This window comes from Dryas octopetala, chromosome 2, assembly GCF_963921425.1.
Source record: "Dryas octopetala chromosome 2, drDryOcto1.1, whole genome shotgun sequence".
NCBI classification, from domain to species: domain Eukaryota; kingdom Viridiplantae; phylum Streptophyta; class Magnoliopsida; order Rosales; family Rosaceae; genus Dryas; species Dryas octopetala.
The window spans coordinates 26,548,523-26,686,929 of record NC_141367.1 but is presented as its reverse complement, the minus strand read 5'-3'; the positions used below and the strand labels follow the sequence as shown (position 1 = coordinate 26,686,929).

The 138,407-nt window shown below is 36.8% G+C and overlaps 22 protein-coding genes and 1 pseudogene across 28 annotated transcripts in view; 6 read left to right on the top strand and 17 right to left on the bottom strand.

The window, feature by feature from the left end:
- LOC147294899 (non-functional NADPH-dependent codeinone reductase 2-like) overlaps positions 1-53 on the bottom strand; it is a 1,442-nt gene extending 1,389 nt beyond the window's left edge. The window contains exon 1 of the mRNA XM_086231787.1: positions 1-53. This exon is cut by the window's left edge and continues 333 nt beyond it. The gene's annotated coding sequence lies outside the window, so the exon portion shown is untranslated.
- Positions 54-6,346: 6,293 nt separating this feature from the next.
- On the bottom strand, positions 6,347-8,289 carry LOC147294898 (protein DOWNY MILDEW RESISTANCE 6-like). The gene is made up of 3 exons (XM_086233513.1): positions 7,421-8,289; positions 6,969-7,296; positions 6,347-6,822 (listed from the first exon to the last, which is right to left on the bottom strand). The coding sequence occupies exons 1-3, from the start codon at positions 7,879-7,881 to the stop codon at positions 6,571-6,573; spliced, it is 1,041 nt and encodes a 346-aa protein (XP_086089639.1). The 5' UTR covers positions 7,882-8,289; the 3' UTR covers positions 6,347-6,570.
- Positions 8,290-14,984: 6,695 nt separating this feature from the next.
- LOC147294897 (non-functional NADPH-dependent codeinone reductase 2-like) lies at positions 14,985-16,426 on the bottom strand. Its single transcript, XM_086231805.1, has 3 exons — positions 16,041-16,426; positions 15,713-15,956; positions 14,985-15,605 (listed from the first exon to the last, which is right to left on the bottom strand). Exons 1-3 carry the CDS (start codon positions 16,361-16,363, stop codon positions 15,195-15,197), a joined length of 978 nt encoding a protein of 325 aa, XP_086087931.1. The 5' UTR covers positions 16,364-16,426; the 3' UTR covers positions 14,985-15,194.
- Positions 16,427-21,803: 5,377 nt separating this feature from the next.
- On the bottom strand, positions 21,804-23,259 carry LOC147294896 (non-functional NADPH-dependent codeinone reductase 2-like). The gene is made up of 3 exons (XM_086230421.1): positions 22,890-23,259; positions 22,562-22,805; positions 21,804-22,455 (listed from the first exon to the last, which is right to left on the bottom strand). Exons 1-3 carry the CDS (start codon positions 23,210-23,212, stop codon positions 22,045-22,047), a joined length of 978 nt encoding a protein of 325 aa, XP_086086547.1. The 5' UTR covers positions 23,213-23,259; the 3' UTR covers positions 21,804-22,044.
- Positions 23,260-27,184: 3,925 nt separating this feature from the next.
- On the bottom strand, positions 27,185-28,431 carry LOC147294895 (non-functional NADPH-dependent codeinone reductase 2-like). Its single transcript, XM_086230449.1, is given in 4 exon segments — positions 27,185-27,618; positions 27,726-27,813; positions 27,815-27,967; positions 28,052-28,431. Coding segments are annotated over 4 exon segments (975 nt in total). The 5' UTR covers positions 28,375-28,431; the 3' UTR covers positions 27,185-27,207.
- Positions 28,432-31,693: 3,262 nt separating this feature from the next.
- LOC147294894 (protein DOWNY MILDEW RESISTANCE 6-like) lies at positions 31,694-33,268 on the bottom strand. The gene is made up of 3 exons (XM_086230434.1): positions 32,714-33,268; positions 32,261-32,588; positions 31,694-32,114 (listed from the first exon to the last, which is right to left on the bottom strand). Exons 1-3 carry the CDS (start codon positions 33,172-33,174, stop codon positions 31,863-31,865), a joined length of 1,041 nt encoding a protein of 346 aa, XP_086086560.1. The 5' UTR covers positions 33,175-33,268; the 3' UTR covers positions 31,694-31,862.
- Positions 33,269-33,466: 198 nt separating this feature from the next.
- LOC147294893 (plant intracellular Ras-group-related LRR protein 3-like) lies at positions 33,467-38,251 on the bottom strand. The gene is made up of 5 exons (XM_086230433.1): positions 37,895-38,251; positions 37,704-37,795; positions 34,726-37,192; positions 34,344-34,510; positions 33,467-34,261 (listed from the first exon to the last, which is right to left on the bottom strand). The coding sequence occupies exons 3-5, from the start codon at positions 35,314-35,316 to the stop codon at positions 33,613-33,615; spliced, it is 1,407 nt and encodes a 468-aa protein (XP_086086559.1). The 5' UTR covers positions 35,317-37,192; positions 37,704-37,795; positions 37,895-38,251; the 3' UTR covers positions 33,467-33,612.
- Positions 38,252-38,263: 12 nt separating this feature from the next.
- On the bottom strand, positions 38,264-39,343 carry LOC147294892 (uncharacterized). Its single transcript, XM_086230435.1, has 2 exons — positions 39,066-39,343; positions 38,264-38,959 (listed from the first exon to the last, which is right to left on the bottom strand). The coding sequence occupies exons 1-2, from the start codon at positions 39,223-39,225 to the stop codon at positions 38,475-38,477; spliced, it is 645 nt and encodes a 214-aa protein (XP_086086561.1). The 5' UTR covers positions 39,226-39,343; the 3' UTR covers positions 38,264-38,474.
- Positions 39,344-45,879: 6,536 nt separating this feature from the next.
- PHT2;1 (phosphate transporter 2;1) lies at positions 45,880-49,516 on the top strand. Its single transcript, XM_086231650.1, has 3 exons — positions 45,880-46,835; positions 48,089-48,280; positions 48,626-49,516. Exons 1-3 carry the CDS (start codon positions 45,921-45,923, stop codon positions 49,448-49,450), a joined length of 1,932 nt encoding a protein of 643 aa, XP_086087776.1. The 5' UTR covers positions 45,880-45,920; the 3' UTR covers positions 49,451-49,516.
- On the bottom strand, positions 49,484-50,678 carry LOC147294890 (uncharacterized). Its single transcript, XM_086231651.1, has 2 exons — positions 49,930-50,678; positions 49,484-49,610 (listed from the first exon to the last, which is right to left on the bottom strand). The coding sequence occupies exon 1, from the start codon at positions 50,621-50,623 to the stop codon at positions 49,973-49,975; it is 651 nt and encodes a 216-aa protein (XP_086087777.1). The 5' UTR covers positions 50,624-50,678; the 3' UTR covers positions 49,484-49,610; positions 49,930-49,972.
- A 207-nt stretch (positions 50,679-50,885) lies between these two features.
- Positions 50,886-54,274, bottom strand: LOC147294889 (Nucleotide-diphospho-sugar transferase family protein). The gene is made up of 6 exons (XM_086231649.1): positions 54,151-54,274; positions 53,729-54,069; positions 52,957-53,209; positions 52,110-52,877; positions 51,593-51,839; positions 50,886-51,316 (listed from the first exon to the last, which is right to left on the bottom strand). The coding sequence occupies exons 1-6, from the start codon at positions 54,154-54,156 to the stop codon at positions 50,886-50,888; spliced, it is 2,046 nt and encodes a 681-aa protein (XP_086087775.1). The 5' UTR covers positions 54,157-54,274.
- A 1,996-nt stretch (positions 54,275-56,270) lies between these two features.
- LOC147294888 (cyclin-like protein) lies at positions 56,271-63,472 on the bottom strand. Of its 2 annotated transcripts, none has more exons than XM_086231644.1 (12): positions 62,765-63,472; positions 62,556-62,604; positions 61,981-62,385; positions 60,243-60,601; positions 59,963-60,166; positions 59,689-59,877; positions 59,427-59,501; positions 59,282-59,348; positions 58,074-59,163; positions 57,933-57,989; positions 56,649-56,723; positions 56,271-56,488 (listed from the first exon to the last, which is right to left on the bottom strand). In XM_086231644.1, the coding sequence occupies exons 1-12, from the start codon at positions 63,152-63,154 to the stop codon at positions 56,443-56,445; spliced, it is 3,006 nt and encodes a 1,001-aa protein (XP_086087770.1). In that variant the 5' UTR covers positions 63,155-63,472; the 3' UTR covers positions 56,271-56,442. The 2 variants fall into 2 exon arrangements, with proteins under 2 accessions (XP_086087770.1, XP_086087771.1); XM_086231645.1 differs by having other exon boundaries at positions 59,963-60,163.
- A 362-nt stretch (positions 63,473-63,834) lies between these two features.
- Positions 63,835-69,696, bottom strand: ABCB26 (transporter associated with antigen processing protein 1). Of its 2 annotated transcripts, XM_086231646.1 has the most exons (18): positions 68,995-69,696; positions 68,770-68,897; positions 68,551-68,593; positions 68,306-68,350; positions 68,056-68,178; positions 67,867-67,970; positions 67,499-67,553; positions 67,336-67,406; positions 67,104-67,206; positions 66,720-66,930; positions 66,352-66,425; positions 65,729-65,785; positions 65,569-65,643; positions 65,372-65,446; positions 65,015-65,296; positions 64,857-64,921; positions 64,723-64,783; positions 63,835-64,418 (listed from the first exon to the last, which is right to left on the bottom strand). In XM_086231646.1, exons 1-18 carry the CDS (start codon positions 69,472-69,474, stop codon positions 64,338-64,340), a joined length of 2,133 nt encoding a protein of 710 aa, XP_086087772.1. In that variant the 5' UTR covers positions 69,475-69,696; the 3' UTR covers positions 63,835-64,337. The 2 variants fall into 2 exon arrangements, with proteins under 2 accessions (XP_086087772.1, XP_086087773.1); XM_086231647.1 differs by lacking the exon at positions 68,995-69,696 and having other exon boundaries at positions 68,759-68,882.
- Positions 69,697-69,886: 190 nt separating this feature from the next.
- LOC147294886 (Tetratricopeptide repeat (TPR)-like superfamily protein) lies at positions 69,887-72,184 on the top strand. The gene is made up of 4 exons (XM_086232211.1): positions 69,887-70,449; positions 70,745-70,897; positions 71,006-71,211; positions 71,842-72,184. The coding sequence occupies exons 1-4, from the start codon at positions 69,943-69,945 to the stop codon at positions 72,047-72,049; spliced, it is 1,074 nt and encodes a 357-aa protein (XP_086088337.1). The 5' UTR covers positions 69,887-69,942; the 3' UTR covers positions 72,050-72,184.
- A 634-nt stretch (positions 72,185-72,818) lies between these two features.
- LOC147294885 (large ribosomal subunit protein uL15x) lies at positions 72,819-73,487 on the top strand. The gene has a single exon (XM_086231705.1). The coding sequence runs from the start codon at positions 72,879-72,881 to the stop codon at positions 73,317-73,319; it is 441 nt and encodes a 146-aa protein (XP_086087831.1). The 5' UTR covers positions 72,819-72,878; the 3' UTR covers positions 73,320-73,487.
- A 1,465-nt stretch (positions 73,488-74,952) lies between these two features.
- LOC147294884 (MATE efflux family protein) lies at positions 74,953-80,389 on the bottom strand. Its single transcript, XM_086232387.1, has 7 exons — positions 79,700-80,389; positions 79,073-79,614; positions 76,842-76,928; positions 76,067-76,123; positions 75,617-75,974; positions 75,445-75,531; positions 74,953-75,361 (listed from the first exon to the last, which is right to left on the bottom strand). The coding sequence occupies exons 1-7, from the start codon at positions 80,033-80,035 to the stop codon at positions 75,251-75,253; spliced, it is 1,578 nt and encodes a 525-aa protein (XP_086088513.1). The 5' UTR covers positions 80,036-80,389; the 3' UTR covers positions 74,953-75,250.
- A 16,173-nt stretch (positions 80,390-96,562) lies between these two features.
- LOC147294883 (spermidine copper dependent amine oxidase 1) lies at positions 96,563-102,872 on the top strand. Of its 3 annotated transcripts, none has more exons than XR_015120437.1 (13): positions 96,563-97,087; positions 97,529-97,638; positions 97,775-98,080; positions 98,180-98,292; positions 98,403-98,733; positions 98,834-99,049; positions 99,140-99,376; positions 99,611-99,796; positions 100,614-100,754; positions 101,356-101,624; positions 101,928-102,009; positions 102,305-102,494; positions 102,590-102,871. XR_015120437.1 is itself a non-coding variant. In XM_086232690.1 (13 exons), the coding sequence occupies exons 1-12, from the start codon at positions 96,898-96,900 to the stop codon at positions 102,425-102,427; spliced, it is 2,304 nt and encodes a 767-aa protein (XP_086088816.1). In that variant the 5' UTR covers positions 96,563-96,897; the 3' UTR covers positions 102,428-102,457; positions 102,590-102,871. The 3 variants fall into 3 exon arrangements, 2 of the variants coding, with proteins under 2 accessions (XP_086088816.1, XP_086088815.1); XM_086232690.1 differs by having other exon boundaries at positions 102,305-102,457; XM_086232689.1 differs by having other exon boundaries at positions 102,305-102,872.
- A 1,567-nt stretch (positions 102,873-104,439) lies between these two features.
- ARO4 (armadillo repeat only 4) lies at positions 104,440-107,386 on the top strand. Its single transcript, XM_086232081.1, has one exon. It carries the CDS (start codon positions 104,552-104,554, stop codon positions 106,430-106,432), a length of 1,881 nt encoding a protein of 626 aa, XP_086088207.1. The 5' UTR covers positions 104,440-104,551; the 3' UTR covers positions 106,433-107,386.
- A 516-nt stretch (positions 107,387-107,902) lies between these two features.
- Positions 107,903-111,024, bottom strand: LOC147294881 (F-box family protein). The gene is made up of 4 exons (XM_086233125.1): positions 110,292-111,024; positions 109,864-109,997; positions 109,020-109,202; positions 107,903-108,848 (listed from the first exon to the last, which is right to left on the bottom strand). The coding sequence occupies exons 1-4, from the start codon at positions 110,836-110,838 to the stop codon at positions 108,681-108,683; spliced, it is 1,032 nt and encodes a 343-aa protein (XP_086089251.1). The 5' UTR covers positions 110,839-111,024; the 3' UTR covers positions 107,903-108,680.
- Positions 111,025-114,148: 3,124 nt separating this feature from the next.
- LOC147294880 (cyclin-dependent protein kinase inhibitor SMR6 pseudogene) lies at positions 114,149-115,186 on the bottom strand (annotated as a pseudogene).
- Positions 115,187-116,602: 1,416 nt separating this feature from the next.
- Positions 116,603-121,852, bottom strand: AOAT2 (alanine-2-oxoglutarate aminotransferase 2). The gene is made up of 14 exons (XM_086230741.1): positions 121,597-121,852; positions 120,677-120,846; positions 120,391-120,456; positions 120,142-120,259; positions 119,810-119,891; positions 119,597-119,684; positions 119,272-119,430; positions 118,739-118,912; positions 118,508-118,639; positions 118,004-118,069; positions 117,830-117,894; positions 117,342-117,433; positions 117,081-117,237; positions 116,603-116,903 (listed from the first exon to the last, which is right to left on the bottom strand). The coding sequence occupies exons 2-14, from the start codon at positions 120,791-120,793 to the stop codon at positions 116,774-116,776; spliced, it is 1,446 nt and encodes a 481-aa protein (XP_086086867.1). The 5' UTR covers positions 120,794-120,846; positions 121,597-121,852; the 3' UTR covers positions 116,603-116,773.
- Positions 121,853-122,731: 879 nt separating this feature from the next.
- Positions 122,732-127,331, top strand: LOC147294878 (sphere organelles protein-like protein). 3 transcript variants are annotated; one of them, XM_086232311.1, is made up of 13 exons: positions 122,732-122,976; positions 123,082-123,146; positions 123,220-123,501; positions 123,791-124,009; positions 124,208-124,277; positions 124,606-124,683; positions 124,936-125,119; positions 125,224-125,264; positions 125,567-125,749; positions 126,062-126,133; positions 126,212-126,358; positions 126,666-126,804; positions 126,907-127,331. In XM_086232311.1, the coding sequence occupies exons 1-13, from the start codon at positions 122,785-122,787 to the stop codon at positions 127,095-127,097; spliced, it is 1,863 nt and encodes a 620-aa protein (XP_086088437.1). In that variant the 5' UTR covers positions 122,732-122,784; the 3' UTR covers positions 127,098-127,331. The 3 variants fall into 3 exon arrangements, with proteins under 3 accessions (XP_086088437.1, XP_086088436.1, XP_086088438.1); XM_086232310.1 differs by having other exon boundaries at positions 125,555-125,749; positions 126,907-127,328; XM_086232312.1 differs by having other exon boundaries at positions 124,951-125,119; positions 125,555-125,749; positions 126,907-127,327.
- Positions 127,332-127,472: 141 nt separating this feature from the next.
- On the bottom strand, positions 127,473-131,652 carry LOC147294877 (protein-tyrosine-phosphatase MKP1-like). Its single transcript, XM_086232309.1, has 2 exons — positions 128,783-131,652; positions 127,473-127,826 (listed from the first exon to the last, which is right to left on the bottom strand). Exons 1-2 carry the CDS (start codon positions 131,249-131,251, stop codon positions 127,755-127,757), a joined length of 2,541 nt encoding a protein of 846 aa, XP_086088435.1. The 5' UTR covers positions 131,252-131,652; the 3' UTR covers positions 127,473-127,754.
- Positions 131,653-138,407: the final 6,755 nt, after the last annotated feature.

Below are 138,407 nucleotides of genomic sequence, written 5' to 3'. Positions count from 1 at the left end.
TCTTTGCTCTCTTGTAAAATGTAAAGCTGCTGCTGCTGCTGCTGCTGAATGTGGGTTGAGTGGTATGAAGTCGGTTTTATATTGCATTATTGTATCCGAAATTTCTTAAATATCAATATCCAAAAATTTACGATATATGATAATATCAATGAATATATGGATTTCGGTAAATATGAATGTAATAAAGTTGAGTTAAATTTTATTGTTTTAATATTAATTAATTAAAATTAATGAATGAATATTGATCTAATTAGGACTAAATTTGGTTTAATTTCATCTTATTTCTTTTTTTTTCTCAAATTTTGAAATATTTTATATAATTTTTGTAATATTTTACTATATTTTATAGACATATATTAATATTTTATTAATATATATTAATATTTTATCCATATATATATCAATAATATTTAAATATTTTCATCCATGATTATTGCTGACATTGTCAAAGGACTCAAACTTGACAACAAAGAGTAGAGAAGAAAGAGAAGAAGGGTAGGGATAGTAGGTGGTATACTTACGTTGTAAGTAAGTCTTTTTCATTATTGAGATATTCGTAATTTTATTTATTAATATTTAAATATATTATAACTAATATATAACTGATATTTTTTTAATATCAAAAAAATATTAATATATATTGATAAAATATTGGTATATATTAATAAAATATTGATATATATTGATAAAATATTAAACTTTTGGATGATCATTGCTGACATTGTCAAACTTGACAACATAGATTAGAGAACACTTTTTATTCAACTCTCCTCCTGCTACCAAGGTGCTAACGGCATTGATTATGCCAGTCTCAACTACCTACGAAGGTTCTAACGTCATCCAAAAGTTTGAATTTAATTTTTCATTTTGAAACCATGACTTCAAATGTATGAATCAATTGTTAAAACTAGGGCTGAGATTTTATGCCGAAAAATTGAAAATTATTGACAACCGGTCAAGTATTACGCTGAAAATTACCGAACATTTCAGTTACTGATATCGATACTCGGTTTTCATACCGATACCGATGATTTTGGTAACGGTAACAGTACCGGTTTAAAAAACACGGTACCAAAGGTATACCAATACCGACCATATATTGAAAAAATATAATTAAAATAATTCATTTTTATACATTTCTATACTATATCGATATACTCTAAATAAAAAAAACTAAAATACTAAATACCTTTCTATATAATTTCTAATTTTCTATAATTTATATAAAACATATATAAATTTATAAACCCTATAACTTATTAACTTTTTTTTTTTTACTTTATATAATATATTTCTATCTAAAAACTAATTAAAAATATCCTAAACTCTAATATTATACTAAATTATAAACCCTATATAGTATATGTATATGATATCTCATACTAAATTACTAATTTCTATACCCTAAGGGCCCGTTTGTTTCACCTTCTTAGTAGGGATTGGCTTAGTTAAGACCCTAAGCCCATGTTTGGTGAGAGTAGGATTAAAAAAAGAGGGGCTTAGTGAATTCTCTCTAACTTAAATGAACCTTCTTAGATGGGCTTAGTGAAACCCATGAGGCAAAGGCAAGAACAGGCATGGTCCTGCGCCCGGTTGAGGAGCCCAGCACCACCTCTAGGATTTGGGTTGCTGCCATCTTTTACTTTTCTTTGCTCTCTTGTAAAATGTAAAGCTGAGGCTGCTGCTGCTGCTGCTGCTGCTGAATGCGGGTTGAATGGTATGAAGTTGGTTTTATAAACTGTATCCGAAATTTCTTAAATATCGGTATCCAAATTTACTGTTGATATATCAATTTCGGTAAATATCAATATAATAAAGTTGAGTTAAATTTTGTTAATTTATTATTAATTAATTAAAATTAATAAATGAGCTTTGATTTAATTAGAGTTGAATTTGGTTGAATTTCATCTTATTTTTCTTTTTCTTCTTAAATTTTGAAATTTTTTATATAATTTTGTGATATATTATTATATTTTGTAAACATATATTAATATTTTATTAACATATATTGATATTTTATTAACATATATTAATATATATATATATATCAATTACATATTAGTTACAAACTTACAATTTATTTAAATATTAATAAATAAAATTACAAATATCTCGATAAATATATCAATAAGGAGAAGAATTTATTTGTAATATAAACATGTTACCTGCTATTCCCTCTCTCTTTCTCTTTCTGTTTCTCTCTCTTAAGACAGATAAGTTATTCTCATCAAGGAATAAAATTTCGGGTTTCGAGGAAATTTCGATGGAAATTTCGACGGAAATTTTGAAGATTTTTAAATTCGACGGAAACGATGGAAATTGCTATCAAAATACGGAAATTTTGAATAAAACTTTACCATATGTTTATTTAACATATTATCTACTACATTGATAAAAAACATTAAAGAAACCAAATTATATGGTAGGTTTCATGTGACATGTGATGAATATAATGTGCGCTGGAGGCAAATACTGTTAAATAAAATTAATATAATAAATAATTAAAATTACTATATTTTTTATACTCTATAATCTATACACTAAACCCAATATTTTATATGCCATAATATTACATTAAAACCTATATACTCTATATTTTTTAAGATATGATATAAAATATTAGAATTTATGCCCTTTAGAGTATTTTTAATTATTTTTTATATAGAAATGTATTATGATTTAGAGTTTAAAGATAACTAAACGAAATCTCGAAAGAATCAAACGAAATCTCAAATCTTTTTTTTTTTCAATTGCCCAAAGATCTCAAACCTTAATTGTCCCTAAACTTTTTTTTTTTTTTTTCTTTCCTTTTCTTCTTTTCTTCTTTCCTTCCTAATCTGCTTCCACTTCTCCAGGCGTGAGCTTGAGTGCGTGACCTTCTAGCTTCTTCTTCCTTTTTGACTTTTTCTTCCTTTTTCCTTTTTTTTCTTTTTCTTTTTTTTTTTCTTTCCCTCCTGGCTTCCATTCGTGACCTTTCTTCTCTCCCAGCCGCCACTGTTATGCGACTCAATCAGCATAATATCAAATCTCTTTCTCTTCTCTCTCCTCCGGTCCTCCCTTTCCAGCGCCACTCTCTCTCTCCCAAATCCCTCTCCGATCTCCCTCTCTCCCTCCCCGATCTGATTTTCTCCCTCCCCGCTCTCTTCTCTCTTTTTTCTATTCTCTCTTTTCTCTTTCCTTCTTCCCCAATCAAGCCGGTGGCTAAGTTTGTAACTGCCAAGGAGAAGATATACAGAGAAAATGACTGGGTTTGTTGAGCGAAATTTCGCAAAAAATTCGATAATTTTGGCAAAATATTGGCGAAAAATTCGTGAACTAGTATTAAAATTTTTATACCCTCAAAAAATAAAATTTTCAACGAAATTTCACCGAAAATTTCAAAATTTAACAATCAATAATATCTAGATATTTTCATCCATGATTATTGTTGACATTGTCAAACTTGAGTCTTGACAACAAAGATTAGAGAATAGTTTTTATACAACTCTACTCCGGCTACCAAGGTGCTAACGTCATTGATTATGCCACTCTCAACTACCTACGAAGGTGCAACGTCATCCAAAAGTTTGAATTTAATTTTTCATTTTTAACCATGACTTCAAATGTATGAATAAATTGTTAAAGTATCCTCCCTCACTTCTTAGCATTATCGTTGTGTTTGAAAAGAAAAAGACATTTTTGATTCTTGTTTATTCTTCTACGGGTGATGGGTGATGTTATTCTGACGATTCTACACTACTCTCATGTTCACTATTTTCAAAAAGGCTTTTTTACCCAAATAGCACCTGAACTACAGGGGGTGTGCTCAAAGACCACCCAAACTTTTTTTCTTGCCAATTTACCACCTGAAATTATTAATATGTGCTAATTTGCCACCTAACATCCATTTTTCTGTTAAATCATCAAAAAATTTCCCAAACTTCCCATTTTGCCCTTGAATACAATAAAAAAATATTATTATTTTAAAAACTTTTTTAAAATATAATTAGAAAAAAAATTAAAAACTAAAAAAATAGAAAATGGAAATGCCCTTTTGTTTTAGGGGGTTTAATTAGATTTTTTTTTTAATATTTAAAATGCTTTTTTTATATAAATGACGAAAATACCCTTGAAATAAACAGAAAATTTAACTAAAATGACGGTAGGTGGTAAATTGGCCAATATGTGAAAGTTCAGGTGGTAAATTGGCAAGAAAAAAAGTTTGGGTGGTATTTGAGCACACCCTTTATAGTTCAGGTGGTATTTGAGTAAAAAAGCCTTTCAAAAAAGTTCATTTATATAATTATATCCCTTAAATAAAATACTTATAAAAGTAAAAACAAACAGTCACCCCACCTCCACCCGACCCAGCTTAACTACCCCAACCCATACCCATCGCAGGCCACCTCCCACCCTCTTTGTCTTTTTCTCTCTCCCCCCTTCCTCTCTTTCTGTCTCTTTCTTTCTCACTACCCTTTCCTCACCGTGTGAGAATGTGGAGACGGTGAAAATGTTGAGTATTGTTTCACAAAAAAAATAATATAACCTTATTTAGTAACTTGTAAGAGTGTTGAATTACTTTTTCTATTGCCAATTTATTTTTGAGATTAATGTCTAAATTTTTTCATAATATCATTATATGTTCACTCACATATATTAGGCCAAATGACCACATATATTCTTCGTTATCCAATATGAACATGAATTATACACGTATTTGACTTGAGTGATAGCACATACGCATGAGCGTGTGAGAATATTGAATATTATCCCATATTAAAAAAGTAACTTTGTCTAATAACTTATAAGAGTCTTAGGTTATAATTCCTATTATCAATTAATTTTAAAATATATGTCTAAATTTTTTCACACCGGACCACCATGTCAAGAGAGTAGTGTAGAATAGCCAACATAGCCCCAAGGAATGAAATTTCGTTTTTTTGGGTCACCGAAATTTTATCACATACCCAATTATTTTCGGTAATTATTTCGGCGAAATTGGCGAAATTTCGGCTGGGTTTGGGGGCTGGTTTCGGGAAAATTGGCAAAATCTTCGATCCGCCGCCGTGCGGGGTCGTCGGAGCCAGGGAAGCACATGGGCAGACTCACCGTGACGAGAGGAAGACAACCCAGGTGATGGGAGGTCGCGTCGTCGCCGGAAAAGTGAGATCGCCGCCGGAAAAGTGAGATCGGCCTCAGCTGGTTCGCGACTCGGGGGAGGTTTCTGGGCTGCGCCGCCACCAGGGGGAGGAAGAAGGAAGAACGGCGAGGAGATCTGGGCCGGTCCCGTTGCCAGCCATGGCTGGACGCGCCGCCACGCGCCGGTGGCAGGCGCGGCGAAGGTGAGGCACGCGAGAGAGAGAGAGAGAGAGAGAGAGAGAGAGAGAGAGAGAGAGAGAGAGAGAGAGAACCAGGAGAGAGGAGAGAGAATGGGATAAAAATCTGGTTTTTGGGTTTTAAAACCCCTTTTGTAAAAATTACAAAATTGCCCTTTACTTCAAATGTCCGTAACTTTCAAACCATAACTCCGATCGACGCGTGCTACGTGTCTACGAACTCGTGAACTCGAGACCTATCCAACGTGCCCAAAGTCCGAATCAAAAGTCCACTAAATTTAAAAGTTAACTTTGGGTCAAGCCTAATTTAAAACAAAAATAATTAAATAATTAAAATTAAATTAAAACCTTTTTAAATTCCAAATAAATTCTCAAAATCCTTAAAATAAATTCTCAAAATATTTAAAATAATTATTTGGAAAATACAGGGTCTCACAGAAAAGGGGCTGGGAGGGGCTGGGTGAGGGGGGGTGTGTCGGGGATGGACTGGGTTGGGGGGAGAGAGGCAGGGGGCTGGTGCTTGGTGGGGAAGAATACCCTAAAGGGCCTAAATCATAATATCTTATACTATATGGTCCATATCTTAAAGAACATACAGTATATAGAGTTTAGTGCATAGATTATAGAGTATAAAGAGTATTATAATATATAGAGTATATAGGGTTTAGTATTAGGGTTAGTGTATAAATTATAGAGTATAAAGAATATACTGATTTCATTATTCATTATACTAATTTTGTTTAACAGTTTTTGCCTCCAACGCGCATTATATTCATCTTATATCACATGAAACCTATTATATAATTTGGTTTCTTCAATGTTTTTTATTAATATAGTAGATAATATGTTAAATAAACATATGGTCAAGTTTCATTCAAAATTTCCATATTTTGATAACAATTTTCGTCGTTTTTATCTAATTTTATCGAAATCGAAATTTCCACGAAAATTTCCGTCGAAATTTCCATCGAAAATTTCTTCGAAACCGAAATTTTACTCCTTGCATAGCCCTACTCTTCTTTTATTGATTACAAAGACATATTTTACGTTATTCATGGCCCGTGGCACAAAATACAAAAAAAAAAAATGCAGAAAATATTTTTTTGAAAGTGATTTCATTAAATAAATGAACCCAAGTCTTGCCTTCACAATTTGCTTATTATGCGCAGAGACTAAACATTGTGAACGGGTTCTGATGAACACAATAAGGTTTTGTAGGGCGATAACCAAATAAATCATGATTCATGCGTCAGTTTCAATTGTGCAACTCAAAAACTTCCTTGACCAACCTTCTCGTTCCTTCTTGCTTGTAGAATTCTTGAAGAAACTCTGCATAGTGATAGCTCCGATACAATGGAGGGTGTTGTTCCTCATCAATCAAATCCTCAATTGGGCCGATCAGAGTGTCTTTGTTGGGTCCATAGAACATTGCTAGTGTTAAACGTGGCTGAATCTTGTTGGTTACTGCGCGGTGGTGCACGCTTTTATACCTTCCATTACTTAAAACCTACGCAGAGATAAAGGAGACATGATTCCAATTAAATAGAGTAATGCTAGATCTATCATCTATGACATTTCTTTTTTTTTATTTTTTTATGTAATACATTGTTGGTTTCACAAAATTCTATGTGGAAAGAAAGACATGAGGGTTACCTGAATCTGATCACCTAGATTGATGACAAAGGCATTGGGCACAGGATCAACACCAACCCATTTCTCATCTTTGATCACTTGAAGGCCAGTCACTCCCTCTGTTTGCCTAAGTACTGTGAGTGCATTAAGATCAGTATGGACACCTAGTCCAAGTGTGAGCTCAGGGTCTGGACATGGTGGGTAGTAGTTTGCTTGTGCTTTTAGAGTGGGATTCTCACCCAGCTTCTTTTGTAAGCAATCCTCCTCTAGGCCAAGCCCTTGGGATAGCAATCCCAAAAGCCTATTCATCAATGCACCAATCTCCTTTGAATATTCAGCAAAAACCTCTCTAAGTAAAACCCAGAAAATAAAATACACAAAATAATTAGCACAAACTAGAAATAAGCTCATATGTTAGTGTAACTCTTTTTACATTGTACCTAGGAGCTGAAGCTAAGAAAAAGATCGAGTACCTGTACTGGGGAGGGTTTTCAGGTAACAAACTGATAGGATGCCAAAGATGAGAGAAGGTTTCACTCCACATAGTGACTTTTTGATCTTGACCTTCAACCTTGAGGTAGTAGTTGAAAAGCTTCACTGGCTTGGTATGATCTGTAGTATGGTATTGTGCCCTTTCTTCAGGAGACAGTTTGAAGAACTGGGTAAAGGTAGTCATCATTCTGTCACATAATTCCTCAGGTACTCCATGGTTGATGATTTGGAAAAATCCATACACCTCACAAGCCTGTGATATCTTTTGAATTAAGTGGGAGGGGTCTTGACCATTGTTGCTGCCATGGTCATTCAAGTCAATGATAGGAATTGATTCTAGAGTTGATACATGTGAGAGGTGTGGCCTATGATTCTCTGGGAGAATGAAATTCGGAGAGAGGGAAAGAGGAGTTGTGTCTCTAGCCATTTGGAAGGATGCCATCTTTGGGAAGAAGATGGATTGAGTTTGATCAGGAGCTCTAAACTGAAAGGAAATATACGAGACACACCAATCATAGTTGACCCCTCCGGGTACTGTTTTGTCATGCTCTACCACACTTTCCTACAGGAGGTAGCTAGTTTTAGTGCATGTCATTAATTTAATTAGCTGGCATAGTCCACGTCAGAAAAACAAAACATAAAGGAAAAAGGAAAGAAGAAAGAAATAACAGAATAGAATTTCAAACCCAAGAAAAAAAATGGGAAAGAAAACTGGAAGTAGATTAGATTCATGGGTTCACACCTGAAATCTGTAACATTATATATCAAGATTTTTCACATCAAATAATGTAATCAGTACTATCTCACAGGGATCATAACTTATACATCATTACTTGTACAAACTATATATGCACATAATTATTTACAAAAAGGCCGGATTATCACAGCTGTTGATCCAACAATGGGTCTTTAGAAGCTTTTTTCTCTCCCAGATAATTTGTGACCAAATTACACTTTTAATTAGTTCACGTGATTTTGGTTAATTTTTGCTAACCTTTTGAAGTTCCAAATCCCATGTCCAAGAATGGAACTACAATGTCAAAACAGGTTAAGCTAGACTGCTTATTATAATGATTGGATTTTTAGCTGAAATAAATAAATTGGTAATTTGGTAGGGGTACGTTACATGCCATGTACGTACTTAGGTGGTATTCATTCATAAATTCTCTTACAATAATGAAAGAAAAAATTTATAATTTAATGATTAATTTCTCATACTTTTTTTTTTTTTGTCGAAAGAAATTATATATATATAACTAATTGGTTAGTAAGTTAATACAAAACTAACTACCATGATAGGTCCACTGCACAATGTAATCTCAAAATCTGAATCATCCATTTTTTAAGCCCTACTTTAAATATTATCTCGATAAAGAATTTCCAAAATCATAAATCATTTAGCAGTTTGATTATGATAACAATTATTTATATGCTTTTATCGAAAACAGTGATTGTCTATTTATTTTATCACAATTAGATGACCAAATGATTTATAATGTAATTGATTTTTTACAATGATGATCTTTGAAGTATGACCTAAAAAATGGACGGTTTGGATTATGAGATTAGTTATATAGTAAGCCCAAAAGCATGGTTAGTTTCGTATTAATTTACTAACTAGTTAGTTTTAGAGCATTTATCTATATATATATATATAAGTATGAGAAGTATTAGTCTTAGTAATTATACTTTTTATGGCTCCTCCATTTCTCATACTTATATTTATACATACTTATTTTCTCATGATTATAATAAGAGAATTTTTTAGTAATTATATATAAGTAAATGAATAATAGTTTTTTGCCCAAAATAATAATTAAATTAAACACATCACTGGATCTTATCACTTCATCAACATTAAAAATAGAGCAAATTAAACGTACATTACACCCCTCAAGTATGGGGGTTTCATTGCACCCTATGGTTTCAATTTTTTCAATTTAGTAACCAACGTTTTGATTTACTTTTAATTCACTACTATAGTGTGTTTGACCGCCTAATCAGACGTTAATTGATGACGTGACAGTTGTACATCTCACATTTTGTTGACTTGTAAGGCCGAATGATCTCCAAAAATGCCCCATAAGAAGTAATTCACAATTTGATATGAATTTTTGGTTTTTGAACGACCTCCCAAAATTCATATTAAACTTGATGTATTAAAAATACACATGCAAATAGGTCATTTGGCCTTATAAGTTGGCAAAAATGTGAGATATGCAACTATCAAGTCATCAATTAACATATAATTAGAAAGTTAAAAAATATGATAATAGTGAATTGTATGTAAATCAAAACATTATATATAGTAAATTAAAAAAATTGAAATTATGAGATGCAAGTTATGAAACAATCCAAATATGAGAGGTGTAAATTATAATTTACTCTTAAAAATATATATTTTTTCAAGTAGAACTTGGTTTTGGAAGAAGTATTTAACGAACTATGAGGTGGATATATATTATATGGGAAGTATCAACACGTTATTCTTGAAGCCCTAACCTCCTTCGTTAGTTCGTTTACTGAATATTTTTATTTGTCTTTGTTCTCCCATAAAATTCCGAAAAATTAATATAGAGGGCTCGAGAGTTGAGAGTCCGTGGCAATTTGGAATTCCAGGAAAAGCGTTTATATATCCTTTTAAAGTTAATAAATTTTCACAATATATTCGAAACATGTAAATCCTACCACCCTTTTCAGAATGCCAAAAAGGTGAAACATTTGCAGATGTTAGATCACTGCAAGGTCAGAGAGAGAGAGAGAGAAGTTATAGAGGGCACGCGTGGAAAGCTAGCGAAGAAAGAGAGAGAGCTGATGAGGGTTTTGGGGAGAAATGAGAGGACTTGCATGCACACACACTACACAGCAACTGGCCAATAGAGAGAGGCCTAAAGGGTAATTTGCTGTTTTTCCTATTTTTAGTTACTTGTTTAGGTGCAAATAAAAAAAGAGGAAACCCACCTTTACCATTCTGGCTCGGGAAATGAATAAAAGGAAACCATATAAAAATACATATTCTTAGGATATGCGAAGCAAAATGTACATAGCTTTTTTTTATTTTTTATAATAAAATAAAATGGATGTGGTAATCACTACCCAAAAGTTTTAATTATTAGAAATTTTAAATGGATGTATTTCGGGTATTACATTTTCCCTCACATCCATTAAAAATTATAATTCAAACTTTTAACTCAATGTCTTCTGTAATTATAATTTTGATGGAGAATATTATTAAGCCCAACATTTTACCGACTTTAACCATCAATTTTATTATTTTATTTTTTGTAACGTGACTTATTTTAAGATATATAACAACTATTAGAGTTTAAATATTAAATTTTAATTTTCAGATTTTGAGCAATAATATGAATTTGAAGTTGAAGACTCAAAATCTTGAATTCTCTACTGCTGATACTTAATTTCAACCTTATTAGATCCAATTATGGCCTCGTCATTTAGCTAGCTAGCTACTTACTACAGTACTTACTAAAAGGATCCAATTAACCACGTTACTGTTATTAAATTCCTTTTCTAGTACTATTAATTAGGCTATTGAATGATTAAATTGATCATCCATAATTTAGATTACTACCAGCTGGCTAGCTAATTATAAGTCATTTGGTTTCAATTATTGTATAATAACTATTTCCCCTTAATTTACACTACTGTGGACAAGCTAAATAAGCTGCTTCTTCTATGGACTCTTCATTTTTATTTTTTGGATACTGTGGTTATTTTGTAATTAATTCCTTCTCATTAGAAAAATTAAGTAATTTTCTTACCAGAAAAAGAAAAAGAGAGAAATTTTTTGTAGAAAATGTACGTGTGTTCGGTACAATATAATAATAATGTTACCGGTAAAATTACCAGCTGGGTCAATCGATAGAAAGATGTCAGTGGCAAATACTTTTCTTTTTCTTTGAGATAAGTAACGAGTAATTGCAGCTTTCTATGAATATGTAAATGCGAAACTGCAAACTTACAGTTGTTGACAGATCAATTTGTCTCCTAATTTAATCCATCCACAATAGTAATTCTCAAAAAATTATTGTAATATTATCAATATTGCATATATACATAAAAAAAATTATAAGCAATCAAATGAGATGAAATATATATGAACAAACAAATAAATCATAATAATTTTATTTATTTATTTGAATCGTTATAAACTTAATAATTGATGATTAAATTGTAAAATTTATTATCTTATCTTATGATGATTCCCTTTGCACCCGATACAGTAATACCATTGCTTTAGCCGCTGAGCAACTTGAAGGGATAAGGCCCATAAGGTAAGGTTGTAAATCAATTTGATACCGTTCGAGTTCAGCTCAGATTTGACTTGTTTAAGCTAGATCGCAAAAAAAAAAAGTCAAACCGAGATTTGTTCATTTGAAAAACAAACTAAATTTGAGTTTTGATATGTTTGGCTCGTCAAATTTGTGAACAATTTTTATGTTTGTCTAAGTTATAAAAATGTTTAAATTATTTTAGTCATATGTTTGATATGTCATATATAATTTATACGTTATAAAGAGTTAAGAATAGTCATAAATAATTATTATGTCAAGTAAATGAATTAGCTTTTTTTTATTTAATGGATAAATCACCAACAAATTCATGACCAAAAACAAAAAGTTGTTTATAAACTTGCAACTGTAGGCTTGTAGCATGAAAGTAGCATGGGCACACTGTTAGATAAGATTATGTAAATTGGCTATACAGCTCGTATCCAGCTCGATTTTTATTTTTTAACTTGTTTGAGTTGGGCTTGTATAAGAAATAAGTCAAGTTTACTAGTTTAGACAAATTAACTCAACTCATTTACGCCATCAGGTAACGGTATGTATGGACAAAATTAATTAACTACGTACTTATAAAATGTTTGAAAAACTGATACAATAAATCAAGTTGCGCATATCCAGTACATAGTTCAATTACTTTCCTGTCTTGTACTGTGTATTGAACAAGAATAACTAGGTGCACATGTCCAACAAAACTGCAACGGAGTATTAAGTGGTCCTGAGCACGTACAGTTTCTTTTTAATTTTGCCGATTTTTTCTTCAATTTATATGCCTAAAAAGAGGTTATACAGTAATATAATAATTTAAAATTATAACTGGAAAAGAGAAAAGACATATAGATAATAGATTGACCCAATTAGAAAGGAAATGTGGTAAAGCCAGTTGTTATTAACATGTAGGAGGGGCTAAAAAGAGAAGTCTGAGATGTAAATTTAAGCTAATGTCGGAGTTGTGAAGAGAAGTAGCTTTCTTATAGCTTCAGTGTCAGGATATTGGGTGTGATAAGTTACCAGCAATCATGTGCCACGTGTGAACATTGAACTTTTCATACGTGCCTTTTAGACTTTTAGGTGCGTGAGTATAGCACGCAATAGCACTAGATTATGTAGAGTTAATAGACTACTCATCATCATGCCCCTATTACTGCTCTTAATATTCCGGCTGCATTGCATTGCATTGCATGCCCTGCAATGCAATTCAATAGTTGACTTCTGATAGTGCCAAATTCTTTACATTAATCACAATAATTAAGTTTCACTTTTGCTATTATGAAATAATAATAATACTAGTTATTGGGTGAAAGAGGGAATTAATTAATTAAGGAGATCGAGGACAGGCGTGCAACACACTACACAACCTGCTTTGCTTTCTGTTTCTGCTTTTCATGGACGACAACCAATGAATCAATGTCATTAGCAGTTACGTACCACATGTCCATATGATCGAGATATATATATATATATATATATATAGTATAGGGCTTGGTAAGGTTGTTTCACTAGCTTAATTCTATACTTCTCTATATTCAGCCTAGCCTACATGTATATGGACTATGATCACTCTGGTGCATTGGTGCTGCTGGGTACTGGGTACGTACTGGTACTGCATGCTTACTGCTCATTTACAACTTTGTCGTCCTCTTTAGAGCTTGCTAGCTTTGTACTTCTTTTAGAACTTCTATGATTCGTACCATATGCATATGCTTACCGATTGATTCTAATCTTTACACAACAAGAATATAAATAAATAGTGGGTTGAAAATTTGATTTGATTTGATTTTTTTGTTTTGTTTTTGTTTTTGTTAGTTGGGCAATTACCATGAACGGCAATTGTTATGTTGTACCTTGCCTAATGCTATCCACAAATTGATGGAAGTTAATAGTCTTATAGATCCAGTGGATATCCGATAGAATGGACTATGGAAGCTCAATAAGTAAACGTCTAAGCTGAGTTTTAAACTTGCCCTCACCTGGGCTTTACAGCAGTGAGCGGAACAAATTGGGCCATGCCAGCCCATTCCAGCTTCATATGCAATTCTGACAAGTTGGCCTTTGCAGTTACAAACTTACAAGTTACAACTTAGCCGGATGGACGAGATATAAATAAGTTGGGGTAATTTTAAACAACAAATTTTTCGGTCTGATAACTTACAGCACTGTTACCTAATATCGCTAATTCAATTCACATGTTATAACATGATAGACAATGCATTTATACTTTTATACTCATATTCATAATATAAGTGAATTAGTAATATTAAGTAAAGGTGTTACGATCACACTAAAATATGAATGCTTTTATACACATATTAATAACATAAGTAAATTAGTACTATTACTTAAGGTATTACAATCACACTAAAAAATAAGTGCTTAAAAACAATCCAACTATACACACCAAACGAGAGCACCGTTTCTAAATTCTAAGTTTCTAACCATGTATGTTTCTTTGAAATAGACATCTTCGGTTTCAGCAATCGTGTCATTTGAAATTCTCTTTCATTGATTAGTCTCTAGTGCTCATTACCATACATTACAGACGATACAATTGTGGAATGCTTTAGATTACAAATTATCCACACAGATATTCTCTCTTTGTCAAAACATGTTGATTAAAAGTGGGTGGTTTCTAACTATCTGGAGAAATTATTTTGTATAACCGCTATATTGACACGTGGTATAACAAGTTTATTTGTTATAATATGAGTGGATGTTATTAATATTATACCCTATTAATATAAACACATCGTCCAATAATACCCTTATACGTTAGATTGGTTATACCACATGACGATATATCGGTTATACTCTATAATTTTTCGACTATCTGGTAACCACTTTCTATTTATCAACAAGAAAGAAATAAAAATTAAGGATCACATGGTGGGGTAGTGTAGGAGAAGCCTCAAACCACTTTTCTTATCTCAATAACCCAGAGGATAACAATGATTAATTCAAATCTCTTTCAAATTTGTTTGAATTCTACAAGTTAAATTAAATAGTTAATTGGGAATCATTTCAAATCTCTCCATAATTGAGAAGACCAAGAGAATCCCCCCTTTGAATTCTACATGAGCTGGGGACCTCCCTTTCAAAAATCAATTTTTTTTTAACCTTGCAATGAACTATTGGGGTATGAAGTTTGCATAAGTTCTGTAAAGATAGATGCTATTCAAGAGGACAATGACACACAATAACAAACAAAGAAAACCAAATTAAAACAGAAAAAAGAGGATAGTGAGAGAAATAAAGATCACAATGGGGAAGTGTATATGTCTAGCATGTGACCAAAGAAATACATATACACCAGTGACATAAAAGGTGTATTTATCTAGCAAGTGACAAGAGAAATACATATAAAACCATGACATAAAAGTTTATATTTTGCACACATGGGGATGCCATATGACATGGTCCACTTATTTGATGCACATTAAGCATAATAAGGTTAAACCTCACCATCCCATAAATCTTCAAGGGACTTAAATGGTGATGGTCCATTAGCCGCAACAAGGTCTTCTCTAAGCATCATTTTGCGCTGCTGGATTTGGTTGATCTTGTGAAGGTCTTCATCTGATAGCTGCCAGTCAAAGATCTGCAAGTTCTGCTTCAACCTCTCCTTGTTGTAGCTCTTCACAGCAAGAGTTGCCCCTGCCTGGTATACCCATCTAATGCAAATCTGAGCAATAGTCTTTCCACGAGCCTCTGCGATTTCCTGAAGCACTTTGCTTTCCAAAACATGATTGGTGCCCCAACTGGTCCCCTTGGCACCCAAAGGAGAGAAGGCAGTCACAACTACGCCATTGGCCTTGCAGAAGTCTCTCAACTTCTTCTGTTGCCAGAGTGGGCTCATTTCCACCTACACACAAATTAAAGATGGTTCATAAAATAAATAAAAAGAAAGAAACATTCCGTGTATAGAAACGAAGTAAGGAATTCATGCTAGGAAATTGAAAATGGACTCACTTGATTCACTGAAGGAGGAATGGTAGCAAAAGAGAGTATGTTCTCTAGCTTTTTGCTGGAGAAGCTGCTGACTCCAATGGACTTGGTAAGGCCAAGTCTCTGGCATTCTTCCATGGCTGCCCACACAGCCTTGTAGTCCATAGGCATAAGGTCCTCTCCAAGTAGTGGGTACACCAGTTTCCCTGGCTTGGCACTGATGGGCGAGTGAATGAGGTACAGGTCAAGGTACCCCAATTGAAGATTTCTGTACATAAAAATTACAAATCAGTCCCACCCAAAAATCCCAATTCAACCCAAAACCAATCTACAACGAGGGACAGAGACTGACCGAAGTGATTGCTGCAGGGCAGGAATGACAAGGTCAGGGTGAGAATCGTTGCTCCACAACTTTGAAGTGATGAAGAGTTGGTCTCTTGAAGCAACGAGGCCGAGTGTGAGTGCTTCTTGAATGCATTCTCCGAGAGTCTGCTCGGAGCAGTACATAGCAGCCGTGTCAAAGTGTCGGTAACCGAGCTTGATGGCCTCGAGAACCGCCGTTTTCAAAGCGGTTGGGTCTAAGTTGTTGGCGGCTGTGCCAAAGGCAAGAACAGGCATGGTCCTGCGCCCAGTGGAGGAGCCCAGCACCACCTCTGGGATTTGGGTTGCTGCCATCTTTTACTTTTCTTTGCTCTCTTGTAAAATGTAAAGCTGCTGCTGCTGCTGCTGCTGAATGTGGGTTGAGTGGTATGAAGTCGGTTTTATATTGCATTATTGTATCCGAAATTTCTTAAATATCAATATCCAAAAATTTACGATATATGATAATATCAATGAATATATGGATTTCGGTAAATATGAATGTAATAAAGTTGAGTTAAATTTTATTGTTTTAATATTAATTAATTAAAATTAATGAATGAATATTGATCTAATTAGGACTAAATTTGGTTTAATTTCATCTTATTTCTTTTTTTTTTCTCAAATTTTGAAATATTTTATATAATTTTTGTAATATTTTACTATATTTTATAGACATATATTAATATTTTATTAATATATATTAATATTTTATCCATATATATATCAATAATATTTAAATATTTTCATCCATGATTATTGCTGACATTGTCAAAGGACTCAAACTTGACAACAAAGAGTAGAGAAGAAAGAGAAGAAGGGTAGGGATAGTAGGTGGTATACTTACGTTGTAAGTAAGTCTTTTTCATTATTGAGATATTCGTAATTTTATTTATTAATATTTAAATATATTATAACTAATATATAACTGATATTTTTTTAATATCAAAAAAATATTAATATATATTGATAAAATATTGGTATATATTAATAAAATATTGATATATATTGATAAAATATTAAACTTTTGGATGATTATTGCTGACATTGTCAAACTTGACAACATAGATTAGAGAACACTTTTTATTCAACTCTCCTCCTGCTACCAAGGTGCTAACGGCATTGATTATGCCAGTCTCAACTACCTACGAAGGTTCTAACGTCATCCAAAAGTTTGAATTTAATTTTTCATTTTGAAACCATGACTTCAAATGTATGAATCAATTGTTAAAACTAGGGCTGAGATTTTATGCCGAAAAATTGAAAATTATTGACAACCGGTCAAGTATTACGCTGAAAATTACCGAACATTTCAGTTACTGATATCGATACTCGGTTTTCATACCGATACCGATGATTTTGGTAACGGTAACAATACCGGTTTAAAAAACACGGTACCAAAGGTATACCAATACCGACCATATATTGAAAAAATATTATTAAAATAATTCATTTTTATACATTTCTATACTATATCGATATACTCTAAATAAAAAAAACTAAAATACTAAATACCTTTCTATATAATTTCTAATTTTCTATAATTTATATAAAACATATATAAATTTATAAACCCTATAACTTATTAACTTTTTTTTTTTTACTTTATATAATATATTTCTATCTAAAAACTAATTAAAAATATCCTAAACTCTAATATTATACTAAATTATAAACCCTATATAGTATATGTATATGATATCTCATACTAAATTACTAATTTCTATACCCTAAGGGCCCGTTTGTTTCACCTTCTTAGTAGGGATTGGCTTAGTTAAGACCCTAAGCCCATGTTTGGTGAGAGTAGGATTAAAAAAAGAGGGGCTTAGTGAATTCTCTCTAACTTAAATGAACCTTCTTAGATGGGCTTAGTGAAACCCATGAGGCAAAGGCAAGAACAGGCATGGTCCTGCGCCCGGTTGAGGAGCCCAGCACCACCTCTGGGATTTGGGTTGCTGCCATCTTTTACTTTTCTTTGCTCTCTTGTAAAATGTAAAGCTGAGGCTGCTGCTGCTGCTGAATGCGGGTTGAATGGTATGAAGTTGGTTTTATAAACTGTATCCGAAATTTCTTAAATATCGGTATCCAAATTTACTGTTGATATATCAATTTCGGTAAATATCAATATAATAAAGTTGAGTTAAATTTTGTTAATTTATTATTAATTAATTAAAATTAATAAATGAGCTTTGATTTAATTAGAGTTGAATTTGGTTGAATTTCATCTTATTTTTCTTTTTCTTCTTAAATTTTGAAATTTTTTATATAATTTTGTGATATATTATTATATTTTGTAAACATATATTAATATTTTATTAACATATATTGATATTTTATTAACATATATTAATATATATATATATATCAATTACATATTAGTTACAAACTTACAATTTATTTAAATATTAATAAATAAAATTACAAATATCTCGATAAATATATCAATAAGGAGAAGAATTTATTTGTAATATAAACATGTTACCTGCTATTCCCTCTCTCTTTCTCTTTCTGTTTCTCTCTCTTAAGACAGATAAGTTATTCTCATCAAGGAATAAAATTTCGGGTTTCGAGGAAATTTCGATGGAAATTTCGACGGAAATTTTGAAGATTTTTAAATTCGACGGAAACGATGGAAATTGCTATCAAAATACGGAAATTTTGAATAAAACTTTACCATATGTTTATTTAACATATTATCTACTACATTGATAAAAAACATTAAAGAAACCAAATTATATGGTAGGTTTCATGTGACATGTGATGAATATAATGTGCGCTGGAGGCAAATACTGTTAAATAAAATTAATATAATAAATAATTAAAATTACTATATTTTTTATACTCTATAATCTATACACTAAACCCAATATTTTATATGCCATAATATTACATTAAAACCTATATACTCTATATTTTTTAAGATATGATATAAAATATTAGAATTTATGCCCTTTAGAGTATTTTTAATTATTTTTTATATAGAAATGTATTATGATTTAGAGTTTAAAGATAACTAAACGAAATCTCGAAAGAATCAAACGAAATCTCAAATCTTTTTTTTTTTTTTCAATTGCCCAAAGATCTCAAACCTTAATTGTCCCTAAACTTTTTTTTTTTTCTTTCCTTTTCTTCTTTTCTTCTTTCCTTCCTAATCTGCTTCCACTTCTCCAGGCGTGAGCTTGAGTGCGTGACCTTCTAGCTTCTTCTTCCTTTTTGACTTTTTCTTCCTTTTTCCTTTTTTTTCTTTTTCTTTTTTTTTTTCTTTCCCTCCTGGCTTCCATTCGTGACCTTTCTTCTCTCCCAGCCGCCACTGTTATGCGACTCAATCAGCATAATATCAAATCTCTTTCTCTTCTCTCTCCTCCGGTCCTCCCTCTCCAGCGCCACTCTCTCTCTCTCCCAAATCCCTCTCCGATCTCCCTCTCTCCCTCCCCGATCTGATTTTCTCCCTCCCCGCTCTCTTCTCTCTTTTTTCTATTCTCTCTCTTCTCTTTCCTTCTTCCCCAATCAAGCCGGTGGCTAAGTTTGTAACTGCCAAGGAGAAGATATACAGAGAAAATGACTGGGTTTGTTGAGCGAAATTTCGCAAAAAATTCGATAATTTTGGCAAAATATTGGCGAAAAATTCGTGAACTAGTATTAAAATTTTTATACCCTCAAAAAATAAAATTTTCAACGAAATTTCACCGAAAATTTCAAAATTTAACACCTTGATTCTCATCAATAATATCTAGATATTTTCATCCATGATTATTGTTGACATTGTCAAACTTGAGTCTTGACAACAGAGATTAGAGAATAGTTTTTATACAACTCTACTCCGGCTACCAAGGTGCTAACGTCATTGATTATGCCACTCTCAACTACCTACGAAGGTGCAACGTCATCCAAAAGTTTGAATTTAATTTTTCATTTTTAACCATGACTTCAAATGTATGAATAAATTGTTAAAGTATCCTCCCTCACTTCTTAGCATTATCGATGTGTTTGAAAAGAAAAAGACATTTTTGATTCTTGTTTATTCTTCTACGGGTGATGGGTGATGTTATTCTGACGATTCTACACTACTCTCATGTTCACTATTTTCAAAAAGGCTTTTTTACCCAAATAGCACCTGAACTACAGGGGGTGTGCTCAAAGACCACCCAAACTTTTTTTCTTGCCAATTTACCACCTGAAATTATTAATATGTGCTAATTTGCCACCTAACATCCATTTTTCTGTTAAATCATCAAAAAATTTCCCAAACTTCCCATTTTGCCCTTGAATACAATAAAAAAATATTATTATTTTAAAAACTTTTTTTAAAATATAATTAGAAAAAAAATTAAAAACTAAAAAAATAGAAAATGGAAATGCCCTTTTGTTTTAGGGGGTTTAATTAGATTTTTTTTTTAATATTTAAAATGCTTTTTTTATATAAATGACGAAAATACCCTTGAAATAAACAGAAAATTTAACTAAAATGACGGTAGGTGGTAAATTGGCCAATATGTGAAAGTTCAGGTGGTAAATTGGCAAGAAAAAAAGTTTGGGTGGTATTTGAGCACACCCTTTATAGTTCAGGTGGTATTTGAGTAAAAAAGCCTTTCAAAAAAGTTCATTTATATAATTATATCCCTTAAATAAAATACTTATAAAAGTAAAAACAAACAGTCACCCCACCTCCACCCGACCCAGCTTAACTACCCCAACCCATACCCATCGCAGGCCACCTCCCACCCTCTTTGTCTTTTTCTCTCTCCCCCCTTCCTCTCTTTCTGTCTCTTTCTTTCTCACTACCCTTTCCTCACCGTGTGAGAATGTGGAGACGGTGAAAATGTTGAGTATTGTTTCACAAAAAAAATAATATAACCTTATTTAGTAACTTGTAAGAGTGTTGAATTACTTTTTCTATTGCCAATTTATTTTTGAGATTAATGTCTAAATTTTTTCATAATATCATTATATGTTCACTCACATATATTAGGCCAAATGACCACATATATTCTTCGTTATCCAATATGAACATGAATTATACACGTATTTGACTTGAGTGATAGCACATACGCATGAGCGTGTGAGAATATTGAATATTATCCCATATTAAAAAAGTAACTTTGTCTAATAACTTATAAGAGTCTTAGGTTATAATTCCTATTATCAATTGATTAAAAGTGGGTGGTTTCTAACTATATGGAGAAATTATTTTGTATAACCGCTATATTGACACGTGGTATAACAAATTTATTTGTTATAATATGAATGAATGTTATTAATATTATACTTTATTAATATAAACACCTCGTCCAATACTACCCTTATACGTTAGATTGGTTATACCACGTGGCGGTATATCGGTCATACCCTATAATTTTTCTACTATATGGTGACCACTTTCTATTCATCAACAAGAAAGAAATAAAAATTAAGGATCGGACATGGTGGGGTAGTGTAGGAGAAGCCTCAAACCACTTTTCTTATCTCAATAACCCAGTGGATAACAATGATTAATTCAAATCTCTTTCAAATTTGTTTGGTTTCTCCAAGTTAAATTAAATAGTTAATTGGGAATCATTTCAAATCTCTCCATAATTGAGAAGACCAAGAGAATCCCCCCTTTGAATTCTACGTGAGCTGGGGGCCTCCCTTTCAAAAATCAAATTTTTTTTAACCATGCAATGAACTATTGGGGTATGAAGTTTGCATAAGTTCTGTAAAGATAGATGCTATTCAAGAGAACAATGACACACAATAACAAACAAAGAAAACCAAATTAAAACAGAAAAAAGAGGATAGTGAGAGAAATAAAGATCACAATGGGGAAGTGTATATGTCTAGCACGTGACCAAAGAAATACATATACACCAGTGACATAAAAGGTGTATTTATCTAGCAACTTAGCAAGTGACAAGAGAAATACATATAAAACCATGACATAAAAGTTTATATTTTGCACACATGGGGATGCCATATGACATGGTCCACTTATTTGATGCACATTAAGCATAATAAGGTTAAACCTCACCATCCCATAAATCTTCAAGGGACTTAAATGGTGATGGTCCATTAGCCGCAACAAGATCTTCTCTAAGCATCATTTTGCGCTGCTGGATTTGGTTGATCTTGTGAAGGTCTTCATCTGATAGCTGCCAGTCAAAGATCTGCAAGTTCTGCTTCAACCTCTCCTTGTTGTAGCTCTTCACAGCAAGAGTTGCCCCTGCCTGGTATACCCATCTAATGCAAATCTGAGCAACAGTTTTTCCACGAGCCTCTGCGATGTCCTGAAGCACTTTGCTTTCCAAAACATGATTGGTGCCCCAACTGGTCCCCTTGGCACCCAAAGGAGAGAAGGCAGTCACAACTACACCATTGGCCTTGCAAAAGTCTCTCAACTTCTTCTGTTGCCAGAATGGGCTCATTTCCACCTACACACAAATTAAAGATGGCTCATAAATAAATAAAAAGAAAGAAACATTCCGTGTATAGAAACAAAGTAAAGAATTCATGCTAGGAAATTGAAAATGGACTCACTTGATTCACTGAAGGAGGAATGGTAGCAAAAGAGAGTATGTTCTCTAGCTTTTTGCAGGAGAAGCTGCTGACTCCAATGGACTTGGTAAGGCCAAGTCTCTGGCATTCTTCCATGGCTGCCCACACAGCCTTGTAGTCCATAGGCATAAGGTCCTCCCCAAGTAGTGGGTACACCATTTTCCCTGGCTTGGCACTGATGGGCGAGTGAATGAGGTACAGGTCAAGGTACCCCAATTGAAGATTCCTGTACATAAAAATTACAAATCAGTCCCACCCAAAAATCCCAATTCAACCCAAAACCAATCTACAACGAGGGACAGAGACTGACCGAAGTGATTGCTGCAGGGCAGGAATGACAAGGTCAGGGTGAGAATCGTTGCTCCACAACTTTGAAGTGATGAAGAGTTGGTCTCTTGAAGCAACGAGGCCGAGTGTGAGTGCTTCTTGAATGGCTTCTCCGAGAGTCTGCTCGGAGCGGTACAAAGCAGCCGTGTCAAAGTGTCGGTAACCGAGCTTGATGGCCTCGAGAACCGCCGTTTTCAAAGCGGTTGGGTCTAAGTTGTCGGCGGCTGTGCCAAAGGCAAGAACAGGCATGGTCCTGCGCCCGGTGGAGGAGCCCAGCACCACCTCTGGGATTTGGGTTGCTGCCATCTCTTACTTTTCTTTGCTCTCTTGTAAAATGTGATGCTGCTGCTGCTGCTGCTGCTGAATGTGGGTTGAGTGGTATGAAGTCGGTTTTATATTGCATTATTGTATCCGAAATTTCTTAAACATCAATATCCAAATTTACGATATATCAATGAATATATATCGGTAAAAATGAATGTAATAAAGTTGAGTTAAATTTTATTGGTTTATTATTAATTAATTAAAATTAATGAATGAATTTTGATCTAACTAGGACTAAATTTGGTTTAATTTCAATTAGATCAAAATTCGGTTTAATTTCATCTTATTTATTTTTTTTTTCTCAAATTTTGAAATATTTTATATAATTTTGTAATATTCTACTATATTTTATAGACATATATATATTAATATTTTATTAATATATATCAATATTTTATCAACATATATATCAATAATATTTAAATATTTTCATCCATGATTATTGCTGACATTGTCAAACTTGACAACAAAGATTAGAGAAGAAAGAGAAGAAGGGTAGGGATAGTAGGTGGTATACTTACGTTGTAGGTAAGTCTTTTTCATTATTGATATATTTATTGAAATATTTGTAATTTTATTTATTAATATTTAAATATATTATAACTAATATATAATTGATATTTTTTGATAGTAATGCTATACTTATTATATTTTTATATCATAATTTCATACCACCTTACATTGCATTGAAACATTGGATATTAAAAAATAAAAAATAAAAACTAAAAAAGAAAAAAAAATACTCCTCTAGTAAAGTAATGATACATAAAATGAGATACAAATATGAGAAAAAAAATGTGAAACAATTAGCATTATCGATTCTTTTAATATAAAAAAAATATTAATATATGTTGATAAAATATTGGTATATATTAATAAAATATTGATATATATTGATAAAATATTAAACTTTTGGATGATTATTGCTGACATTGTCAAACTTGACAACAAAGATTAGAGAACACTTTTTATTCAACTCTCCTCCTGCTACCAAGGTGCTAACGTCATCCAAAAGTTTGAATTTAATTTTTCATTTTGAAACCATGACTTCAAATGTATGAATCAATTGTTAAAACTGTTAAATACCTTCCCTCACTTCTTAGCATTATCGTTGTGTTTGAAAAGAAAAAGACATTTTTGATTCTTGTTTTTTCTTCTATGGGAGATGTTATTCTGACTATCCTACACTACTCTCATCTCATGTTCACTATTTTCAAAAAATTTCATTTATACCCCTTAAATAAAATACTTAAAAAAATAAAAACAAACAGTCATGAGTCACCCCTCCTTCGCCCCAGCTTAACTACCCCAACCCACACCCATCGCAAGCCACCTCCCACCCTCTTTGTCTTTTTCTCTCTCCCCCCTCCCTCTTTTTCTGTCTCTTTCTTTCTCGCTATCCTTTCCTCACCGTGCGAGAATGTGGAGACGGTAAGAATGTTGAGTATTGTCTCACAATTAAAAAGTATAACCTTATTTAATGGCTTATAAGGGTGGTAGCTACTCTTCCTATTATCAATTTATTTTTGAAATTAATATCTAGATTTTTTCATGATATCAGAATATGTTTACCTACATATGCTAGGCCAAGTGGCCACACATGCTTTTCGTCAGCTAATATGAGTATGAGTTATACACATATTTGACTTGAGTGATGACACACATGTATGGACATGTGAGAATATTAAATATTGTCCTACATTGAAAAAGTAACCTTGTTTAGTGACTTATAAAGGTCTTAGGTTACAATTTTTATTATCAAATGATTTTAAAATGTATATCTAAATTTTTTCACACCGGACCACCATGTCAAGAGAGTAGTGTAGAATGGCCAACATAGCCCTACTCTTCTTTTATTGATTACAAAGACATATTTTACGTTATTCATGGCCCGTGGCACAAAATACCAAAAAAAAAAATGCTGAAAATATTTTTTAGAAAGTGATTTCATTAAACAAATGAACCTAAGTCTTGTCTTTACAATTTGCTTATTATGCGCAGAGACTAAACATTGTGAACAGGGAACACAATAAGGTTTTGTAGGGCAATAACCAAATAAATCATGATTCATGGGTCAGTTTCACTTGTGCAACTCAAAAACTTCCTTGACCAACCTTCTCGTTCCTTCTAGCTTGTAGAATTCTTGAAGAAACTCTGCATAGTGATAGCTCCGATACAATGGAGGGTGTTGTTCCTCATCAATCAAATCCTCAATTGGGCCAGTGTTATATTGTACCTTGTCTAATGCTATCCACAAATTGATGGAAGTTAATAGTCTTACAGATCCAGTGGATATCCGATAGAATGGACTATGGAAGCTCAAAAAGTAGACGTCTAAACTGAGTTTTAAACTTGCCCTTACCTGGGCTTAGGCACGGATTCAGGATTACACTTTTGGGTGGGCTAAATTTGAAGCTAATATTCATTAGTGAAAATAATCTTTAAAAATTTCGACAGTCTCTTTTGTTTTAATGACATTTCTCAAATTTTTAGAGAACCTGTTAATATTACACAATCACACAAACATATATAATGAATCTAATAAAATTTAGTTTAACAAAACTCTGTGGTACAAGTGAATTTCAATAATAAGCAAGGAAAGATACATCTAGTAATGCTTTACTCTGCTTGGGTTTGGACTTTGAGGTAACTGGGTATGGGCTATTGCCTATTGGGCTGTATGGGTTATATTTTGGAGGGGCTAAAATTGTCCTATTGGGATAATATTTTTTTATTGGAGGGGCTGTAGCCCTAGCCGCTCCCTGCGTCCGTCCCCGCTTTACAGCAGTGAGCGGAACAAATTGGGCCATGCCAGCCCATTCCAGCTTCATATGCAATATTGACAAGTTGGCCTTTGCAGTTATAAACTTACAACTTAGCCGGATGGACGAGATATAACTAAGTTGGGGTAATTTTAAACAAGAAATTTATCGGTGTGAGAACTTACAATACTGTTACCTAATATCGCTAATTCAAGTGTTATAACATGGATAGATGATGTATTTATACATTTATACACATATTAATAACATAAGTAAATTAGTAATATTACATAAAGGTGTTACAATCACACTAAAAATGAGCGGTTAAAAACAATCCACTCCAAACGAGAGCACCGTTTCTAAATTCTAACCATGTATGTTTCTTTGAAACAGACATCTTCAATTTCAGCAATCATGTCACTTGAAACTCTGTTTCATTGATTAGTCTCTAGAAACTCTGTTTCATTGATTAGTCTCTAGTGCTCATTACCATACATTACAGACGATACAACTGTGGAATGCATTAGATTACAAATTATCCACACAGACGTTCTCTCTGTCAAAACATGTTGATTAAAAGTGGGTGGTCTCTGACTATCTGGTGACCACTTTCTATTCATCAACAAGAAAGAAATAAAAATTAAGGATCAGACATGGTGATGTTATCAGAATTTAACCTCTCCTAGGGACAAAACTAGACTGATGAGGACTAACCAAAACTTTCATAAGGGGTCTTAGCCGAGCTACCAAGATTTTAGTAATCACTTTATAAGCTGGAACTCTCTTTCATTGATTAGTCTCTAGTGCTCATTACCATTACGTTACAGACGATACAACTGTGGAATGCATTAGATTACAAATTATCCACACAGACGTTCTCTCTTTGTCAAAACATGTTGATTAAAAGTGGGTGGTTTCTGACTATCTGGTGACCACTTTCTATTCATCAACAAGAAAGAAATAAAAATTAAGGATCAGACATGGTGGGGTAGTGTAGGAGAAGCCTCAAACCACTTTTTCTTATCTTAATAACCCAGAGGATAACAATGATTAATTCAAATCTCTTTCAGATTTGTTTGGTTTCTACAAGTTAAATTAAATAGTTAATTGGGAAGAAATACATATAAGACCATGACATAAAAGTTTATCTTTTGCACACATGCGGATGCCATATGACATGGTCCACTTATTTGATGCACATTAAGCATAATAAGGCTAAACCTCACCATCCCATAAATCTTCAAGGGACTTAAATGGTGATGGTCCATTAGCCGCAACAAGTTCTTCTCTAAGCATCATTTTGCGCTGCTGGATTTGGTTGATCTTGTGAAGGTCTTCATCTGATAGCTGCCAGTCAAAGATCTGCAAGTTCTGCTTCAACCTCTCCTTGTTGTAGCTCTTCACAGCAAGAGTTGCCCCTGCCTGGTATACCCATCTAATGCAAATCTGAGCAATAGTCTTTCCACGAGCCTCTGCGATTTCCTGAAGCACTTTGCTTTCCAAAACATGATTGGTGCCCCAACTGGTCCCCTTGGCACCCAAAGGAGAGAAGGCAGTCACAACTACGCCATTGGCCTTGCAGAAGTCTCTCAACTTCTTCTGTTGCCAGAGTGGGCTCATTTCCACCTACACACAAATTAAAGATGGTTCATAAAATAAATAAAAAGAAAGAAACATTCCGTGTATAGAAACGAAGTAAGGAATTCATGCTAGGAAATTGAAAATGGACTCACTTGATTCACTGAAGGAGGAATGGTAGCAAAAGAGAGTATGTTCTCTAGCTTTTTGCTGGAGAAGTTGCTGACTCCAATGGACTTGGTGACCAAGTCTCTGGCATTCTTCCATGGCTGCCCACACAGCCTTGTAGTCCATAGGCATAAGGTCCTCCCCAAGTAGTGGGTACACCATTTTCCCTGGCTTGGCACTGATGGGCCAGTGAATGAGGTACAGGTCAAGGTACTCCAATTGAAGATTCCTGTACATAAAAATTACAAATCAGTCCCACCCAAAACTCCCAATTCAACCCAAAACCAATCTACAACGAGGGACAGAGACTGACCGAAGTGATTGCTGCAGGGCAGGAATGACAAGGTCAGGGTGAGAATCGTTGCTCCACAACTTTGAAGTGATGAAGAGTTGGTCTCTTGAAGCAACGAGGCCGAGTGTGAGTGCTTCTTGAATGGCTTCTCCGAGAGTCTGCTCGGAGCGGTATATAGCAGCCGTGTCGAAGTGTCGGTAGCCGAGCTTGATGGCCTCGAGAACCGCCGTTTTCAAAGCGGCTGGGTCTAAGTTTTCGGCGGCTGTGCCAAAGGCAAGAACAGGCATGGTCCTGCGCCCGGTGGAGGAGCCCAGCACCACCTCTGGGATTTGGGTTGCTGCCATCTTTTACTTTTCTTTGCTCTCTTGTAAAATGTAAAGCTGAGGCTGCTGCTGCTGCCGCTGCTGAATGTGCGTTGAATGGTATGAAGTTGGTTTTATAAACTGTATCCGAAATTTCTTAAATATCGATATCCAAATTTACTGTTGATATATAGTAAATATCGATATAATAAAGTTGAGTTAAATTTTGTTAATTTATTATTAATTAATTAAAATTAATAAATGAGCTTTGATTTAATTAGAGTTGAATTTGGTTGAATTTCATCTTATTTTTCTTTTTCTTCTGAAATTTTGAAATTTTTTATATAATTTTGTGATATATTATTATATTTTGTAAACATATATTAATATTTTATTAACATATATTGATATTTTATTAACATATATTAATATATATATATCAATTACATATTAGTTACAATTTATTTAAATATTAATAAATAAAATTACAAATATCTTGATAAATATATCAATAAGGAGAAGAATTTATTTGTAATATAAACATGTTACCTGCTATTCCCTCTCTCTTTCTCTTTCTGTTTCTCTCTCAGTCTCTCTTAAGACAGATAAGTTATTCTCATCAATAATATCTAGATATTTTCATCCATGATTATTGCTGACATTGTCAAACTTGAGTCTGGACAACAGAGATTAGAGAATAGTTTTTATACAACTCTCCTCCGGCTACCAAGGTGCTAACGTCATTGATTATGCCACTCTCAACTACCTACGAAGGTGCAACGTCATCCAAAAGTTTGAATTTAATTTTTCATTTTTAACCATAGACTTCAAATGTATGAATCAATTGTTAAAAGTTAAAACTATTAAAGTATCCTCCCTCACTTCTTAGTAGGGCTGGGTAAAAATACCGAAATATCAAAAAATATCGATACCGTACTAATTTTATATCAAAAAATATCGATATCGAAAATACTGATGAATTCGGTAACGGTATTGGTTTACAAAATTCGGTACCGACGGTATACCGATACCGACCGTATATTAAAAAAGTATAATTAAAATAATTTATTTTTATACATTTCTATACTATACTGGTATACCCTAAATATAAAATACTTAGTATTACCTTTCTATATAATTTATAATTTTATATAATACATTTCTAATTTTCTATAATTTATATCAATATGATATAATATTAGTAATTTAGTATATTGTATAATATGATATAATATAGTAAAATATGGTATAATATATTATTATTAGTATATGGTATTAGCCATTTAGCCTAACGGCCCTATTAGGTATATGACATATAAACCATATACTCTAAGGTTTAGAAGATGATATAAATTAAAAAACATGTAAACTATTAAGTTATAGACTATGAAGTTATGGACTATTTATGATTTATGTAATTACCTCAATCATAAATGTATAATATGGTATAATATATTATTACTAGTATATGGTATTAGCCATTTAGCTTAACGGCCCTATTAGGTATATGACCTATACCATATACCCTAAGATTTAGAAGATGATATAAATTAAAAAACATGTAAACTATTAAGTTATTGACTATATACTATAAATTATAAAAAACATATGTAATAAAAATAAAAAACTTCAAACCCCAATTGAAATTTGAAACCCCAAAATACCCTAAACCCTAAACCCCACAGTCCAAACCCTAAACGAAACCCCAAAATACCTTATTTATTCTTTACAAAATAAAACTTTATTTTTATTATTCTTTACAGGAATTAAAGGAGAAAGAGGACATTCAGAAATATTCCTTCCAGATTTTAAAGGGTCTTTCACTTCTTAGTGTTTTTTTTTTTTCTTGGCCAACATTTTGAACCTTGAATACAAAATATGAAAAAAAAAAAAAATGTGAGAAGGGAGCTTAACAAGAGAATGAAAAATTATAGTAGAAATTGGAAAATAGCCAATAGGCCAACGATGTCGTATTTGGAATTGGAGGTGTACCTGTAGTTGGAACATAGTGGAGGAGCGAGAAGCATAAACTGATACAACATAATATGATAGTATTAGTCTACATAAAATATGTATATCAACACAGTGATGAAATTTTCTAAAAGCTTTCCTTTTTTTCTTTTCTTCCTTCCCCCCCCCCGCGTCTCTCTCTCGCCTCTCATTTCTCACTTTCTCTTTTTCCCAGTCCCAGATCTTTTTCTCTCTCCCAGTTCCCGTGTTCTCTCTCCTCCCTCCCGGGACCAACTCTCCTCAGTCCGGCGTGACACCGGCGCCAAACTCTCCCTCTCTTCCTCCTCTCCCTCCCCATGGCCTTCTCTCTCCTCCCTCCCCGATCACCTCTCTGACTCTCTCTTCGATCTGCCGCCCTCCGGCGACGGCTGGCGACGAGGCCGGGCTCCCCTCTCTCCCTCCGGTCTCCGCAGTCTCCGACCGATACCGCCACTCTCCGACCGATACCGAAGTGATCGGTTACCGACCCATATCGGTCGGAATTCGGTATGGGTGTTTCGGTACGGTAACCGTACCGAACCCACCCCTACTTCTTAGCATTGTCGTTGTGTTTGAAAAGAAAAAGACATTTTTTATTCTTGTTTATTCTTCTACGGGTGATGGGTGATGTTATTCTGACCATTCTACACTACTCTCATGTTCACTATTTTCAAAAAAGTTCATTTATATCCCTTAAATAAAATACTTATAAAAGTAAAAACAAACAGTCACCCCACCTCCACCCGACCCAGCTTAACTACCCCAATCCATACCCATCGCAGGCCACCTCCCACCCTCTTTGTCTTTTTCTCTCTCCCCCTCCCTCTCTTTCTGTCTCTTTATTTCTCACTATTCTTTCCTCACCGTGTGAGAATGTGGAGACGTGATAATGTTGAGTATTGTTTCACAAAAAAAAAATATAACCTTATTTAGTAAATTATAAGAGTGTTGAATTACTTTTCCTATTGTCAATTTATTTTTGAGATTAATATCTATATTTTTTCATAATATCATTATATATTCACTCACGTATATTAGGCCAAATGACCACATATATTCTTCGTCACTTAATATGAATATAAATTATACACGTATTTAACTTAAGTGATAGCACATATGCATGAGCATGTGAGAATATTGAATATTATCCCAAATTAAAAAAATAACCTTGTCTAATTACTTATAAGAATCTTAAGTTATAATTCCTATTATCAATTAATTTTAAAATATATGTCTAAATTTTTTCACACCGGACCACCATGTCAAGAGAGTAGTGTAGAATAGCCAACATAGTCCTACTCTTCTTTTATTGATTACAAAGACATATTTTACGTTATTCATGGCCCTTGCACAAAATACAAAAAAAAAAAAAATGCAGAAAATATTTTTTTGAAAGTGATTTCATTAAATAAATGAACCCAAGTCTTGCCTTCACAATTTGCTTATTATGCGCAGAGACTAAACATTGTGAACGGGTTCTGATGAACACAATAAGGTTTTGTAGGGCGATAACCAAATAAATCATGATTCATGGGTCAGTTTCAATTGTGCAACTCAAAGACTTCCTTGACCAACCTTCTCGTTCCTTCTTGCTTGTAGAATTCTTGAAGATACTCTGCATAGTGATAGCTCCGATACAATGGAGGGTGTTGTTCCTCATCAATCAAATCCTCAATTGGGCCGATCAGAATGTCTTTGTTGGGTCCATAGAACATTGCTAGTGTTAAACGTGGCTGAATCTTGTTGGTTACTGCGCGGTGGTGCACGCTTTTATACCTTCCATTACTTAAAACCTACGCAGAGATAAAGGAGACATGATTCCAATTAAATAGAGTAATGCTAGATCTATCATCTATGACATTTTTTATTTTTTTATTTTTTATGTAATACATTGTTGGTTTCACAAAATTCTATGTGGAAAGAAAGACATGAGAGTTACCTGAATCTGATCACCTAGATTGATGACAAAGGCATTGGACACAGGATCAACACCAACCCATTTCCCATCTTTGATCACTTGAAGGCCAGTCACTCCCTCTGTTTGCCTAAGTACTGTGAGTGCATTAAGATCAGTATGGACACCTAGTCCAAGTGTGAGCTCAGGGTCTGGACATGGTGGGTAGTAGTTTGCTTGTGCTTTTAGAGTGGGATTCTCACCCAGCTTCTTTTGTAAGCAATCCTCCTCTAGGCCAAGCCCTTGGGATAGCAATCCCAAAAGCCTATTCATCAATGCACCAATCTCCTTTGAATATTCAGCAAAAACCTCTCTAAGTAAAACCCAGAAAATAAAATACACAAAATAATTAGCACAAACTAGAAATAAGCTTCATATGTTAGTGTAACTCTTTTTACATTGTACCTAGGAGCTGAAGCTAAGAAAAAGATCGAGTACCTGTACTGGGGAGGGTTTTCAGGTAACAAACTGATAGGATGCCAAAGATGAGAGAAGGTTTCACTCCACATAGTGACTTTTTGATCTTGACCTTCAACCTTGAGGTAGTAGTTGAAAAGCTTTACTGGCTTGGTATGATCTGTAGTATGGTATTGTGCCCTTTCTTCAGGAGACAGTTTGAAGAACTGGGTAAAGGTAGTCATCATTCTGTCACATAATTCCTCAGGTACTCCATGGTTGATGATTTGGAAAAATCCATACACCTCACATGCCTGTGATATCTTTTGAATTAAGTGGGAGGGATCTTGACCATTGTTGCTGCCATGGTCATTCAAGTCAATGATAGGAATTGATTCCAGAGTTGATACATGTGAGAGGTGTGGCCTATGATTCTCTGGGAGAATGAAATTCGAAGAGATGGAAAGAGGAGTTGTGTCTCTAGCCATTTGGAAGTATGCCATCTTTGGGAAGAAGATGGATTGAGTTTGATCAGGAGCTCTAACTGAAAGGAAATATATGAGACACACCAATCATAGTTGACCCCTCCGGGTATTGTTTTGTCATGCTCTACCACACTTTCCTACAGGGGGTAGCTAGTTTTAGTGCATGTCATTAATTTAATTAGCTGGCATAGTCCACGTCAGAAAAACAAAACATAAAGGAAAAAGGAAAGAAGAAAGAAATAACGGAATAGAATTTCAAACCCATGAAAAAAAATGGGAAAGAGAACTGGAAGTAGATTAGATTCATGGGTTCACACCTGAAATCTGTAACATTATATATCAAGATTTTTCACATCAAATAATGTAATCAGTACTATCTCACAGGGATCATAACTTACACATCATTACTTGTACAAACTATATATGCACATAATTATTTACAAAAAGGCCGGATTATCACAGCTGTTGATCCAACAATGGGTCTTTAGAAGCTTTTTTCTCTCCCAGATAATCAGCAATACTCTGAGAGACCCCAGAAACCAAGTTATTGAACAAGGAGCTACCCCAACCCAGCCATCCAGTCTGAACTGCTTGTTTGTTCGCTTCAAGCATGCTCCTCTGTTGTTCCTCTGCTATGGTATCAAGCCACCTCTTTGCCATGTACTCCTTCACAGCTTCAACCCCTTGAGTTGCTATCTCCATTGGTGGAATTATGAGGGGGTTCTGGTCCAAGTTGAGCTTGGTGAGATTTTTAAGCATACAAAATGTTGCGGGAAGAGCTCGAATCTGGTTGTTGCTTAGATCAAGCTCCCTGAGGTTGGTTAAGTCACCAATTGACTCAGGAAGCTCTGTCAAGTCACTGAAATTACTGGACAGGTTCAGCACCTCAAGATTTGTCAGTCTCCCAATTGCGTATGGCAGCCCACGAAGCTCATTGAAATGAACATCTAGATATCTCAAAGACCTCATTTCACTGATAGATGTTGGCAGGCAGCGGATTTTATTCAAGTGGATTAAGAGCCTCTCGAGATTCATTAGTCCATAACCAATATTGGTTGGCAAACACATCAGGTTGTTAAAGCTTGCATCCAGCTCCACCAGTGATCTAATATGAGGTACAAAACAAGTGTTGAAAACTGTCCAAAGTGAAAATAGCAGGTAAAGAGAGAAACCTTGACATTAATTACCTGCAGCAAGCAATGCTTTCAGGAAGGGCAGTCAGCTTGTTTCCCGAGACATTGAGGACCCTCAGATTAAGCAACAATCCCAGGGAGTCTGGCAAGGAAACTAGAAGATTGGATGAAACATCAAGCTCCTCAAGTTTCTGAAGCCCTGCTATTGAGTCTGGAATGAACTGTTTTGCCACACAAATAATACCAGTTATATAGAATATAAGTTACCAGGAACAAAACAAATGCAATCATAAGTTATTACTCTCTTCATGAGCAAACAATATTGAGTTGCAATACCCTAAAACCCCATAAATCTGCTACAGATTATGCAATGAATACATAACATCAATGGTAATTAGATAATACCCAACAATTAGAACAAAACAAGGGGAAATACCTCTAGCAGATTGTTTGAGAGATTGAGTGAGACCAACCCATGAAGCTTCCCAAAGGCCTCGGGTAGAAACTTGAGCTGACGCCCAGAAAGCTCAACTCTTTCAACGACCCCACTCTCTGCCTCCTTCAATATTCCAACCACTTCCTCATCCAATTGGATTTCACTTTCCTCTTCCAACTCAACCACAACCGACCCATATGCCTCAACAAGCCTCCCTTCCACATCCCTCAACTGTTTCTCAAAGGCATCGTGCATCTCCTCCAACCTCACCACCGCCCTGTATATCTCCAACTCTTTCTCTGCCGCTTCGCTCAGATCCTTTTCATTCTGGATTTCAGCGATCTTGGCACGTGCGACGGACACGGTGGACGGCTCGGGGCGGGGACCGAGGGTCCGGAGCAGGGAGTGGGTCTGATCGGCGGTGGTGGGAATGAGGTGGGTCATTGAGGCCAGGACTTTGGGGCGGTTCAAGTGGGGCAGCTGGGTTAGCAGAGTCTCTTGGAGTTGTGGTGAGAGTGGTGGATGTGAATCAGGGTCGAGCTTTGTTAGGACATAGGATAGGATTGGAAAGTCTTTAGACTGTTGATCCATCTGTTTGAGAATTGAGACTCAAACTTGAAACTGAAGCAGATCAGCAGATGGGTATACAAGTAGAAGAAGATGATGATAGTTTGAGACTGAGAGTGACGCATAGAAGTGAGTTCTAGAACAAAGGGAAACATTCAAACATATATATATTTATAATACACAGAGAAGCAAGAGAGGGACTGGAAAGTGCGAGATAATCCTGTGGGCTGCTGTTTTTTGGGTTTCATTATGATAACTATGAAGAAAACCGTTTTGAACTTTTCACGAAAACTAGCAATGGGCTGGGCCGTCTGGGTTCAAGCTTTCTTGTTTCAACCCGCAATTTCTTTCAAGCCCTGAACATTTTGGAGCCCTCAATATTTGCAAGCCCAAGATAAATTGCCTCACTTGAAATCAAGGTATGTATAATTGTAACACGGCCACATGTTATAATGTGGGTATATATTATTGATATCATATCCTACAATATAAATTGTCATCCACCAATATTACAATACGTGAATTAGTTATATTGTATGACTGTATTTCGGTTATATACAATAATTTTTCTTTGAAACTAGTCCGATTTTTTCAATGACTCGAATTGAAAATATATTTATCTGTATTTGTCTAACTTTTTGACGAAGTTAAAGAAATTATATTTTTATTCGTTTAAATTATCAAATATGTATCATTATTCAAATTATAGTGGACCAACCAATTTTGGCTATAAATTTTGTATACATAAACATGCAAATTAGACTATGCATAAACCAATTAATATCGTTATTTTATTGTAGTGTTATGTCATATATGGTCCCTCCTTCTATTCTCTTTATTGTAGTAGTGTTATGAATTTCCTCATGCACAAAATTCTTTTTTTTTTTTGGTTGATAATCTTATGATTAAAATTCAATCACCATCAAGTACGTCCTTCAAATTATCATATGATGAAGAGATATAGTAATATTGGGCATCATCTTGATCACTTTGAGCAACCAATTAATGTGCCTTGGACCTTATCTATCTTCCATTAATATATACATACATGTTTGGCACTATCATCTATTAATTAAAGCGAGCAAGCTAGCGACCTTACATTATTAATACTACAGAAACAGCTGTTGCATGCTCTCTGTGGGATCCATTACATGTTCACTTTTCCACACAAACATGCGTTCACTCTTTGTCAAAGTTAAAGATGATCATCCAAAGTTAATGGCTTTACTAAGAAAGAAAGAAATGAAGGATCCACACAACACACGTACACATGGTGAGGTAGGACAAAGTAGCATTAACCTAGCTTGACCCGCTTTAATTACCTCTTAATAACAATACATATATGGTTAAATATCTATCAGAGATTTGTTTGGTTTCTATAAATTAAATAGTTAATTTGGAATCATCTCAAATCTTCTCCATATTCTATATATAGATATTAATTAAGACAGCCAAAGGAATCTCATCCCTGTCACTGTGAATGCTACGTGAGTGGAGGGCCTCCCACTCCCTTCCTATCAAGAATCATTCTTCTCCTCAAAGAAAGTCTCTATCTGACATCTGTGTTTTTTTTTTCTTTGGTATTAAATTAAATCAATTACGTGCAGCTAAATATACCACGAACTGTCACACATATATATATATATGGGGCACATGCAGTCACATACATTTTATGGTGTCTCTTGATCCCATGTTCAATTAATTCCAGAAGTATTCAGAATCTCATTTCTTTGATTGATATTTGTATGTACCCAAATGAAATGGTCCCCCAATAACTTCCAACTGTATCGCTATTCCATGTTATTTTGGAATTATATGTAGGTTTGATATGAAATCGCCATTACTATTCTCCATAACTACCACTGCCTTCCCATATATCCAGCAGACATATTGATCGCATCTGGTCAAAAAAGAAACCGTCATACATGCATTTATACATCACTACTTCACTAGTTAGTCATGGCCCGTCACTCGTAGACCATAACTTATTACGTACATAACTTCATATGGATAATAAAATATCATATATAGTAGCATTAAATGCATCTCCAAAATTTGAAGGAACAAAAAAAATAGAAATAAAGAAAGTGAGAGTACTAAATATCTTGATTTTAAGTTTTTAAAGTCTCATGGCCAAAAAAAAAAGAAGCTTTTAAAAGTCTGGATGTAAGCTCGCTGGAAATGCTAAACCAAAAACTACGAATTTGCCTTAATCTGAAAATGAAATTGCCCATCCAATGAATAACTTCGAACATTAATTCCAAAAGTGTGGTTGAAAGATTTCATTAATTTTCACCTTTTGTAAGCATTATTTTTTCATAAATTCTTATTTCTAAGCCTCAAATTTGCAAATCAAGTTCAAAGCATTTAATCACATAAGAGAAAAAGGAAGGTCAAGAAATCCAACTTACATAAATATTCTAGATGTTCGAGTCGTTCATCCTCCCCTCGATGATCATATATATCCTGCCTGTTTCATTTTAGTGTCTTCGTCATAATAAACCTGCAGTCACAATGTCAAGTATTAAATATTACAAAAAAAAAATATATATAATCGACTAAAATAACTATTTTAAAAAACAATAAGAAGAAATTAATTAACTGAAATTACAACGAACGAAGAGAGATGAAGATGGGGTGGGTATGTTGCACGCATAAGCATAACACAGTGACACATATATACATCACAGACACGTACGGTTATGCAAAAGGCTAGCCGGACCTAAATGGTGCAGTCAAACGAAACGTGGCACGCAAATACATTACTCTCTGACAGAAAGACCAATAGAACACCCTGACCCTGCTGTTACGCACATGAACATAATGCACAACGGCGTTTAACAGAACCTAACGGAAAACAGCAATGGAAGCGCTGTTGTGCAATAATACCGACTAATATATGGATTTTGGGAGAGACCAAAGAAAAAAAAAAAAAAAAAAAAGCAAAATTAAGCACTTGACTCACCATCACAAAAAAACGAAATTGGACTGAATTCATTAATCGCCACGGATCAAAAAGCAATCCCTCTCAACGATTTACAGCCCCATGTACATATCACATTTAACATATATAACTCGATCTTTTTGTTTTTTGTCCTTTTTTTTGGGTAGTATTTAATATGTTATAATGGGCCGTGGCATATAATATTAGTCTCAGTCCGAGGGTGTGATGATGATATATGCTATTGCCAGTGGTTGCAGTTGTGAACGAGATATAGACGACTAGGACTCCCATGAGCATGGTAATTGGCACAGTGATGAACCTTGGCCGGCGCCAGAGATTTCTGAAACACCGGCGGCGGCGGCGGCTGGGAGATCTGACGGAGGCAGCGGTCGACGGCGGGCAAGGGCATGTGGAATCTGGGAGTGGAGCCGGAAGCAGTACTGTAATTAGGTGAGGAAGTTGGGGATTTGGAGGAAGAGGCGGAGGAAGAAGGAGGTGATGAGATTTTGATTGGGGTTTTGGTGGGGAATGAAAGGAAGGCTCTGATCTTCAAGGTACTCAAGGCTGGTGTTGCTGCCGCTGCTGCTCTGTCGTACTCCTCCATGAGGTTGGTCAGGTCCTCGTCCGACTTTATGGATACCAGGGCGTCCAGATCTTCGCTGGGCAATTGACACCGGAGACTGGCCGATGCGCCACACAACTCACCCAGCTTCAACGATAGCTCTGTATAAACACCACATACCCATACATCCCACTTAACACACAAATAAAACAAATATAACTTTTTTTTTTTCAAAAAAAAGGAGCCCACGGAGGGATATTAACTGACCGGCAAAGGAAATGGAGCGGTGCACGGCGAGGACACGGGTTTCGCCGCCGAGATAACGGAGCTTGCCGTCGGGATAACGGGGGAGGATTTTGCCGCCGTAGCTACATAAGAACTTGATGGTGGGTTTGAGAGTGATGCGTTTGGTGGGGTCAGGCTCCATGCTTAATTTTATTCCTGGGGTTTGTTTGTTTGGGTACGAGATAGGAAGAGAGAGAGAGAGAGTGAGTGGTGAAGAAGATTAGAAGATGGTGTTGGAGTTGCCTCTTCAAGCCTATGTATGGTACCTCTGGCCCTTATTTATAGAGTTTTTTTTGTTCAATGGGTAGATTAATAGATTCCAATACCCATGGGGTAAAAGCACCCGCGCGCGTTTACGCGGTTAACACTCGTACTACTGCAACTTTTTTTCTTTTCCTTTTTTAAATTCTCTTATGTGGGCCATATTACTTACAAAATGATTTGATGCTTATTAAATAATATCGATCTATCATAATTGATATATGGTGATTTCTTTGTCGTTTTACTTCTTTTCTCTTTTTTTTTTGGGTCAAAATTACTCTTTTCTCTTTTTACAAACTCCCGTATGTGAACACAAGGACTAGACTATGATTTTCGGAAAGTTTAAGACAAGTTAAAGCATTTTGATTCCTGGGTCTTAAAGCATTTCGATTCCCTTGGCCTGCAACTACTATCGAATACTTAGGAAATTAACCAGGATCGAATATAATATAGAACAATTTTGATATTTCCACAACTTTAGTCCGCCGTTAAGTACGTATATATGTCAATGTCTGCGCCGGAAAATTTAATTCAAAAGAAATTGTGTGTTTTTTTTTCTAATTCCAGTTTAAAAGAATTGTTTAAAATATGCACAATATTACTTGGTGCTTTAATTAAATTATCTTGTTTATCTAAATGTGTGTGTATATATATAGATTCGTTCAATCTTATCATCATCGCAAAGTCTTATATATATGGTCCACGTTCAGAGTCATCATCGTGGTGGTGGCAAACGGTGATGCATGCAAGGGCAAACTAGGCATGCATGGGATCCACAACCAGTTTGTTTTTACTTTTAGAAGGAAGGGAACACTTACTGAGATATATCATATATATCATATGCTTGGTCTCATCAAATATATCGATCATATGCTTGGCCTGCCACCCTCGAACAAATGCACACGTCATTAATTAGGATATGACTGGATATATATACAGTGCATGCCTATCGTCTTCATGACAGTTTATAATTAATCAAGTTATTTTACTTAATATAAATGTTGGAAAACTGGCCATGTGGTCCTGCGAGGTCCACAACCCACCATGTCCAGGGAGAAGTGCAATTTCAGGGTCATTGATTGAGACCAACAAATAATCGCATTGTAAGGAACAAAACAAAAGGGGCCGGGGCTGGGCCAAATGGCCCAAATTAATTACCAACAACAACTGCTGCTCAAATACTTCCTCATTAAGGTTGTTCCAAACAATCTTTTAGTTATGCTACAAACAAATTTCAGCTATCTAGCTAGGCATGCTCTATATACTTAGTTACACACACAAACATATGTATAGGTGCATATTATTTCGTAAGCCATGTGAGATATATATATATATATAGTAGTTGGTAAGACCGACATTCTGTCCCTTAATTATGTAAACAATCATATACTATCTGTATTTTTATTTAGTTGGATTCTGTGCATGCTGGAAGAACATGCATCGTGATTTTATTCATCTTTACTATACCTAATTAATACTGAAATGCATGATTACCTTAATCTCCTAGAAATTTTGAGTTAGGTACTTGACTTGGTAATTACTGTTTAGAATACGTAAGATCAAACTAGTAATTAATTCATCACATCATAATTGAACTTCACTTTAAAAAAAAAAAAATCATAATTAAAGTAAGTGACAACTCGATCGAAAAGCCGAAAGGTCATGCAATTCCCTATTCGAGAGCCCTATCTGCTCTTTTGGGATAACTTCTCAATAATTTAATTAAACTAAAAATCCGCTAATCTTTGTCCTTTTCCTTGATTATGTCATACAATTATCCCTAGCTAGCTCCTTTAATTTGAACATATATGTCATGGGACAAAGGGTCCTACGTTAGCAACTAAGGAAGCTCTATCTCTATCTCTCTCCAAGTTCTAATAATAATTAGTTTGCCTAGCTACTAGCTATTTCAAATGTGCTGAGCATATCCGCCTTATCTCCTTATCCTTTACGAGACACAAAGAGAATCATATATGCACTTAGCTTGGTTCATTCACAATTTCACATACATCCATACATCATAATATCATATGCATGCCACTTGAATATTACATTTATTATAGTATATGTAGGTCCCAAATCCCATTTACAAAGTGGAGGGAGATCAATCCCATAAAACAATTCATTCCTATACACATATATCAATTCCAACGATATCATTTCACATATAGAATGATTCTTGTGTGGATTTAGGCTTTTAGCATATATATATATATATATAGCTCTTTTCCCTTTTTCCTTATTCCGTAAATACACACTTTTGTTATTGCTTTAGTATATTTGGGATTGGATATTCATATTAATTGCTTGCAGACGCAGTTGCAGTTGATGAATTCCTGGCCTTGCAATCTCTTTTACGCGTGGCACGGTCCCACCTCGCTGTCAGAGAGAACCATTCAAGTTGGAGTGTTGGAGAGGGTACGTCGGTTGTCGTTTTGTTCCCATTTCAAAAGCGTGTGAGTCACTCGTGCCAATGGCCACCAATTCGGGCAGGGACGGTGACTGATAAAATGGGGATTGAGAGAAATATATATATATATATGTGGTGGGAACATAATCTATGTAATATATGTTTACCTAAACATTGGGTAAGTGTCTAAGTGAGCTCTCAATGCATTAATTTATGATCATCAGTATCGTTTAGACAAGTTTGTGCCGACATTATGTTTTGTATTGGAATTTGGACCCAACTAAATTACCAGTGAAATTGATTCTAGCACATATATGGTCATTCACGGATTTAATTTGGATATAGAGCCATGAGCCATAGATTGAGAATCTTAGACTGCGTGCCATTCTGCCACGAGCCACCACACCTAAACATGCTCTAGACCATGTGGAGCATACCACGTACCCACTGTGGCTGTTGTAGTATGGAAAGATGGAACCTCCATTTTGTTTGAATGCTGATGTGGCACAACAGCACTGAGGCGGGTTTGGCACGCTCCCATTGATGTGGAATTGGTAAAAGTGATGGTCCTCGACCTTTGAGTCTTGAAGCCTTGGACAGAATATAGTGGGGACCAGATAGATGGTGCAGTCAAGGTTCATTTGGAGGGTCCTTCAATTCAATTATTTCCTTGAATCTTTCATGCATTGAATTAAGGTTGAGAATTTTCATTAGAGAAGAATAAGGAGAGGTTGGAATATATTTGCATAATAAAGGCATATTACCAAATACCAAAGGATTTATATAATATTCTTGATTTGTTTTAGCAGACACCAGAAGCCATGTGATTTGGTGAGGGTGAATATATAGTTTCATGCTAACTTCTCCACCTATTTCATACCTAATTACCTATAATAAGAATGAATTCTATATGCTTGATTGCTTGCCAAATGGTTGATTGGGTTTTGAAAAGTGCGTTCAATTCAATGTGTAATGAATTGGGGAATGTATTTGTTCGTTTTTAGGACGAATCCAAGTTTCTAGAGAGGACTACTGCTTTAAAGTTTGAACTAGAGAGAAGAGTGGATACATGGCTTACCATAAAAATCCAAAACCATCCAAAATCAAGGAAACTCTATATATAGTATATGATTGGATGTCCGACTTGTTTGACCTAGTCCTCTTAATTTTAATATATTATACTAGCTCGTTTGCAAAGATATTCTAGTCTGCTGTGAACGTATAACACGTTGGCTGGTGTATATATATCGCGTCTTATTTACGAAATAAGATCCTTGACTAGTGTAGTTGAACACATGCATATCACTATCTTAACGTATAAAATATCAATACAAACTTTAAACTTTCTATTAAGATACTAAGATATTAAATATTGTTAAAATTGAGAATATATATATATATATGTATAACTCATTGCATTTTTCATTCTAAATGACAACTCAAATTAAACCATTAAAATAAAACGCGTCTTATTAGTTGATTATGAGATCTTATATATGTTTTTTTATTAAGAAAACAAAACGACTACAACCGCCCTAAAGCTATTAAAGTTGAAGGCTCTAAGAATTGAGATATTACATATGTTGCATACCTGCATGTGTACTGTAACGGTGATGGTTGTCGCTAAAGAATTGCGGTATCATTTTTCTTTTTATTCAGTCTTGTGGACTCTTGTGCCTCAAAAATCTATATGGGGATATTATCAAAGTCAATTTATGTTTCAATAAAAGCCATTTGGACTATACGCAACAAAAATAAAAGCTATTTGGACAATGTCTATTTATCTTTCTCTCTTTAAAAGTTGAAATTATTAGGTGGATCGACAGATCAGCTGTCAATCTGACGTGGTGTATCAGCCCAATAATATTTAGACACGTGTCTTCAATCCAAGGTATTGTCTACCTCTGTGAACCTGTGATTTATTGGGTAGTCTTGTTGAAAATTTGGGAACGGCCAAACAGGCCTAGCAACTTTCATGGGCTGCCAGGCCTGGGCTTGGGCTGTAAGTAGATTGTGATCACCTAACAAAGTTACTGCCTTTTTCCCCTCCGCCCAATATAATTAGAGCTAATGGACCCCATAAAACTGTTTTAGGCTTGGGCTGTAAGTTGCATGTGAGGTCTAGTTCGTCATGGGTTTAGCCGAGTAAAGTATGGATTTTTTCTTGGGACTAAGAAAATAACATTTCAGTATTTCACTTTGTAAGAAAAATTAAAAAGGGCAAATTACACAAAAGTACCTCAACTAACCACCCTATATCACTTGAGTACCCCAATTAAAAAAAGTTGCTCGTAGGTACCTCAATTACTGATTTTGCACATCCAGGTACCTCCGTCAACTTTTCCGTTGGGGAGGCCGTTAAGTGCATACGTGGCATACTGACATAATGCCACGTGGACAAAACAATAATAAAAAATAAAATAAACTTTAAAAAATGAAATAATTATTTTTAAAAAAACTAAAAACAAAATAATTAAATTAAAAAAACAAAAAAATAAAGAAAAAATGCAGCCCATCCCCTCCCTTCGCCTCCCACCCCTCCCTCCGAGACCCGCCCAACCTCAGCCACCTTGCCGCCGGCCCCACCCACCACGCCGGCGACCCACCCCGACCCCTCTCCTCTCTCTCTCTCTCCCCGAAACCCCAGCCCAACCCCAGCCCCGAGCCCTCCTCCTTCCTCCTCCCCCGCTTCGACCACCCAACTCAGTGGGTTGTTTCACCTGGACAGCGACGAGAACTGGGTGATCACCGGCGACGTCGACACGTCATCTGTGGCGTCGGCGATTGACTTGAAGTCAGTGGCAGTGCACGAAATTGGGCATCTGCTGGGGCTGGGGCACTCTTCGGTGGAGGAGTCAATTATGTACCCGACGATCGCGTCCATGACGAAAAAGGTGGAGCTCCAGAGCGACGACGTTTTGGGAATTCAGTCGTTGTATGGCGCGAACCCAACGCGGGGGAGAAGGAAGGAGGAGGGCTCGGGGCTGGGGTTGGGCTGGGGTTTCGGGGAGAGAGAGAGAGAGAGAGAGAGAGAGAGAGAGAGAGAGAGAGAGAGAGAGAGAGATGAGAGGGGTCGGGGTGGGTCACCGGCGTGGTGGGTGGGGCCGGCGGCAAGGTGGCTGGGGTCGGAGGGGTGGGTGGCTGGGGTTGGGAGGGTCTCGGAGGGAGGGGTGGGAGACGAAGGGGGAGGCAGAGAGAGGAGCTGTATTTTTTTGTTTTTTTAATTTAATTATTTTGTTTTTAGTTTTTTTAAATAATTATTTTATTTTTTAAATTTTATTTTATTTTTTATTATTTTTTTTGTCCACGTGGCATTATGTCAGTGTGCCACGTGGACCATTAACGGATTCCCTGACGGAAAAGTTGACGGAGGTACCTGGATGTGCAAAATCAGTAATTGAGGTACCTACGAGCAACTTTTTTTAATTGGAGTACTCAAGTGATATAGGTGGTTAGTTGAGGTACTTTTGTGTAATTTACCCAATTAAAAAATATTTAATGTAAGGAAAACAAAGAGAATCCACTCCAGAAAAATGATCTCTTCACTCCATTTTTACCATAATTTATTACATTCATTACTTACTTTCAAGAAGGTTGATATACTCCCGCTTATGGACACCCCATTTTTTTCTAAAAGAAACAATTCTCTAAGCACTAAGCCATTCATGAGTAATTAGGTACCAAGGCGGCTAGGCTATACGTGGATATGGGCGGGTCATGAAGTCTATCTGTGTTGGCCCAACTATAAATCCATTTTGTTCAAAAAACCCAAATAACTTGAAAAGCCCATAAAAGGTTAGTCCATATTTGTCAAGTTAATTTTGCGACTCAAGTTGGTTGGAGATTCTTTTGCAACCCAAGACCCACCACTCTACCATAGCAAGTAGCCCCCATATGGAGAAGCAATATCATCTCTATTGGATATGGTGCTTGTCTGCTTGATAATGATTCTTCTTCTTCTTTTGTTTTTTTTGTTCCTTTTGGACCCAATTTTTCTGAATATTGACTAAGGAAATATTTGAGTGGTGAGATTTATGAGAAGCCTCTCAAGAAGTACTACCACCACTCGTTCTAATCGAACCAAAGGAAGCAGCCAAATCCACTCTCACCTCCCTTTCTTTCCACCCAAAAAAATTTAAAAAGAAGAAAAAAAATCCAATCCAAAAATGCACACTCCTCCGTTCCTCTACCACCACCACCAACTACTCCTTTCTCTTCACTTCCTTCTCCAAATTCCATGGCCAAGAATCCACCTGAATAATTCCCTTCTGATTCTCCACTCTCTCTGCCTACCCTCCCTCTTTCTTCACCCAGACATGACTCCATCTTTTTGCTTATCATCTTCTGCAAGAAACACCACCACACCAGAAGCATTTCTTCTGCATAACTCTCATCTCTACCTCCCCAAACACCGCTCTTCTTTCTTTTCCTCCGAAACCCACTTCCCAAAGAGAGTGCCAAACTTTCTCAGGCCCCAAACACCACCACCCAAGACTTTTCTCCCCATTTTGAGGCTAAACAACTCCAAACTCACACACCCTTTTGCCAGCATATCTTCCTTTGCCGAAGCCGAAGGTGAAGAAGAAGAAGAACAACAACAAGACGTCGTCAAAGTCAACCAACACCATGAAAGCACAAAAACAGAGGACCTGGACGACTCGCGCGGAATGGCTCAGGCCTTCCACATATCTTCCAGCACTGCTTCGGCCATTTCCATATGCATAGCATTTGCAGCTCTGAGCCTTCCGTTTTTCATGAAGTCTCTGGGGCAAGGCTTGACCTTGAAGACCAAGATGCTGTCGTACGCAACTCTGCTGTTTGGGTTCTACATGGCTTGGAATATTGGGGCAAACGACGTGGCCAATGCCATGGGGACTTCGGTGGGGTCAGGAGCATTGTCGCTGAGGCAGGCGGTGATGACGGCGGCGGTGTTGGAATTCTCAGGGGCATTTTTCATGGGGACCCATGTGACCAGCACAATGCAAAAGGGTATTCTTGTGGCTAATGTGTTTCAGGGGAAGGATACTCTGCTCCTTGCTGGCTTGCTTTCTTCACTTGCTGCTGCTGGTACTTGGTTGCAGGTATATTTATATTCTTCTTCCCCTGTTTTTCATTTAGCTCAGTTTGTATCTTTTCATTGAAAATCCAATTCAGCATTAGTTAATTAATGTTGCTTGGCAATGAAAATGAATGCTGCTTGTTAATTCCTTTGGGTGAAATCCTTGTTTTATACAATTTTATTATCTTTATATTTGTAAAGAAAAGGACTTCATGTTTGATGTGTTTTAGTACATTAGTTTCCAACTTATGGGAATTGACATACTAAATTCCTATGAGACAAAAGGGGAGGTAATAACAAGACACCTTTGCGGATATACAATTCTTATAGTGTATAATTGGAGAAATGAAATTTAAAAAGAGTAAATAAGAAAAGTGGGTCTCTGTGTTGATATCAGATATTCTTCTTGGCCTAGTTGTGTTGAGTCCAGTATGTTGGTCTTTTTTCCTTTTATCTTTTTTGGTTGTTTTTTTTCCTGTCACAAGTATATACACTTCATGCATGTGTCTATCTTTCTTATTACGTTATTACGTGCTAAGTGATAGAATTAGAGCATCCAACCCAAAACCAATTGGCAATGGGTGGAAAGGCCCAAGACTTATAAGCACATATGCTAAACTCTAGTTTTCACACGTGTAGGGGCGTGTTAAGATAAATCCTACATTGAAAATGTGAGGGCCTTGCTAGTGGCTTATAAGAGTTTGGGCTACTCCTCCTAATGCCAATTAGTTTTGGGATGGATGCTTAGAATTCTTCACTAAGATCACGTGATCAAAGAAATAGATGCAATAGGTATATACACCAATTACATTAAAAATTTTCTTAGAGGTGCTACCAAGTAGTAGGAGGCCCCTCAAAGCCATCGCACCAAGATTTCCTTGACATATTACATATACATCCAAATACATTGGAAACCACTCAGAGCTGGTCTACTAGATCAAATTTATGAAAGAGAGCTTGTCTTTCTTAGGGCAATTCACCCTCTTTTAGTGCTAGGGGTTCTATAACCTAATCAATTCCTTACATCGATAACCTTGAAAAGATTGGATGTGAAATGTATGTCATCAATCAACCAAGAGAATGGTTGTTTATTGCTAATAAAAAAAAAAAAAAGATTGCCAGTGTCTTATTCATCAAACAAATTAGAATATTTCTTCGAACTTGATGAATGTGAAGGATATCAAAGACTTAAGAAAAAATCCATAATCTTTATTTATATGCTACAATATCCTGTTTCTTTCTTCCATCCATGAATAATTGTTTTGTGCTAGTCAGGTTGCATCATATTATGGCTGGCCGGTGTCTACAACGCACTGTATAGTAGGATCAATGGTTGGATTTGGACTTGTCTATGGGGGAACAGGTGCTGTCTTCTGGAGTTCATTGGCGAGGGTGATTTCTTCATGGGTTATCTCGCCATTCATGGGAGCACTGGTGTCCTTTCTCGTGTACAAATGCATCCGTAGGGTATGTTCCCCTTCCTTGGAGATGGAACTGTCAAATGATCCTCTGCCTTATATCATATAGGGGTATGGCGTTGGCTTATGATGATACATATAAGAATTTACATGCTAATCGGATCTTATTGCCAAAGATTATGTGTTTTAGTAAGAATAAGCAGTACGTTTTCTTTGATTCCCAAACAAACCATAAACCATATCACATATGCATGGCTGAGCAACTCTATGGTGCCTCACACTTGTTGATTAAAGCTTAAGTAACTCTTAACATTCTACAGAACCTGACTTACTCTTCAAAAGTTGAGTGTACACTTGTTAGTTCTTTTCTTTCAATCTTTTCTATTCCTTTCAGTTTGTGTACAGTGCTCCAAATCCTGGACAAGCTGCAGCTGCAGCAGCACCAATTGCTGTACTTCTTGGTGTAACCGCAATCTCATTTGCAGCCTTTCCTCTTGGAAAAAGTCTCCCTTTGGCTCTGGCCAAGGCTCTAGCCATTGGATCTGCGGGTGCGGTCCTTGTGTACAGAATCATTGGACGACAGCTAGGTCCTCTCCTCCTCAAGTCTGCATCATCACAAGCAGAGCCAAACGAGGGTGCCATCCACCATAAAAATATTGGGTTTCTCTCAGATATTGCGGGTCCAACGGGGACCCAGCTGAAAATAGTATACGGGGTCTTCGGATACATGCAAGTCCTATCTGCCTGCTTCATGTCATTTGCCCATGGAGGGAATGATGTCTCCAATGCAATAGGTCCTTTGGCTGCTGCATTATCTATCCTCCATGGTGGTAGCAGTGGAGCTGAGATTGTTATTCCAACTGATGTTCTAGCATGGGGAGGATTTGGAATTGTGGGAGGTCTCACAATGTGGGGGTATAGGGTTATAGCAACGATTGGGAAGAAGATTACAGAGCTAACACCAACAAGAGGATTTGCAGCTGAGTTTGCTGCAGCCTCAGTGGTTCTATTTGCGTCGAAGCTGGGACTACCGATCTCTGCAACCCATACTCTGGTAGGTGCAGTCATGGGGGTGGGATTTGCGAGGGGGCTTAATAGTGTTAGAGCAGAAACTGTGAGGGAAATTGTGCTTTCCTGGGCCGTGACAATTCCAGCTGGTGCTTTCTTTTCTGTTTTGTACACTTGGATCTTGACCAAGCTTTTGTCTTACGTTTTGTGAGTGTACATTTGAAGATAGAATATTGGTATGTCATTAATTAATAAAAGAAATACTTTCCTTTCCAAATTGATTTGTAGAACTAATGATCCGGATTGTGCTCAAAGCCTTTTTGTTTCTGGAATTGTTATGCTATGGCGTTTTCCTGTCTGGGTATCCTATTCTGCAGTACATAGATGGAATCCTTGCTTGAGAATTATTAATGATAAGTATATTCTTTATGACAGCATCTAACTACAAGTACATAAGAAAATACAACCAGCATATGCAGTATTCTAGTAATAGCAATTTTATCAATGACAAAAAAATATTCTTCTTTCAGTGAGACATCAATATATTGGACGAATCTGATGTGAAAACGGCATCTTCAATAGAATATAGTGCTGGAAATGGTATACTACTTATTATGGTGTATAAAATTTTTGTAAAATATTTGACTCTTCATGGAACCAACATACTGCAATAGCAATTGAACCACATACCAGAATACGAGCGCTAGTATGAATCTTGATCGTATACAGATCATCATGGTGAGAGCTCTTGTACAGAAGTGAGACTGGGCTCCCATCCCAGTCCTCTACATGATCTTGTCTTCGGGAGAGGGGGTACAAAAGGCTTCTTTCCTCTAATACCTTTTCTCCCTAAACATTTTGACCACTTTTCCTTGGAGACATAGAATTCTCTGGCGGAGCAAACAGATTCATCTGTGTCTTCGCCTCCTGCATCCGCCGTAATCTTTCTATCTGGAGTCTCCTCTTTGCCTTGAGCAGATTCTTTAGCCGTCACCTTCTTTTGTTGTTTATGCTTAAGTTTCTGTGCTGTAGTACAAGGTATTATATAATACTTGTGACCAGGCAACATGTTCTCCTCTGGCCTTAAAAGGGACTCATGAGGATTTTTGAACACATCTGGGCGGCCAACACACATCCCAGGATACTTTTCCATCAACCGAGATGCAGGAACTGCATTCTCATACAGCTCCTCTCGCCCACCAGCATGAATAATCCTCACAAAAATATACTTGGACTGTAAACTCAAGTCCAATGATTTGGGAGCTCCTACTTCCTTTCTTCCAGATTCTACATCTATGGTAGCTCTGCTGGACTGCTTGGTTCTTTTAGATTCACTGTCAACAGACCGGACTAGCCCTAACAACAGGACGCACCTCTTCAGCATAGCCGCAATTAAAAGTAGCCCAACCAAAATGTTTCAACATAGTCCACTGGTGGGGATTGTATGAGCATTCTATTACCTTGAGGTACTTCAATATTATTAAGCATTGACCATGGTGGATTACTCCTAGTTTCCATGGCCGGCTCCTTATTTTAATATTGTCTTTCACAGGGAGCTGTGATGAAACCAAGGCTGTCTGTGTTGGATGTGAAAACCAAAGTGAGACTCTAATGATTATCCTATAGCACCAACTAAGTCTCAAAATTCATTTACCAATTTGGACTTGTGACCGACACATCCTTGTGCTAGTATCATATTCCCATAGGCCTGAGAACACCTGCCGTTCTAACTTCTTCAACCTCCCACTGATCCAATTGTTATGCAGAACCAAACAGCCCTGTTTCACACAGGCTTCTCTCACATTTTTTCTCTGCCACAGGCCTAGATATGCACCATTTGGGAAGAGATCTCTGTCCAAGAAATAGACAGTCAAATTTGTTTCAGGTTCCAAGCATCTATCATCACCCACACGATTGGACCCCCCTTCTCCACATAGTGTGTCATAGAAGCTTGGCTGCTCAGAGAGACCCGAAGTTGTTGCATGTGCCACCACCTTCTTCATAGCAGCAATTGTCGAACCATCAGAACGAGCAAAGTAAAAGCCAGAGTTCAAGCGCCTAGGTAAGTTAATTGGTCCTGCATACAGAACAATACCACAGAAAGATTTAAGGCATCAGATTTAATTACTATGTATTTGTACTGATGTAGGTATCACTGAAAATTTTATCCAGTAATCTTCCACACACACTCTGTGCATACAACACCAGGAAGAAGAAAATGAAATTGATTACAAATGAATCACACTAAACATCAGACAATCTAATCTCCTCCACTCTATGTATGCACTAAGTGCTTCTATACCATTGGAAGAGAAGAGTGACCAAATACACAGGAGACGCTTAAAACAAGCACCTGATTTGTTGAATTCATCAGACTGAGCTGCAAGAACAGCAGGACCAAAGGAGTAGAGCAATGGCAATGGATTTCCAAACCAATATACATCCACATCACTAAGAAGTACATTGTAACCCAGATTCAGTATTTTCAAAACTGTTCTGGACTTCACTTTGGTCACCTTCTGAAAGCATTTTGTTCCGAAGTGGCAATCACTGAAGCTGATCTCACTTGGAGCTGATGGATCCCTGAAAACAGGTAGGCCCTAAGAGTAAAAGAAAATAGATAGTCAAAATTTATGAACACATTTGGATATCAATCTACAGCAGGGACTAGCTCCAAAATATTTGAAATTCTGAATTTCCATTTACGAAACTCAATCTGATTTGAAGCATAACCTACCGCTTATTTTTATTTATTCATGTGTCTACACATGTGCATGCTGACATGCTTTGTGTAAAGAAGAAAGGACATACACATTCAATTGAAACTGGAATAGAACTGGCAAGAAATAAATTAGTTCTAAATAAACTACCAGCAAGACAGAGAACTCGTAGATTTCCTGGTCAAGGGCACATATGATAAAATTTGTAATCTGCAGGTGGCGCAATCTACACACCCAGCTCATTAGCATGTCCTTGTAACTATATCCAGCAGCTGCAAGCACAATTGTCTTATTGTTGTCTGCAATCAATGGTAGGAGCGTCTCTAAGGAGAATGGAAGGTCAAATGGTTTTGAATGCTTTATTGGACCCATCAGAGAGCAATCTAATAATTGGCCTCCTGATTTAACACCCTCGACCCAAGCCATAGTTTTCTTCTTCTTCTTCCAGAAACGCAACATCCTTCCTTTCCATAATCTCACTGCATTAAATGGGCAAACAATGTTTTCCGTTGTGTTGACAAAAAAATATTGCCCGTGACATTTCAAAAGTTTTACTAGGCCAGAATAATTAGTTTCGTGATAAGACAGTGATCCGTATAATGCCCCAATATGAGAATTTCCAGCATATTCCCAGCTTCTTCTTCCAACATTTGATGCATGGGAAGTTCCAACCGTCCACTTAGTCTGATGCTCCTCATCAATCAGATAGAAGCTTGAGATGGTCCAACTGGCATCAAACACAAACCTAAGCTCAGATGACAATGCCTCATTAACAAACCAACTATTGTGCACCCCCCTACCATACAAGAAAGGAGGAAGGACTCCGGAATGTAGGGGCAGATCTCCGTGGTTCCATGCCATAAGCAATTTCTCTTCACAGGGTTTCCACTGCCAACTCTGACCAAAAATCTGCTGCAACTGATGGAAGAGAGAACAATATCAATGGGTTGTCCTGAACAGACCATCACATTTTAATCTGGAATAGGCTATTTCATACCTCATGTGTTCTCATCAATTTGCCATTCTCTCTTCGCCAATGCTTTCCATCCTCATCCAAGTAGAATGGGAAGTAGGACACATTTCGTGATGAAGCAACTAGAAGCCAATCACGGTCAAGTTTGTAAGCATATTTCAGGGTGGAAATGAAGTCAGGTAAGACAATGGTTTCAGGATCAACCAGAACATAAATGTCTGGTGAAAATGACCAAGATCTTGCCATCATCGAATGAAAAAATGGGGTACCGAGGAACCTAGAGGGGTATACAGACATTTATCAGATGACAATAAATATTATGATATTTTTAGCTCTAACTCCATTACTCCTTGAGGATTTCCTTAACCCTGAGCTAGTCCTTAAAAACCATCCCTTGAAATGAACCATCATCAAGACTCTTCTGAATTATATAAGCTAACTTCTAGGTTCACTATTGAAAACTCTTTTTTTTTTTCCTAATTTAATATATGTCCACAAATTCACCATCAAGTATCAACACACATCCAAAACAAAGAAACACAAAGGAAGCAGAAAGTTGCTGAGCCTACACAAAATCTTGGGAAGTGGGCACAAAAGCAAAATAAATCTGTTTTTGTTTTTTCTCTCATAAAAGCTTTTTGAGTAGGAAACATATCATAAAGAAAAGTTTTTATTTAGCAGATTGCTCTGTCAGAAACTATACTAATAATACTATACATAAAAAATACAAAAAAAGTCTCATGTTCAACTAAATTCATCCAATTAAAGTAAATGAATGACAAAGTTATTGGCTTACGTGAAATCAATATTGGGTTCGACCAAAACCCGCGAACCAAACGATCCAGTGAAAGAAACAACAGAAGGGTGTTTGCTGAACAACACAACTGAGACCTGTGGGGACAAAGCAAGCCATGAGCGAACAGCTAGAGTTTGCCTAGCCCCAGGAGAACCAGTAAACGGTCTAGGCGCTGAGAATACGATAATTCTCGGAGTGTCCGAAATGCCGACACCTCGTTGACCAAGGTTGGGCCTCATGATCTGATCCTTGAGGGAAGGTAATCTTTGAGTAGCATAGAGGGAGAGACCAATTAATGCAAACCCATATAGCCAAACTGACCATGGTCCCATTTGCAATGCCTGTACAAGCGAAACATTTTTTGTTTTTAATTCGGATAAGTATAACAAAGAAGAATCGCAAAGAAAATTAAAGATGCAAACCTTCATTGTGAGTGGAACTGCTGACAGCAATGAAACTATGATGGGTTCGTAGTTTTGTTTATATGAATCATGAGCTGAGTGGCCTGAGTTTGATTCAGTAATAGAAGAAGAAGAAGAGAGGGAGAGAGAGAATGGAATTATGAAACTTTAACTGAAGAAGAAGAGAGATGCAAGAGTAACGAACACACCAGCGACGTCGCTCTCACCGAGGACAAGGGCCGTGCGGGATCCATGTGAGGCTTGTCGTCTTCTACACGTCACATTCCATTCACCGACCTTTTCCATTTTAAGAGTCAACGAAACTATGCGGATGTACCGCTCTTCTACGGCGCCGTTTCTATTTGGGTTTTAAATTGATCTAAACTTATTTTTCAGATTAATATCGGCTATTAATCAGGAAAAAAAGAAAAGGATAATACGGAATAAAAATAGAAAAGAAAAATCAAATTTTTTTTTTGTCTGAACCTTTAATTGCAAACTACAAACAAACACGTTCACACCCAGATTTACAAATATGTAATGCCACAAAATAAGTGGAGATATGATTCTATGCTTGAGGAGATATTATTAAAAAATATTAGTATGAATTTGTCACGTGTACAATATGCATATATTAGATCCTCAAATAATTAATATGAATGTATCATATATGGCATATCATTTTAATAACACCATCCAAAAATATATTCATAAGAATATTATGAATTTCATCAAGTAGGTATCTACAATTAGAGTTTGTTTATTATAAGTTTGAAAATTATTGTTGAAACATTAGGCTTTACACATTTGTTGTACTAATCATCATTACCAATTGTCTTTGTGTAATACCCTACTTTCAAATATTAATTTCTTGTTTGATTTAATTGTATACTTGATTAGTTTTTCTAACTAATGTTTAATTGGTCGGACTAATTGTATTACAATAGTATTGGAACTAAATTTTTTTTTTTTTACTTTTAAGAGTGTTTTTGACTAAAAAATTGGACTTTGAAGATGTCTAGTTCTTAAAAGGCTTATTTATTAGTTTGCCCCTGAAAGTAACTTCTAATCCAACTTCACCCCCTAATATTTATTTTGTATCACTTTATCCCCTGAAACTAATTCTCATGTATCACTTTGTCCACTTTATATTTTTACAAACTTTGGAAATAAATTAAAAATAGTTCCGAACTCAAAAAAATACACAAAAAATTCCTACGGACTCGTCTTGACTAGTTCTAAGTTACTATGGGGTCAAATTACTAATTTTCCCTCTGATAGTTTTTAGAAAATTTGGGAAGTCCAAATTTATTTATAAAAATTAAAATTAATTTTCCTCTATAAAAATTCTGAAATTTATGTAAAGTCTCGGATAAATTCTCAAAAATATTTTGGAGATTACCAAAAAACTGTTTCAGAGAATTCTTCTGAGACTTTATGAAAATTCTACAATTTTCTAAAATTTATTTTATAAAGGAAAATTTATTTTCCTCTAAGACGAAAAGGTCTTTTGGGTAGCAAGTATTCACAAGAAAGGTAATGTTATTGTTTAGAAGACCAACGATATAAAACTCATATTTTTTAGAGTTCGAAAGATTATCTTATGAATTTCTACAGAGTAAAATATATTTTAATTTTCTAAAAACTCTCAGAGGGTAAATTGGTAATTTGACCCCATAGTAAATTAGAACTAGTCAAGACGAGTCCGTAGGAATTTTTCGTGTATTTTTCTGAGTCCGGAGCTATTTTATTTAATTTTCAAAGTTTGTAAAAATAAAAAGTGAGCAAAGTAATACATGAGAATTAATTTCAGAGAATAATGTGATACAAAATAAATGTTAGGAAGTAAAGTTAGATTAGAAGTTACTTTCACGGGTAAAATAATAAATAAGCCTTCTTAAAATAAAATAAAAAAGTATAAGATAAATCACCAATAGTTGAGAAAAAGAAAGTACATACAAGAAGTTGGAAATATACAATATAATTGGATTCAAATAAACCCACTCTTAAATTCTTAAGACAAACAAAAAAACAACAGCAATATTAATCAATTAAAAACAAAAAGAAAATGAACTTGTATTACCCCATAACGATAAAGATCAAGAATTCAAATGATGTCGCATTGGTATTCTACAACTTAATTGTTTTTTTTTTTTTCAAAAGTTTGCAGGGGCCATGGCCCCTCTTACTCCCTTCTATGTTCCGCCGCTGCACGTGCTGCACTAGCCTTGTGTAGTTCCTGCGCTTATCAGCCCTTCAGACCACTTCACAGCGTAATTCTGGCACTTAACCTACTTAGCATCCTTCCCCCAATCATCTCGGCCGCCGCACAGGTGATCTGGATCTTGACCTTCTTCCCCTGCATATAAATTAGTACAGTTAAAACAGACCAGACAACAATCAGAGTTGCAGATGCGGAAGCCTGGCAATTTCACCTGAGTTGCTTAGTGATAGGTGTTTATGTCACATGTTTATGTCACAAAAACATTACCACTAACAAAGATTTCATGGCAACATACCTGTTGGTATCAAGAGAAGAATAGGGAGAATGCCTGCGCTGAGAATGCTTGCTATGTGGAGACCGCGAAACTTGTCTAGAAATGAAAACATCCATGATACTAATTTGGTGAGTTAAACATTCATGGTCTAGAAGAGAAATGCTCAGCCTTGTGAAGAGTCATGCTTGATAGGGAGTGGCCCGTTAGAATATATTATTCTGCTTCTAATGACTATGTAAAGAACCTTAATATGACAGAGTCATAATTCTCACAACGAACTTAGAAAGCAAAAGGTTTAAAGCATGACAAAGTTATAATGACTGTACAGAACCTATTCTGCTTCTGCTATTAATGATATTAGTTACTTTCGCTTATACTGCACTTCACTATGTGTTATCCCAAACTAGACAGAAAAAAAGCCCAAACAGTAAAAGCCACAAGGAAAGCATACAATAAAACCAGGATACCCATTCTTCTTTTCACAACTATGTTTTCTCTGCACCATTGCATAAAAGGTTGCCGAGACCCAGATGAATGATCCTATTCATTTAGACAATACCACAACATCCATATGAAATTGAATTCAACACGGATAATTAAGAATATACATACAATGGAACCACGTATATGCTTTCACTCCACTCTTCACTCTTCATTCCTAATTTCAGTTTTAATTTCTGATATTGCAAATCAATCAAAATAAAAGAGCTACACATACCACAAAACTTCCATGACCTCAAAATGTTTAAAGTAGTCACATCACTAGGGTAAATTAGTCACATCACTAGGGTAGCATGCATTTAAGGAAGTAGTCGTGAATTCTGTCACTGGAAATAGACTCAAACTTCAACAAGAAAGAGATGATGCTGAAAGATGTACAACATTTAAGACAAAAAAAAAAAAAAAAAAAGGAAGCAAAAAGAACAATGCAATCTAATTGACCAGAGAATATATCTTGATTTACTGCATAGCATAAAAAACAAACTATCACAAAAAAGAATGTCAATCTTGCACAACAATCAAACTGGAACCACGAAAAAACCCCAGATGAACAGATTAAGTAGAAGAGAGTAGGATTTAAAAACAGTTCATACTGTTTCTTATATATTTTGCTTAACCTACCAATAACCTTATGTTTAAGTTGTTTTGGTGATTACGAATCTACGACTATTTCTCTGTATAAGAGAACAATATCTCCATAACATATTATCATGTTCGTTTTCTCAGAGCTACTTAGAACACAATGGGCTGAACCTTATGATGCCAACAGATATAAAAAACAATGAAATTTCTGATAAATGGTACCTTCTCCTAGACTTGACGGGTGAAGGTGATAAGTTACGTCTCCTTGAATGTAGCTTCCTGCAGCACATAACTGGTATATGAACCACAACACAACATAAGTAGAACACAAGGAGAAATAGTCAGAAGATCACAATGATGAACCTTTTAGAATCATCAGAAGCTTCATCACTTGAATCATTGGCATGATTAACCGAGTTGTCCTTGCTGTTTCTGCCCCTACTTCCAATGGAAGAGGAGCGCCTTCTCTTGTGCCTACTTGAGTCGGTAGAATGCTTATGTCTTGATCTATCATCCTCCTTGTCCTTTGTCTGTTCTCTTTTCCTGTTCATATCTTCTTTAGCACTAGCTCTACGGAGCCTCTCTGTTTCTCTTTTATCCTCCTTGGCATCAGAATGGGAAGACCTTTTTCTTGACTCAGATTCCTGAACTTTTTCTCCAGGCTTAACACTTTGCTCTTTCATCTTTTCTTTTGAGCCATTCCGATCATCTGTCCTTTCCTTCCTCAGATGCCTCTCATCCTGCCTCTTACGATTCTCATCATCTGTCCTAATCTTACCACTCTCTACCTCCTTACTGGAGTCTTTAACAGAACTCTTTTTACTCTCATGACGATCATGCTTAGCAGATTTCATCTTGGACTCCCTACCTTGTGGGTCATCTTTGGATGCTTTTTTGACATTGACATTTTCTTTAGGTAGTTCAGGTTTCAATATGCCTACAGCATCCTTCAACCTAGAGGCAGTAATGCCACCTGGCAGGTTATAATCAGCATTACTTTCATCATTCTTGTGGCTATTATAACTAATATCACTAATAGCAGCACTGTTATTATATTTGGACTCAAGTGAACTGGTTTTTCTTGGATCACTCGCTGAATTTGTCCGACTTCTACTGTGTTCTTCAAGCTCTGTTGAGGAACTGTCATTTGATGCGGCATCATGTCTATCATTTGAAGGCTTTTTAACAGTTGACTGCTGAAGAAAAGCATCTTTCCCAGAATTTGGCCCACCAGGACTCTTAACTTCACCATCTCCATCATCTTCATCGCTAGCATAATTTGCAAGACCCAATACATCACCCGGTGAACTGGAACTAGATTTTTCACTGACATCTTCAGTCTCAGATTCCTTCAACTTGGCTGGAATTAACACCTTTGCAGACGCCTTGGGAGCAGAAACTGCTGGGGGAGATGGCAATACCTTATTGTTTAAAGTGAGTGTTCTCTGCTCAACTGTAACAAATGACTTAATTAATTAGATTCATTCTTTCTCTTTTTAAAGAAAAAAACAGGGAGAGAGCAAGAATGTTAGACCTAACAATACAACGGCCTGTAATTACGGTACATTTACCTTCAAGTGTCAGATCATCTTCACTCAGAACTTTCATTGCAATTTCATCAAACAGCTCATCAGTAACCTGTCCAAAAACATAATAGTTAAAAATGCGGTATATATAAGTTAAATAACCAGTCTCTCACTTTATAAGCTGTAGAACCTTTAATAGAACTTCAGTAAGGACACGCTTTATTTCCTGGTTAATTGCCGCAGTCTTAGCTGCTTCCACTTGATCCTACAAAACAAAAAAGATAGGGCAGGTCAATTCCTAATAATGAAATGAAGTACATCCAAATAGCTATTATCATGGGAATATCATATGGAGCAAATAAACAGCACTGCATTTTTCAGAAAGAACAGTTCACTAGGTGGAAGGGGGCTTCAGATGCAAAATAAATCATCTTCAGGAGAAAGAATAATACCTCGTCATCCTCTTCTTCAGTTGATCTAGAAGAATCGATGCTTTTGCTATCAGCTTGGTCACTCTTCCCAAAAGATCTATCAACACCTTCATCCTCCATAGATTGTGTTTCCTCCTTAGGATGATCCATAGACGAACTTGTGATGACTGCTTTCTTAATTTCCTCTCTAAGCCAATTAGGCACTGAAGCCTAGCAAAATTTCAGGAGAATAGATGAATAACAATCATGTCACTCACCATTCACATTTCACATATTAACAATGGCAAAATTTTACCTTTTTGGGGCGCTCAGAAACTGTAGAAACTCCATATGCATCACCAGGGAAGGCTGCAGTAGGGTGAATTGCATTTCCTGCAGTAAGAGCAAAGGGGGGAGCAGCAGAAGGAATTGTGGGCTGGAGGCTCAGTCCAGGAAAACTACCAAATGAAGGTGGAGCATGCCCAGGAACAGGAGAGGGTATTGCCATGGAGGGATCCTGCTACAGAATGAAACAAATGTCAGCACATTCATTTCAGGGTTCTAGAACTGAAGACTCATGAAACCAGAATTATCACCTGTGGTCCTGATGAAAGAACTGGATGAATAGGAGGATAAACTACACCAGGTGCAACAGAAGAAGGCCAAGCATTCATGGAAGTCGCTGTGGTAGCAGGGTCAACACCTCTTATAGTTCCATGTGAATCATGATAAGCATAGCTGGACTGCATGTGTTGATGGTGATCAGAATTAAACCCAGGTGCAAATTCTAAAGGCTGGTCAGAAAGCTTGGTTGTTGGATTAGCAGACTGACTGCCATATCCAAAGGGCAATGGCTGTGATGATTGCATGTGGTGATGTCCTTCCTGAGCTGAGGAATTTGGCAAAGGCAAGAATTTGTAAGACTGCTCATTCTGATCTGCAGCACCTTCATTGCCTGCAATTCAAGTAAGTAGTCAAACAGCAAATCAAAAGACTAAATCAGGGGAAAAAATCCTGTGGAACAATAAAGGTCCAAATTGGTTTCTAGTTATCCAATCTTTTGGTTTATGAAAGCAAAACTCATCTTTTTCTATATGAATGTTTGTTCTAAAATTTGATGTAATTGTGAGAATACTGACGTAACCATGCTCTACAATCTTTGTCCATTCCAGATTAGTATTACTAGAAGTTAATAGTTTTTCTCCCCTGCTCTCAGCAGAAGCTGATCAAAATGGGAAACAGTTAAAAAAAAAAAAAAAGATAGCTCCAAAAACCCGTTTATATTTCCATGCATCCAACTCAAAGCATCTGTACAAGGGAGATGTAGTTCTTGCCAGTTAATATTTCCCTTTTAATGAAGATTAGCAGCACTCAATCAAATGGAAGATGTACTCTTTCTCTACTTGATAAGACTCCTTGAGCTTAAGAAAAGAACAAAGTTTACTTGGTAAGGCAATATAATCAAGGTATTCTTTTGAGTTAAATGCTTCAACCTCCTTTGCACTTGCCACCAATTGATTGCTAAGGTGTTCCAATTTATTTATTTATTTTTTTCAGTACAAGTCTCTTCTAATTTTTTTTATTTTAAGAGAACTTTACATATATATTTATATGTTGATATGGAGGTTGTTAAGTTTTATCGGTTTACCAATACTACCAAAAGCGTAAGCTATTAGGATGTGGGATAATAATTATTTTATACTCTAGCACTCCCCCACACATGTGAATCTCTCCCAAATTCTTCCAAGCCCAACACATGAAATTCAACGTGAAGAACGGAATTCTTATATTGTAAAATTTCACATCTCTATCTCTAAAATTCTCAGTATTATTAATATTATTATTATTATTTTTTTTTTAAGAAAAGAATCCAGATGAGAACCTACACCTGCACAAGAGTGTCAATTATGAAAAAGCAACTGAGTATCCATTCAGAATAAATAATTAATAAATGAGAACAGTTATTTCAAAAAAACAAAAAAAAGATAAAAGGGAAAAGGAGAACCACTTAACCAGTTACTATTAACAACCTACTAATATCCAGATTAATTTGGGGGAACAACCACAGCACACATGAAGCAGCCTCCAATTCTAATTTTGAAGATACTTAACTGTTCTTTATGAAAGGTCCTATATTTGGTACTACTGACAGAAACATTGAGTTCCACAACTTTTGAATTGAAGATACTTAACTGTTCTTTAAGAAAAGCCCTATATTTGGCACTATTGACAAAATAAAGAATGTGGAATTAAAGAGAAAAATTGGGTTCCACAACGGAAGTTGTGGAACCTCAAGCTTCACATGCAAAGCCAAAATGCCATGTGAATTATTACCTGTAACAGAAGAATAACTAGAAGGTACCTCCTGCTGATGAACAGATGGACTTGTAGTTGTAGGTAGGTTTCCTTGACGATGAAACACAGCATTTGTGTCCCCGGCTGACGTTCCATCTCTAACAGTGTGATGTGCATAAGAAGATGGTTCGGAGCTGATAGATGTAGTCTCCTGGGGATGAATTCCTGGTGGGCGGTGTGTCGGTGTGCCTGAAACTGGAACCTGTTGATAGCTAGATGCAGAATGAGAGTCAATGGATTGAGGATACTGATCATGATAATGACTTTGTTCTTCAAGTCTGCCTGCCGGAGGAAACTGCAACTGTTGATGCTGCTGGCTCTCCATCGCATTTCTAGCATCTGCCCATGCCCTAGCCTTGGCTGCCCAATCTTCATTATTATGGGCTACCATTCACAAACAATTAAATTGAATCCAAGGTCATTAACCCACGAAAAGGGAATCCAAAAGAAGCTCCTAGCAACATTTTGACTCACACAAAAATCTAATGGAAAACAAAGCCAGTGTTTTACTGCAGCATATGAGTTATATGAAATGTAATGTAGAGAAAACTTACCTGCGTAATCCCAAACTTGGTTATTTGGCCAACTCGGAGCTCCCCACTCCTACAAGCATATTTGCGTTAGAATATTAACATACACTATGCCCACAAACTTTACCCTCAAATAAAATACAATGGTTGTTTTCAAACCAAGGATCAATTAATCAGCATGAGTTACATACACAAATACATACATGTGACAACAGAGAGAGTTCCAGAAATACCTGGGTGAGCTGAGGATAAGACGGATGAGGAGGTGGGGGAGGGAGGTGAGGAGGCATGTGAGGGCGGGATTGAGGAGGAGGAGGAGGAGGGAAGTGGTGGTTGGGCTGGATGTGGTGCGCAGGATAAGGATGCGGAGGGGGCGGAGGATAAGAACCCGGCGGGGGAGGCAGATGGTCGGCGTTAGGAGGCGGTGGTGGACCCCACTGTTGTGGAGGAGGCGACGGGGACTGTAGTGAGTGGTACTGGTACTGGTTGGAGTACCACTGCCCTTGCTGAGGTTGAGGGACTGCTGCTCTTGGCTGCTGCTGGTAGTGGTAGAGATCCGACGTGGCCGGTGGTTGCGCCAGCGGTGGCCTCATGAACCGCTGCTGCGCTTGGTACGAATCCATCGGCCTGCCCTGTTGGCTTTTCGGCCTTTTTTTTCTTCTATTTTTTTCTTATTAATTTCAGTTTTGTGTCGTTTATTGTTGGTGCAGGGGGTTTCGACTTCCGATTGGAAACCAGGGTTCGCACAAGTGAAGTGGGTAATCAAGTGGAGAAGGAGGACAAGCGACCTTAGGAGGCCCGGCTGTTACATAACTTGGGCCTTTTTGGGGCTATTTCAAAGCCCATAGTATTGCCAATGAGCCCATAGCCATCAAATCAGATGCAAATTATTCCAACACTAAACCTTTGACATAGTAAAAAACATGAGCATCAAACACAAAATGTGTAATGAAAATTATAGTAAAAAAAAGTGACCGAGTAGAAAGTAGAATAACGTGTAGTTACTATAATAATCTCATGGTTAAAATGAAGGATTAGTGCAAATTTTCTAATTTGACCATGGAAATATTAATTTCTTATGTTTAAAAGGTCTACCTATGTTGCCAAAATATGTAATAAAATATTACTTATGCGTAAACTTTTGTTTGGCAAATATAGATGATGCAATAACAACCAATGACGCAGCTTAAACATACCTTAGAAAACTACGATGCTTGAACTTCCAAGCTAAAGACTCGACTTACAACATAGAATTACAACAGATAATATAAAGGAATTCAACCATGCGCCAAACAAGCTGGTATAATCAGTCAATCACTCAATTTTTTGCTGTAGCTGTGTATATCTATGCTTTATACTCGATTCTGAGGTTCCGCGGTGACTACATACACAAATTTTATAAGAACATTGTTGTACAAGTATGTTTCCTGAGAAAAAAGAAAATGGCACCACTGAAAGCTAGAAATGTAGATTACATTACTAGCGACTTTTGTTCCATGTCTATCCATAATCCTATGCATGCATCTGTGCCTTTTCAAATTACACTCCCGAGGTTCTAAAAAGGGGAGTATGATGCCTCAGGTTCTGTTTGAAGCAGCCTTGCATACCTAACGGATGGAGATGGTATCACTACAACAGCTTCAGCGCTTAAACATTCCTTTACGACCCGCGAGGAGCTTTTTTAATCAAATATTGTATGGGGTCAGAGGTAAGAAAGTTACATGGACCTCCAAAGGCATACTGCATTTCATCAAAAAGTAATCAAACAAACACGAGTTAAACTCTAAGTGTCATGATACTCCAAGATCATGCCACAGCATCGGCTTGTCTTCTATTCAGTCGAGCATAGAGGCCATCCTTAGTGAGAAGCTCCCTGTGACTGCCAGTCTGTGTGTAACAGAAAAGTTATATTCATAGCTTGCATAACAAAATAACAGGTGCAAAAGATACTAGGCCTCCTGGTCAAGTGGTGTTTGCATCAAGCTCTCTCCCAAAAAATAAAACTCGGAATATGCTCTGGTAAGAGAGATCATGGAATAGTATCCCATGAGGCTTCTTTGTTTAAGTGGACAGCAGTCACATTCTCTAAGCAGAGTATTGAAAGTCCAACATTTTCCACTTAACAAAGGAAAAGTAGTATACTGGCAGAACAGAAAAAAATTCAAAAAATATATGATGGGCAAGTACTAACCTCAACAATTCTACCACCATCCATTACCACTATCTTGTCAGCAGCTTGTATGGTAGAAAGCCTGTATAAAGTGAGGAAGTGAAATTTTAGAATTGCCATAACACAACTAAAAGAGAGGATGTTAGCAAATCTACCTGTGTGCAATAATTATGACAGTTCTCCTTGTTGTCATGTCACTTCTGACAGCTCGGAGAACACCCTGGAAATGATGGAGAATGCTACATCAAATAACTCATCCTTTTAAAACTCTTGGGTATAGGGGTGTGGAGAGCTAATTGGCAGAAGTACTTACCTTGACATTGTGTTCACTCTCTGCATCCAATGCGCTAGTGGCTTCATCAAGGATCAAAATGGTTGGGTCCCTAAGAATGGCCCTAGCAATGGCAATTCTCTGCTTTTGTCCCCCACTGAGTAAATCATCATCAACAAGTGTATGATAACCATTGGGCAGGGATGAAATGAAATCATGTGCATGTGCCTGCTTGGCAGCCCATTCAACATCCTCCGGCCTTACATCTCTGGTACATCCATATCTAATGTTTGAACCAATGTCCATACGAAAAAGTCTGGGTTCCTGTTTAGATTCTAATTGTAATGAGAAAAGGTCTACTTAATCTGCAAATTTCAATGCTGGAAACAAAATAAGAACCTGTCCCACAAATCCGATTCTTTCTCTCAACCACATGACATCTAACTCTTGTAGAGGAAATCCATCAATCAAAATCTGCAGTTAAAGAAAAGTACATTAATGGGAAATTGCACTAAGCAAATTATCAACATCACAAGTTCTTCTAATTTATTTATTTATCATTACAACACATTGATGGAAGGCTAAAAACGTTTTACCTGACCATTTGTTGGCTCATATAGACGAAGCAAAATATTCACCAGTGTGCTTTTTCCACTACCACTAAGACCAACCTAAGAAAATTGGAAAGGAGAGAAATTAACTGCTTACCATTACTAGGGAAATAAGAAATCAAGAACGAGAATCAGCAACACTTACAATAGCAACCACTTCATTAGGATTCACCGATAAGCTGATGTTTTGCAGTACAGGTACCTATTCAAATGTCTAATTATTTTCTTTTTGCATTTGCAAAATTAACAATTTCAAGAAAACAAAAAAACATAAAATCAACTCCTAATCAGCTAGCTTAGACAAATGAAGTGACGTATAAAATGGTGTACCATAGGAATTAAGTGGTTTAAATATTAAATATCATATACAGTTTATATATGTTAATTGTAGATAAACTATGTATATTTGGGATCTTTATTCCTCTAAAGGCATAGAAAATGAACAAATGAAGAAAAAAAATTGCAGTAGAATGGGAGATACTCTAGTGGAGAAGACAAATAAACAAAAGTATGCAGCTTCTAGTTAACAAATCTCTCTCCATACATGCTCTTGATACCACCAAGAAAGAGACTACAACACTTTGAGGGCAGTGTATGGTGGGCTGGAGAAATGGAAAGACCACTTTTATGGACATGTATTTCTATTTTAGCACCATTCGTACTGCACTCAAGTGGTGGACCATGGAAAGGGATACCAGAAACAGCGGCTGACAAAAGCATAACCCAGATGAAGTATTTGGGATATGATGAATAGGAAAGGAAACATACCGTTGGCCTTGAAGGATAATGAAAAGAAACATTTACAAAATCAATATGTCCAGCCAGCTTTGGCAACTTTGATCCTATCACACAACATCGAAAATCAAATAAATTAAACAATACAAATAGAAGTTAATACACAAATTTAGAAACAAGTATTCAGAATAGCATCACTCCTGACAACAACAACAACAACAACAAAAATCTTCCATGGAAAAATAAACAGTCTCATAATCATCAATATACAAACTCCAGGCACACCAATACTGCAAAATATGAAAAAATAAATCATAGAAAGCATTGAAAATAAAACCTAAACCTAACATGAAACAACATATTGATGTAAAACATTCCATAAAAGTTCATAAATTTATTACCTTTTGATGTAAATTGGTCACTAGGTAGGAGGTCCATTAATTGGAAGACTTTTTCACTTGCCCCAACAGATTGCATCAGAGAGGACAAATTGTCCCCCACAAACCATGTTGAATAAATTAGCCACTCGCTGTACAATATAAACTTTGTAAGTTTCTCTGCCGTAATATGACCAGCTAGAATAGACATTCCTCCTATCAGCACAGCAATGACCTAGAAAATTGTATGTGCCAACAATAGCAGAAGTCAACTGCAAGAACTAGAGGGTTCAAGAAAATATAAATGAAACAATCAAGTTTTAAATTAAATTGTCACTTATGTGTTGATTATGAACATAGAATAAATTCTTAAATCATATCATTTTGAAAACCACTGAAAAGCTAGACCTGTGTTGAGTGATAAAGAGTATTGAAGCTCAAGTTCCAAAAACCATATGCAGCACTTTGTCGCATGCTTATATCAGCTAATTTCCCCAGCCACAGCTTGTACCTATACATCATATAAAGATAAAATATCCCTGTCAACCACTAAACAAAGAAGTGTACGGCCTTCCTGCTTGCCTATGCCTATATTTATTGCAAATGACTGGTAAAAGATGCAAATCTGTAGCATCTACACCTTCCAAGCTCTTGTTTTTCTGTTCCATAAACACGAACAGTTCTCAGCAAAGAGAATGTCTCTTGTGCAACCTACATTACAAAACAACAACTTGGGCATCATGTAAATCATGTAGGAACCAAAATCTTCAACAAAAAATTATAGCTAATATTTCTAATTCTACCTCATTGGCAGAGGCAGTGAACTCTTGAGTTAGCTTTGCTGCCTTTTTCTGATACCTATAAGAACGAAAAAAGTTTAAGCCTCAACATTCTTACAGCAACAATGTATGGGTCAAAAGAACGGGCTCAAGAACAACAAGCATTTGATACAAACATGTCTGTTCATTTCTCCGTATTTAAAGATCAAGATCTTCTCTGAAGTCATAGAAGATCTAGCTCTTCTGAAACCGAAACACTATTTCTTTCGGATACTACTCTTGTGCTTATCTTTTCCCGACACCCATCCACTTTATAGTCTTATATAACCAATTAATTGAATATTAATATAAATTTGGGAAGAATATCTGAAGAAACTGTGAAAAAATCTTACCAGCCATAAAGCAGCATAATTGCTGCTAAAGTAGAGCATATTGTCAATACACATAAACCAAGCGGCCATGACAAAATTAGCAAGTAGATGAGGGCACCTGTCCCCTGAAAAAGAACAATGGAAAGGCAAATTAATTCTCAAAGTGTAGGGAAACTCAGAATAGATTGAAAATTTAAGTAGTGAGTAAACCTGAAGACCATTGCGTAATATCATATTGAGATCATTTCCAATAACCCGTGATACTTGCTGACAATCTGCCCCAAGCCTACTTGTCAAATCACCAACTGTTTCACTGTCAAAAAAGAATATATCCTACAATGGAGATACTCAAGAATAAGTCAAACAATGCACCAACATATCTAGAAAGTTACAACTTGCTTGGTAGAAGCAAATAATAGAAATTGAAATTTAAGAAGAAACAATCTAAGAGTTTCGGAACCTGAAGAAGAAGTGAAGAGTATAGTGTTTCCCTCATTCGCTTGACCTGAAAAATGAAATTAAAGGATCCAATAATCAAAGGGAAAAAAGAAAGGACTAAGAGGGCATCTTTTAACAAGTAAAGTGAAATTAGAAGAAGCTTATATTCCCTTCACATTGTCATCATCAAACACATGGTAAGAGACACAGTAGCTCGTAAATCATAGAGACTTGACAAGAAGGCAAAATCAAGAGAGAGAAACTCACCAGAAGCATATTTGCAATGCCAAAACAGCATCCGCGGAGACCACTGTAGTCCAGAAACAGAGTAGGGGGTCAGCAGCAGTGCACATCACTCACTGATCACTCATGGAAGTTTCGTGATTATTTACACAAAAACAATTATTCAAGTTTGACACTTTACAAAAAACAGATGCAATGCAATTCATGAAGAAGAAGGGAACTCTGTCCATACAAGATTTTGACCTGCATAATCCCGAAATGACACAAACAATCACCAAGAGCCGCACATTCTGACGGAACACAGCGACTTGACCGCTCTGTGCCGAGAAGATTGACGCCGTCAAGTAATGGGGTATGGATATCTCCGAAAGCTGAAGCAGCAAATACCAAACAACTCAATTCAGTAAAAACAAAATCTAGAAAACTAATTCTGTGCTATCAAAATAATCAAAAATAAAAAGCACGAACCGCAGCGATAATTAGGGCAGAGAAAGCGGCAAAGATAACCCAACGGTCTCGGGCAACCAAGCCCCACATCCGAGTCAGAGCGCGAGTCAGAGTCACCGGCTCGGCGAAGATTTTAAAGTCTGCGTCGTCGGAGAAGTTCCACCAATTACCACCTGGCAAGATTGAGGGGAGAAAAGCGAACAATCTTCGGAGCCTTTCGAAGAGCTCGACATCGGTTTCTTGGGGATCGTTTTTGTACTCTTCCGGTGCATAGCCGTTAATGGAGGCTGATTTTGGAGGAGAAAAGTGAAATCGTCTGGGATTCGAAGAAGAAGAAGAAAGGGAGAGAGAAAGGGGAGACTTTTTTCTTGTTCTGGAAGTGAAATGAAGGACTTTTTGCGAAGTTACTATGAAAAGAGGTTGTTTGTGGTGAACGTAAGAGAGAAGCGGGGGCTGTATGTTGCATAGTGGCAGAGACATAGTTGGAAGAGAGAGAGGCATTGATTGGATGAAGCTATATGAGCTTCAATTTCAAATCGTTATATCCTCTGCTCAGCTCCACTCTCTGTGTCGTCGGAGACGAAGATGTGGCCCTCGCGGGAGTACTGATAAGAGGGATTGGGTCCCACCTCAACGGCTCACCAACTGGCGTGTGGAACGGTCTTGTACGCCGTCGTTTTTTTCTCCAGTGACGTGTTCCGTCTTGAGACTAATCAAGCTCGAGGCTTCTTTGCCACACGGCTCTCGCCTGTGACACGCCACGTTCACATCCTTTCCAACAACATTGCCCTCGCCAACTTCAGAATCTATGTTTCTTAATTGATGATTTTGAAGGTAATAACCACACAATGTTAAGGGTATTTTAGTCATAACAAAATAACGACGTAAATATCTCTCTCACAGTCTTTTCAGCGGGAACCCCGTAACTTTACTCTTCTCTCTCTTTCTCTGACCCCGACAGTCGGCACCATGGCCGTGGTTCTCGGAAACCTAGCTCTGTTACTAGACGTGACCTCGACAAGGACCATAATACCGGACCGGAAGACTTCTCGTCCGGTGGCGCTCGACGCCCTATTGAACTTGAACCTGAACCTGAACCTGCCGAAGAGGGACCACCCTCCTCACAGTCACGCGCACAACGGTTTTGTCGTCGCCAAGGGATTCGACTCGGACGGGGAGGCTCGGAGCCAAAGAGTCGTGGCGCGAGGGAAGTCGAATTCGAAGGTGAACGGCGTGGACTTCGATAGGGACGAGGAGGAGGGGAACGGCAACGGGAATGGGTTTGGGGAAGGGGAAGAGGAGCAGCAGTTCGATTGGGAGAAGGAAATGCGGAGGAGAGTGAAGGAGATCGAGGAGAGGAAAGAGTTGGTCAAGAAAGCCGAGGAGATACAGAATCAGATGGAGGATTATGAAGGCGATGGTGGAGAAGAGACGGAACACGAGAAGCGGATGAGAGTCAGGAAAGAGCTAGAAAAGGTCAGTATTTTCCATGTATTGTTTGGTTTCTCGGAAAATTAAGGGAAAGAAATCGTTTTTGTGTTATTTGATAACGTTAATTAATTCATATACCAAACTAGATTGAGATGGTACTTATTTTATTTGAAAGTGAAGATGAATGCATTGGCCTTATAATTAATGATGGTTCGAAGTTGGAATCTTAGGTGGCTGAACTATGAACAAGAATTATTGTCGAGAAGTTGATTGCTTTAGATGGGTAGCTTGTTCTTAATTTCGTTGTTGGCGGTTTTGTTGTTATGGTGTAAGAGAGCAGGTGGCTAAGGAGCAGGCAGAGCGACGAGCCACCGCACAGTTGATGTTCGATTTGGGCCAGAAGGCTTATGGGAGGGGCATGTACGGTCGTGCCATTGAGTTTCTAGAAGGTGCCCTCACAATCATTCCTAGGCCCACCTTATTTGGTGGTGAGGTTGGTTAGCTAGCTCCCTCTGACTATGAGAATCTCTCCTTTTCACGATTGTGTTAATGCTACATGCTTGATCAATGTACTAATGGAAATTAGTGTTATTGTTTCCAGATACAAATTTGGCTTGCAATGGCCTATGAGGCTAATAAACGCCATGCTGATTGCATTGATCTGTACCTGCAATTGGAGAAGAAGCACCCCAGTGTCAGCATTCGGCGCCAAGCAGCAGAGCTTCGCTACATTTTGCAAGCACCAAAGCTCAAGATAACCCAAGAAGAGATGGTAACCATACCACTCATTGGTTCTAGTTATGACAGGTATTGGTCCTTTTCATCTCAACCATGTCATGCTAATTGTTGCTTGTGCACTGTTTATGTGTTTCCTCTGGTCTGCATAGAGCTATCCCTCTCTTACGTGAAATGTCCCAGTCCCTTGTACCTCGAGCAGCTCCAATTCTCAGTCTATCAATTCTTACAGCCACCACATTTGGTGCCTGCATCATCAAACATTAGATCATCACATGTGTAATGAAAACTTAAATTGAGCACTAAAGGAATCTAGAATGAGGATCCATTTAGAATTGGTAATCTTGAAGCGCTCTTAATTAACTTTGGAGTCTGTCTGAAATTAGTGCTTTGATCTTTTGACACATGTTCTGATTGCTTAAATCTATTTTCCTTCCCCAACCAACACTTATTTCTTACCACATTAATCCCTGATTGGACAATTCAATAAAGTTGTTTTATCCTTCTCTTAGTTGTCTAGGAAAGCAGGGCTGTTAAATAAACATACTGGAAATGAAACTGTAAAGATGTAATTTTGTTCCCAGTTGAGTAGCTTGGTTTGGAACAAACTCTTCATGGCTCAAGTTTGGTCACTTTCAGCAACTCTTCAATGGTTTCCAATTTTCCATGACTAACGAGGTTTTTGTTGTGTGACTAATGCAGCTATGCAGCATCGTGGAGTGATAAATACAAGGACAAGGATCAGAGGAGCAGTGGGACAATAACCAATCAGCTTCCATCGTCGAAAGACTACTTAGGGGACTTTATGGTATGGCGACCTCCAGTTGAATTGGAGAAAAGCCAAGCTTTTTGGATAGCTCTGACAGTATGGTTGGGTTTAGTTGGAGCTGCCGTCTTTCTTCAAAGATGAATTATACAAGGATCATAATTGTATTTGTGATTATTGAGGTGTTTATAATGTTATTCATGTAATTATAAGTTGTTCATGTAATATTATGTACATTTTATGGTGAAAGATTAAATTTCTTAAGTGCTTTTTCAAAGCTTCCTGTGTTTTCATGCATTTTTATTTGTACTCAAGTGACTTATTACAACAACTAAGTTCTAACAAACTTCTGGACATCTGTATGAGAAGTTTTCACATATAAAACGTATTATTATAATCATATGTTTATTGAAACAATAGTAAGAAAACTAGTATATTTGGCTAGTAAGAAAACAATAGTAAATCATCAATTTTCCACTCTTCATCTCTTCTTTGACTGGAACTTTTAAGAGAAGCATTTGATAAGTACTTCAGGAAATCCTTATAAGTGAATACACATGAAGTACTTTTTTATGTGTTTCTAACGAAATATTACCGATAAAAACGTTAATAAGCTAAACACTTTGTAAATACTGTTTAGGAGAGGCAGTAATCAATCAATCATAAGCCTAGTAAATTTGGATGATACATAAGCCCAGTGAGTTTGGATGATTGGGCTAGAGAAAGAGTATAGAATACTTGGGCTGAAAAATAATCAAAACTCTTGAACCCAACTCACTCTACAAGTCCAGAGCATCATGCGTACCCTAAATAACACATTTACCCCTATTTGAAACACCGAATCCCTAAACCCTAAGGGCAAAAGCGTAAATCCACAAACATCGTCACCAAATAAATATCCCAAATCCCAGCCTCCCTCTAACCTTCTCTGAGCCGCCGAAACCCTAGAGGGCAAAGAGAGAGAGACGCAGAGATGACGACCCGCTTCAAGAAGAACCGCAAGAAGCGAGGGCACGTGAGCGCCGGGCACGGTCGAATCGGCAAGCACCGAAAGCATCCCGGAGGTCGCGGAAACGCCGGAGGCATGCACCACCACCGCATCCTCTTCGACAAGTACCATCCGGGGTATTTTGGTAAAGTGGGTATGCGCTACTTCCACAAGCTCCGCAACAAGTTCTACTGCCCCATCGTCAACGTCGACAAGCTCTGGTCCCTCCTCCCCCAGGAGGCCAAGGACAAGGCCACCAAGGACAACGTGCCGTTGATCGATGTCTCGCAGTATGGCTACTTCAAGGTCCTGGGCAAGGGTGCGTTGCCTCAGAACCAGCCTGTTGTGGTGAAGGCCAAGCTCATCTCCAAGACCGCCGAGAAGAAGATTAAGGAAGCTGGTGGTGCTGTTGTTCTCACCGCTTAGGTTCGGAGGTCTTGGATTTTTCACCTTTAGGGTTTATGATTTCATTGCTCTTTACTGCATTTTTGTTTTTATAAATTTGGTTTAGACTGTTATGCTACATTTATGTTATATTTCCAAAGTTCAATGAGCGGATGTTTAATGCCTTTTCCAATTAATGGGTTTTGCTTATTATCTGTTTTTTGGTTGGTAACATGATGGATTTGCTTCAATTTTCGCTATTGGTAAATTCTGGTTGGCTTTTGTTTATTGTTGCGCTATGCCTTGTGGATGTGTGGGATATTGTTTGTTTAGTTAATGTTGAGGGTTCATCTTACTGTGACAAAGAGCGACCATCTATTGATCTTGCTGTAAATGCTTGGACTATGTATCAAGCTCAATGACCAGGATTCAACATTGGTTTAAATCAAGAAACTACAGGTATAAGGATTTTTTCGCATACAAACACTACTGCGATTTTTTTCTAGTTTTGGTGGAAACTGTATTGTTAGGTATTTGTACCAGTGATGTTGGGTATGCTTAACTCTATCTTTGCTAGTCATATGCACAGGATTAGCCTGAAATGGTTTTTGTGAATGTGTATGACGTGTTGTGGCCATGTGCCAAGTTTGGTAATGTTTTTTAGGTCTTATCATCTTAATGGATAGTCTTAAGCCGTACTTGCAATGTGCATTTGTGAATTTGTTCTCATTGGCTTTATTTGTATTTGAGTTAGTAGTTGTATTAGTCATGAATTAGTTGAAGGAACCTGTCCACACAAAAAAAGGGTTATAGAGGAAAGAGTGTATTGCATTATCGGAGATGGATGTAGTTTGCACTAGATGAAGCTATATTTTGGGGGAGTGATTCTGCTCTTCTGTGGCAGAAGCATGTTAAATTATAGCTTGCAGCTGCTTTTGTTAAGCATTGGAAGATGCTTTTCGAAACTAAAGTAACTTTGATGTTCAATTTGATATATTTGATATATCTTTTGGTAGGAGTTTTTCTCAGTAGTTCAACATGAACTAATAGATTTTTGAGTCCTCAATTGTTTTGTACTTTCATTAGTTTTTTAGCAAATTACAATTTAGTACCTCAACTTTACATATTGTTTTAACTTAGTACACTAACTTTGAAAACTTGCAAAAAAGTATCTAACTTTTATTTTGTATCAAAATAGTATTTCTGTTAGTTTTTTTGTCAAATAAACCGTTATTTGCTAACGTGGTAGGTGTATTTTCGTTTTTTTCTCCAAATTTAAAAAATAATAATATTTTTTAAAACTTTTGAATAACAAAATTTCTTAAAATAATTCAAATAAACAAATTTCATAAAATAAAAAAAACTTTTCCCCCTCCTTCCTTAGCCCTGCCCCACTCCCCCACCCAGCCCCTCCCCCTTCTCCCCTCCCCTTCTAGCCCTCACCCCTCCCTTCCCCAATCCGCCCATCCTTCCCACGTCAGTAGATAACGATTTATTTGACAGCAGATAATTAACATATGTACTATTTTGACACAAAATAAAAGTTGAAATATTTTTTGCAAGTTTTTAAAGTTGAGGTACTAAGTTGAAATAATATGTAAAATTGAAGTACTAAATTGTAATTTACTTTTAAGTTTTTATCAGATTTTCTAGCAATGATAATGGGCATAAAATATGAAGACAATCAATATAACAATTCAATTATTAAAGTCCTATATGCGAACTATCATTGTCAAATGGGAAATTACATGATGTCTTGCCATTCCAGAACTCAGTTTTGTTGGATACCCAAAATCTCCTGTGAAGGACAACATAGGCTATGCTTTCATGATTGAAAGTGATCTATATGTCCTCAGGAATTAAAAAAAAAATATTTCAAAAATATTATTGCAGAAGATTGACCCTTACATTGAAAAGCTAACATTGCATTTGGCAATTGTCAAATTCTCGATGTTTAATAGTCTTGTGAGACTTCAACTTTCTACATCGTTTCCTTTGGTATCAGAATGGCCGCCAACGTTGTTGTCGTCTTTGGAATCCGTAGGCCCTCCCCATTTCTTTATCCTGTCTTCAGCTATAGATGCCTGCATTTCGATCACACATTACGTCTCTGTTTATGGTGTATCATTGACACAACAGTAAAGCATGGTGTGAAACATTCCCTTACCTCTTTGTTCCAGTTGGTTCTATAAATTATCAAGAAAAGCACACAAGTCTGAAGGACTGTCCCTACCAGCATTCCAATCCAAATACCCTGAAAATGGTCATTATATATCGTCACTTTTACCCATTCACTAAATATTTTCACCGAAGTTGTAGATGGGAAAATAGAGTCTTACCTCAACACCCCAATCAAGCTTGTACCCAAATATTAGACCCAAGGGCACCCCAATCACATAGTAGCACGCTATGTTCACATAAGCCACAACAGCTTGCCAACCTGCTCCAATGGCGACCCCAGACAGAACAGGTTGAATGTTGTTGATGACAATGCAGGTCGCCAGCAATGGTGTGAGCTGCTTGACAAGAGCTTTAACGTCCGAGTCGCTTGAAAACAAGGAGGGGTAACTGTTTCGAAAGATGATGAGGACAAGCGAGAGGAGAACACCGATAAAAAATGCAGTCACTACGGCCACTACTAATGAGAACTTTGCTGTTCTTGGGTGAGCTGCTCCTAGTTCATTTGACACTCTCACACTGCAAAGTATTTAATTTCATTCAGATCATTAACATTTTGTATATTGTGAAGTTCAGCGACTTGGGTGATGAAAGGTTTGGGGTCGACTGACCTTATTGCTGCGTTCATGCCAAGAGCTACCATGACCGTCCAGCCCAATATGTTCATGCTGCAAATTCAACAGTGCATGTATGTACCACAAGATGGTCAATCAAATCCGTATTTTAGGTGCTACAAGAAAAATTAAAACAAAGAAATAAAGAAAACATAAATAATTATGGCATGCTTTCTAATGATGACTCTGTTCAAAATATTCAACATGAAATCAAATCCAATGTTCAAAATATTCAATTTAAACATTCCAAAAGTATCAAATGCATGCTTTTCAAATCAGCCGATCAAAGACATTCTCTTTTCAGCTTCATGAGAGTCACGAGACCCAAAAAGTATCAAAAAGCAAAAATGATTTTGTCCACTTTTCTTCTTATTGACCCCACACATAATTAGCCTTGTATGTTTCGCGTGGGTTTCTTTGTTTCGTTCATTAATTTATAGATTCTGTCATTTGCAAGTTGCAACAACCAAGAACCTCCAGGAGCTGAGGACCAAAGGTCTGTATGTGAAGTAAAGCTTGATGAATGGTGTAGGGTTACGTACATGTCTTCTAGCTTGGATTGAAAGCAAAAAGCAACAACGTACAGTTGCTCGAGAGAAATGAATGGGAAAATAAAGCAAAAAGGCTGTAACCATCACACAGACAGCCAAAAACAGAGCATGTGAAAGTGGTCATCTAAGTGCAAGCAAATATATTTATATATTTGAAAAAATAATTATACACTTGCTACGACAAACATATAGCAGAAGAAGAGATCGAGTACTCAACTCACCATATGGATAGGCCATCCACAGAAACTTCTGCATTCTTTAGATATCCCGCAAAGAGAATTAGTGCCATGAAATACCACACTTCCAAACTGCACCAGATTTAAATAAAACAAAATAATAATTAGAGCCTTGTTTTTTTATATAATTTGACTGATGTCCGGTCCATTGTGAACCCATTCAATATATCATTGAGTAATCACATTAACATTCATCAATAATTAAGCATTAGAATTTGCTAACTTGGGGTCATTATCATTGGTGCGCATATTCATTGCTTTATTGGTTAATTTGGAAAGATAATATGTTTGGGAAGGAGAGTAAATTTGCTCACCACCTTAATTTGGTGTTTGGTGGTGAGCATCACCATCTATCTCAACATGTGACATCTCTCTTATAATCTAACTATAGTTAATAACTAATAATAAATACATTTACATACTTAGAGTGATGAGAGAGAAAATAAGTAAATAATAAAAAATACTTATTTATCTTCCCAAAAAACCATCAACCCCACACCTTCCCAATCTTTCCAGTGACCCATCCTCTCAACTCCGGCAGTCCCGAAGCCAGTTGTCGGCCGGAGTTGTACAAATGACTGTTCAATTAGATTTTTGATTGCCCATTCATATTTATGGACCTGGATCCTCTGCCTTGCTTCCCTGCAAGGCTGGTACTAGGTTCAATCTGAGCCTTTGAAAGACATAGTGTCAAGGGCTCATATTTGAGCATAGTACCTGCCTTGCAGGGAAGCAAGGCAGGGGATCCAGTTCCCATATTTATATAGCTGAGATGATGTCCATGGCCATGGGTAGAGGAGCCATGTGTTAGGCTTTGAATTCGTCCTTGGTTGGGATTCAAAGCACAAAAATATCCCATTTTATATTTTTATGTCATATTTCTGCTAGGTCCATGCACTGGTTCCTCACACCCATTTCAAAAAACTAGCCGAGCATCATTTGTCTACTCTTTCTTGAACATCCAATGGATGCTTATGACCAAAATGTTGAAGCTCCATCCCTTGCAATCAGCAACTGCAAGGTTGCCTCTAATTTCTGGACCAAGTGACAAATAAACGAGAGAGAGAGAGAGAGAGAGAGAGAGAGAGAGGAAAAAGAGAGCGGATGGGAGGGTGGTGGCCGGACGGCTAGGGTGAAGAGACCCCCGGTGAGAGCGGTCGCTGGAAAGATGGAGGGAGGGGTGGAGTTGCAGATCGGGGTATAATCTTCAAGTTAATGGGAGTGGGTTCTTAATTATTATTATTATTTTTTATGTTTTTGTTTTAATCCTAAACTAATTCAACTTTTTGGGAAGACAAATAATGAAATAAGTATTTTTATTGTTTAATTATTCTATAATTAACTATGATTAGCTTATAGGACAGATGACTTTTATAAGGGTAGGTGGTGACGCTCACCACCAAAACAAGGTGGTGAGCAAATTTGCTCTCGGAAGGAAGTGTATTACATTATAATGAAATGCTAAAAGCAGCTTATAGTTAACAAGTGCGCTGAGGTCCCTCGCTTGCTATCAAAAGAAAAAGCTATAAAGGGTAATAAAAACTTATATTTGGTGAAATAAAAAAAATAAAATAGGAGAGAGGATGCATGCACCACTCAAAGAAGAAGAAAAGTCTAACTTAAAGATCTCACTTGGACATATATAGGGTAGTTTTACTCTTGTCGCATACGTGACCCATATGGAATTTAAACATTAAAAACCCAGACACAAATTTTTTATTTGGGTAAAGTACTCCAATGTCCAACCTTTTATATATTTTTAATTTTATACATTTTATTCAAAATTTCTATAGTAATCTATTTCCATATTTATATTTTCATTATTTGAAATACTCCATAGATAATCAATTTTTTTTTCTTCTTTCTAACCTACATTAATCCTTTCCAAATTGATGCAAGAATATTAAATATCCTAGCTACCATTTGACATGTCCAATATATATGGCATATATCCTTGCCATGACAGATGAGCTAGAGATTGTGACTTCTGAGAAAACTAAAGCATTGACCGATTAACCAACAGTCAAGGTAGAAAAATCTTTGGAAATTATAAATGGTAGCTAATATCCTACCAAACAAGTTGTATATATATGATAGCTATGTAGAAAATGTAATATAGTAAATGGCAATTAATGAGATGAGAAATTTGTGTATGTAAAATTTTTGGGGAATCTTTGAACAGCAAATTTGAAACGAGAACCAGGTAGCTAGCTTACCAGAGCATAACTGCTGAAGCCAGAGAGAGCTTAACAAAACCCCAAAGATTCTGAAACGCCTTCCACGAGAAGCCAGTCCAGGCCCGACCGCAAGTCCCAGAGAAAATATAAGCCAACTGAGCCAGAACTATGATCCACCACGAGGCGTTGAGCACCACCGCCGCACCCACCAGGCCCCACCCCAGCTTGAGCATGAGAAGCCAGCTGAACAACGTGTGCAGCACCAGCACCACCGCCGCTATCACCGCCATCACCATGATCTTGCTCTGCGACTGCAGGAACTTGGCTATCGGGAAGTTCATCGCGTACGCGAACAGCTGCGGGATCATCCACACCGCAAACACTCCCGCCGCCTTCGATATCTCCGCCGTCTGCCCTATTCCGTACAGAATTTGCTGAGCGAATATGTAGAGAAAGCAGAGGACTATGGCCGTGCTGTTCAGGATTATCCACGACCTCTGCATGTAGATTCCAAGCATGTCCAGCTGTCCCGCCCCGAACGCTTGCCCGCATAGCGTTTCAAGCGCGCTCCCCATGCCCAGCTATTGATTCAAAAAATCACTAAGAAATTAATTAATTAGCAGGATGTATATGAAAATGTACGTTTTGTTTTTATATGCACCGTACCGTGATGCCGAAGGAGAAGCCGGCGATGACAGAATTCTCGATGGAGACGGCGGCGAGGTCGAGGGTGCCGACCTGGCCGGCGAAGACCTGAGTGACGGCGCCGAGGGAGTACTGGCATATGGAGGTGAACATGGCGGGGCCGGCGAGGTACCAGAGCTTCTTGGATTCCCTAAAGAACTCGCGGAAGAAGTCGCGGACGCCGAGGATGGGGGAGATGTCGTCGGCATCGGGAGTGAAGGAGCTGGTGAATGAAGTTTGGTTTGCGGGTACAGGGAGGGACTCTAGGTGGTCGTCTCTTGCCGACACAAGTGGCTGCTTATATTGATTGTCCTCCATGTGACAATCAATATGGAGAGAGACAGACTTTGTTTTGGTTTGAACTCTGTGTTTGGGTTAATTTTCTTGGAATTCGAATGGGATCGATGGGTCGACTACTGTGGGACTCAACTGCATGGCATTGGCAATTGCCATTTGGCATTGGTATAGATGAATACATATATGCCTCCGCGGTCCATCTTGGAATTTTATTGACTAAATAGATATATTTCAAATTTAAAAAATATATATATTCTTTTAGGTAAACGAAAATAAAAACACATACCGAGGTTTTCGGCTTGAGTGTACCTACAAGTCAATATATAGCATATGTGATCTTTGACCAAAAAAAAAATATACGAATCAATTTTAATGATTAGTAATAATAGTGGTAATGATTATTGTATAACTTTCCAATAATCATGCTCAATTGCCAATATATGTATTCGAGGAAGGAGTAGAGTTAATTTGTTTCAAAGTTTGTGAAGTATGGTCGTGCAAGGTCAATGCAAGACGTGCAACTGTGCAAGTTCTTAGAAAACTGAAAAATCGATCATTATTTAAGAAACTATTAGACATGCAATCTATGACCAACCACTCGACCAAATGGTCCTCATAAAGAAGGTAACACACGTACGTGTGTCTCATAAATTTTTGGAAAATTTCCCAAACGTACAATAGGTATTGTCACTCATATCTTATCAATCATCATATCTCAATGCTTAGGAAAATGAGCGGTGTTTGTGACATATATATCAAATTAAACAGCACAGTATTATATATATTTTGTTGAATATGGGACTGTAACAACACGTAATGTATTGAATTTAACTATCCATAGTCGCATCATAGCTTCTGTTTTTTTTTTTTTTTTTTTTTTTTCTCGAGGCCTTTGTTTGGTTACTTTGGTATAACTCACAGTACGTACTGTCTTCCTTTCAGTCGGAGAAAAACACGTACAGTTCTTTATTAATTGTTATTATATATAGTAGTCCACTTTTCTGTCTATTTACAGCAAAATGGCAGTAATATATACATATATATATATATATTCATATTGACTAATACAATAATACTGATCGACCCTTTGACATTAAAAAAAAAAAGATTAAAAAAAAGAGTAAAGAGATAAACTTGACAGAAGAATATATATATATATATATATAGTTTGTAGATGATGCAGCTGATAAAATATCTGACCACATGCAACAGTATTGAAAGCTACGCCAATTTGGCTTTACTAATTTTAGGCAGGATTGGATCGTTTCTGTTTGCATGTTTGCAAAATACGTCCAAAGATAAGTGACATATACATAAGAAGATCGATCTAATGAATATGATCCATGAAAAGTTCGGCATCTGCATGCAATATATTTGGCAATTGCATGCTCTTTGATCTCCACGTTAACTTATGCCAGTAGCCCCATCTCCAACTAGAACTGTTTTTCTTTTGTGGCAAAAAATAAAAAGAATTTTTTCTCTTTTTTTTTTTTTTTTTGGTCAAGAGCGAGCTTCGAACTAGACTAGTGCTCCACTCGTCCCCCCAAGAGAATCATATTCTCTTATTCTAGCTCTGTGTGCACTGATATTAATCTATTTCATTAATTATTAATCATCTAGATATGTAGGTGGACCAGCTTCTTCAGTGATTTCAAATGTCCAATATTTGATTATTCATTTCTTTCTTCCCCTTTGAAGCAAGTAATGTGCACAGAAGATCATTACAAAAATCATTATATGATTAAATATATAATATAACAAATTAGTTATTAGTTTAGTAATATTTCTCTTGTTAATACGTCTCAACAAGTACTATTCGAATATATATATATAATGAAAATTCAAAAGCCTTCTTTTAATTTGTATTCTTTTAAATTTTTAATATGAATTATTATATAATGAGTTCCCTCTATTTAGTACTATTAGAATATATATATATACATGTATATATATCTACCAGTCAAACAATGACCATATAATATATCGTTGGTTGTACCTTACAGAATGGCAGTTGACATCTTTCAAAAAAACAAAAAAAGAATGGCAGTTGACAATAATCAATCAGATTATCAGAATTTAGTCACTTCCAACGTAAGAGAGAGAAACAGAGCACGTTAAAATTTGAGACGAATCACGAGGAAGACAAAATGGAGACGTATTGCTCCCTGCCTCCTACACTACGCATTGTGGTGGGCAAGGCTATGGTCTCTCTTTTTTTTTTGGCCAAGTCAAGGCTATGGTCTTTGTTTGTTTGTTTTCTTCACAAATTGTGAGCGATTTCGCATATGCCATTATTTTATATAAGTGCACCGTCTATGTCACACAGAGGGCTCATCTCCTTTTGCCTGTCGTTTCTTTCTCATCTTCTTTCCATGGGCATATTAGTTGATCATTAACTCTTACCAGTCATTAATTCAATAAGAATACAAATTTTGTTATTGTGCTGAGTCTGATAACACCCTATGACATGTGAACATATTGATGAATTTTATGATCATTATGTCTTGTTTGGTTTATATTTTCTATCTTAAGATACAGATTGTAAATTCTTAAATTTGTGAGAAGGATATATTTGTTTATTGTCCTTATAAATCTTACGTCTTGTTTGGTTTATATTTTCCATCTTAAGATATAGATTGCGAATTCTTAAATTTGTGTGAATGCTATATTTTGTTCATTGTCTCTACGAATACCTATAGACATATCTTTTATTCTCTCAACTTCTCTTCCAATTTCTCTCAATTTTTTTTTTTCATGATCCTGTCTTCTAATTAAAAGATGTTATCTGGATCAGTTATGTTGGTGCAATTAAACTTTTCAATTAGAATTATTGTCACTATGATTATTTGATATTTTGAACAGTAATAAGGTTCAATACTTTCACCTCAATATGTTTTAATTTTTGGTAACTTTTTTAACTAAATATTTATGTTTTATTTTTTTAGATTAAAAAACAAGTGGCCCATGACTGACAATCCGGCTCGATAGTGGTCCGTCGGCTTGTGACACGCGAATAGAGCCAATACCTTCTTCCGTATAAAGTCAGAATTGGGCTTAATTGGGTCGATAAGCCTCTGTGCCTTTTAATATGAGGCTTGGGCTTAGACTATTCGGGTATCCAAAGTTTAATAGGCTTCTGGACTAATCAGCCTATATTGTCACACGAGAAGAAAGGTTTCGCTTCTTTTCATTACGTGGGTCTTGGCCCTTGGGCTTCGGTGCCATGACATCCTGTTAAGGCCCAGTTTTGGATTGAGGCATGGTAAAAATAAACAGATTATTTAAAAAGAGGGCTGCTATTTGCACACCCTTTCTGAAAAAAAAAAAAAAAAAAATTCAAGAGAAAAGACCATTTGGCCCTTCCCTCACCCACACACCCCCATCCCCATCTCCCCCCTTTACACACACCCTTGCTCTGTTTTTTTTCCCTCTGCTAGATCACCACCTTCCTCGCACCAGCAGCACCACCACCTTCCTCGCACCAACAGCACCGCGCGCCACCACCTTCCTCGTAGCACCACCACCGCGTGCAGCACCACCTAAAACAGCCACCATAACCAGCCCGACAGCCTCTCCTCGGCTCCTCCCTTTCTCTTCTCTCTCTCTCTCTCTATCTCTCATTCCCTCTCTCCTCTCACCGAAGTAGATAGCCAAACAAATTTTTAAAAAATAAAATAAAATTACAGCGGGTTCGGCAGACCAGTGCCGAACCCGGTGGTTTCGTTCGATAGGTACCCGCCGAATAGAATAGGATTGTTCGGTGGGTACCTACCGAACGAAACCATCGGGTTCGGCACTGGTCCACCGAACCCGATCCAATTTTTTTTTTTTAAGTTTTCTTCTCCGGCGCGCGACGGTGAGCTTGCTGGAGGAAGGGAGGTGGTCGGGGTAGGGGGAAGAAAAAGAAGAAAGGGTGGGGTGATCACCAGTGGTTGTAGGCTGTTCGGGGATGGGTGTGTGCCGGAGAGAGGAGAGGTGGGGAGGGGGTTTTTGGGTGAGGGGGTGTGTACGCGGGGGGGGGGGAGATGAGGATGAGGTGTGTGATTTTTGGGTGTGTGTGTTTTTTTCTCTGTTTAGGAAGGGTGTGCAAAAAGAAAATCGATGGGGTATAAGGTTTTTTCCTTTGAGTTTTTTTTTTTTTTTTTAAGAAATGGTGTGCAAAGAGAAGAAAATGGTGTGTAAATAGTAGCACTCTTTAAAAAAAGTGTGTTAATTTCAAGGTACTTAAAAACTAAAAACTTAACCAAAACGATCATGCTTAACACACAAATTTAATTTGTAGATAACTTTTTAGAAGACCAACCCTAACACAACTACACAAGCCCAATGCACCCAAAATAAAAACTTAAACTAACACAAGTCCAACCCACTCAAAATAAAAACTAAAACTAACATGAGTCCAACTCACCCAAAATTAAAAATTGAAATAACACAAGCACAATTCACCCAAAACAGTTTCAACAATCGCCAAATTGAAATTGCAAACTAAAACTATAAAATTGTGTCAGAAAACTGAAACTGCTACTGCAGACATATTTTCACTACACTTTAAACAAATATAAGTTTTATATACAAAAAAAAAACTAAGAGAATTTGAGAGAAAAACTAACAAAAAATGAACTGTAATAAGCTAAGTGACCTAAAGATTATAAATGTTATCTTATTGTTACATTTGAATAATAGATGAATTAGAGGTTTAGTAAAATGTTTGTCATGCATTCTACACTAATTTATTCTTTAAAAATTTCAACTTAAAAGTGTTGGTAGAAAAACTAAAAGCTGTTTATTTTCAAAATTGGGGTAAAAAAAAAAAATTTGTTTTGGGGGTTCAAAATAAGCAGGTGGGCGGTTTCTTTACTTCAAATTAGTTTTTTTTTCTCACAATTGCTTTACTTGATAGCAATACGTACAAAATTAGCCGAAGTGTCAATTAGGGGTCGGCAATGGGCCGGGCCGGGCTCGGGCTTGAATTACAAGAGCCCAACAGAACTTTCGGGCCGGGCCGGGCTGGGCTTGGGCCTGAATACACAAATCCGAAGCCCACCCATCGGGCTTGAGACTAACGGGCTTTAGAGCCGGGCCGGACTAGGCCCGAACGGGCAGCCCAATAGGCCCGAACGGGCAGCCCAAATTAGGCTTTTTTGGCTTCTCAAATTGCTTAATTTATGTCAATTATGCAATGTCATTGGTTTTAACTTGCTAAAATTTTGCAATGCTCCCAAAGTCACAATTTAACAAGTTAACAACATATAATTTAATTATAAATAGAGGGGGAAATGCATCACTATAGAATGTGTACATCCCAACTAGGTTGGCACCTACACAACCTATCTATCATTTGCATTTCACATGTACATCCCAACTAGGTTGGCACATACACAACCCTCAAAACTGAAATGTATTGATTTAATTATACTAAAAGTAACAATATGCAGTTATGAGTTATGGTGCTTAACTCCTTATGGAGTTTACAAATTACAAACCAATAGGTCCAATAGTGAAACTGAAAAAATAAAATCAGTTAATCAGGTGGCTGATTCAGCAGGGGAAAGGGTCTCTTCTTCAACAAATTCAGGTCTTGATAGCTTGATATTCATTAGATCCTCTGCCCAATCCTCCTCTTGAGCAGCCTCTTGCATTCTTGCCTCAGCTAAGCGCCAATCTTTGACGCAGATTAGAGCTTCTATAGTGTTCGGACTCAAGCTAGCCCTCTTCTCCGATACCACTCTACCACCTGCACTAAAAGCAGCTTCGGATGCAACAGTTGAAGCTGGAACAGTTAGCAAATCACGAGCCATGATGGAAAGCACAGGATATTGTGTATCATGTGATTTCCACCATCCCAAAACAGAAAATGCAGTTTCATCAACATCATCTAAAACTGGTGCATCAAGATAGTATTGCAAATCAGAAGTAGAACAAACAGAGGATTGCACCTTTGCCATTTTCAAGGCTCTCATAGCACTGTTTTGAAAGTTAGGAATAGAAATTGGGGAAGAACTAGTACTACCAGAAACAGTACTTTGAGGATTAGTTTCAGTAGAGTTTCGTGATGATGCAGCAGGCACATTAGACTTGTAATGGTCATACAATTTAAACAGAGAAGACTTAATTTCATCTACCTTTACCTTTATGTCATCTTCCTCACAACCAATAACATTTAACCACTCACTAATTGCCCAAATTTTGAACCTAGGATCCATAACAGTAGCAAAACAAAACAATTTAGGAAAAGTTGCCCAATATTTATCAAATTTACTTTTCATAGCAACCATAGCAGTTTCAAATGCATTAATATGAGAATATGATTGAAATGCACAATGAATATCAATCAAACAAGTCAGCACACGACTAGAAGTAGGATAATACACACCACATAATATTTTTATTGAAGAATCAAAAGTCTTTAAAAAACCACAAACAAACTGAGCAACAAGCCAATCATGTTCAGATGGAATCGGTAAAGTAGAACTTCTAGTTGATTGATTTATTGTCTGAACATATCTATGCAAGGCAGCTTTATATTGAATGGCTACTTCTAACAATGCATATGTGGAATTCCACCTATGAGGAACATCATTGTCTATGTTTCTCTTATCCAAACGAACATCAACACAACATTTTTTCCAAATTTCATGTCTCTTATTTGAAGAATTCAAACTACGCACAATTGCAACAATTTTATCAATAGAAGGACCTAAAATAGCCAAACCATCTTGCACAATCAGGTTCATAACATGAGCACAACAACGCACATGAAACATTTGTCTAGGCACATCATCAATCATAAGATATAAAGGCAGCAATTCAGCAACAACATCATTATTTGAAGCATTATCTAGTGTAATTGAAAAAATTTTATTGTGGATACGCCAAGAGTTGAGTTCCTCATGTATATGAGTTGCAAGTGACTGTCCACTGTGTGGATACTCAATCATTTTAAAACAAATAATCCTTTTATTTAAATTCCAGTCAGCATCAATGAAGTGAGCAGTTAATGACATAAAACCAATTTTTTGTCTAGAAGACCAAACATCAGAAGTCAAACAAATTCTGCCTTCATATTTTTCAAAATAAGACAGCAATTGAGATTTTCCTTCAACAAACAGTTTCATAACATCCCTTTTACAAGTTGTGGCAGAAATTCCTTTATATTGTGGAGTAAAGCCTCTTTGAATCATTCCTTTAAAATCATGTTTTTCCACGAAAGTAAAAGGTAATTCTGCCCTAACTATAAAATCAACAACTTCTTTTCGAGCATTTTCCTCTTTATAAACAAAATTTGACAAATTACCAGCAGCATTTGATTGTAAAAGCATTTGATTACCAATATTAACATTTTGGCTTTCAAGATGTTTCCTATGATGACGAGCTAAATGAGTAGTACCATTTGAAGAACTACCATCTAATTTTTTTCCACATATTCCACATATTGCACATTTTGCTTTTGTAACAGATTTACCATTTTCAATTTCAACAACTTTTTCAAACCAGTTCCACACTTCACTTCTACTGGATTTAGGAATAGAATTAGATTGGGGTGTGGATGGGGGGGAACCAATGGATTCATGGATTCCAATTACACTAGACTCTGGGTGAGTAGACATCCTAAAAAAACTACCAACAAATAACCAGCAAATAACACTACCAGCAAAAAAATACCAGCAAATAACACTACCAGCAAAAAAATACCAGCAAACTGCAAATAACACTACCAGCAAAAAAAAATACTAGCAAACTGCAAATAAACACCAGATCTTATCATAAACACCAGATCTTATCATAAAAAAAATACCAGCAAACTGCAAATAAACTGAAATTCAGCAAATTGCCATTTGCCACTCACACAGCAGCAGCACCAGCACCAACACAAGAGGCCAACTCCTACACAGGACAGCTTCACCACAGCTACACACACAAAAAAAAAAAAAACACAATTAGTGAAACAGTGATGAATTTTTTGCTGAAATCACAAAAATGACAAAGGAAAATGACTTAACTGAAATCACAAAGGGAAAATGACTTACACTTACACAGTTACACGCAAAGGGAGGCAAACTGGCAGGGAGCTTGCGGCGGAGTCGCTGGTGCGAAGGTGGCGTTGCGGTGGTGCTCGGACTGTCTGAGCGATAGTGCTATCAACTATCCGATCGCAGTTCAGATCTCGATCTGATCATTAATTGATCGGATCGAGTCCGATCGATCGGAGTTTGGTGGGTTGGGCTTGCTTTCTGGAGAGAGGCTGGGTTGCTGGGTAGCCTGGGTTCGATCGGAGTTGGGGGTGGCGAGATGGTGAATCGGTGATGATGGTGATGATGGAGAGAGGCTGAGACTGAGTGAACCCTAGGAGAGGCCGAGAGGGTCTGAGAGTCTGATGTTGAAGGGGTTAGGGTGGCGAGATGGTGAATCGGGGTTAGGGTGGCGAGATGGCGAGATGGCGAGATGGGGTTAGGGGTTAGGCCGTTAGGGGTTAGGGTGTCTGAGAGGCCGAGAGTGAACCCTAGAAAAACCTCACCCCGAGAGTCACGAGGCGGCGAATGCTATGGGGTCTGAGGTCTGATGGGGTCTGAGGTGGCGAGATGGCGATGGGGTTAGGGTGGCGAGATGGCGAGATGGCGAGATGGGGTTAGGGGTTAGGCCGAGAGGGTGGATGGCGAGATGGCGACTGGCGAGGTGGATGGCGAGATGGCGAGATGGCGAGGTGGCGAGATGGCGAGAGTGATGATGGTGATGATGGAGAGGCCGAGAGGGTTTGAGAAGTGAGAAGTTTGAGACTTGAGAGTGTGAAGTTTGGCGAGATCACAGATCACTGATGACTGATGTTGAACTGTTGAAGGAGGCGGCGAATGTTGAGAGTTAGGGTTACAGTGAAAGTGTGAGAGTGTGAGACTTAGGTTTATATACTTATGAGTTATGACTTATCTTTAGGGTTTAATATTTTATTAGTTTAGGGTATTTTGGGGTTTGGGCTTAGGGGTTTGGATGGGGTTTGGTCCGTTTGGATGGGGTTTCAGGGTTTGGATGGGGTTTGGATTTTTTAATTTTATTACATGTGTAATATATGCTTTATTATATATTTTATTACATATGTTTTATAAACAAATGATGCAATTGTGTTTTTAACGATCTGAACCGTTCAAATTTTAATTTCTCACTAAAAAATAATTCATGCAAAAAATTAGCTCGATCGGGGATGTAAAAATGACGTAACGGTGGTCGAATTAATGAACGATCGTTGTTTTTCTAATGATAATCGAATGGGTAGATGAATTCCGATTTTGCTGATTTTTTGTAAGGATGATCTTTGACTATGAATATAGAAAATGAACGGTTCAGATTGTTGAAATCACGTTGTGGTCTTCACAATTATGAAAACAATAAGGTTTCAACGAGAAAGTTATTAGAATTATACTCTTCAACTATTCAAGTGTATTTATATGTAGAAGCTCATATATCGATCGTGTTTTCAACGATCCGAACCGTTCAAGTTTTAGTTCCCCACTCAAAGAGAATCCTTGCAAAAAATTAGCTCAATCAGAGATGTAAAAATGACGTAACGGTGGTCGAATTAATGAATGATCGTTGTTTTTCTAATGATAATCGAATGGGTAGATGAATTCCGATTTTGCTGATTTTTTGTAAGGATGATCTTTGACTATGAATATAGAAAATGAACGGTTCAGATTGTTGAAATCACGTTGTGGTCTTCACAATTATGAAAACAATAAGGTTTCAACGAGAAAGTTATTAGAATTATACTCTTCAAGTGTATTTATATGTAGAAGCTCATATATCGATCGTGTTTTCAACGATCCGAACCGTTCAAGTTTTAGTTCCCCACTCAAAGAGAATCCTTGCAAAAAATTAGCTCAATCAGAGATGTAAAAATGACGTAATGATGGTCGAATTAATTAACGATCATGGTTTTTTTAATGATAATCGAACGAGTAAATGAATTCCGATTCGACCGATTTTTTGTAAGGATGATATTTGACTATCAACATATAAAATGAACGGTTCAAATTGTTAAATTAATGAACAATCATGCCATCATGGTTTAATAACTTCAATTATAGTTGTATTATAAAAATTGTATATGCACATATACATTTATGTTTTATTATAGTTGTAAATTTGTAATGTTGTATATAATTTTAAAAGTTTATTATTTATGGTATTACATACTTACATAGTATAGTTTACACTATTACTATTTACTTATTTAGTATTTACTAACATTATAGAATTATATAATAACTTAATAAACATATTAATAATTTATTAGAATAAACAAACGAAAAACCTATTAAATATGTTATGATTCACCAATTAGACAAATAAACTAGTTAGCTCAGTTGGTTGAGAGTTGAAATTTGTTTTATGAGGTCTCAAGTTCGATTTAGAACATAGCCAAAATCCTATATTTTTTTTATTGAAGATATTAAACGGGCTTTGGGCTTTGGGCCGGGCTTTGGACCGGGCTTTGGGCGGGCTTTGAGCGGGCCTAAGCGGGCCGGGCTTTGGGCGGGCCGTGGGCTTCAAGGGGATGGCCCAAGCCCAACCCAAAAAATTTTCGGGCCGGGCCGGCCCGGCCCAAATGTCGGGCCACATCGGGCTTCGGGCCCAATGGGCTGGGCGGGCTTCGGGCCTTGGGCTATTTGGTGAGCCCTAGTGTCAATTGTCCTTAGATAAAGTATTTGATATTTATTGTAGTTAGACTTTAAGAGCCCGTTTGGTTTGGGGAATGTGTTATATAACTTATTCGGAAATGTCATACTCATGGTCATTCCAAAGAGATTAAATGGTTAATTCCCATTACACAAGATCCTCATTTATTATGTTGATATAATATTTACAATTTTTAGTGGAGGTAGTTTAGTTATAAAAACCACAATAAATCCCAAATAATAAGAATAGAAAATTCAAGGGGTTTGAAAAAAATAAAAATAAAAATAAAGGGCCCAAGGGTTTCAAATTGTTCCCTTAATGGGTATGAGATATATATATATGTAAAAGTTAGTGTCATTTCCATCAATATACTTACCAAACATGATAATGAAATCTCATACCTTCTTAAGTTATAGATTCGCAAATCTAACAGTGCTTAAATTTAAAAAAAAATTTGAGTGAATCTAATTTTGATTATTTTTCTAGCTGGCCTTGTATAGTTGTATGTATGTATGCAATGAGGGCCACCAGAGAAATCTAAACATCTCAGTGTGTAGTACTATAGGCTAGACTTTTTGAGTTGAATCTAATTAGGCATGTTCATATACAAAATGAATGGAATGGGATTGCGGTACTTGGGGGGGCTTAATCAGGTTATCGCCGGCCTTTTATTATATGCTTGATTCTATGTGATTTAGGAGAGAAAATTAAAATTTGGAATCTCTTTTAACACCGTATAGAAAAATATGATTACATGAAATGATAGTTAGATACTATATGCTTAATTTCATTAATGACTAGTCCAACTACTTGGCCATATTAATTATGTATCACTGGCGAGATAGCTAGTAGTGCATGCTTAAGATAGGTGGAACCCCACTTAAGGAGGACGTGCATGGTGATATTGGTCTCACCATTCCCCATCCTCCCTTGTGTCGGTTCTTCGCAGCGATGGCCTCCCTGGCCCCCCACACTGATTTTTTTTGCTAGGGCCGGTCCTCTCTTCCATCTGTCCGGTTTAATTTCAAGCAGTAGTGCCATGCCGCAGCAGCAGTTGCTTGTACTTTTCCTTTTATCTTTTTTTTTTTTTTTTTTGCTCTCTGTTTTTTTGTCTTCGTTTTGTAGTGCACTGCTTTGTATTTTTCTGGGGTTTTAAGAGCTTGGGTTCCATCCCCTCTTTTTACCTCTTATTTCCTTTGTATTTGTTCTCTTTTGCAGCTGGGCCTACGAATTTCATCATTTGACAAAAAAACCACCCACTTGGGTTTTTAAAACCTCTCTCTTACCTAATACAAACAGTCAAACAGATGATTAATTAGCTAATGCAATTTAGTACTGCACAAGTAGTGTCGTAGTGATATGATATACACAATTGACTTGTTGACGTGTGGCCGTGTGGGTGACTAGTGTGTGTGAGCTTGTGAGGTGTGTCCACAAATTAAATAATGTCATGTCATGTCCTTGATGTCATTTTGGACCCTATCCCCACCATAATGCTATTGCCATTTACGTAAATGAATCCATCAACATCAACAAACAGCATGCTGCCTCTTTTTTTTTTTTCTTCTCGTTGGCAATTGAATAATTATAAGCATGCTGTCATCTGCAATATATTAGTTGTTTTGTTTTGCTAAGGCTGAGCTGGTGGTGTAGGTCCTTATGTATGTAGATTATTGGGTTAGGTAATAATACACTATTCATCACTAACCCCTTAAACCAATTAACTATGTCTGTATTACTTTATTTTCTTCTGAGGAACAGTGGACGGCGTTGATATACGCCCACAGAAATCACAGATGAAACGCCCATTTGGCTGGATACGGTTGGTTTGGTCAACAAACAGTCTCTATTTGTATCAAAATAAAACAATTTTTATCATTAAATTGCGAAATGATCAAAATCATGTGAGAAGCATGTAGCTAATTCGTTTTTTCAAAATTTTTTTTAAAAAACAAGTTGAAAAAAGAAATCGATATTTCATTCAGGAATTATAAATTCATTGAAAGTAACTTAAAAAATACTGGCTTTCAACTGCTTTCTACAAATTGTATTTAAAAAATGAAATTAAAGAAGAAAAAAAAAAAGTCTATTTGATATAACTATATAAGTGAAAGACCACTAATTTTCTTATAAACAAATATTGAACTGTGCTATTACGTTTTAAGACAAAAGCGCTGATCGCTCGGTAACTCCTGCTTCAACTACAATATTGTAGTTATACTATTTATCTTAAATAAAAACATTAACTTTAAGTCTTTAAATATTACTGATAAATTCTCTAAAACATAATTAAATACACTATAAAAAAATTTATAATAAACTTCGTAAATATTAAAATTCAAGTAGAAAACAAAACAAAAATCGATCAACAACTATAACTATGGTTGCAACCAAGGAGTAAAATTTCGGTTTCGAGGAAATTTTCGATGGAAATTTCGACGGAAATTTTTACGGAAATTTTGATAAAATTGGACAAAAATAATGAAAAGTGCTATCAAAATATGAAAATTTTGAATAAAACTTGATCATATGTTTATTTAACATATTATTTACTACATTGATAAAAAATATTGAAGAAATCAAATAATATAGTAGATTTCATATGATATGTGATGAATATAATGCGCGCTGAAGATAATACTATTAAAAAAATATTTCACTAATTAATAATTACATAATAAAATTACACGAATAAATCACCAATGTGGCAACGAAAAGTAACAGGTTTACTCAAAGAGACTTGGAAATTGTCTTCGATAGTTAAATTAACCCGAATTGGGTTAAAATATAACCAATCCGAGATAACAGTTTACCTAAAATTTCAATTTTACAAATTATCGAAATTGAAAAATTAAATAATAAGGAAATGAAACTTCATGATAAGGGAATAAATTTTTTTTTTTAATAATTTATGTTTACAACTAAACGAAACACCAAAATGATCAAATCAAACTCCAAATAAAATCTCAAACAATTTTTTTCTTTTCAATTGCCTAAAGACTCCAAATCTCAATCTACCTTAAAAAAAATATATATATTTCTTTCCTTTTTTTTTGTTTTTTTTCCTGTTCTTTCTTTTCTCTTTTTTTTTTCTTTCCTTTTTTTTTTCCTTTTCCTTTCTTTTCTCTTCTTTTTTTTTTCTTTCTTTTTCCTCTTCTTCCTCCAGTGGCCTTCGTCTTCGTCTTCTTCCTGTTCCAGTGGATAAATTATTTTTTTTATAATTTATGTTTACAACTAAACGAAACACCAAAATGACCAAATCAAACTCAAAATAAAATCTCAAACTTTTTTTTTTTTTCTAATTACCTAAAGACTCCAAATCTCAATCTACCTTTAAAAAAAATTTCTTTCTTTTTTTTTTCTTTCCTTTTCTTTTCTTTTCCTTTTTTTTTTTCCTTTTCCTTTCTTTTTTTTTTTTTTTTTCTTTCATTTTCCTCTTCTTCCCACACTTCCTCCTTTTCCTCTTCTTCCTCCAATGGCCTTCGTCTTCTTCCTGTTCCAGTGGGCAGTGGCCTTGCTTTTTTTTTTTTCTCCAGTTTTTCTTTTCTTCTCCCTTCATAATCTCTCTCTTCCCTCTCCCTCCTCCCTTCCTAATCTCTTTCTTCACTGTCCCTCTCCGGATCTCTTCCCTCCCTCCGACGACGGCGCGGCTCTGCAACACCCTCTTCGATCTCTTCTCTCCCTCCGGCGACGGTGCTCTCCTTCCCTCTCTCTCTCCGGCCTCTACATTGAAAATTTCGGCGAAATTTTTTGAAATTTATTTGATATGGTGTTCAAATTTTTATACCTCTTAAAAACGAAATTTTACTCCTTAGTTGCAACTGCAGCTACTACTGACTTACGAAAATTATTGTAATTGTTGTGTAAGTTAAAGTTAGTTCACTTTATCTTTAAAGATAATAAATAAAGGTTACGTTTTTTGGGATCATTTAAGAAACTCTTAAACCCTCAAAATTAGGTTTTATTACATTTTATTCACTTAAATTTTGGGCTCAATCTTACTTCACCATTTAAAAAAAAATTGTGTCAATTTATCACATGAATTAAAAATTTGTTGCAATATGTCACCTCTGTCTTATTTTGTCTAAATTTTTGTTAAAAATAATGGTGTTTTAATCTTTTTAAATTAATTTTTTATTGTGTCAAAGAAAGTAAAATGTAAAAAAACTATTTTTTTCTAACAATAGAAACTTAAAAAGATCAAAATACTCTTATTTTTAACAAAATTTTAGATAAAATTAGCTAAAGATGGTACATTGTAACAAATTTTTAATTCAGATAGTAAATTAACATAATATTTTTTTAAATAATAAAGTAAGATTAAACCTAAAGTTCAGGCAAGGAGTAAAATTTCGGTTTCGAGGAAATTTTCGATGGAAATTTCGACGGAAATTTTCGTGGAAATTTCGATTAAAATTTCGATTTCGATAAAATTAGATAAAAACGACGGAAATTTTTATCAAAATATGGAAATTTTGAATGAAACTTGACCATATGTTTATTTAACATATTATCTACTATATTAATAAAAAACATTGAATAAACCAAATTATATAATAGGTTTCATGTGATATAAGATGAATATAATGTGCGTTGGAGAGGCAAAAACTGTTAAACAAAATTAGTATAATGAATAATGAAATCAGTATATTCTTTATACTCTATAATTTATACACTAACCCTAATACTAAACCCTATATACTCTATATATTCTAATATTCTTTATACTCTATAATCTATGCACTAAACTCTATATACTGTATGTTCTTTAAGATATGGACCATATGGTATAAGATATTATGATTTAGGCCCTTTAGGGTATTCTTCCCCACCAAGCACCAGCCCCCTGCCTCTCTCCCCCCAACCCAGTCCATCCCCGACACACCCCCCCTCACCCAGCCCCTCCCAGCCCCTTTTCTGTGAGGCCCTGTATTTTCTAAATAATTATTTTAAATATTTTGAGAATTTATTTTAAGGATTTTGAGAATTTATTTGGAATTTAAAAAGGTTTTAATTTAATTTTAATTATTTAATTATTTTTGTTTTAAATTAGGCTTGACCCAAAGTTAACTTTTAAATTTAGTGGACTTTTGATTCGGACTTTGGGCACGTTGGATAGGTCTCGAGTTCACGAGTTCGTAGACACGTAGCACGCGTCGATCGGAGTTATGGTTTGAAAGTTACGGACATTTAAAGTAAAGGGCAATTTTGTAATTTTTACAAAAGGGGTTTTAAAACCCAAAAACCAGATTTTTATCCCATTCTCTCTCCTCTCTCCTGGTTCTCTCTCTCTCTCTCTCTCTCTCTCTCTCTCTCTCTCTCGCGTGCCTCACCTTCGCCGCGCCTGCCACCGGCGCGTCCAGCCATGGCTGGCAACGGGACCGGCCCAGATCTCCTCGCCATTCTTCCTTCTTCCTCCCCCTGGTGGCGGCGCAGCCCAGAAACCTCCCCCGAGTCGCGAACCAGCTGAGGCCGATCCTTGGAGCTCCGGCGGCGATCTCACTTTTCCGGCGACGACGCGACCTCCCATCACCTGGGTTGTCTTCCTCTCGTCACGGTGAGTCTGCCCATGTGCTTCCCTGGCTCCGACGACCCCGCACGGTGGCGGATCGAAGATTTTGCCAATTTTCCCGAAACTGCCCCCAAACCCAGCCGAAATTTCGCCGAAATAATTACCGAAAATAATTGGGTATGAGATAAAATTTCGGTGACCCAAAAAAACGAAATTTTCGGCGAAATTCTTGAGTTCAGGCGAATAAAATATAAAAAAGCCTTCAAATTATGGGCAAACGTGTTACGGTGTGATGTTAGGTGGAGGCGTGGCGTGACGTGACGTTGAGATAAAGGGCCCAGAAATACAATTTTAGAGATCAGCAGAACGACGTCTCTTACAAGTGGAAGCTCCTATCGCTCCACTCCATACCTCCTTTGTCCTTACTCTGACCTCCGCAGCTCCGCTCTGGCCTTGTTTAAAGAAAACTAGAAAACGATATACAAACAGTTCCCAAATCCCCCAAAGGCCCAAACCCATCTAAACATTTACTACTATTTTGATGTCAGAGTGAGACAGAAAGAGAAAGTTGCAGAGAAAGAGCGAGGAAGTCGGAGAGCGTTTGTTGGCTGAGAGAGGCATTGCTGTATGCCTGTATGTCAGTGGAAAACTACTACGGTGACAGTTACTACGGTGGATACGGTGAGCTCGCCAACCCTTTACAATGGCCGCAACTCAGGAAAAAGCGACGCCTTCGACTCTGCTCCGAAAGGCCTCCGACTCGCTTCAAAATTGGACCGTCTCGGCCTCCGATCCGTCCGACGATCCGATCCGCAACCGACCCTCCGTGCCGACCCTGATCCGACCCCTCGACTCCCTTCCTGCTTCTTCACCAAACACAACTGCCACTAAAGGTTCGGATTTTAGCTACAAAATGCTTAATTACTGTCTTCTTTCCGTTTTCTTTCTAGTAATCTGTATTTGAAGACAATGAAGTGATTCTCTTTTTATTGTTTGGTTGCTGAGAATATGAAAGCAAAATGAGCTGCTTCTTGGGTTGACGTGTGATAGTTGGTCGAATGGATTCACTTTTCCAGTCTTCTGGGGTCCAAAATCTTACACGCGAAATTCGTCTTTTTTCCTTTTTATTTTCTTATCCTTTTTATTTTTTCTTTGCAGTGTTTTGACCTCATTAAAAAAAAAAAAAGGAGGAAGTCACATTCATATTAAGCTGGTCTTTGCTGAACAGAAAAAAAAAAAAAAAAAATCTCTCAGTTTTTCAAAATTCAATGCTTACCGATTCAAGCAGGATCGCAGATATGTTTCTTATGATTGTTGTTTACTTGGTCTCATAGGCATCCCAGTGATGTTGAGGGCTCAATCCAGCCATCCTTTGGAGCCTTTATCTGCTGCTGAAATCTCTGTGGCAGTGGCCACTGTCAGGGCAGCTGGAGCAACCCCTGAGGTTTATTACACTACTATTGTTGAATTATTGATTATCTTTTAGCCTAAAATATGGGTTGGATTTTGGAACCAAGATTCAGTGTAGATGATTGGTTTGCTCATTTAAGGATTTGATAAGTTGATTCATTTTTGATCAGGTAAGGGATAGCATGCGCTTTGTTGAAGTAGCTTTGGTAGAACCAGATAAACTTGTGGTTGCACTGGCAGATGCGTATTTCTTCCCTCCTTTCCAGCCATCATTGCTTCCCAGAACGAAAGGTGGACCTTTGATTCCTAGTAAACTTCCTCCGAGGCAAGCGAGGCTTGTAGTTTATAACAAAAAGTCAAATGAGACAAGCATCTGGATTGTTGAACTATCAGAAGTTCATGCAGCAACTCGAGGTGGTCACCACAGGGGTAAAGTCATTTCATCCAAAGTTGTTCCAGATGTTCAGCCTCCCATGGTATGTACAGCCTGCTAAGGATTATAGTTTCTTGATTATTATTTATGCATGCCTTTTCCATTGTCAAAAAGAATTTCAACATTGTTACTGAAAGTACAGGATGCTGTGGAATATGCTGAATGTGAAGCTGTTGTAAAGGACTTTCTTCCATTTCGGGAAGCAATGAAGAAGAGGGGTATTGAGGATATGGACCTTGTAATGGTGGACCCATGGTTAGTTTAAATTGAGTTTTTTTTTTTTTTTCAAATGAATATGTTGTGAGAATATGATTTCAATGTATGTTTAGCTCGTTGTGTAATGTTGTTGCGACTCTTTTTAACAGGTGCACTGGATATCACAGTAATGCTGATGCTCCTAGCCGCAGGCTTGCTAAGCCACTTATCTTCTGTAGAACTGAGAGTGATTGCCCTATGGAAAATGGCTATGCTCGTCCAGTTGAAGGAATCCATGTACTTGTTGATATCCAAAATATGGTGGTTCTTGAATTTGAAGACCGTAAACTTGTTCCCCTGCCTCCTGCTGATCCGTTGAGAAATTATACTCCAGGTGAAACAAGAGGCGGTGTTGATCGAAGTGACGTAAAACCCCTACAGATTATTCAACCTGAAGGGCCAAGTTTTCGTGTTAATGGCCACTTTGTTGAATGGCAGAAGGTTCTTGCTTATTTTGTGGAACTACACCATTGGATTGTCTCAGATCAGCATGTCGTATACTCGTATTGATTGTTATTCTCTTTTTCTTTCTGGTTGGCAGTGGAATTTCCGAATTGGTTTTACTTCCAAAGAAGGTTTGGTTATCTATTCTGTCGCGTATATTGACGGTAGTTTTGGCCGGAGGCCTGTGGCCCACAGGTTAAGTTTTGTTGAGATGGTGGTTCCTTATGGAGATCCAAATGATCCACATTACAGGAAAAATGCATTTGATGCTGGGGAAGATGGGCTGGGGAAAAATGCACATTCTCTTAAAAAGGTCAGGATACTTTCCCTATACCCATTTTCTCCTTCCATCTCTTTCTTTGTTGGATTATGTACACTTTTTGACATAACCTTATTGTTGCAGGGTTGTGATTGTTTAGGCTATATCAAGTACTTTGATGCTCACTTTACAAACTTCACTGGGGGTGTTGAAACAATTGAGAATTGTGTTTGCTTGCATGAGGAGGATCATGGAATCTTATGGAAGCACCAGGATTGGAGAACAGGTTTAGCAGAAGTTCGACGATCAAGAAGGCTGACAGTGTCTTTTATTTGCACTGTTGCTAACTATGAATATGGATTTTACTGGCATTTTTATCAGGCAAGCTATAATCTTCCTTGATTTCACTATGATTTAATTTGCTTGTATTGCCTTGATTAGAAGAATCACTCACGTCCTGTTCTCAATTCTTATTAAGTTACAGATGCCCTGTACTGTAATGGGGCTAGGCCAACATCTTGTTGGCAGCATTTGGATTCCCTTACTGTAATTAATATCTGCGTGCTTCTAATTCCATTTGATTAGAGACTGATGCTTATCAACTTTCTCTTATAGGATGGGCATATTGAAGCTGAGGTGAAACTTACAGGAATACTAAGCTTAGGTGCACTGCAACCAGGAGAAACCCGAAAGTATGGTACAACTATTGCACCTGGACTATATGCACCTGTGCATCAACACTTTTTTGTAGCTCGTATGGACATGGCCGTTGATAGTAAGCCTGGTGAAACTTTCAATCAGGTCATACATGTGTTTTTGGGATTCTTTCTTTGTTATACTTCTATAGTTTGTTATATCAGGTTTTAATCTATCAAAATTTATGTTGATAAAGATAACATCCAAGTTCCTTTTCACTCTCAATTCTTTTAGCAAGAAATATGGATAGTCGTGTTGCAATTGAAGGACTGAGTAGCCTCTTGCTTTGATTCCAATTCCAATGTTTGTACTGTTTTTTCTTAATTCTCTTTTTTTTTTTTAGTGAAGGGGGGAGGGGGTGGGGGTATTTTTGTTGTTGTTATGTTAAGTCTTCTTTGATAAATCATTCATTACTCATGTCTTGTATTGGTTGTTCTTCAAGTGTTTCATGGGTCAATGAATTTAGTGACTAGAGCTTGGGTGTGATGCTTCCCTTGGGTGTTGAGGTTAAAGAACTTTGCGTATCAGCTTTGACCCTCCACAGAATAATTGTGGGAAAGATCTCCTGATATGTAGATCTGGAGGTTAGCTCAGGCCCTAGGAATCTAGTAGACTATATGAAATGATGCCTCAGTTATATGTGAGATTTTGAATATTAGGTTCCCAGATTTGCTGGAATGGAGGCTGATGCTTTACGAAATGATGGAAACATATAGAGGGTCTTTCCTATCATTCCATATTTAAGCATTTCAAATTTGAATTTTAAATATCGTTTTGCTCACCTCATTATGGTCTCTGGGTCTTTCCTATTTCTTGCTCTTTGAAGATATTGATAATCATAACGCTATTTGGTTTAGAAAATCATTGCCATTAACTTGCTTCTTCTTCTTCTTCTCCTTTTTTTTTTTTTTTTTTCCCTCAGGTGGTTGAAGTAAATGTTAAAGTTGAAGAACCAGGAAAGAACAATGTTCATAATAATGCATTCTATGCTGAAGAAAAACTGCTGAAATCAGAATTGCAAGCAATGCGTGATTGCAATCCTTTATCTGCGCGCCATTGGATTGTAAGACAGAAACCTTGTTGAAGTTCTTATTAGAATAATGTGTTCTCTTTTCTTCCAACCCCCCCAATCTCATATTGGTCATTGCTTTCTATATAAATAATGATGAGCATTTTTTGGTGTTTATGCTACTTTTATTGTTAAAAACTGAATCATAATCAGTACTTATTGTTGAAGATACATGACTGTATTTATCTTTTTCTTACGCTAGGCATATTACATTATTGTTAGAAGGCTCATACATAGCCCATCTAATCTTCATCTATGCTGATTGAAACATTAATTTGTCAATTGCTGTTTGAATTGTATGATTCATCTTGCCTGATTCATAGTTTATGGAATTTACATAATTGCTCTGTTTTAGAATTGATGATTTGCATTGACAACAGAGCATGTTCGTGTGATTTTTTTTTTCTTCTCTTTTGCTTTGAACGTGTTGCAGAAGGTCTATGTGATTCGCTATTGCTCAAACACATATACCTGAATTACATATAGTTATTTGCTATTGAAATAGTGTTATGTTTCAAAATTTAAAATTTTAATTTTTTTGGTTTAATGTAGTGTATTAATTCCTTGAATGCCGCATGCCATTTGCTTATTTTAGGTCAGAAATACCAGAAACGTCAACAGGACTGGGCAGCTAACAGGTTACAAGCTAGTACCTGGTTCAAATTGTTTACCATTGGCTGGTTCTGAGGCAAAATTTCTGAGAAGAGCTGCTTTTTTGAAGCATAATCTTTGGGTCACATCTTATGCACGCGATGAAATGTATCCTGGAGGAGAATTTCCTAATCAAAATCCACGTATTGGGGAGGGATTGGCCACTTGGGTTCAGCAAAATAGGTCACTGGAAGAAGCAGACATTGTTCTTTGGTGAATAAACTTCTATCTCTCTAAAAAGATTTAAGATGTTAATGTGCGTGTGCGCAGTTGTGCATGTGTTTGCATTAAAATTGTTTGCATTCAACACTCTGAAAGGGGGAGAAGTATTACTAGGCCTGGGACAATAATCTTTGACTACGTGGGAAAAAGATCTCTTTATGCTAACTGAAAGTGAATAAAGGGGATTAAGAGTTCCCTTGGACAATGATCCTGTCCATCTGTTGATTTGTATGTGTTGGTGCGGATATCAGCTTAGATTAGATGCAAGATCTGATCAGTGTCCAATTATTGCAGGTATGTATTTGGAGTGACACACATTCCTCGACTGGAAGACTGGCCGGTCATGCCTGTGGAGCGGATTGGTTTTACACTCATGGTACATAATTTATAGTTTTTGTTCGATCAGTTTCTTCATGATGGTTCACTTGTCTTTGAACAGTGTTACTCTTTTAGTTTACTTTTTTGCTCAACATTTTTATTGTACTTATCAACACACTCTGTAGAATTTCAATTCAATACTTCATGGGATCAAAAGCTCCTGTCTTTACAAACCATGCTGCTACGAATTTGCATCTCTTATACCTTAAAGCTGCTACATCTTAAGTGTGCATACATGTAAGGTTTGATAGAGGTTCATGATCTTGATTTACCTTACTGTTTTTGCAATGCAGCCACATGGATTCTTTAATTGCTCAACGGCCGTGGACGTTCCTCCAAATACATGTGATCTGGACCTTAAGGACAATGGGATGGCTGCAAAACCAATTCAGAATGGGCTGCTCGCTAAGCTCTAAAAGGATGAAGGATGTGTGAGGAATAATTCAGTTAGATTTTCCCCATCCTTATTCAATGACTATTTAGGTAGTCTATGTACTACAATGAGATAGATGACCTACTCTTATTATAAAACAATGTGTGGTGCTGAAGTGTCTTTGTTGAACCCTTTGAATACACAGAGGTGCTCAAACTGAGGCTGGTCGTTACCATGGCATATTGGCATGCAGGTTGGGGTTGGCTTCGAGAAGGCAACGCAACCTTCTCAAATTTGGTTCAATTTTAATATCTGCAATGAGTATCATTTTGAACATCATAAATTTATTCTTCTTGTGGAATTGTAATATTCGGAGGGTGTATTATTTTCCGCCCGCTATGGCGGCGGTGATTCTCTTGTCAATTAGCATGAAAACTGGTTGGTTTGTTAGTTAAAAAATTTCCCTCTATTTGGGTTATTGTAAGATCACGCGTAGACCTTTTCAGGACAAAGACAATAGTGTAGTCATCATAAACTAATTTCTTAAACGAAGGTTTCAAGTGAAGAAATGGTTAATGCAATTAATTTCGCTTGGCATGACCCTCTAGGTATTGCTTGGTAGCATTTTTCCTTTTTATCCTTTTCATGGCATGACCTAACCTAATTCTTACTTTTACTCTCATCCATCCTCACCACTTGGAATTAGTCCAAGGCTTGCTTAGTAGTATTAGAGAGGTTTGAAGTTAAAATTTTTTTTTTAGTTAAAAATCAATAAAAAAACTTCCTTTGGCATTGTGTTTTAGAAAAATATTCGTAATATATGGTCATTGTAAGTTTAAATGTGTTAAAATTAGATAACCTGATTGACATTTTTTTTTTAACAACTATTGTCCATGAATTTTAAATTTATGATTACTCTCAACAAAGGGAGAAATGGGTGCCATTCACGAATGGTTATTGGCAACGTGATTCTTTTAAATAAAAAATGATCAAATTCTATTTAATTTTTTAGTGTGAAAAAAACAATTTTTTCTATATCAATTGGTATGTAAGGGGTTTTCTATATATTTAATTGGAAAAATTATTGGGCATAATCAATACACCGTCACGTGATGTAACTAATCTAACGTGTAAAGATATTATTGGACGGTATATTTATATTAATAGGATCTAGTATTAATAACATCCATCTATATTATGACACGTTAGATTGGTTACAGCGTGTGTCGATGTATCGGTTACATAGAATAATTTCTCGTTTAATTGATCTTATTATGTTAATGAGTTGGACATTTTTTTTTCTTGGCCATGAAGTTGGACGAATTAGAGGGATGTTCTCAACTTAGATTTTATTGGATTTTAAAAGTCCAATGAAATCTAGGTGTCTCCAACTCAAATTTTAATAAATTTTAAAGAAATTAAGGTGTCCCAAATTTAGATTTTAATGAATTCTAATGAAATCCAGATGTCCTCAAAAATAGATTTCATTAAGTGAAAGATTTGAACGTATTTTTTAGGCGTAACAAATTTTATGAAAATTTTAGCTAATTTTTTTGAATTTTGATAGATTCTATAAATTTTAGAAGTTATTAAAATCTGAATTAAAGACACTCCTTAATTTAAAAAAAAAAATCACATATTTTACTTATGGCGCATGTACGAATTTTCCGGTAATAAGTTAATAACTAATAATTAAGAATGAAATAAAATTCGAAGAATAAAAGAGTCTAAATTAATGAAAAACCCCCCTATCCACGCTCCAATTTCGCGAGTATCAGACACTCCCCACTTCCAGTGGACCCACTCCCTTCCTTGAAAGGTGAAAAATGAACAGGCGTTAGAAAGTTATCGGGAGACAAGGTAACGTAAACAGCGGGTACGAAGAGTAATTGACTCGTCACTTCCAATTTCGGCACGCGCCGTTTTGGAAAAGTAATCGTATTCCCCAGAATTAAAAAAAAAAAAAAAAAAAAAAAAAAGAGGAAGAGAATTGATATTGGGCTCAGTTTTCAGACCATTCAGTACACAGCAGACATCATACACACACGCAAACATGCCATTGTCAAGAAGCCAAGAAGAATAAGCACAACACAAAAACAGACAAACAAACAAAAGAAAAAGAAATCCCTCCAGGCGCTGACTCGGCGTCGACTCGGTGAACTAAGCGATGGCTTCGGAAGAGAAGCGAATCGAAGACGAACTGTCGTACCCGATTTTACTGTCGGAGCGGGTCCGGTCCGCGGTGGACGAGGCCGAGTCGTTCAAGCTCGAGTGCTCCGAGGTGGGCAAGCAGGTGGATCGCCTCTCGCAAATGCTCCGAACAGTGGTTCGGTTCGCCACCACGACGCCGTTTCTGTACGAGCGCCCAATTCGCCGAATAGTCGCCGAGGTGGCCAAGAATCTGGAGCGAGCCCTAACCCTCGTCCGCAAGTGCAAGCGCCAGAGCGTCCTACGACGCGTCGTCACCATCACGAGCGCCACCGATTTCCGCAAACTCTTCAACTGTCTAGAATCTTCGGTTGGCGACATGAAGTGGCTGCTGAGCATATTCGACCCGGACACCGGGGGCAACAATGGAATTGTGCTCTCGCTACCTCCGATTGCCAGCAACGACCCGATTCTCTCGTGGGTCTGGTCCTTCATCGCCACCATTCAAATGGGTCAGTTACCGGATCGTATCGAGGCCGCCAACGAGCTCGCCTCGCTGGCCCAAGACAACGACCGGAACAAGAAGATTATCGTCGAGGAAGGTGGGGCTTCTCCGTTGCTAAAGCTTTTAAAAGAGGGCTCGTCGCCGGAGGCTCAAATTGCGGCGGCGACGGCGCTTTATAATTTGGCGGGTGACCAAGAGAGAGTGAGGACTATTGTCGATGAGGTTGGGGTACCCATTATTGTGCAGGCTCTGAGCGACTCGCCTATGAAGGTTCAAACAAGAGTGGCGACTTTGGTGGCGAGAATGGCTCAACATGACAGTCTTGCCCAGGAGGATTTTGCCAGAGAGAATGTGATCAGACCGCTCGTGACGTTGTTGTCGTTCGAGACTTTTGTGGAGGATCCTACGAAGCTTCATTTGGGTAAGCAAAGCATTCACTCTATACTTCAGATTAATAAAGAGATGGAGAAGAGCTCAGGTAAACCCAGTAATCATGATAGTACTAGTAATAGTCATAGTCATAGTCATCGTCCTTATGCGAATTCGTTTTCGAGTTCTTCGTATACGTATTCATATACGGAGGGGAGTAGTCGAGGGGGTAATCATAGGAAGGAGAGGGAGAATGAGAAGCCTCATGTTAAGCTTCAGCTGAAAATTAGTTGTGCCGAGGCTTTGTGGATGCTTGCTAGAGGTAGTGTTTCCAATAGTAGGAGGATAACCGAGACGAAAGGTTTGCTCTGTTTGGCCAAATTGGTGGAGAAGGAACAGGGTGAGTTGCAATTCAATTGTTTGATGACTATAATGGAGATAACGGCTGCAGCTGAATCCAATGCTGACCTTAGACGAGCGGCGTTTAAGACCAATTCCCCCGCTGCCAAGGCGATTGTGGACCAGCTCTTGAGACTGATCAAAGAGTTGGATAGCCCGACATTGCAAATTCCTGCTATAAAATCAATTGGTTCATTGGCGAGGACATTCCCTGCTAGAGAGACCTGGGTCATTGGTCCCCTAGTGACTCATCTTGGCAACAAAGATCTAGACTTGGCAACAGAAGCAGCAATTGCCCTAGGGAAGTTTGCTTGTCCAGAAAATTTTCTTTGCATGGAGCATTCAAAGACAATAATTGAGTTCGATGCTATTCCACCATTGATGAGACTGCTAAGAGGCAATGAGCATTCACAGTTACATGGATTGGTTCTCCTTTGCTACCTTGCATTACACGCCGGCAATACTGACTCTTTGGAACCCACTAGGGTGTTGACTGCCCTTGAAGGGGTAGACCGTGCCGTGTTCCCCCAACATCCTGAGCTGAGAGAGTTGGTGTCGAAGGCTATATATCACCTCAATCTGTATCACACTGGAGGACATTCTCAAAGGTTGACATATGTGCCTTGAATACAAATGCAGTGAGCTAGAGAGAAAACCCCATTGTTTTTGTAAGAATACCATTGTGCTGTGCAGTAGTAGATCAGTTTGATACTTTTTCAAATGGAAGAAAACAGGGCTCATAGAAACACAGTTGTTTATAAGATGCAATAGTTCATCAAATTAATGTTCTTTGGCAAAGGCAGTGATGCATATTTGATCAGATTGGATGGTTTAATTCCTTATTAGCTTCTCACAGAGTATTGGACTTCTTGTCTATATGAAAAGATTTCTCTACCCTCATTTTCAGTTGTCCTTTCTCTTGAAGTTATATTTTTCAGCATTATTTTGCAACGTGTGATTGGATTGATATCTCTAGTATACTAGTTTGTGGATTTGGGTAGTAAAATATATTTTCTTTATCTTCTGAGTTTCTCCCTGCAACGAGGTTAATGATGATCCCTGAATAATATTCACCAAAATATGAATAGGTTTTGTTTGATGCGTCAAGGATAAACTGGCTGATTTATGTTCAAAATTCGAAAATAACAGAGCACACTTCCCATTTGTCTATGTTGGAGCTCTTATGAATCTGAGTGATGTGGTCTGTTGTTCGAATCATGCACCAGTGAGGGAGGATTCGGAAAAGCAGAACTGCTAAGCTTCTTGGTTATCAAGGACATTAGGGACTCCATTATGTTCTCTAAGGGATGCCCTCCGCCGTTATGGGTAGTAATAGGCAGTTGTAGACCTGTAGTGTCCTAACATTCTTGTATGTGTATCTTCCTTTTCCTATTGTTGCTCTTCTTTTGATTTGTGCGAGATATGAGACGGAAATGATGAAAGCTTGAAAATGAAACTAAATGATGTAGACAGAAATGATGAAGAAAGCTTGAAAATAAAACTGATTAAAATTGTTTTTTTTTTTTTTTTGGTTCCTATTTTATATTTTGCTTCCTATTTGAAATGATAGTCGCACAACTCTCTGCATAATTGGTGTATAATTCTTAATTCTGTACAGTTGAGACAACTGAATGTGAAATCCATATTCCAGTTAGTATAGGCCCCATTGCTCATGTATTTGTTTCGTTGGCCTTAATATCAAACTTCTCCTCGCCTCTTCTTTTCGTATCTCCATTTATTGAACGGCCCACGTTGTTTTTATTTAAAAATTCCATTTAACTTCTATACATCATAAAAGAAAATAAGAATTAATTGTTACACTTGTACAAATCTAATATTTAATTTCTGAAGTGTTTTTTTATTGTTATCAGCCATATAATTTTTTAATTATAAAAAACCTGTTCACACATTTTCATCTTTGAAACAGATACACATACATGAATATGTTCATGCATCTATGTTCTAGCATATCCATCCTCATCTCGACTCATACAAATAAGCTATAATAATCTTTCTCTAAGCAAATAAGATTTAGTTTTCTAATTTTGAAAAAACGAATCATCTTTGTATAATGGTATTCATCATAAACCAAAAGCAAAAGATAACTATTGGTCTGACATAACATTGATATTCTCCATACAAACACATATCTCAACAACGTTGCCTCAGCCTGGAACTCCAAAATCAATACAAAAGCCGACCACAAGATTAGCCAGGAACTGGCCAAGTTTTCAAAACATGGCCTAATCACAGAAAAGAAGGCAGATAATGGCTTAGTAGAATTTTCAGAGAGATTTTTATGGACAAGCTAGTAGGAAGCAGTGAACTGGGTAAGTGGGTATACCTTAGGTCAGGTCCAATTCACTGATCATTTGCTCCATTGACTGACTATCTGCAAGACTGCAACTGCAAGGCAATTTCTGATTACCCTCAACAAGTCCTTGAACCATCAGATTGATATTGTAAATCCACTTTATACGAGCAACAATGTTGGACTTGGAAAAACCACTATGGATGCAGGCATTCCACTGATGACACTCTTTGAGATCTTTACTGATCAAATTGCTCTTCCTAAGTCGGCATTTCGAAATTGCCGTCCAGTAGCACGTATGAGCTAATGCTAAATTAAAAACGGTATTTCAGCTACATTCTTAATTCTACACCAATCAAGGCCAAAGTTATAGAAAAGTGCATAGAAGAACTGTTAAATTGAAAACACAATGGTTGTAGAAATATACAGCCAGAGATATATGTTCTTCATATCTGACATAAACCAAAGCTACCATCACTCATCAGAAAGAAGACTATTTAAAGGGCAGCCTCAAAGGATTGAGGGGAACTGATGGGATGTTCAATAAACCATGTGTTGTGTAACTTAGGAAGATGAAGGTAAAGCATGCCACTTGTTGACAAGAAGCATGGCATGATCACGTGAAGTTGCTGAAAGCTGTTGGAGAATTACATTCTTGATATGAGCTGCTGCTCTTTCCCCAGATCGGATAGCAAGTTCCAAGTACACTACAGCTTTTAACATATCTCCTTCCTGACCATATATTACCATCAAAACCTTCATCAGTCATATGTGCTCCCACAGAACATAACAAATAAATATTTAATATAAAAGTACGATTTTTTCATGTATATTTATCTTGTCGCATGCATTGCTCCATTCTCTAGTTAAATTACAAAGAACAGTATTAAACATGATACATACAGAAAAAAGAGCGAGTCCATGCTCAAACTGAGCTTTACTGTGACCACGATCAGCTGCCCTCTTCATCCACTTTCTTGCTAAGCGATGACTGTGCACTAAACCTTCCCCAAATGAGAAGCAGAGTGCTGTATTGTACATGGCACGCACATAACCACCTTCTGCAGCTTTCAAATACCATTTAGCCTGTATGAAGAAAAGAAAACTTATCAACAAAAGTTCTGAATAAGGAAACACTTTGAACACTTTGAGCTCATACGGAAAAGCTGTCTTTATAGCAGGAAATTAAAATGCAACTGCATTTTTTAATAAATAAGCCAATACTTATAAGTCTATATGAAGAAAGGAGTTATGGATATAATTTATCACTAAGCCCCCAAACTTTAGGGCTAGTTGGATGCCAAACTTCTAAACTGATCCCTCAACCATGCTCCTTTGTCAAATAACCCCATCTGTTAGTGAGTCCTACAAATGTGACAGACACTAACACATGCATTGTGTAGACTACACCTGATTTGCAGGTGCCTTTCAAATTACTGTATTGAGGAAATTATGTCTTTCCCCAGGTCAACTGGGTCTTGTAAACCCTTCAACTGACCTTCCCAAACTCCATCCGTGGCTTCTAAGCCAAACCACAAGACAAATTCTCATAGATCCTTTAAAATCCCCAAACCTGATGACACCTCACTCATTTCGAAACATCCGTACAATAATTGCAGCCACCAATACATGCATAGTTCAGGGTGTTAATTAATGAAATTAGAAGTTCAAGGTTTAGGGGGCTAATGATATTTCTCTAAATTTCAGACGTATATTAGAGTAAAATGGTTAGGATATAATGGCATACCGCCTCTTGTATGTCATGATCTACCCCACGTCCTTGATGCAGACAAAGCGCAAGTTGGAATTGAGCACGGACATGGCCCTCGACAGAAGCAATATATAACCATTTTAGAGCCTCCTTCGGATTTGGAGGTTCAACTGCACAGATAATCAGTTGATGAGCCAAAAAAATACTTTAAAAATGAAGAATGAGGTAGAGCATTCTCAATGCAACCAAACCAACTTCCTTATGAAAGCAAATACAACTCTGCCTTTCACCAAATAGCCACTTCTACAGAAGCATATGAAGATAAATCCATATGAAACATGCTCCTATATGCAAATGCATAAATTCTAATGCACAATAATCAAATTTCTACCAATTTCCTGTCTAACATCAATAATAAGGTAAAAATAAATAAATAAATAAATAATTAATTAATTAAATAATACCATGCAAATAGGAAATTCCCAAATTGCACTGGCCAGTCGGGTCTCCTAGGGCTGCAGCTTTCTGATACAAAGCGATGGCCTTGTCCTTGTGCCCCATCTCCCAGTATATAAGCCCCGCATCCACCATAGCCAGAGTGGACCCACAACCCGCACCCTTCAGGAACGAGTCCAGAGCCTTGTTCAAATTGGGCCGGACCCCACCCCGCCCGTGCTTGAACCGCTTTCCCCACCTCAGAAACAGCATGGCCTCTCTCAGCGGCCGAAGCGCCTCGCACCACGACTTGCACACCAACGACGCCGCTTTGAGGTTCGGCAGGCTGAACGACGCCGCGATCTTCGTCAGCACGTCGTACGGGAGCGCCGAGAAATCATGGCCGTCCGTTGAAGATGATGATGGTGATCTTGTTGTTGCTCTTCCCGTGGAGATACGACTGCTGTGTTCTGACGAGTAGACTTTGTCCTGCTTTCTCGCCTTGATGATGTTCCGTAACGGAAAGGCCGTGAAGCGATAGCCGTCCGATCGGCCGGGCCACGTTGCCTGCTTCATTTCCGTTTATCGGGATTTGCAGCGTCGTCGTCGCACACCGACAGAGTCGATAGATTTTGTGCTCATTTGCTTAAATATGGGCCATCCGGGTCGGGCCTGTTTATTGGGCCGATGACTACCTGGGCTTTCATACGCCATCTGCGTACCTAGGTGCTTTCATTTTGTAGACTTTTCACCTCTCGGTAAAAATTGTAGTTCAAATTCAATTGTATCGTATCGAATAAGAAGAAATTGCACCATTGGTCCATTTATTTTTTACTTAGTTCTATATTGGTCTATGATTTTTTTTTTCTTATTGATCTATTAGCTTTGTAACTTATTTCATTGTGGTCCAAACTGTCAAATTAGCACAAACGGCCTTCTAATTTAGTTATGTGAGGCACTGTTGTGGACTAATATGAAGAGTTAATTATACTTACACCCCCTGAGGTTTATCGTCTTTTCACATATACCCTCTGGGGTTTCAATAATTACACATACATCCTTTGAAGTTTCAAAACTATTGCATATAATCCCCTACAAGAAAAAAAAATAAATAAATAAAAAAGAAAATATTTGTATTGAGGTTAGACCTTACACCTTGAGTAATCTTATTAGGTAATTTCACCCCTTAGCATGCTTTTTTGTATAATTTTTCATCATTTTTCATCTCATATAGGGGGTTATATGCAACCGTTTTGAAACCTCAGGGGGTGTATGTGTAATTATTGAAACCCCAGGAGGTGTATGTGAAAAAACGATAAACCTCAAGGGGTGTAAGTGTAATTAACTCCCAATATGAAACTAAGTGAAAAAATTAGTGTATTAATATAAAACTAAGTGAAAAATTAGTGGACAACAACAATACCCCATGTGCGCAGCACATAACTAAAATATATGATCGTTTGTGTTAATTTGACAGTTTGAACTACAATAAAAAATGTCACAAAGTTAGTAAACCAATAAACAAAAAAAAAAAAAAATCATGGATCAATGTGAATAAAATATAAATGGAGAATGATGCAATTTCTCTATCCAATAAATAACTATGTCAACATCAATTTCCAAAGTGTTGGATACATGAATGAAACTGTAACTCCACCAGTCCTACCATCTCTTATATAGTTATATACTTATATCCAACCCAAGCCCTGCTTAAGCAAATAAGCCACATAATCAACACTTTTCAATACTTTCTTTTTTAATAAATGTATGTCAATCCATTTTGATCTAAAAGCATGATTGCTTATTACAATATTAATTGTACATTTAAAATTACATTAATTTTAAGGATTTGTTTGAGATTGGTGACGATATCTAGAGTTGGTATGATCTTAGATTTATTTTTTCCAAGACAATTCTTTTATTTCCAATATAAGTTGAACGGAAGTTCCTTTGTAACCATTATATTCTATGAGCCAATAAATATTTTGTGAAACATGTATGTATGACTCAAATTCTTAGTATGACCTCAGATTTGTTTGTATTAGCATGGGGTCAGTAAAAGTTGCCGGTGGAGGGTTTACCATTGCAGACTATTAATGCGCATTTTGTTTGGTGGCTCCCAAGTCTCTAAAAGTCTCAAGCGTATCCCCCACAAGGAAGTGGTTTCTAGTTTTTTTGAGCATCAGTGAAGTACGTACTAATTAATCCTACTGTCACCTGCCGACTGATGATCAATATATGGCCCCCCACATGCCACCCAATCACCGATCGAGCTTTGCATGCCATTTTAATCAGATCGACTTCAGTTTAAGCTCCATATATCATAAAACAAAAGTTGTCAGTTTCGAGGAAAAAGATTGCTTCCTTACAGATCATCCAAGTTGCCCCACAAAAAGAGTGAGCTAGCTTTCAGTTCAATATTGTTTATAGACACCAGGGTTTATAGCTAAAAAAATATGAAAAATATATATGCCATTTGAAAAATAGATATTTACAATAAGTGCATACATTTATTAATTTAAGGTAAGATGAAACTGTTGAGAATCGATTAACCTAGCTAATTTTGAAGGATAATTGTAGAATTAACCTAATTTTTCAGCTTGTGTTACTATATTTACATTTCAAAATAACAACTTCTTAAAGTAGTATTTAGCAGTTAAATGCGTTCTACCCAATCCATTTGATGATCCCTTGGCTTATTCTAGCATGATCGATGACCAATTAAATATTCTTCTTCCCTTGTCGTTTTTCAATAATAGAAGTAGACAAAGTATATAAAAGCTGATCTTAGTGTATATAATTTTGTAAGGATTAATTAATTGGCATACAATTTTGATCTCCTTCACACCAGGTTGATCTCCCCCATGTGGTCTCCAATAATGGGGTTTAACAAAATACTCATATATAATTGATAAGAAGAAATCTAATCCAAAATTACATGAACCCCGGCATGCTTTGCCAGACGTGTTGCAACTCTATTTGTATCAGGGACTGCTCTGCTTTGTTTAATGCACACAAGTAACCCTGCATATTAGGTAAACCACTTACCACCCATTCATTGTCATTTATATTTTTTAAACATAACATATGCTTTGCCATGAATCATGATCATGCATGCACATTTGCCGCTTCTAAACAAATGTGATTCTCACCTTTTTTCCATATAAACATTCCATATTGGCATATTCTATTGCAAAATGATGATTCGACTTAAATTATGTTAGATTAAGTGGGTTTCGCAATTATTGGTCACCCACAAAACTTGAGCTTAAGAAAGTGCAAAACAAGGACCATTCAAAGTCACATAGGATTCTAATCCTCCCTCTTCCACATGTGGTTTGTCCTCTACCAAATGAGCCATCCATGACAAGAGCACTAGTAGTAGGATCGATGACCACTATGATAAGAGTCCAAGGTGGGTGGGGGGTCATGGCGTGTGGAACACTCACAGAGGTCATGCTGCATATATCGACCAAACTCATATTAAAAGTCCAGAGAGCGAAAAGGTATGCACCTTAAGGGGGTTGAGTGGGGCTTCCTTCTTCAAGGTTTTAGACTTTTAGTCAGAGTCAGCCAAGGAATAGAGGATTAACAGAGCAACACAGAAACAGAGGAACCTTATCTTATGCCCCCATTGAAAAGGATGTGTTACCCTCTCTACTTGAGTTTGACAACTACTTTTGGATGCTTACCTACATTTTGACTTGGATTTTTCATGCCCCCCCACCACGCATGACCATGAACAGTCTTCAAAAAATCAAGAGATCACAGTTGAGAGAATTAACAAGGGACAAATTAATGAACATATATGTTTTACCCAGCATGCAATATAGGGTAAGAAACAAATGTATATATATATATATGTATATGCATAAGTTGATCAATATTAACCAAACTAGAGTGACAATTTTATTTATTTATAATATTATAAGCTATACATGAATCTCCTAGCATTAAGCTACCTTCCCAATACAATGATCCTAAAGATGATGAGAGACTAAAAGTGAAAAGCAAATTAAGAAAACAACAAGAAAAGCTAAAAGAGGAGAAAAGAGAGAGAAATCAATGGAGGCGAAAGTGCATGCACTGAGGCACCGAGTCAATTAGCCCTTTCAACATGGCGTATAAACACAGTTTCTAAGTCCGGAGGACTGAAGAACTCCCTAACGCCGCCATAATTGCATTTCGAAGCAGGCTTCCTTTTTCTCGGGGCAGCCGGGCACGTCAACCTCGTCGGAATTCTGGCTTCTTCGCCGGTCGGAGTAGTGCTGGAACACTCTTCTTCCACCACGTCATCAACAGGGTTCGTGTATATGGGCTTTAACGGACCCCGTAATGGGATTCCGGCGAGAACCCATTTTTTAGCCTCGGAATCCAAGCCTACGTCGACCGCCGCCTGAGGCTTCCCAGAAAAGCCCATTTGTTTTTTTGTGTTTCTGGACCGAAGAAGCAAAGTCTCTGAGATAATATAGCAGAGAATAAAGGATACGGAATAAATAAAGATGGGGTTTTTTTGCTTTGTTTTTTGGTTATGCGTAAAGGGACGATGAGAGAAGTGAGAAGAGAATAAAAGGAAACCAGAGGGAAAGACAGGATAAAGGTAAAGGGAAATTAAAAAGATGAAAAGGGATTTAAATTGGTTTGGTTTGTGTTTCAGTGAAAGGAATTAAAGGAAGTTAAGACTTAAGAGAGAGAGAGAGAGAGAGAGAGAGAGAGAGGTGGTGGTGACTGGTGAGGAGTGAGGTGAGAGGTGAGAGGTGAGAGGACACAGAAAAGAGTAAGATACGCTTTAAATGTGAAAGGAAGAGTGAGTAATGTTGGATGGTTCTGTTTATACCAATCACTCAATCAGAGTCACAGAGAGAGAGAAGAGAACCCGAGGAAACTCGTGACATAAGCAAGCAAAGTAAAATTAAATAAATACATAAACGGATGTGAGAGGGTGCCCGTGGAAATCGCTGACCGCGGACGGGCAGCAGTGACGCGGTGTCACACTCACATCAAAGACTGTGGGGTCCACGTGGTGGGACCCAATTGTATTTGTCTGCGGGAGCAGCGGTGGTCCGCCGGGCAGGAGATAGCTGCTCTATCCAGCACTGACCAGGGAAGGGGGTATTGACTTTGATTTTGGCGCCAAAATTTGGGGTCTGGGGATCACCAACAGTCCTCAAATATTCCCCTTTTTTATAGACCTTCACTTTTTGAGTTTTTTCATTTCCATTTTTACCGTGGTTCTCTCGAGTCGATTCTCACTCTTTCTTTTTTGTTTATTTTTAGGGGAGCAAATTAGACTATTTTTATTGGAAATTTGAAAGCACTAGTATTATTATTAAACCAAATCAAGTGTTGACTTATATATCTTAAATAAGGTGAAATCAGATTGTAAAACATCAATGATATAAAACTATTTCATGGATAATGCAATTTGTTATAAAGGTACAGGCAAGATGCCAACATAACAAAAAATGTTCTGTGAAATTTTCGCATTTAGAGAGAAATCTTCATTGTTGTATTAAAACAATTTTTGGTGGCAACTGTGGTATGTAATATATGATTATTTGAAAATAAGATTTGATAACCTTTTACAAAAATGTTTGCATAAGTGAGATTAGTAGTGAGCCAAATAGTAGTTTCATATGAATGTTCACAAAGCTCTACAAAATGTTTGTATTTAAACTCAATTCTACTCAACAGTTCATCAGATGCCAAAACGAGATCAGCATATTCAGTGAATCTATATTCATGATGACGACATGATCATGCATCTTCATTAATACATCAATTATAGATAAGTATGTCATTATGATATTGAGCCACTTATTGATGAAATAATAAGTGAGGCTGATTAAATCAAATATATTGATAAGATACGATTATAATCATTAGATGCATCAACTTTAATGACAAAAAAATAAATAAATAAAGGGAAAGAAATGGTAGGAGAAAAAAAACAGCACTTTCAAATCCAAAATCTACTTTTCCATGTTTCATATTTGTTGCTTTTATACAGACTTCATTGAAGTCACATAATTCATCGTGGGCCAGATCAAGATCTATATAAGTAGATGTAGATGTCAGAGTTCCTATTCTACAATGCTTTCAACAGGCGTGAACAACTGGACGGACACCTTTATATCTTGTTACAAACACAAAACAGTACTCCATGGAAAAGAGAAAAGTTATATTTCTTAAAGTGATAGTGCAACTGTGCATGGAAATCTAGCTGGTAGGAGTACCTCAAAAAATAAAGAACCAAAATGCACTTTCCCAAATTCCCAATGGTTTGGAGATAAATCGTATATTGCTTGACAATTAAGCAAGGAAAAAAAGAAGAAGCAAATGGACCCGAATGAACGGTAATTTACATTAGATGATCCATAGCAGAGATATAAATAGATTAGAGACATCGAATACGTAAAGAAGGGAAAGTAATTTTGGAGAGAAGGAAGTTTACAGCACAGTTTTGCAAGGTATACATGGAACAGCTAGCATACGTACGCTAGCTGGATGTTTACATCCTTGAATAGCCTCTGTGATCTTCATATTGCTCCATGAACTCATCATTGAACTTCTTGAAACTATCCATGATGGCAGGCATGTCTTCCTCAGCTGGTAAGATGGTTGTCCTCAAGTGGAAGACCCTTCATGGAAAAATAACCAATTACAAATTGTTGATGTGGTGCAGCTAGTAGAAACAGAATTTAGGCAGTGTAATTTATTACAGTAGACTCAGTAATGTGCATCTTCATCCGAAAAGGAAAAAAAAAAAGAGTAATATGCATCATACTCTAGAACTGAACATCGCTAAGAGTTATTACCCTTCTTTCTGTCCAAACCCTGAACCAGGGACGGTGGAAATGCCAGTGGCTTCCAAAAGCTTGAGACAGTAGAAAACATCAGGAACTTTCCCAGCCCTCTTAGCAGCCTCTATCGCTCTTGGTGGCAGGCGTATTTGAGGGAATGAATACATGGCACCTAAAACCAAATTTCTTAACTGTTATTTAATAAACAGTCATCAAACATTGAGGAAAACTTCAACTAAGTTGCAAGAACCTGTAATATCTAAAGCAACTTTTTACCTTCTGTGAAATTACAAACTACATTTCTGCAGCTGTTAAATCCATCGGTCATTAGCCTTGCTCTTCTCCTCAGAGATTCAAGGATCCCTTTGCTGCAAAGTTAATAATTCAAAAATCACCATTATTTACTTCTTCATGAAGACATCTCTTGCAGTCTTGCTACCATTCATCAGTAATATTCCAAATTCACATTGTGAATTTATAATTGTCAACTTCTCATTCACATGAAAGACCTGTAATTATCATTTTGGCTCTTTAGATTTGAGTTGTGGGGCTAAAATAGTTTTTAATTACAATCAATAATACCTTTTGGAAGGTTTTAATATGCATCAAATACTTTACAAGAAAATGATGGGTAAAATCTGAGTGATAGCTTAGCACCAATCCAAAGTAGTGGCCATGGTTAACCATGGAAAAGCAGAACGGTTTCTACAGTTCATTTTTCAATGTAATTAAAAGGAGCCAAAGCATTCACTTTTAGGGCATACCTTTCCCTAACAAACTGCTCATATGAAATATCTCCTGGCTTGGGAGGGTTGACCATCAGCCCCATCTGTAAATAGAAAGAGCAATTTTTTAATTGAGATAAACAGTTTTGGACAGAGAGATGGGTGTTAACCCACATACAATAACACAACATGACATATTTAATGCTCACTCACAAATATTTGTGCAGGAACATTTGGACTGAGTGATATTGATGCAACCTTATATATCTCATCAACTGTCTGCAACATGATATCATGAACGAAAACATAAAAATGAGCATTGGTAGTTTGAGTACTGAATTGAAAAGCAATAGTGATTCTTGAGTTCATTTCATTCTACAAAAGTCGGAAGATGGTCTTACTAACTAATTCAAAAGGAAAGAATCAAACAAGAACACTACTTTATCATGGCAAGAAAAAAATAACCTGAAAGTAGGAGGCTTATAGTTGATCAAATCTTAACCTTGTTATATATCCCTAACTTTCACAAACTTTATACCATTCTTGTATTTCCACTGAAGTCAATCCTAGATGGTTCTGAAAAAACCTCCTCTACATATCCTATTTTACCTAAAAGTAACTAGTAACTTAGTAAAGAAGAACATAACTTCATTAATGCTGACATTGGTTGAAAACTCAAGAAGTATATGATGCCAGTTGACAACATATGGCACAGACCTTTGGAGGAATATTTGTCATCTCAAAGTATCCACCCCGCTGTCCACATTCACCCCAATATCCTTTGGACACAGTATGGAAAGAAACAAGCTGGAGTTCCTTGCTCATGGGTGGGCCCATACCCATCAACACCTACAAGTATTATCAGAATCGAAGAATTACTTATTAATTTAAGCTGAAACTACAGGAAAAGACTCATACAGTTAATTCTAATAGCTCAAGAATAGTTACCTTTTTAGCACTGATAAAGGGGCGCTCATCCTGGTATATATTCTGCTGATAAACTTCATCCCCAAGCAAGACTAGGTTTTCTTGAAAACAGAAGTTCAATATTTCTCTTAAATTAGCTTCACTAAGACACTGACCGGTAGGGTTGCCAGGATTTATAATCACCATTGCTCTCACCTGATTGTATTGCATTATATCTTTAGTTGGTAGTATAAAGCATGACAGAAAGCCACCACAGTTATTGAAAAGCAGCTATCAGAAGAAATTGACATTTAATGCTATAAAGAGGAAGTAGATATAAATGGTCTGGAGTTAAAGAGGAGAACACTGGGGAGGAAATTGTTCCTAGGGCATGCTAAAACAACTCTATACTTCATGAAATCCGCATATTGAAAATTAATCAGCCAACATATTAAATGGTCTGCTAAATGTCAATTCAGATTGTGTGCCGCTCCTACTCATCCATTCATGTATTTACTCTTAGTTTTGAGATTCCCCACATTCTTCCATAAACAAGCTAGAGAAAGCATACTAACAGTAATCCCTTTAGAGCGAGCCTGTGCAACTGACTGGCGAAGATCATGAATATCGAGACCCCAATTCGCTGTTTCTTCTAGGTAATACGGAACAAGAGAACCACCAAACAGAGATATCGCAGCAGAATAAAGCGGGTATTGTGGTACTGGAACCAGAACCTGGCAGTACCAAAAATTAAGAATATATGTGGAGATAGCATTGAGATCATAAGAAAAAATAAGGTAACCAAGAAGAGAAAATAACGTAAATGATAATGGAATATTAATATAAAGTAATCTGTTTTCTATCAAAGAGGACAGTCATTTTTCCGTTGTCATTCATTACCCCATCCCCTTCACCACGGATGATGGTGTTCAAGATCTGCATTACACCTTTGCTGGCACCATCAGTGAGAAATATGAGTTCTGGGTCACTGTAAATGGGGCAAAAAAAAGGATAAATAAGTACTTTAAAGTTACAACTTCAGAACCAAGTTAAGAACTTTAATGCCTCCAAAAAAGGAAAAGCAAAAAGATATTGCTATCTAGCAACCATCACCTTGGATACCCATCGCGTTTTTCAATGAACTCTGCCACTTCCTTCCTAATTCCCGGAATACCTCGGGAATCACTGTAAGCACCTGGATAAACAACGAGAAGGAAATTTGTTCAATTTTCAGTTCATAAACGGAGCTCTTAATTTTTGGCAACCCTATAGAACAACTTCTCAGCTATGCTTTTCATATTGCAGATAATGGGGATCAAGCAATCCCATGCTTATAAAAATAGATAAACCTAAGATAAACATGTCAGCAATATCAAGTTAGAAGATAGGAAGTCACTATTGGAGATAAAACATTCAGGAAAAGCTAAGGCAGGTAACATGGATACCTAGACCACCGGAAGCAATTGAAAGATAATGTTTAGCTCTTGAAATTGCATCAGCAGGGAAGAGCAGTCCTACATTAGGATCATCTAATAGGAATGGAGCTTGGCATAAAGCAACCACCTGTAACAGAACATTTACTTGGTCAAAACAATTTTTATAGACAATTTAAGTTGGCAACTCAAACAATTCAATCTGAAAAGAAGTGAGTATTAACTTAACAACGAAAAAAACTATATGATAATATGATGGACCTGGCGAGGGAAAGTTAGCGGCTTCTGTCCTAGAGCATGAGGATTCCCAACATTTGTGAAAATAATCTGCAGACAAGAAACTGAAATAATGAGACAGCAGGAAAAGTCTACAGCATAGTCGTCCAAGATTATTAATCCACCTAAGTCTGTTCTGCTGCCATAAATACATTAGACACATTATAATCAGTTGATTGCAGTTCAGAAGCAGTGCAGGTCAATTTTCCAAGGGTGCAAGCAAAGAGAAACCACATTTCCTAACAAAAGCAAACAGAACTGGTATCTATACCTTCTTTCCTTCCTTCTGAAGCTCAGAAGCTCGAAGATACAACTCGCCTCTAACAGCATATTGAACCTTCTTCACGTTCTCATTCAGTGACTCATAGTCCAATGCCTTAAGTGGCATGATGGTAAGTTTTACCTCAATATAATAGAAATTATATGCACTCACTTCCTAACCTGAAGATTTTAGAGGAAGTCATAAGAATGACAACAATTAAAGACAAGAAGAGTAAAAAAAAAAAAAAAATCTAGAAGTATATAGTGTGGAGATGGCAATTTGAATATTTAACCATTCAACAATTAGCTTAAATCCCATAACTCATTAATTATTTAACCAAAAAAATTTTAGCTTATAGTTTATTCTTAGTGTCACTGTGTATCAATGAGTTGAATATGACAGGGGTCATTTAGCCAAAAGATAAATTATAGATAAATAATTAAACTAATTCACTGAAGAGTCAGTCTGATTATAATAAGAAATCCAACACAACGCGAAATCACACCTGCATTTGTAAAACTCACTCAACATTTATCTTTTAAAATAAAGCAAAGAGAGCAAGCGCAATCACAAACATCAAATCCCAAGTCTAAACAATTATATAACAGAAGATTAAGCCCAGAAAACTTGACAAAAAGATGTTTTCTATTCAGAATTACCAAAACAACGACATCCCAGGTGGGCAAACAAATGAGAATGGGCAAAGAGCCAAAGAGTTAATTTACAGAGGAGCCAGTGAGGCAACGATCATAGATCTTTATAACAAATCAAGCTCATACCCACAAAAAAAGAAAAAAGAAAAAAGCCCATAAACTCTATCGAGAAGCTCAACACACAGATGTCAACAAAGACGCCAAAAAAAAAAAAAAAAAGCTCATAAAAGAAAAACGACATATAAACTCACATAAGCTATGAAATACAATAGCTACCTGTGAGCTTCTGTCGGTCTCTCTGAGAAAAGGGCTGGCGGCGAAGTCCTTGGTAGTCAAGGAAAAGCCAGGTGTGCTCTGTTCTGCTAAGGGAGGGAGACGCACGCACAAGTTGGGAAATGGGAATGTGCTAGTTGGGGTGTGGGTGACGTATAAATATGAAGCGCTATTGTATGTTCGGGAAGAGAGACGATCACATTATGTGGCACTACACGAACGCAATGGCAGCAGCAGAGCCACTGAAAAATTATAAATGGATTATTGGACTTTTTCTCATATTGACAAGGGATAAAGCTCGTGCAGGAAATGTGGTGCAGCTTTAAACTTTGAGTTCTTGGTAGATAATGAGGCTTTCGGGGTCATCTCCATTTGATACATTGTGCATTGGTCACTCTCACTATATCGGACTTGTAGGATGTAGTGGTTGTTAAGTGGCTGATATTTATTCCTTCAATTCTCTCTTTCATCCATTTTTCTTTTTTCAATAAGGCAGCCAGAAACGACATAGTAGTTTTAGACCGACATGTCGTGCTTGCCTAATTATTCTCGAGCCTTACGAGCCTTGTAAGTACATAACACGTAACTAACGAGCACGAAACATGTTAAACTAATATGACACGAGAATGAATACGAAATAGGTTTGAATTAGACACAACTTATTTAATATTAATTACTTCATTTAAGAAAAAACTTTACAACAAAAAAAATTACATTTTTTAGAATGAAAATGTTAGTAATTAATTATAAGAAAAACTAATTAGTAATATAATTTAAAAATATAAAAATCAAGAATGAGCATGAATATAAATTTGTGAAATGCCAAAATCGCCTCCCAAATAATAATATAAGTTTTTAACTGAAAAAGGGTTTATGTTAACTCGTTTAAAACACGGCACGAGCATAAATCAACAGGATTATAAACTGTGTAAAGTCTAGATGTTAACGACCTGACCCACGAGTATGGCACTATTATTAAATGGGTCAGCATAAGTACAAAACAAAACACGAATAGACCCAAGCAAAATGGATTCAGCCCGTTTGACCAATCTAGGCCCAGGCCCAGGACCACTGTAAGAACAACTGAATTACTGTACAAACAGAGGTCTGAAAAGTGAAACCCCCACCGAGGGTTTAAGAAGCTGGGGGTCCTTTCACTCCTTTGCTCTTTCTTTGTCCGACGGTTTCACGATGACGGAGAGTGTGAGGCTTCGTGTGGCATTCAAGGAGCGGCACATTCTGAGCAAGTCGCAGAGGACGGAGGGGCTCAGGCGAAGCTGGGTTCTCCTAAAACCTCACCACCACACCATCTCAGACCTCGCCGACTACCTCCTTCACGTTTTCGACCTCCACGGTTCTTGCCCCGATGGCCTCCTCATTTTCGTAAGCCTTTCCCACCTCAATACCATCCGATTTTCCAAATAAATAAATAAAAATTACATTTTCCGTAAGCCTTTCCCATTTAACGCAATTGCAATGTTCTCGTAGATGGACGGCTTCGTGTTACCACCTTTTGAGTCCACCTGCATTTTCAAGGATAAAGATATTATCAGGTCAGTTTTCATTTTATTCATTAAAATTTGTATTTTTTTATTTGGTTTTATTTATTTATTTTTCTTTAAATAGTGTGAAAAGGAAACGGGGCACATTGTGTGAAATTGCCATGGTTGAAGATGGAACGAACTCCATTGAGCTAGAAGAAATTGTGGAGAGGCAACCTGTGAATGCAGGTATAAAGCTTCTGGCTAATGAGGAATTCGAAGTGGAGACCGGAGGCTACGAAAGCGATTCGGAGGAGGATGAACCTGACCAATTGGAAGATGCATTGCCTGTTAAAAATGCGCCCGATTCTGATATAAACAGGCACTCCAAGAAACGGAAGTCTTCTAACATACTTCATAGCTCAAAGTATGTAATTTCCTCGATTTCTCTAATTATTTGCAACTTCATGCGCTTAGATCACCTATTGTTTAGCATATAGAAGCTCCACGTGTTTTGAGTTGATTTACACATTGCTTTCATCTAAAGACTATAACTGTTAGCTCTATTTTTAATTGTTAAATTGCGCTTAAAATAAAATGGTTAATTGTTAAATTCATGGTTAATTCTTTCCTCACAATATATAATAATATGTGTTTTTCAATTCTTGCTCTGCCGTTTATGAGATTATATGAATTTTATTATTTATATTTTTCAGGAGGAAGAGAACTAAATCAGCTACAACTGAAGAATGTTCAGGTTTTCCAGAAGACGTTCAGGATGATATCCAAGAAGAGAAGAAGAAGAAGAGTTCAGGAAAGAATCATTTCAAGAAAGACAAGTCATTTACCGAAGAGGGTGAACTGGATAATTCAAGCACCTCAGAAACTAATAAAAGAACCAATGGCATAAGTAAATCTACTCCCAATGGAAAGAGGTAACTTGTGGCCTTGTTGTGTATATGATAATAAAATGCAAAATTTCTTCATATGTCATACTTTAGTCTTGGGTTGGGTGAAACATGTAATCATGCTTTGAGGGGTAATATGATTGTTTGGAATTTTATGTTGCCAAATTTCTGTAAACATCTCTTACTTGCCATTTGCTCATTTTTTCCCTAATTTTTGTTTTATAGGTCCAGTCAGCTTCAAGAGAAAGAAATAAAGAGTGTGGTTTCATCTGATACGCCTGGAGGTAGTAAAAAGGTACTGGTTAACATCATTATCTGTATTGTATGTGTTGTTTGCATCTCACTGTCTGTAATAAGTGGTTCAAATATATATATATATATATATATATTGCATAGAGTTGTAAGTATCAGAGTATTCTTACTTTATAATCATTTCCATACGTGAAGTAAAACTTGGCCAAAGACATATGATTGACACAGATTTCATTTTGTAATGTGGTTGCATTTCCTGATTCATATGGAGATTCTGGTGGTGTTAAATGAATCTTTGTAAACCATATTTTTAATACCAATTATAAGTTTATGTTTATATTTTTGAAATCCTTTAATCTTTTTTGTGTCAGTTGTCTAGTAGAAGTGCTCGGCGTAAGAAGGCCAAAAGGAAATGGTTGAGGGAAAAAATGAAAGCTGAAAAGGAAGAGGTAATGTGGTGTTTATAATGATAAGAGTTCAATATTCTCTTTTACACACTTGCTCCCACTTGTGCCTCTGTGTGTACGCACACTCAAAAATCAAAATAGTGCAGATCTTTCACAAAAATTTCAGGTCCCATTCTGAATATTATGTGTGTTTGTACAAATTTGAGGTTTGGTATCATAAGTTAGTGCTCTGAAGTACATTTATGTCTTTTCAAGAGGGAGTGCTTGTTCCTCAAGCGATAATCTTGTCTGTAGTCTTCCATTTTGCAGCTACATCAGAGCCAATCACTCAAAATGGATAATCAGCAATCATCTGGCAAAGATAATCAGAGATGTCCTGAAGAACATCAACAACCAAACACAAACAGTGATGTAGAGGATGACATTGTTCCTGTAGAAATTAGGCCAGGACACATTCGCTTTGAACCCCTCGGAAAAGGTGTGTATGGGTAAAATATATAGTTCAATTACTTGTTATGGGTTCATATGCTAGATTAAGGGAAACTTGTTGCTCCAATTATCTGATGTATGTACTTTTTCCAGTGGATGCAGATCAGGATATCCAGCATAATCAAATTCCAGTGGTATGTTTCAGTTTCTTAAAACCATCATAGACTTTGCTTCTTTCTGTAGGGCTACAGGAACTACATAAATCATTTTTTCTCAGAAGTAATATAATATATGGTTTGGAGGCTTGGATGAGTCTGTTAATTGACTTACATTAGGAGACACCAACTGATGCTTAATTTCTTCTGACTTTTATGTTTTACATTCATGACTTAATCTATCAGGGTTTAAGATTTCTTTATGCTACACTCTGTTTTGATCCCAGAATTAATTGATGCCAAACTTATCATCATAAGTCCTGTTTTAGGAAACTTTTCAGTGGAATGGAATAACCTGCAAGAAGAAGGGTCAAAAATGGGGTAAAGAGTCATCACATTCTAAAAAGAGTGACCAAAAAGATCTGAACCAAGAGTCATCTGAAATACGAGGCATTGAAAAAGATGTTCTTAGAAATGGTCCCATAGACTTCAATAAGCTTGAGCTCTGTACCACTTTACCCAAGGTTTGTCGCTTCCATTCTTTTCATTTCTTTGCATCAATATTCTGTTTTCCTCATCATGAAAAATATTATAAAAATAAGAGTTGTGGACAGTGGGATTCTGACTAGCACACCTTTTTCGTGCTGGATCCTTTCTTAAATGTCTTTTGAGCAGTAAATATTCTGGACCACTTTTGGAGTGAATGTATTCATAATTCATGTAAGGCCAGATTATACCATTAAATGCTTTTCGTATCCAATCACATTTAGCCTTTATGTTTTGTTTATGTTAGTATTAAGGAATTTAAATATTAATTTGCTTTTACTGTGTTGCAGGAAGGTGATGAAATTGCATATCGTTTGATTGAATTATCATCGTGCTGGACCCCTGAACTTTCCTCCTTCCGAGTATGACTCTTCTCTTAAATTTCTGTTAACTCTTTGTGAATATAAAGTTTACCATAAAAGATATTCTTGTTCCTGTAGGTTGGAAAAGTGTCACAGTACGACCCTCAATCAAATAAGATTGTGCTGATACAGGTTCCAGAATATCCCATTGTTTTGGAGGAGACAGATGAGGAACCTGATGTACAACTAGATACATCCCTTTATGGGGAAGATGGCTCTCTAGAGGTACTTGAGCTATCATCTTTTTATGTGGTGTGTGTGTGTGTGTGTGGCTTTCTAGAGGTACTAAACTCCACCACTGTTATATGAAATATTAATCCCATGGATTATCCAATGACTGAAAAAACTTTCAAGTTTCTGTGCAAGGCTCGTGGTTATTGTATAGCCTAGTTATATTGATGGCCCACTCTTGGCATCCAGCAACCCATTATTTAGTTATATATGACCATTTTTTTATCTGTCAAGCAGATGCCGTGAACTTCTGCTTCTTATCTTTGATAGCTAGCATCTGACAGGTATTTATCCTTTGCAGATATATTATTCATCACTTATTGATGTCCGCATTGTCACGCATGGCAACCTGAACACAGCCAAAGCAGTCACTGGAGATCAAAATGCTGCATCAGGTTTCAGGCTCAACAATGACAAGGAAACTCATGCTGCCACACAAGGTACTAATTAGATTTCCATGCTAGGAGTACTATTATTGGGGTACGAAGCATTTGAATATGCTTTTGTTTACATCTATTGCTCATTCTTGTTTATATTTGTAGAAAATGGAAAAGCAAGCACATGGGATGAAATCAGCCAGGTATTGAGTGCGAAGAAGGCAGAGCTGTCTCAGGAGGATGGTTGGAGTAAAAACGAGGGTTCAGTGAGGAGCTCGTGGTCCTATAGGGGCTTGAGAGGTAGCGCATTGGGTCCAACAATTGCTCGTTTAAGAGCACAAAGTGAGCTATCCTGATAGCATTGGGTAAGCGTCTGCTGTGGTTCCTCGATTAGATCAAATGGAATCCCAAATTTTGTAAACTTTTGACAAAAGTAAAAGAATACGACTTTGGGTGTATCCGTGTATGTAATGCGATGTCGTTGGTGAGATTCAAAGCTATTTTACTGTATAGTGGGTGGTCAATTTTCATTGGCGTATTGAATTGTCCAATGTTAAGTAAGAGCAGCCTTTTGGGTGGTCAACTTTTATGTTTATCAAACTTCCATATCTCACTCCCTTTCCAAACTCAAAAGCTGAGATCTGGTATTTGAGGTCGATAAAATATGAGTTTGCCTTTCATTTCAATCTAAATGGCAGCACCTTCGGTGCTGGACAGGGGAACAAAAATGTACTTTATTCACTTATTTTCAATTGGTACCATTTATCTGCTCTGAAAACAAAAATTTACTAATTATTCCTATTGACGTAAAGCAGATTTGTTCTCTATACATATTTTCTGTACCACCCCCATACATCGCACAAGCAGATGAGAAACACCACTGCCCGGGATGTCGACTTGCCTTCCAAAATCTGCAACTGATCCCATCCCATCTTTCCATTAGCTTGAAAGACCATGAACCCAACTCCTTTATGAAGCTTGATAATTCCAATGCCTGTCTTAACAATGCCGTCCTATGTATTCTGTATTAATATACAGCTGAGATGGATCAGGAACTGCTCTGGCTCCTCACCTTCTCTTACTATCTGCAGATACCACTATATCATTTTAGAATGTATATTCACAATCACATCAAATCAAAACAAACAATTGATCACAAAGATGGTTTCAGGAAACTTGATTAGCAGCAGGCACCAAATAATAGAACGAGAGACCAACTAAATAACTAATGAGTTACTGTTCACCAGTGTAACTATACTAGAGTTGAGCATAACTGTATTAGAAGTTCGCCATACTTTCTGATAAAAGCTACATGTAACTATAGCATGATTTTGAAAACTAGAAACATTTTCCAATGCTTTTGCATCAATAAGTTCCGGTTCCAATGTATTCCCAATGTTAGGTAATGGGGGTACTCATCCATATATTAGGTTGATAGCAATCATTTACTTTTTCCCTTCAACACAAATCAGCATTCCTGGAATGAAAAATACTTAAATCACAGTGACTTGCTTGATGGGAATAGCCGAATAGGTACTGGGTGTTCTTGCTAATCTGCTTTATTTACACTTACTTCCCCACGTGCATCACATCCACGCACACCACTAAAAATGGGGGAGAAAAAATAAAAAAGGTAGATACAACCAACAAGTATATTAAATTTCTCTACAGGCAAGTCAGCAAATTACTGGTTGACATATTAGGGTGTGAATAACTAAAATCATTAGAAGAAACTTTGTGATGTACTGAACCGTGGTCAATTGGGGGCCCTGGTGCAATTGGATTGGAGAAACAATTATTTAAAAAAAAGGAAAAAGAAAATCTAATTAAGAGAATTAAATATCAGTTAATCATTTTCTTGGTAGAGATTTCTTCTGTGATATTTTAGCTGCTTTATTTGCCATGTTATAATGTTATAATGTTATAAAACAATTAGTTTAATTCACTGATGTGCATTAACAATAATAATGATTAGATATTATAGAAGTAACTAAGTAATGATAAAAAACAGAGAAAAAACAAAGAAAAAATTGTAAATTACCTGTACAGGGGTATTCATAGGCAAACCCATACGATCAAGGAAGTTGTGTCCTATGGTCTCCCAGTGAAGATGATTATCCTCACATGTTCCACTCTGCCCTTTCTCATGCAAAACTTCACGTCCCAACCAGACAAATAAGATACCAGGATTATTTGCGCCTACACTCGCATCAGGAGCTAGCAAAAGATATGCTGATCTAGAATGACGTTTGCGAAACTGATGCATCTCCACTTTATTCAAAGAAGGCCACTGGTACAAAACTGGGTTGATCACTTCTGTAGCTCGCCTGATCATTTCACATTGTAATTCATTTCTAGGGTTAATAATGTCCGCATCTAGCATTAGCTCTTCTCTGTTGCTCTCATTTTCAGATTGGCTGCAATCAGTGTCCATCACATCATCACCTAAGTCGGGTAAGGAGAAAGACTGTGATCGTTCCAAATTCCTCGGAACTTGAGGTAATTCATCAACTGAGGCTAGCAACATTCGAGGTGGAGGATTACTCCCCCTGCGCTCTGCAATAGAGGGGGAAATCCCTTTACATGGCAAGCATGTATTTGCCACTTCCAAGGTACGATTAGAAGAAAATGCCTCTGCAGGTGGAGAGGGAGATCCTTTAAAAAGTAAACTTGAGTTATCAGCCAAAGAAGTATTCTTAATAGAAAATGGATCCATGGAATCCAAGCCAGAAGGTGAAGGCTGTTGAGAAGACAGGTATGAAAAGTCCGACCAATTAGAAGATGATGGTGAAAAGTTAAATGAACTAGAGTAATCAGAGGTTGAAGGTGAGAGTGTTGGGGATTTGGCGCCGAACTTAAGACTGCTGTCAGGAAAACAAGAAAAAGAATCCGGTGAACTACAATGAGTTGTTACCAATGGATCGGCAAGAGGAAGAGAATGTTCGACTTCTCTAAAAGTATCCCTAATCCTACATGGGCTGCTATCTGGAAAACATTCAAAGGAATCTGGTGAACCACGAAAATGGCTTGATCCTGACAATGGTGATGAAGGCTCATTCAGGGCAGCAGAGTCTTCTGCTTCTTTATGAGTTTCCACAACCATATCCGATTCATCATTGGATGGGGTAGTGCTACAGTTCAGCTCAGAAGATATGACCAATTCTTTCATAATTCCACTACCAAACTTTTGCCGTAATCTGCCCCATCCATTTTCTCTGGCAGGAAGGCAAGTTTCTGATTCAGCACTTGATACTGAAAAAGGTGGAACAACCCCACCTGCAAGTGCCTTACAGAAAATCTCGAAATCCAAATCATATTCAGCAACCTTCCCCTCACCTACCCGAACACACGTTGATGCAGCCACCTTATCACCTCCAGAAGAAAAAGTTTCTTCCGTTTTGACATCCGCTTTGCTGCAATCTTCTGCTAAGAGCCCACTGGAAAGAGAATCCCAAAATTTCAATGGTTCTTCGCCTTCACTGATGTCCACAATTGGACCCTTTGCCCTCTCATACTGGATGACCTGAAAGGCAGCTGCCCTTGCATTATCTGACATCATTGTGTTGCAATCCTTTCCACTCCAGACATATATAGCAGATGGAACATGCACAATGAATGCTCCACGAGAATCCAGCCCTTGTGCACCTGGATGGTTTAACATCTTTGGCACCAGATGAAGAGGATCATATGATGAATGTGGGGCCATCCGATACATCCTTAACATGGAATTTGGGCTTGCAGGCACAGCATGTACCCGCTTCTGGCACTGCAGAAGTTGGCAAGCAAAACCCATATTCGGGTTAGTCACCCCTCGTGCTGCCTTCACATACTGAAATGCATCTTCAAAGCTCTGGCCCTCCCTCCACATGAGATATGCAATGACCAGAGAGGTTGACCGAGACACTCCCTGACAACAATGCACAAGAACGCGCCCTTTTTGCTTTCGAACATCTTCAAAATAATCAAATACATCGTAGAGTATACTCGTGATGTCCTCTGATGGGCTATCTTTCAACCAAAGTGTCTTGTACACAAGATCATTCTTGAAATACTCAGGAGAAACAAACCCAACACAGTTCAGCACATGGGTGATCCCGTTCTGCCTCAAAATGTCGCGGTTCTTAGCCACAGCATCACTTCCCAAGTATACATGATCAGCAATTCTCGAGCATTCTTTATCAAAAAAAGCCAGCTTATCCTTCTTAAACTCAAATTCTCTTCCAGGTTGTTCTGGATTCAAATTCTGAAGGGGTTTAAATGACCCTCTTGGGGTTTGGGGTTGGGGCCATATGCCAAGATCATCAGAGCCCGCCCGTGGCCACTCCTTAACGGTATTCTTGGCTATTGAAAGGGGCTGAAGTGGAGGCAAGCAAGCCCTCACTTTACTATTCAGCTGCGGCCTCGGATAAGGATTGGGTTTAGAAGGTGAGCGGTCGGTCCAAGATACCGACCGCAAATACGTTTTCCGGGTAGTACCGGCAAGCCGGCTCTTCTCTTCTTCGCCTAACATCTCAAATATCTTTGAAAAAATAAATTCTAAAAACTAGTTGATACCCATTGAAGGATTCTTCCTGGAAAGGACATAGCAACCACCAAGTCCAGGTTTTGGCATAAATAGCTGATATTGAAATTTCAACCTCTCTGTCTCTCTCTACCCTTTTTCTCACCTAAAACCCTTGACCCTTTCTCTCTCTCTCTCTCTCTCTCTCTCTCTCTCACTAGAAGTTATAGCTTTCAGTCTACATAGTTGATTAAGAAGGAAATTCAAACACGAAAATGACCGAGCAAAACTACAGACTAGCTAGAGTGGGGCACTAGATTCTACCAATAGAGACAAGAAGAAAACGAAAGGCAAATTTAATGGCGCTTAGTTAAAAATACAGTCGATATTTTTGAAGAGAGACTTACTCGAACAATCTCTCTCCACGCAGAAGAGTCGCTTGGTGTGTTTGACAGACTTTGAAACCCTACGGAGAAAGATTAAAGATAGGAAGATAGTGAGCTTTGTGAGAACGAGTTGGACTGAGTCGCTCGGTTGGGGTTGTTAACTTGCTGGCGGGTCAAACTACCACGTCATCATTTACCATGGTCTAATAAGCATGATCATGCATGCCAAGTCTTGTGATGTCATTAATATGTACAGTTCAGACAGAGATTTAGGGGAATAAATTAATATTATTAATATTTATAGCCGAGTGAGACGCTACGCTGCGTGAAGTAACACAACACTACTGTGCTGCTTGCTGTGGAGGCATCGAATATTGGAATATGAATCATATGATGACCCACTCTCATAGACTCGTAGTTGTTGGTCTACTATTGGACTTAGATTCATCTTCTTTTTTATTCAAACTTAAATTCATCTTCATGGGAGGCATGGATATTGCGTAACATGTGCTTTTAAATTTTTAATTTACGAACAAGTAAAAGATTGAATCTTGCAAATATGCAGAGGGTCAAGTTCTTCACACTACAATAGTGATGTATTATATATTTTACTAATTCCTTTTATTTATAACATATTAGTCTAACTATCTCATGTAACAAATTATTACACAAAGCACGTCTTACATGAAGTTGATATAAAGTTTATTCTTCGTCCCATATTGGAAATGAACAAATGAGAGGGGGTCTCACTTCCTCGATGTAATTAAGAGCAATAATGCTTTTTTTTGGTCAACAAGAGCAATAATGCTAATTGTCTCAATATTTTTTTTCAATATTTATATATCACTTTATGTGTCATTATTTTACTGGACAGTCTAAATATGATATTTATACATTCAGTCTAAATATGATATTTTTATTTTTTAGTATTTAATGTATAAATATCATATAAACTAATAAAAAAAGTTAAAATATCTAGCACTACTAAATTAAGAGAGACTCCTCCACTTAACAAAAGACCTCTCTCCTTTTATTGACTAAATTGTAACCTAGCATCAGTGGCGGATCTAGAAATTAAGTATTATGGGGGCAAGATTAAGAGCTCAAGATTATGCGAGGCTTGTGACTTGCGAAGTTGCGAGCAGAGTCAGCAGCCAGCAGCTAGTAGCACGCAGGGGCGACTGCCGACGAGTGAGGGAGCAGGCCAGCAAGGGGCGACGGCCGACGGAGCAGTGGGCAACTAGCTGAGTACGCAGGCTAGTGAGGCTACGCAACCTTCAGCTGTTCAGCAATTCAGATTTGGTTTATGCGTTGCAGCGTAAGGGCAGCTGGGCAGGGGTTAGTTCGTTTAATTTACTTGCCAAAACGACGTCGTTTTGGCAAGTTTTGAATTAAAAAAAAAAAGCTGATGCATCTCACGTGCTACAAGCCTACAAACTCAGCCCTTCTCCTTTAGTCCTTCCTCTGTTCTGCTGTTCAGACCAACACCTTTGGTTCTTCCTCTTCTTGCCCCTGCCAGCCATGGCTACCACCAAGAGTTTTGGTTCATTCATGGGGACAAGAATTTTTATCAAGCCAAGCATTTCTGAGTTCATGGGGTCAAGTGACCCCATTGACCCCACTGTAAATCCGCCTCTGCCTAGCATTATAAGGAAAATATAAGTATAGCTTCCGCGGTAGTAGCCTAAATTGGGTGAACGCTGTCCTGATGTTATATGTGAATATGTGATTGTGACTTTAATGTGTTCATTTTCTTTTTAAAACCAGTTTTTAGCATGAACAAACTTTATTTATAAAAAGAAGATCAAGTCGTCCAAAGAATGGCAGTAGCATTGGAACAGAGACTAGGAACAAATCAAGCACTCAAACAATGTTAAAAAAAACTAGTTTGAAGTCATACATTCTAGTAATTTGATTTAATACATGTATTAAATCAAATTAGTAGAATGAATTAATGTTGTACTTTGATCTAGTTTATTTTAAGAACCTTCTTTTTGTTCTATATGGAAACAATTGTAATCAACTTTAAAAGATAAACACGCACATGTGTACTCCGTTTCATTTATCTGGAAGGTCCAAACCATACAAAGCCCTACTAATTAATCAGAATCAATTAAGCAGCCAACAAGCATAAATCCCCAAACTCCCTAATCCAAGTAGCCCGTGAGGTGCCAAGTGGTTCTCATGGCAATTACCATATATAATAACTCCAATTAATTACTAACAACAATTGACTAGTTTTAGGAAAACCTAAAATACGACCAGGAATAAAAGAGCCTTGCATTATGGTCAACAAACTATGGTGTCGTGTGGGGATGCAAATTTTCCAACCCAAAGGGATGGAGCAGCGGTTGAAATTTGATCCAACCCAATTAAGCTTAATTACAACACGGACAAACTTTACTTTCGGTTCTTGTAATTTGAGTCAAGTTTTACTTTAACTTTTGTAGTTCAAATTATTATTATTTTGGTTTGTTAGTATACAAATCGTTGTAATTGAATGACATGTTAGTATTTTTGTTAATTAAATCGTCAAATTTATTATACTTTTGATAATGTATTTTACATACTGTTAGCGATTTAATGATCAATTTAACGAATTTATGAACAAAAATACTATAGCGTCCTTAAATTGCAACAATTTGTAAATTACATGACTAAAATCAGAATAATTGAAACTACCAAGACCAAAGTGAAACCTAACACAAACTACAAAGACTAAAAGTGAAATTTAACCTTACAACAATATAACAAGTTTTGAATGAATACACCATGTTTAAATTTTACATATGCAACACTGGTATTTAATTTGGGCATAAAGTTTGATGTTCCACTTGCTTTCTATCTTCAACAATGTATACACTAAAACCCAAAAGATGGGTTAGGCCAAAAGAAAAAACCCAAACTATGGGTTTTCAATCAAGTGCCCTATATGTTTGTCTACTTGTTCAATTAACAACTTATATACATAGAGGGAGGTTTACTTATTCGATCAATAATGTTATACTTACAATATTTTTATACCATATTTTTATACTATCTTATGTGTTATTATTTTACTGGATAAATTTTTTTTTCTTTTTAATTTTTTATTATTATTAGTATTTAATATATGAATGTCATGTAAATTACCACAAAAAATGATATGAAATTGTAATATAAAAATGTGGGATGTCTAACATTACTCTTATTCGATTTATATACAAATTGATGGACGTTCATTGTTATTAATTAGAGGAAATTACAGATTTAGTCCAGTTATTTTATACCTAGTTCAATTTTGGTCCACAATCTTTTTTAAGTTCTGTTTTGGTCCACTAAATGTTCCACTTGTTCAGTAAAGGTCCATATTTGTTTTCTCAAATTTGGCATGCTTTTTATCCTATCAAATCTCACCCAAATTCAGTGAACATATACTTGTTTTAAAGCTATGTATTTCTTCTTTACAACCATATAAAAATCATTCAAATTAGAGTTCTAAAACTCAAGATAATTGACCCCAAAGTAGGGTACCCGAAACTGCCAATTTTTCAAACTTCACCCAATCTCAATTCTTTTAGATTATAATACTCCAAATTTGTTTTTATGACTAAGAAATGATGAAATATAACTTATAGTTCAATTATAATTGAAGAAAACACAACCCAAAGGATTTAAAGTCACAAATCTGGACCTTTACTGAACAAATGAAACAATTAGTGGACCAAAACAGAACTTAAAAAAGATTATGGACCAAAATTGAACTAGGTATAAAATAAGTGGACCAAATCTGTAATTTTCTCTATTAATTACTACTACGTATTGTTGTTTATTTTTTATTGGTGAAGGTGCATTAACTATTATGTGAACACTAGACACTTTCAGTTTTGGTCAACATCCGTTGCACAAAACAAAAATAATTGTCGTAGAAGAAAACAGAAAATAATTAATGGTCAAAAAAGGTGGGCAAGAAAGAAAGAAATTAAGAATCAAAATTGCTTTCTTCTCTGGTCCCCCGGCCACCCGAAGTTGTACGTAGTGGGATTTTTAACTTAATCCCTGCCTCCCTGGCGTCATTATAAGGGACGAATGGAACCACCATCGATAACTCTTGGAAAAATGCAACTCAATTAAGATCAAATTTACGTACTTTATTGACCTCTACAATGAATCTGATCAAATGATTCTATTATCAGAGAAATCAGATATTTTTAAGATATTATTAGGAACAAACTTGGACTTAGTAAAGCCTAAACAATTAAGCCTACAAATCGTAGTACCATAGAAATGACTTTATAATCGCACTAAATTTGTCATGAAGTGAGTATATATATATATATATAATTTTTATTATTAGGCTTATTCACACCATTGCCCCCTGTGAGATATTTTTTTTTTCATTTTGTCCCCTGAAACTTAAATCCTCTCAGTTTGCCACCTAAACTTCACACAGTTGTTGCAAAAGACCCTATGCCGTCAACTCTGTCAATTTTTCAGTTAAAATAGCTGATGTGGCACCTTTATGACATGAGTGAGACCTTTTTTTAGTTATGTAAGATCCATGTGAACAAAAAAAATAATAAAAAACAATTTTTAAACTAAAAAATAATAAGATCCATGTCAATTTTTTATAATTTTTTTGTCCACATGGATCTTACATAACTAGAAAAGGGTCTCACTCATGCCATATAGGTGCCACGTCAGCTATTTTAACGGAAAAATTGACAGAGTTGACGGCATAGGGTCTTTTGTAACAACTGTGTGAAGTTCAGGTGGCAAACTGAGAGGATTTAAGTTTCAGGGGGCAAAATGAAAAAAAGTGTATCTCACAAGGGGCAATGGTGTGAATAAGCCTTATTATTACATGTTAGAACACCTGATGAGAAATATAAATTATATAATAAAAAAATAAATACATATAATATATACACATACACTCGTAATAATTATTTTTTTTTTCTACAATCGAGTGTTGTTTATTTTTATCTGGAAATATATGTAATGGGATACCATTACAAGACTATTGGTAAGTTCAGTCATAACTACAAGCCAAATAATGGAGAGAAACATGTACAATTACAATCATATAACTTTGTCTGTCTTCGGAATAAGTCACGAAATTAGGATAAGGAGGAAGGATGGTTTCCAATTGGTGCGTGTGAGTTGGGAACTTGGGACAGAATAATTGTCTTACCAATCGTAATCAAGTATGAACTCTTTCTCTTTGTAACATAGCACCAAGTGAAGGAGACTTTACAAGAGATGTGATATTGTTAATTTTTTTTTTTACAATATTTGGTAATTACATTATTGATCAAATATCTCATATAAGTGAGATCCATGTAATATGAGAGCTCATCAATGTGACTAGTATATAATATATGTACTATTACTTAAATACATCATTTTTGTCAATTAGTTATTAGTTTAAGAAGGTGTTCCCAACTTAGATTTCAATGGATTTTCAGTCCAATGAAATCTAGATATTTTCAACTCAAATTTTAATAAATTCTAAAAAAAATAAGGTGTTTTAAAAAAGTCATGAATTTCATTAAGTTAAAAATTGTAATAGATTTGAATGCATTTTTTACACATAACAAATTTCATAAGAATTTCAGATTATTCCTTAAATTTTGATAGATTTTATGAATTTTAAAATTTATTAAAATATGAGTTAAGGACACCCTCCTTAGTGTATAAACTATAATGGCTATATTTACTTTAAACCATACTTTGCTCATTCATTAAAACAAACCAGAAAAAAACAAAGTAGCAGAAAAAGTGCAACAACAGAGTTCTTCTCCAAAATTCTAGATGAGGAAGAACAACAACAAGAAAGAAGAAGTGGAGAGTGCGGCAGATGATGACGATGATGAAGACAATGATGGCTACTCTACACAAGATCCCATCCTAGATTTGTTCGACTCGGCATGGCTTATGAAACCGGGAAAAAATGCAAAGGAAAATTACACGCCGTGGCCTGTTTCATTCACTTTTAATAAACACTAGCAAAAACTTAAACCTCTCTTCATTTTCTTTTCACGAATAGCACTTTTAAACTAGACATTGATAATATATAAAATAGTAGACTGATTAAAAGACTGATCCTATTTTGAAGTTCATTATCAAAATTATTTGAAAATCATTTCTGATATATTAGATATTTCACATATATGTGGTCCGACAAAGAGATGTTTAAACAAAATTCACATAGCCTAAATTTTTATAGAAAGACTTCAAAAGGAGGCCCCATTGAAGAATTAGTGAAATTTTATTTTCATTTGCACTTTTTCTTTAGGAGTAATTGGTACATTTTCATTCTTTTTTGTCAATGGGAGTATTTGGAACATTTGGCGGGCTAAGCCCAACAACTTGCTTACCGAAATCAGGCCAATCAATACCCAAAATATTGGACCCAAAACAAAAAACCCAAAAGATCAATTCTCAGCCCCTCACATTACAAGGAGTTGAGTCTACCCAAGAATTGTTGAACTCCTAAAAGGCCAAAAGAAAAGATAAAAAAAAAAAAAAACTCTTGCACTCAACTATTTTCTAAATTTTGTAATCCTTGAATAGGCAATATTTTGGAATATTGGGATACGAATTAGAGTAGCAGGGCAAAGCAAGCAGGAAATAGAATGGTGAAAGCAAGAGGCAGTAATTTTGCTAGTCCCTCTTGTTAAACTTGTATTCTTTGAAAATTGGATGGATATAAGACATAGCGCAGCTGGATTAAGATTTAAGAACAGAGATAATAAGCCATTTCCGTTGTTAAGCTTTCATAGTTTTACATGGCTTAG

Coding starts and splice junctions, on each gene's coding strand:
- LOC147294890 (XM_086231651.1), bottom strand. CDS start 50,623: ATGCTGAAGAGGTGCGTCCTGTTGTTAGGGCTAGTCCGGTCTGTTGAC.
- LOC147294893 (XM_086230433.1), bottom strand. CDS start 35,316: ATGGATCAACAGTCTAAAGACTTTCCAATCCTATCCTATGTCCTAACA. Junction 34,511..34,725: donor TCTCAAACAATCTGCTAGAG/GTATTTCCCCTT, acceptor GTGGCAAAACAG/TTCATTCCAGACTCAATAGC. Junction 34,262..34,343: donor GAAAGCATTGCTTGCTGCAG/GTAATTAATGTC, acceptor ACCTCATATTAG/ATCACTGGTGGAGCTGGATG.
- LOC147294894 (XM_086230434.1), bottom strand. CDS start 33,174: ATGGCATACTTCCAAATGGCTAGAGACACAACTCCTCTTTCCATCTCT. Junction 32,589..32,713: donor GAAAACCCTCCCCAGTACAG/GTACTCGATCTT, acceptor GGTTTTACTTAG/AGAGGTTTTTGCTGAATATT. Junction 32,115..32,260: donor ATCTAGGTGATCAGATTCAG/GTAACTCTCATG, acceptor ATCTCTGCGTAG/GTTTTAAGTAATGGAAGGTA.
- LOC147294885 (XM_086231705.1), top strand. CDS start 72,879: ATGACGACCCGCTTCAAGAAGAACCGCAAGAAGCGAGGGCACGTGAGC.
- AOAT2 (XM_086230741.1), bottom strand. CDS start 120,793: ATGCCACTTAAGGCATTGGACTATGAGTCACTGAATGAGAACGTGAAG. Junction 120,457..120,676: donor TTCAGAAGGAAGGAAAGAAG/GTATAGATACCA, acceptor TCTTGTCTGCAG/ATTATTTTCACAAATGTTGG. Junction 119,685..119,809: donor AAACGCGATGGGTATCCAAG/GTGATGGTTGCT, acceptor CCCCATTTACAG/TGACCCAGAACTCATATTTC.
- LOC147294897 (XM_086231805.1), bottom strand. CDS start 16,363: ATGGCAGCAACCCAAATCCCAGAGGTGGTGCTGGGCTCCTCCACTGGG. Junction 15,957..16,040: donor GCCCTGCAGCAATCACTTCG/GTCAGTCTCTGT, acceptor TTTTATGTACAG/AAATCTTCAATTGGGGTACC. Junction 15,606..15,712: donor TTCCTCCTTCAGTGAATCAA/GTGAGTCCATTT, acceptor ATTTGTGTGTAG/GTGGAAATGAGCCCACTCTG.
- LOC147294898 (XM_086233513.1), bottom strand. CDS start 7,881: ATGGCATCCTTCCAAATGGCTAGAGACACAACTCCTCTTTCCCTCTCT. Junction 7,297..7,420: donor GAAAACCCTCCCCAGTACAG/GTACTCGATCTT, acceptor GGTTTTACTTAG/AGAGGTTTTTGCTGAATATT. Junction 6,823..6,968: donor ATCTAGGTGATCAGATTCAG/GTAACCCTCATG, acceptor ATCTCTGCGTAG/GTTTTAAGTAATGGAAGGTA.
- LOC147294892 (XM_086230435.1), bottom strand. CDS start 39,225: ATGGAGCCTGACCCCACCAAACGCATCACTCTCAAACCCACCATCAAG. Junction 38,960..39,065: donor CCGCTCCATTTCCTTTGCCG/GTCAGTTAATAT, acceptor GTGTTTATACAG/AGCTATCGTTGAAGCTGGGT.
- LOC147294888 (XM_086231644.1), bottom strand. CDS start 63,154: ATGGATTCGTACCAAGCGCAGCAGCGGTTCATGAGGCCACCGCTGGCG. Junction 59,878..59,962: donor TTTCTGAGCGCCCCAAAAAG/GTAAAATTTTGC, acceptor AAATTTTGCTAG/GCTTCAGTGCCTAATTGGCT. Junction 59,502..59,688: donor CTGAAGAAGAGGATGACGAG/GTATTATTCTTT, acceptor TTTGTTTTGTAG/GATCAAGTGGAAGCAGCTAA.
- ARO4 (XM_086232081.1), top strand. CDS start 104,552: ATGGCTTCGGAAGAGAAGCGAATCGAAGACGAACTGTCGTACCCGATT.
- LOC147294878 (XM_086232310.1), top strand. CDS start 122,785: ATGACGGAGAGTGTGAGGCTTCGTGTGGCATTCAAGGAGCGGCACATT. Junction 122,977..123,081: donor CCGATGGCCTCCTCATTTTC/GTAAGCCTTTCC, acceptor ATGTTCTCGTAG/ATGGACGGCTTCGTGTTACC. Junction 124,278..124,605: donor CGCCTGGAGGTAGTAAAAAG/GTACTGGTTAAC, acceptor TTTTTGTGTCAG/TTGTCTAGTAGAAGTGCTCG.
- LOC147294886 (XM_086232211.1), top strand. CDS start 69,943: ATGGCCGTGGTTCTCGGAAACCTAGCTCTGTTACTAGACGTGACCTCG. Junction 70,450..70,744: donor TCAGGAAAGAGCTAGAAAAG/GTCAGTATTTTC, acceptor GTAAGAGAGCAG/GTGGCTAAGGAGCAGGCAGA. Junction 70,898..71,005: donor CCACCTTATTTGGTGGTGAG/GTTGGTTAGCTA, acceptor TATTGTTTCCAG/ATACAAATTTGGCTTGCAAT.
- LOC147294896 (XM_086230421.1), bottom strand. CDS start 23,212: ATGGCAGCAACCCAAATCCCAGAGGTGGTGCTGGGCTCCTCCACCGGG. Junction 22,806..22,889: donor GCCCTGCAGCAATCACTTCG/GTCAGTCTCTGT, acceptor TTTTATGTACAG/GAATCTTCAATTGGGGTACC. Junction 22,456..22,561: donor TTCCTCCTTCAGTGAATCAA/GTGAGTCCATTT, acceptor ATTTGTGTGTAG/GTGGAAATGAGCCCATTCTG.
- LOC147294889 (XM_086231649.1), bottom strand. Junction 51,840..52,109: donor ACGAGTTCTCTGTCTTGCTG/GTAGTTTATTTA, acceptor TTTTACTCTTAG/GGCCTACCTGTTTTCAGGGA. Junction 51,317..51,592: donor TGATGAATTCAACAAATCAG/GTGCTTGTTTTA, acceptor TTCTGTATGCAG/GACCAATTAACTTACCTAGG.
- LOC147294884 (XM_086232387.1), bottom strand. CDS start 80,035: ATGGAGGACAATCAATATAAGCAGCCACTTGTGTCGGCAAGAGACGAC. Junction 76,124..76,841: donor GTGGATGGCCTATCCATATG/GTGAGTTGAGTA, acceptor TTGAATTTGCAG/CATGAACATATTGGGCTGGA. Junction 75,975..76,066: donor GGCATGAACGCAGCAATAAG/GTCAGTCGACCC, acceptor AATACTTTGCAG/TGTGAGAGTGTCAAATGAAC.
- LOC147294881 (XM_086233125.1), bottom strand. CDS start 110,838: ATGAAGCAGGCAACGTGGCCCGGCCGATCGGACGGCTATCGCTTCACG. Junction 109,203..109,863: donor ATCATGACATACAAGAGGCG/GTATGCCATTAT, acceptor TTCTTCATACAG/GCTAAATGGTATTTGAAAGC. Junction 108,849..109,019: donor ATGGACTCGCTCTTTTTTCT/GTATGTATCATG, acceptor ATATATGGTCAG/GAAGGAGATATGTTAAAAGC.
- LOC147294877 (XM_086232309.1), bottom strand. CDS start 131,251: ATGTTAGGCGAAGAAGAGAAGAGCCGGCTTGCCGGTACTACCCGGAAA. Junction 127,827..128,782: donor CTATGAATACCCCTGTACAG/GTAATTTACAAT, acceptor TGGTATCTGCAG/ATAGTAAGAGAAGGTGAGGA.
- LOC147294883 (XM_086232689.1), top strand. CDS start 96,898: ATGGCCGCAACTCAGGAAAAAGCGACGCCTTCGACTCTGCTCCGAAAG. Junction 98,081..98,179: donor CAGATGTTCAGCCTCCCATG/GTATGTACAGCC, acceptor CTGAAAGTACAG/GATGCTGTGGAATATGCTGA. Junction 101,625..101,927: donor GAAGCAGACATTGTTCTTTG/GTGAATAAACTT, acceptor CAATTATTGCAG/GTATGTATTTGGAGTGACAC.
- ABCB26 (XM_086231646.1), bottom strand. CDS start 69,474: ATGCCTCTCTCTCTTCCAACTATGTCTCTGCCACTATGCAACATACAG. Junction 67,971..68,055: donor TATTACGCAATGGTCTTCAG/GTTTACTCACTA, acceptor GTTCTTTTTCAG/GGGACAGGTGCCCTCATCTA. Junction 65,297..65,371: donor GAATCGGATTTGTGGGACAG/GTTCTTATTTTG, acceptor GAATCTAAACAG/GAACCCAGACTTTTTCGTAT.